Source organism: Labrus mixtus, chromosome 18, assembly GCF_963584025.1.
Source record: "Labrus mixtus chromosome 18, fLabMix1.1, whole genome shotgun sequence".
NCBI lineage: Eukaryota > Metazoa > Chordata > Actinopteri > Labriformes > Labridae > Labrus > Labrus mixtus.
Window position 1 is genome coordinate 10,797,114 of NC_083629.1, and position 121,896 is coordinate 10,919,009.

At 40.2% G+C, this 121,896-nt stretch overlaps 5 protein-coding genes and 2 long non-coding RNA genes across 14 annotated transcripts in view; 6 read left to right on the forward strand and 1 right to left on the reverse strand.

The window, feature by feature from the left end:
• LOC132993457 (AT-rich interactive domain-containing protein 1B-like) overlaps nucleotides 1-37,491 on the forward strand; it is a 173,160-nt gene extending 135,669 nt beyond the window's left edge. For 2 of the 5 annotated variants that reach the window (XM_061063320.1, XM_061063318.1), the window contains exons 7-22: nucleotides 1-45; nucleotides 9,202-9,526; nucleotides 11,392-11,574; nucleotides 18,787-18,923; nucleotides 20,506-20,615; nucleotides 22,770-22,964; nucleotides 23,665-23,880; nucleotides 24,444-24,666; nucleotides 28,811-28,952; nucleotides 30,376-30,545; nucleotides 31,395-31,527; nucleotides 31,702-31,821; nucleotides 31,991-32,066; nucleotides 32,782-33,511; nucleotides 33,859-33,989; nucleotides 34,315-37,491. The exon at nucleotides 1-45 is cut by the window's left edge and continues 135 nt beyond it. In XM_061063320.1, coding sequence (XP_060919303.1) covers nucleotides 1-45; nucleotides 9,202-9,526; nucleotides 11,392-11,574; nucleotides 18,787-18,923; nucleotides 20,506-20,615; nucleotides 22,770-22,964; nucleotides 23,665-23,880; nucleotides 24,444-24,666; nucleotides 28,811-28,952; nucleotides 30,376-30,545; nucleotides 31,395-31,527; nucleotides 31,702-31,821; nucleotides 31,991-32,066; nucleotides 32,782-33,511; nucleotides 33,859-33,989; nucleotides 34,315-36,138 — 4,760 coding nt within the window. In that variant the 3' untranslated portion in view covers nucleotides 36,139-37,491. The remainder of the gene's footprint in view (nucleotides 46-9,201; nucleotides 9,527-11,391; nucleotides 11,575-18,786; nucleotides 18,924-20,505; nucleotides 20,616-22,769; nucleotides 22,965-23,664; nucleotides 23,881-24,443; nucleotides 24,667-28,810; nucleotides 28,953-30,375; nucleotides 30,546-31,394; nucleotides 31,528-31,701; nucleotides 31,822-31,990; nucleotides 32,067-32,781; nucleotides 33,512-33,858; nucleotides 33,990-34,314) is intronic. The other 3 variants (XM_061063319.1, XM_061063321.1, XM_061063322.1) reach the window with 3 other exon arrangements.
• A 7,446-nt stretch (nucleotides 37,492-44,937) lies between these two features.
• zdhhc14 (zinc finger DHHC-type palmitoyltransferase 14) lies at nucleotides 44,938-88,093 on the forward strand. Of its 3 annotated transcripts, XM_061063427.1 has the most exons (10): nucleotides 44,938-45,259; nucleotides 57,800-57,960; nucleotides 69,678-69,830; nucleotides 74,295-74,432; nucleotides 75,832-75,880; nucleotides 77,588-77,690; nucleotides 78,218-78,327; nucleotides 80,891-80,996; nucleotides 86,241-86,263; nucleotides 86,981-87,174. In XM_061063427.1, exons 1-10 carry the CDS (start codon nucleotides 45,018-45,020, stop codon nucleotides 87,030-87,032), a joined length of 1,137 nt encoding a protein of 378 aa, XP_060919410.1. In that variant the 5' UTR covers nucleotides 44,938-45,017; the 3' UTR covers nucleotides 87,033-87,174. The 3 variants fall into 3 exon arrangements, with proteins under 3 accessions (XP_060919410.1, XP_060919408.1, XP_060919409.1); XM_061063425.1 differs by lacking the exon at nucleotides 86,241-86,263 and having other exon boundaries at nucleotides 86,936-88,093; XM_061063426.1 differs by lacking the exon at nucleotides 86,241-86,263 and having other exon boundaries at nucleotides 86,981-88,093.
• Nucleotides 88,094-89,494: 1,401 nt separating this feature from the next.
• Nucleotides 89,495-96,696, reverse strand: LOC132993542 (galectin-8-like). 2 transcript variants are annotated; one of them, XM_061063429.1, is made up of 8 exons: nucleotides 96,528-96,696; nucleotides 96,150-96,238; nucleotides 95,468-95,678; nucleotides 95,238-95,357; nucleotides 95,103-95,129; nucleotides 91,155-91,243; nucleotides 90,847-91,012; nucleotides 89,495-90,684 (listed from the first exon to the last, which is right to left on the reverse strand). In XM_061063429.1, exons 1-8 carry the CDS (start codon nucleotides 96,564-96,566, stop codon nucleotides 90,535-90,537), a joined length of 891 nt encoding a protein of 296 aa, XP_060919412.1. In that variant the 5' UTR covers nucleotides 96,567-96,696; the 3' UTR covers nucleotides 89,495-90,534. The 2 variants fall into 2 exon arrangements, with proteins under 2 accessions (XP_060919412.1, XP_060919411.1); XM_061063428.1 differs by having other exon boundaries at nucleotides 95,432-95,678.
• Nucleotides 96,697-97,842: 1,146 nt separating this feature from the next.
• Nucleotides 97,843-99,470, forward strand: LOC132992965 (interferon alpha-inducible protein 27-like protein 2A). Its single transcript, XM_061062576.1, has 4 exons — nucleotides 97,843-97,867; nucleotides 98,017-98,046; nucleotides 98,187-98,348; nucleotides 98,714-99,470. The coding sequence occupies exons 1-4, from the start codon at nucleotides 97,858-97,860 to the stop codon at nucleotides 98,803-98,805; spliced, it is 294 nt and encodes a 97-aa protein (XP_060918559.1). The 5' UTR covers nucleotides 97,843-97,857; the 3' UTR covers nucleotides 98,806-99,470.
• A 3,785-nt stretch (nucleotides 99,471-103,255) lies between these two features.
• Nucleotides 103,256-104,630, forward strand: LOC132992963 (interferon alpha-inducible protein 27-like protein 2A). The gene is made up of 4 exons (XM_061062575.1): nucleotides 103,256-103,322; nucleotides 103,469-103,498; nucleotides 103,645-103,806; nucleotides 104,415-104,630. The coding sequence occupies exons 1-4, from the start codon at nucleotides 103,271-103,273 to the stop codon at nucleotides 104,498-104,500; spliced, it is 330 nt and encodes a 109-aa protein (XP_060918558.1). The 5' UTR covers nucleotides 103,256-103,270; the 3' UTR covers nucleotides 104,501-104,630.
• Nucleotides 104,631-110,538: 5,908 nt separating this feature from the next.
• Nucleotides 110,539-111,821, forward strand: LOC132993520 (uncharacterized). Its single transcript, XR_009676483.1, has 3 exons — nucleotides 110,539-110,689; nucleotides 110,836-110,997; nucleotides 111,606-111,821. It is a non-coding gene; the product is annotated as an uncharacterized LOC132993520 (long non-coding RNA).
• A 5,917-nt stretch (nucleotides 111,822-117,738) lies between these two features.
• On the forward strand, nucleotides 117,739-119,000 carry LOC132993530 (uncharacterized). Its single transcript, XR_009676485.1, has 3 exons — nucleotides 117,739-117,868; nucleotides 118,015-118,176; nucleotides 118,785-119,000. It is a non-coding gene; the product is annotated as an uncharacterized LOC132993530 (long non-coding RNA).
• The last annotated feature ends 2,896 nt before the right edge of the window (nucleotides 119,001-121,896 follow it).

Sequence of the window (121,896 nt, forward strand, 5' to 3'; positions counted from 1 at the left end):
CGCCAGGCCCTTATGGACCTCAAGGATCACAGTATGGACAACAAGGTTAGAGGCTATTAACCTAAATGAGCAAAAAAAAAAAAAAACATAATTGTGCAAACATTTTAACTTGTTTGTGGCCAAGTGACAGCGAAAATCCTTCAAGCTTGCAGAAGTGAATCATCAGAGAGCTAGTTAGTACACCTTTTATCAAGCTACAGCTAACATGGTAGGGAGCCAAGCAAGCGCAAGTCCATCCCCCCAAGCTTCTTTTTGTTTTCTCTTTGTCCCATGTATGCCCCCTGGCATTTTCTTTCTAATGATTGTGCACAAACTAATTCATTGAGGGATTTATGAAAAAGCTCAAAGCTAACAAGCTCTCTAATAAGGGTTTAATAAAACGAGTTTGTTCAATCCAGGAAAGGCAGCTTCCATCTTTCAGACTCCATGGCTGTCTCTACCTTTAATGCTCAGCCCCATTAAAGGTCAACAAGTTTGCAAACTAACTATTCAACATTCACCAAGTTGTATCTCTACATTAAAGCTCATGATGATTTACGTCATGCCGTTAGGAATTTACTTATCTTTTTAACTTTATATATTATTATTATCATTATTATTATATTTATTTTTCCATATTAAATGCAGATAAGGCAATGGGTTAACACTTCATCATGTTGTCCTTTCAATGTTCTGATAATGCTCCATTTAGTGTGTACTGGAGTCTGTTTTATCTGGATAATTATCCGGACACAAAAAAACCAGATGATATAAAACTTCAGGTTTACTGTTTGACAGTAAACGCCTTTGTATGTGAATATCTTTGTGAGCTCATGAAACGTTTAGTCCTTGGAATCAGGCTAATTAAATCCACATAAACCAACGCATGTCACCTTTTTTTTTCTCTTTTAAAAGAGGATGTAACATTCAGACATTATCCGAGAAAGACTTTTCAATACCAAGTGGGAAAATTAGATTTTTCTAAAAGCTATTATTCCTTTCAAACTTCTCTGATGAATTATCAATTCTTGTATTGACTCACTGTGTCAACTTTTACCTGACACCAGGTTTGTTGAACAGCCTCTGCTTTCTTACTTGTCTTATCGGAGTGATGAATACTGCATGCATCATTCATTCAGAGGGGTTATAGAAGAGTTTGGCCTCAGATGGGAGGGCCACATTTGTCTTTTTTGATGACTGTTGGCCCCCGATTTCACAGTCACACTGGGCCTTGACATCCGTGCCATTGGTTTCAAAGAGAGTTTGCTAATGAGAAATATGAAAAGACTAATTTTGAAAGACATATCCATGATCTGTTTCTGTCTGTAACTTCTGTACACACACACACACACACAGATAGATATAATTCCCGTGTATTGTGTAGTGAGTCCCACTGCAGACATTAAAAACCAGACTTCCTGAGTTTTTGACTGTCCATGAGACACTTGAACTTAGGACAGACCTCTTGGTCCTGCTCATGATGAGATTATGAGGGAGCTCCAGACTCACTAGGCAGACTGACACGTTGTACAGTTATCTACTGAATGATGATGTCCAATCCTGTCATTACCTTGATACCTCTATAAACACAGTTATGTTTTGCTGTGGATGATTGTATCCAGAGCATCCTCACAGTTCTCTTAATATAAAAAAAAGGCTTCTGATGTTGTTCTGGCATCTTACTTTGGATTTCCACTTTCATGTCTCTTCTTCTACTGAAGCATTTATTTTATTCAACATGTACATAAAGTATGATGACTGTTCAGATGTACTTTTCACACTAAAGGGGCTAATGTCTAAATTGAGGTTGAAAAATGCTGTACAGAAATGCATGGCATGAACACATAAAATATGTATTATTTTAAAAAATCAACAACTGTGAAGCTCAAAAAAATCCGGGGGGAGGACTTTGGATCGCTCAAGATAATTAAGAATTCTCCACTCGCTTGTTTTCTCCAACGCACCACTCCTGGCCATCCAACAAATGCTGACATCTGCTGTTGTACTTCGTTTTCTGCCTTTGGCGAGACACCAGATGAAACATTATGGTATTTTTTGGTAAATGTGTGTTTTAATGTGTCACCTTGATAAATGCGCCCATCCGTGCGTGTGTTTTCCCAAAATTGCGGTCTCTCCCTCGCATTTGTTAATGTTGATTAATAGCCCTAATGCATGTGGTATTTGGTCTCCCTTCTCCGCCCACTCCTATCTCTTAATGTGACTTTGGCTTGGCTGACAGCCCAGTAAGCAGACAGAAGAAGAGGAATAAAGTAAGCAGGAAGCGACAGCAAGGCGGACTAGCCTCCGAGAAACTCTGGAGGCAGATGAGCGTGAAATCTCACATGGGTGACAGGAGAGATGTTTCCATCAGAAACAGAGAACAGCTCCGGCCCGCTTTCTGCTCGTCACACATATTCACTTTATATATATTTATGTATTCTCTCATTCAAATTTAATACACTTGCAACTGACCTGCATCTGTCCTGCTTCAGCGCTCGAGGATATTTTCAGACAGCAGCGAGCAAGCATCTCCAAAGTGGGCCTTCTTGAGCGGCTACATTTGTATCTTTGAATAGTACTTTCCAGAACATACACATAAATATGGATTCTCTCTCTTCTGCTGGTTCTACATTTACCAGACCGCTAGATACACCCAACAAAAGCAGTGCTGTTCACCACAACAATCCTGCTCAAACTCTTCTTTGAATTAATGATTAGTTGTTGTTTTTTTTGTTTAATGTTTTTTTGTCTTTTAGATTTTTTCTTTTTTTAAGATTCTTTTATTCAGAACTGCTTTATTTGTTGGGACGGTAAAGATAAACAGTAACAGGAGAAACAGAGTGAGGATGACGTGAACCAAAGGGCCGATAGAAGGAATCAAACCTGGCTCTAATGTGACAATGACACAGACTCTGTACAGTGGACAAGCTGTACCCACTCAATGGCCCTTGAGTTTTTAAGAGATGCTTAAAGATATTAATAACATGTAAAAAATGGGTGGCTATTTTGGGCTGTTGTTTTATTTATTTGCTTAAAAAATAAGTTTTTAGGGGTGCTGGTAGTGTAGTGGTTAGCATGCCTCAAGTCTGTTCCGACCTGTGGCTCCTCTCCTGCATTTCATCCCCTACTTCCTCTCTCCCTGATTTCCAACACTATCCACTGTCCTATCTCTATAATAGGGGCATAAAAAGCCTTTTTATTATTATTATTGTTTTATGTTTTAAAATATGAGTGAACTCCATTCAGGTTATTTAAGTCTTTCTTAAGCCAGGTCAGTGTTTCTGTGTATGGGGTTTCATTGTAAAGTCAGCCCGGGGCTGGTTTTCTGCAGATTGCTTTGCACTGTTTAAGCAAAGAGCCTCTGAACCTTAACCAAATAGAAAAAAATAGAAAAATGACTGGCGACTGGGAGATGTTTTCTAATATTTACAACCTGCAAGGACACGTTGTCTTAATGCAGAAATGTTTAAAACATAGAAATATAATTATCTGTCATAAAACCCTCAGAACTGGATTCCACTTATATAGACTCCAGGATATAGCCTCGGCCCCTGTTCTCAAGGGGCCATGAGGGGCCACTGTTGGTTGGACGGAGAAGCCAGCTGCAGGTCATTGTTCAAAAAGACAGCTCCAGCTGCTTCCCATCCTTCTCCCTTGCACAATTAAAAATGAGCCAGCCCTTAGCTAACACCGAGACACACTTCCAAGTTTCTGAGCTCTGCGTTGCTGTTTTTCTTGGCCTGTCTGCCACTGCTGGGAGAACTAAAGTACTGCGACCTTCAAGTTGTATTTGCGATTTTGTTCTGGTTGTGTTGTACAAAGTTTCCAGTGATCATGCTGTCCAGACACAATATCACTAATAGTTTGTATCTCTACAAAGAAAAGAAAAACTGTCTGGGGTTGTGTACCTTAAAAGGCGGCTGCACTGCTCTTTAATCAGGGGGGAAAAAACTGCACACAGCTTGTGTAATGGGCTGCAAAAACTCCTTCCAACATACAGTCATGGTGATACATGACAGCAAGAGGATGTGGTCCATTCCACAAACAATACTAAAATATTTAGCAGTTATTTCCAGAGATCTCTGATTAGAAAAGTCTGCTGCCTAGACTGTAGCCAAGGCTTTTATTCCAGATTGATGTACAGTGAAATCTCTGCCAAAGCTATCCCTCCTTTTCCCTTTGTCAAAACGAGAGCTCTTACAGTGAGTGGACTGCTGAGTATTTCAGAAAGATATTCAAGCTGCTAAATGTTTATGGCTGTCCTTTTAAAGCCCTTTTTACTCAAGTTAAACTGATCTCAAACTGTGTTGATATGAGGCTCTCCAGGACTCAAATGACTCCAGCATCTGTTTTCAAGACATGCATGAGGACGTGGTATAGAGCCAGCATGTTGAGAAAAGTGGACACACAGACAGACCGGGAGGAGGATATCAGACCATTACAGGATAGAGATTTGCAGTCCGCCTCAGCTCTGCCCACCCTCCCTCCACCCCCTAACCCCTACTGCCCCCCTCGAGGGGTTAAGCACTCCACTAGTAATGACTATGCTTCAGACAGCACTTTTAGGCCTTGGTGCCTTACTGGAGCCACGGTGTAATTCAGCCAAAAAAGCCAGCGCCTGGGGGAGGGAGTGGACTTTTTCGAAGGAAATTGACAGTGTGTGGAGCTCTGAAGCCCCAAGGCAAACCTAGGCCCTGGCTCAGACTCCCTGCTGTTGAAGGTGCTGAGGTGGCTGGGAGAGGATGTGGGAGCCCCTGGCAAAAGAGGACGCTGCAAAAAAAAAAAGCTATCCAACCCAACAAGTCATACATTTATACTGCAGTTTAAAGCTACGTCTTAAAGTAGCAGTGAGCAACAGAAACATCCCACTGGTTAAAAAAAACCCTCCCACCAATTGACTTACCAAACATGCATGCTAACCGTTGTCACTGCAAACTGCCAGTTCCAGTAAGCTAGGTTGGATTCGGAGGACAGCAACAATAACAGCTGATCAATTTACATACGAAAAAAAAAATGTTTTGATTGCAACAGGTGTGTGCTGCCCAGCTGTTTTGCTTTCAGCACCACTGAGGTGAAGAGAGAGCGAACACATGCAGAATCCCGATTATGCAAGTTTGTACAGGCTTTCTGTGATTGGCTAGTTAAGCGCAAGCTAACCCTGATTGGATTTTTGATCCAGACCAGATCATTTAGTTCAAAAATATATGAAGGTTGGAAAAAAAAGAAAGGTGCGTCGGAGGAGGTTAAAACTGAAAGACACTGACAAAGGCTCCCCGCACGCTGTCTGACACGTTTATTTGATCATACAACGTTTTGGTCTAACTGACCTTAATAAGACGTAATGGCAGCAAGAAAATATTCAGATGATGGATGATGGATGAATCAGCTTCAGTTGATCATCAATCTCAATGGCTCTCTGATTGGGTGAATGAAAACTGAGGAAGTCGGGAGTCACAGACACAAATCAGACACATATTTATTAAAAGGGACATTTTTTATTTCATATTATAAGTGACACTTAAGGACCAATATTGTTGTTTTAACTAGAATTTTAATGACAAAATGTTGCCTACTGTAGCCTTAACCAGTAGAAAGCAAGGGAATGAGCTGTGTTGAAAATATTGAAAACTTTAAACTTTTTAAGACTTCTTAAGTGTCAATAACAAACCTGGAATAGAAAAGTAGGTTTTGAGTAAAGCTCTAATAGTTTATTCTACTGCATGATACATATAGTTGAACTAGAAGGACAATTGTTGCAGATGTTTTATACTGTATACGATACGAGAAGAATACGCGTTCATTTCTTTTATTTGTGTTCAGTCACATGTGGACATGAGCAGCCTGCCATGCTCCTGCCCTTGGCAGCTCAAGCATACAGCCATGTAATCTGTGTTCCACTCCTTATTGATTGAGTTTACAGAACCGCATTGGTGCACCATCATACCAAACTCCACCGTAGCCAGGAGTATGACTGCCTCGGATGTTAGCATTGGACTGTCCAGTCTGCTGAGGAAGCAGTAGACGTTAATCTGCTCGGTCACACTCCAGCTCTCCCCGCGGGAATGCAGGGATTAAACTCAGGCGCAGGATATAGCGTCCGCCGAATGCATGACTGTGCCGGGAATTTCCATGAAATTGTGAACGAAGCACCATGAGCTCTCCTTCTCCTCCCCTCCATTGCGCTATAAATACAACCACGACTCCCCAAAGGCCTAAAGTGCCCAAGAAGCAGGCAGGAAACCAAGGCTCAGCCACAAGGACGTGAGGAGGGACAAATAAGAAATGACATCCTCCTTGTCCTCTTTTCCTCTTGTCCCTCCCTTGATTGCTTTCCAGAGCAGTATGAGCAGCATGCAGAGTAGATGAAACACTGCTAATGTGCATACCAGAAGCTAACCTTGCAGTCCAGGCCCCTTTGTGCAATGAGAAGGGCCATTTTGTTAAAGCCAGAGCCGCCAACAGCTGCTCACAACTTACATTATCTCATATAGAAGCCTCTGAAGCTTGCAACTTTTGTAGCAAAGGTTTCCAGTAAAATGATAGTAATGAGAGACTTCTTTATTTTGTTTATGATATATTGCAGTCTTGTTGCATAAAGAAGTGCCCCCCTCATGACTCCTGATTGGGTCAAGGTCTATTTTTCTCCGAGGTCTGAACGAACACAATGCAAATTCACAGTCACTAATACAATTTAAACTATGTTACATAAATACAAGACATCATGGACGGTTTTCTCTCACCAGACAATACAACTTTTGCAAGCAATTATATGATAAACGCCATCAATATGTCTTTAAGTGGTTGTAATGCCAAGTTAGTAACAGATATTCTAATTAATGTCTTTTGCCCCATCTCAATCCATCTTCCGCGTCTAATTTAATCTAAGTGGCACTTCCAGAGCTTTAGAAAGAGTGAATGACTCTTATGAAAACACCTAGAGTTTCAGGGTAGAGCTCTCAGTCATTTAAAAAAGTGGGTTAGTACGCTATCTGTCCTTGAAGAAGCACTCTGGCGCAGCACCAGTCCTTCAGGAAGTGAATCATTCTTGTCAGAACGGAGCAAGACTCTCATAGGAAAGCTTAGCATTAACCCAGTCCCTCAGCTACTCTGTCTTTCCTTTGTCAGCCGAGTCAAACATAGCCCACAACCAGAACACTGTGAATGGTAGTACATCAACACTAATAAGTTTTCTCCATGCATGGTGTCCACTTAATGACACTTTTTTTTTTTTTTAAAAACCAACCTCTTGAGTTAGATTAAGCTCATGAAGTTGAATGTAGTCTCGTGGAAACTTCCAGAAACTCTCTCCCACTTTTGGAACTTTTGGCCGATCCCACAAACTGAAAAAAAAAAAAAAAAAAAAAGCAGATTGTCTAAAAGGGACTGTGTGATATAAAAACACAGGCTCCCTGGAGGTGTGCTGGAGCCTCAGTCTGTCACAGGGGCCAAAAACCACAAAGTGTCCGCCCAGGCATTTCAGAATGTATGGCAGGCGGCCATGACATGGGGCTCCACAGCTGCTCACTGAGGGCTGAGAGAGGTCGCTTACCGCGGCCTTGTTCATCTGCAGCAAAACCATCCGCCCGAAAGGAGGGGAAGCTGCGGGGAACTGTTCCCAGGGTTTTTCCACAGCATTGTAGGCAGTCACTTATGAGTGGAAGAAACATGGAAATGTGTCTTTCACTGGCTGCAAGGTCTCAAAAGTATTATATATGCATTCACACAGAGAAGCAGATGGACATACACACACAGGTGCCGGGCACCATACGTATCCTCCTGTGTTCGTTAGCAGACATCATTTCTTCCTGAACGCTTCCCTATTATAGCCCCAAAACCCTTGACAGGTGTCAGCTGTACTCAGCTCACCGACTCACCAAAGCCTCCCAAGAAATAATCTGCTTCTTCTTTTCCCATCTCCCACAGTAGATTTCATCACAATTTCTGGACAAATTCAGGCGGAGCTGCTAACTTTTATGGGAAACACTTCTATTTTGATTCAATATAAATCCTATCTCGCGGGTTAGGTGGGGGGGGGGGGGGGGGATTTTTTTTTTTCTCCACTAACTTACTGTCTGTGTGTCCTCCTCTCTGTCTGCCCCCTCCCTCTGCTGCTTCCTCCTGCTCTCTCCCTCTGTTGCAGTCCCAGGCTTATGTCATGTGAAAAGTGTCTTCACTGAAGCAGCTCGAGGACACTGAGAAGCCATTTCCATTTTCGGAGACATTTTCTCCCCCCGTGTTGAATCTTGTCATTCAAGTTTCCCTCGTTTGAGCGTGCGGAAAAGCCTTCAGGTTTAAGAGGGACTTGATCCCCTTTTCCAGACATATTCTCAAAGGATTAAGCAGTGAGGCCCAACTAAAGCACCCTTAATCAAATCAAAATAAATAGCCCCCTTCACAATTGAGGATGCCACATTTTCCATTTCTATTTTGCAGGGGATTTGTCCCAGGGAGGGAGTTTCACAGAGGAAAAGGCTCAGTCCCTGCAGAGTGAATACAATGTTATATACTCTTTAGTAAGGGAGTTTACTGCATTTACATGTACAGTAGTTGTGATTTAGTACGCCTTGATATATGTACATGTTGTCTTTGGCAGCATGGTGATTGTCTTTCAGCTTCTGATGCAGCTGGTGTTGGAGACGAGCTGAGCTTGAAGAGCCAAAATGGAGGGTTTAAATGTGCCTTTAGAAGGCTTCTGGCATTATGTACGTGTGGCACTCCAGGGCAGCAACAAAGCATTTCCTCCAGATTTGAGCTCCTCTTAAGTGTTTCACAAAGCTGGACCTAATCTTGGCAAGTGTTCCTAGGGCCACCCAAAAACCTGCAGCTGTGAAAAATGCCAGCACCTAAACCCCATGTAGTAATTCCTGCATCCACTGGCAGTTATATAGGTTTATGTGAGTGAGAATTCAGTTTTTTACTCCACATTTCTCATCTGTTAAAGGACTTTTTTCTTGATGAATGATATTTGTTTGTGTTTCTATCGTAGGTATACGGGCTGATAAACACTCTCTTTGTCTCAAATGAAGAGATTCTTAGCTCTCATCTGCAACTACAGTATTTCAAAGGGGCCATTGTGTGTCATTCTCAGAAGCACTTTATCAAAATCAAATGTCTTGAATGAAGACAAAAACAAATATCTTATCTTTTAAATACCACTGTCTGTGTAATATTTTACAGTTTCTGTCACTGTAGTTCTCATGTGCTTCTTCCGTCTTCTTCCAGGAAACTACCCTCGGCCCTCTAACTATGGCGGGACAGCCAGCACCAGCTATAGCGGCCCCGGCCCAGGCATGAACAACAGTCTAGGGATGAATGCTAGCAGCCCCATGCACGGCCAGGGGCCTGGCCAACCCGTACCTGCAGGGCGTAGCCATGGTCCAGGAAGCCAGAACAGGGTGTACCCCCCCATGGCTCCCAGCTCCCCTGGAATGCCCCAACCAGCAGGGCCTGGGATGGGCCCCCCTTCTATGGGAAGCTCTAACCGCAAGACCCAGGAGGCAGCAGCAGCGGCTGCCATGCCAGGATCTACAAATTCAAATCACAACAGGTAAGAGCAGAAGTGGTCATTTCTATTGGAAAAGTTTTAATACTTGGCTTTGGTTCATATCAGTAAATACATTTGTTTTAGGCGCTCCAATGCCAAATGTGATCTTGACAAAAGAAATGTAAAGTTTTTTCAGTGTTGGTCAATAACAGCACTACAAATAATACCGTTAGTAGTAGTAACTACATTTTTTAGTAGCTGATTTATAGCTGGCTTTATAGTAGCTTAGCCGTCAAACAAACTACATTTTCCCCAAAACAGAGTTGAAGCCCAGCAGAACTGTTCTATACGGTTCAAAATTAAACTGTTTAGGATGAGCCAATTTACTGAGGCTATTTGTAGTTGACTATTTACTTCTGCATGATGGTGACATCACTGTCTAATACTTGATTCCCAAACATCGTCACTATACCAACCTCTATCCATACAGTTAACCACCGCCAGGTCAGTCTGCAAACACCAGCTAGCAACTTATCAGCAGCTAAATGCAGAATATAAAGGAGGGCAGAGGTGCACACTAAATTAGAAAACAGTAAAGAAGGTGGATCTTAGATTAGGGGAGAAAGTGCCATGATGAGCCAGTGAGGCAAGTTAAGCAACCTCCGGTTTGTAAGCAACTTGGTACCGGGTCTTAGACTCACAAATCATTGTATCCGCTGTCAAGGAAACAGTTCATCATAAAAAAAAGTCTGAATTGATTAAGTTCAAATAAAACAGTTGTTTAGTTTCCTCTATCACAGGGGAATTAGACTAAATGTCAGTAGCTGGTTAATGGACTTTCTGTGTTTCACAATATAAGATTTAAGGCAAAAACAATGAGATAGCAACAGAAAATGAAAAGTCAATGACATTAAAGCAGACATAGACAGGTTCATAGATTGAGCTCATCGTTATAGTAGCCTATCAGCAGTCCAGCTAAACATATAAAAAAAAGCCTTAACTCACCCAAAATGATTTCAATAATGATAATGATAAGGATAAAAATGAATATGTGTAATAAATTAAAATAGCTCAGATGTGGGGTAACTTTAGTGTAGTGAGGAGATGAGAGACTATTTTACCACACCCAGAAATAGTGGTAGGCCTTCGTTAAAATGAGGGGCGAGCAAGCTGCTGTATCTTGTAACACTCTCGGCGGGGCGTCAGTGGGGAGGTTTTCTGAAAAGCACCCCAGAGTCTCTGTGAGTCAGAGTCGGTCTGTTTTGCAGGAGTCTTTTCAGATTGGAAGGCAAGAGTTCATTCTCAAGGGTTCCACGCTTCCATGAGCCATTTGCCGAACTCTCCCTATTTTCCCAGATCTCATAAAGTGCCTGACATTTTGATAGCTGGCACTATACACCAAGTGCCATTTGTTGCACAAAGAGAGATATTGGCTTTTGAGGAGACTGTATGGGCTGAATACTGCGCTGTCAAAACATAAAAGAAGAGAAAGCAAACCACAGGTTTTACTGTGAAAACACCAGAGACAGAGGTGACACCAAGCACCTTAACACAAATACAAAACTCTTTGATGCTATAACGCCACGAGTTAAGGGAAATTATTTTTCCATCAGGGTTGGGGCTTTGAATATGGGAGTGTTTGCTATGTTGGAGACCAGGCCTGTTGCGGGATTGTGTGGGCAGTAAACTTTTACTGAACCCTGCTAGGGGAACTTGTGAAAACATGGCCGTCTTCTGAGAGGAAGGCTGGATTTCTGCACGTCATCCAATCGGTGTGGGTTTTTTGCCTAACAATGCATCATGGGAGCAGTCTCGCCAGCATGAAGTGGCAGAATCCTATTTGTAAATGTTCATTCCCAGTTCTTGTAATGACTGAGTCAGACTGCCAGTGATGATGTTTCAGATGAAGTTTCTCTTTTTGTCGGGAGTCTGTTGACACCGATCTCCAGGCGGCCTCCATATGCGAGGTCTCCGGCCCAGATGCAACAAACCCAACCCAACTCCACCCACTGGCCTGCACCCTACTCTACCTCTTCCTGTCCCACATCCTTACCTCCACCCAGACCTCACCATCCACTCATTCTGCCACCCTCCCATTCACAGCACTATAGGTAGGTCCTTCACCCTCATAACAAGAGCATATAAAACTGTTCATATGTCAATGTTTTGTTTTATTTATTTGATGATCAAAACTAAATGAGTCATCATTGTTACCATTGTATTGCCAACGATCACCTTCATAACCATCATCAGTGTGGTCATCATTATCAGCAACTTGTCACTTTGGATGAATAATGAATTTTATATTATTTTATCATTATCAGCATCTTTTAGTAACCTAAATCTTGAAACCCATTAAATTGATCTATGCCTCGGAAAGCAAGTGGTTGTTCTAGTGTCGCCAGCGGTTAGCAATAAATAACTTTCAGCCACAACTTCCTTTTCAGTTTGCTGCATTGTTTACATATATCCAATGATCTACTTAAGAAGACACAAGGTGGCCAGATCAAAAGGGAAGCAAAGTCCCCGCCCCCACCCCCACCCAGATATGACTGGCTCATGACAAACCTGGAGCAGCACTTGTTCATCTTATTCCTGATGAGACTCAGTTGAACTGTAAATAGTAAGTCACACAGTGGCTTCATTCTGGCTGGTAAGATCCAACAAAATAACTTGATTTTCTTCTGATTTACTTTAAATATGAGGTCCTTAAATTCACAGATATATACGATAAACCATATAAAATCAAAACACAAAACTCAAAACTTTGTCAGCTGTATGCCCAAGAGGAGAAGAAACAAACGTTTATTAAGCGTGTTTGTTGAATGGAGTTCTGGTCGATCATTTTAGGATGCATTCCAGGAAGTCAGGACACCTTAACACTGATTGGCTTTAGCCATGCAGTGCCGGCAGATTTGTCACTGAAGTGAAATTTGTAATTTAAAACAGATTTTTAGCTTCACTGCATGCAGATATCTGAATATAAATAAATTGATGAATAAATTGTTGTCAGATCATCTATGATGCATTCCACCTGCTTTGGCTCCATTCAGACTGTCCTGCATACCTCAGAAGCAGCGGATGTGTGATTGGACAATACCAGTGTGACTACAAACGTGTTTCAAACAGAAATTCAAACACTTGTGTAAATAAAGATTATGAACCCCCCCCCTAATGAAAACAAGTGAGCACATACAGTATGATGAATGGACACACATTTAAACACTTATTTTCACATTGTTTGTAATTGTTGGGCTGACAGTCCACTGATTAATTACCTGCATCAGGGGGCCCTGTACTGTTCAAGCACACATGTACACACACACAAACACAACACAGACACACACAGCATTGTAAATACTGGCCGAGCCATTAAGAGATGGCTGTGCTGCCAATAAGAAGTGGCATGACATGATCCCCACTGCTGCAACCAATCAGACTGCCTGTCATTCTCATCATTTGACTAAGACAGCAGGGAGGTGTCGCTCGCTGTGCTGCTGCTGGAGGAGACGTCTCTCTCGTTCTCTTTTTGTTTACATATCCGTCTAAAAAGTGTGGGTTTCCAACTATTTTCTATCTTAACTTTGATTAACTGTCTTCTTTTGAAAGCATCCCCGGGTTTCTTGTCTTTTCCTGGTGTTTTATCTCCATCTTTGGCATTAGTTGTTGTTTTTTACTGCATTGTAGAGCACATCTGAAGCAAAAAGGACAGTACATGAAGGCTTTTCTTTTGATATTCTGCTGGAAATCTAATTTATCTTTCTCTTTCCAGCTACAGTGGCAGTTACTGGGCAAGCCTATTTGGAACTTGCTACTGTGTTATTCAAAACAAAGCATCTATTCCTCCGCACTGGAGGAAAAAAACAAATAGATGCTGAATGTTAAGAACAAAAACATTTTTTTTAAACTAGCTCGACTAGGTGACTATTTGTTTTATGAAACAGATCAGTTTACTTAAAACTGAATCATTTGTCACATTTCTGCTTCTCTTTTCTCAAATGTTATTTTTTTTCTTTTTTCATTTTACAAACATGCTCATAGCTCAGATGTGAATATGTCTTCTGGCAGAAATTGCTGTTGACTAATAAAAGAAGTCTTATTTGTTATGATGGACATTTTTGCAGAATACTCCAGTCTCTGCGCTGCTCGTCTCAACCTCAGAGTTGGTCTCGTCTGCTATCACTCATTCCACCTCTTTCATCCCCGTCTGCGTCTGTTCTCTCTCCTCCCACCTGTTCCACTCTTTTCACCAACTCTCCCAACTGTATCGCCCTCTCCGTCTCTGTGCAGCTCTGTTATCCTACCCAGACTGTTTCATCTCCCTCTGACTTTCTTCCTCCCAATTTGCTTTTTGTTCTCCGCTGTCTCCAGCACAGCCTTGTTATGTTTTTCTTCCTCAGATCCCACTTTAGAACATCTGAAGGAGATCAGGAGAAAATTGGCCTCCGAAAACCTGCAGTTAAAGGCTCCAGTACCCTGTTTGCACTCCAGATCTCAGTGCAATATCGTGAAACATTCAGAGCTAGTTCCCTTCTGTCTGAGAAACAAGTTGTTAGTGGTAGAACATGTCTTGTTTCACTCTTTGATTCTCCGAGCCCAGAGCGAACTGTCACAGCCTCCCGCGCACGACCTTACGAATCAGGGGCTAGTTAGCAGTGATGTCAATGTCTGGTCTCTTCTTCTTTTCCTCATTTTTTACACATCCCTTCACTACATCCTCACTAATAATACCTCTACATTTCCACCTCCAATCCCCGAATCAACCCCCAACTCACACACATCCTCACACACTCCAAACACACTCCAGCTTCATTATGCCGAGTGACACCAATGCCAAAAGAGCAGAGGAGGTTCTCTTCTGGTGTCCCCTGGCTGCAGGCGAGGGTCGTGATTAAATCTTTGTAAAGTGTGGCCTGAGTAATTTTGCCTCCTCTGTTTTTTCTCCACTGGCCTGCTGGAATTAAAAAAAGGGCGGCCTCCAACGACTGTTTTGTTGGATTGTTAGTTAAGGAAAAAGAGTGTGAACAAAAAATACTACTTATTGTCCAATATGTCAAGGCTCAATTAAAAATGGCTTTTATTTTAATGACAAAATCACACAGGTTTTGCAAGTAATAATCTTGATAAATCATACCATTTTGGTAAAAAAGAAATGTCACTTGCTCTTGCACTGCTACCTGATTTGAGAAATAGCTGGTTGTCATTCGTGATATGGTATTATTTTTGTAAAAAAAAAAAAAAAAAGCATCAGTTTCCTGAAAGTTAACTTTTTGTGCGTACTGTGCTGGCAGTTGTCAGTATGATGAATTACAGTGTAAAAATGTTGACATGTTGTGTTCAAAAAACACGGACTGTGTCAAGCCTGTCAGCACAGAGGAGGTACCATTCTGTCTGAAAGAAAGGTGCGGTACAAATTTTTTAGGGTCTGTGAATTTATGTTGTTTTTGTTTTTTCGGGGGGGGGGGGGGGGGGGGGGGGGGAGAGAAAAGAACAGAAAGTATTAAAAGGTATAAGCTTTTCTTGGCAGCAGCTTCTGAGGACAGAATTGGCTTTTCAAATGACTTTCCAGCGCTGCCGGCGACACTCTACTAAAAGTTCCTGGAGCTATAGGAACGGGCTCTGTCGAAAAAATAAGCATTTAGCGGGAGAAGAGCAAAGCTCAGGAAAAAAAAAAGAGCAGTAAATCAAAGGGAAATTGAAGGGGGAAAATGTTGGAAGAGGGAAGAAGAGAGGAGAGTGCTCCCAGGCAAATCCTCGCCAAATAATTCATTTCTGACCTCCTTAGTAAGTAAATTTGCTAAATAAATAAGAGCAGTGCTTGAATGTCAAGAACGGGGGATGCTGCCTGTGGCGCTTTGTCGCTTGCAGACTTGGCAGTGCTGCAGAGCGCTCTGCTTTCATTAGATGGGCAAAATAAATGGCTTCTCCTCCATCCATCCTAAACTGTTTGATGTTTGGGAAGAAGGAGGGGAGGGAGAGGAGAAGAGAAGAGAAGCTTTTCTCTGGATTTAATATGTTAAAAGCTGTCCTTTTATTTTTTGTGAGTGGTTTATTCCGGCCTCTCCTCTGTATGTGTTTGTCGGTGTGTGTTTGTGTGTGTGTGCATGTGGTGACTGGAGTCAGGAGTTTGGAGGAGCTATGAGCCCGAGCTGCCCTGAGAACAGATTGGGTCCATATATAATTCATGGCCTCCAGCCGATCCACTCCATCCTTCCATCCAGTAGCCTCTCTCTGGCGCTTTTTCTCTCACTTTCTCCTGCACGCTCTTTTACTCACACACACACACGTCGAGCAGAAGGATCGATAGGGAGCCACGCTCAGCCGTCACACACTCCTGCAGTCCCAGCGCTTCTGCTGTCTCGTCCAGTTAGCGGCGCTGGGAGGCATCAGCTCCGCCTGTCACCATGGATGAAGGACAAAGGCGCTGCCACTTCTAGAGAGACACCGTCAGCTGGTTGGCTGGCACCTCGTAACCATGGCATCCCCTTGGCAACAGCGCCCACCCCGTGCATCAACACAAGGACACGCTCAAACACACTGTGACATACACACACACACACACACACACACACACACACACACACACACACACACACCGCCCATGGTGTGAATGTGGCCTTCTCTGATGCCCTTCACACATGTGGACTGAATATAAAAAAAGAGAGAGGGGACTGTGAGTGCTGTGTGTGTAAAGGACAGCGGTTTTATAATGAATAAAAAAAATATATATATATATATTATTTTTTATTTTGAAGTGACTCAGGTAAAAAAAATAACTCAAAGATCTTTATTTAAATCGTGTATAATGATGACTTTACCCACCTTAATGGTGTCTGGACAGGCTGATCTGAAGATGTAAACACGACAGCTGTAACCAACCAATGTAAAAAACAAAAACTACATTTTCTTCTTCTTTTTTTAATCAGAAAAAGGTAGAGTTTGTCTGCACTGTTTCTTTTTCTTTTTTCCTCAGGCCGATCCTAGACAACAAACTGAGAGCGCTCTGGCCTGATGGTGTTCAGATAGATGTTTCTCTGTTTCTTACTGTGTGTGTGTGTGTGTGTGTGTGTGTGTGTGTGTGTGTGTGTGTGTGTGTGTGTGTGTGTGTGTGTGTGTGCGTGCGTGCGCGTGCGTGCGTGTGTGTGTTCCCTCGGCTCAGTCTCATGGAACAGCGCTTACCTCCAGCTCTGGGGCCCTGAGCTGAGAATACGCCCCCCACCGGTCCACCAGGGACCCATACACACACTACTCAGGCTTCTTCTTGCCTTAACATCCCCCCGTCCCCCTCCTCCCCACCTCCTTTCTACTTTTCTTCCTCTCCCTTTATTCCCATCTCTCCATCTCTCTCTCTTCCCTGCTTTCTATCTTACTTCACTCATTCTCTCTCTCTCTCTGCCGCAACAGGATGTTCTTTTACCCTGCACAAAGGTGCCCGAGAGCAAGATGAATGCGCTGTGCCGTTTTTTTTTTTTCCCTGATAGCAGCACATGCATATATTAAGTGTGATTAAACGCTGTGCAATGCCTCCATCAAGTGCTTTCTAATGGGCTTTTTTATGACATGAATTAGTCATAATGGGAGAGCGCCACAGCCGAAAACCTCCAACCGCTGTTGTTGTTGTTGTTGATTTGGATACTTCAGTATACACATGAGAGCTTCTGCTTATATTGCTTAAGGTGGGTGAGGGGCGTCCGTGCAGTATAGATAAATTAGGTTCATAGACATTTGGCACCTCTATCATTTCTTGCTGAAGTGCGAGAGTTTTTGCATGCAGACTAAATTTTAACTTGAGCGAGAAGGTGCCACGATCAAAAGCAACATTTATTTCTGTGTCTTGACTCACACAAGGCTTTTTAGGGAGCTCGTAGGCAGCAAAGAAGGAGTCTATATTTCCCCCCCATTATAGGAAAATGGGGCCAGACAAGTGTGGATTTGGTGTGAGCTTGTTTCTTTGCCATGGATCTCCCCAGTGCACCTCGGCCCCCATAGAGGGATTACATATGTATCATCAGCCATGCTCTATGACTAATTACATCTGTGAGATGAGATTACGGGGAGGTTTACCAAGCCAATCCCTCCTCTTAGGCTATGTGTATCGGTTCCAACATGAGGTATTACACTATGTGTCTCTGTGTGTGTTTGACAGAGAGAGATGCCAGTTAGAAGGAATTGACTGACATAAATCCTGTTAGCATTTTTCTTTTCGTCCACATAGAACTGTGTTGCATTTTGGATCAAATGCTCCTCCTTGTGGTGTATTGATGTTTTCCTTTGCTGACATTTCTTTCCCTCCTGCTCTCTTTCCGCCCTTCGTTCTTCAAATGTTTTATTTTTACCTCAGTTTTCTTCCCCTTTCCACCTATTCAGCCCGTCTTCACGTCTAATTTTGTTTTAGTCAGTATTCTCAGTCTTCCACCTTTCCCCCTTTTCTTTCTGTCGTTTAGGCCTCTCTCCCTATCTCTCTCTCTCTCTCTTTAGTCCACGTTTTTTTTTCTCTCCATCTGTCTCCTCTTTTTCTCTCAATTTTCTTTATATGGTTGTCCAGGAGATAATCTTGAGTCAGCAGGAGACAGAGCAAATTGTTCCAAACATGGTGTTCCCTTTCAGCCCCCGTGTCACTGGCTTTGGCCTGCCCGCCTGGCATGCAATGATAGACGTTGCCTTCAATCACACACACACACACACACACACACACACACACACACACACACAAATGAACACACACTCATGGATGGGTAGCATTCAGCAGGTTGCAGATAAGCCTCTCTGATGTCACTTGCAACGCCATGTGATGAGCTGCCCGAGAGAGAGAGAGAGAGAGAGGCAGAGGGATTGAGCGGGATTGATTTCTGCTGTCACCATGGCAACAAATAACATGATCCTCTCCAAAAGCACACCTTAATTAGTTAAATTTTGACTTATGGGAGAGGGAGATGGAGGAAAAGAGGAAGAAAAGGGAGGGCAGATGGGGATTTGTAGCAGAGAATTGCAGAAAATGGGGATGGAAGATTTTTTCTTTTCTGATGCTGTGTGCTCATCTTCAGCCTTTTGGAAGAGCTGTTTGTTTGATCAGGGACATGTCTACTGTGCTTTTTATTGCCACTTACTCAGATATACACGCTGTTGATTTTTACAATAATAATAAAGGACTTTGACAGAGACATACTGCCAAATAGCATCTTTGTACCATTTTGTAGCTTGTGTTCCCGTGCAGCTTTCACTGTGACCCACTTATCTCTCCACAGCCTGCCATTACATCACAAATCTCAACTGGTTTCCACTCCACAAATTCCACTCATGTCTTTCTGCTTTTTCTTTGGCAGGCAGGGCAGCTATCAAGGTCCTGGCATCAGCCCACCGAGCACCATGACCGCCACCGTCCCCTACAGCCAGCCAACAGGAAACAACAGTTCAGCAATGGGAAACACACAAGGTCCAGCCTACACTATGCCACCTTCAGGTAAACTAGCTAAATGCTAATTAACAGAAGGTCTTCTTCTGGTCGTAGTTCTCTTAGGGCATGATCAACTTTTAAAGAGTCATACAGGGCAGAGCAGACATAAGCAATACAGGGGTCTTCAGGCAAACCATCAGAACTTTAAAATGTGCAAAACTGGAAAGGGAGATATTGTGTAAATGATCTCAATTTCCCTTCATAACTGAACCCATTCACACAATCTGTCAGCCTCCTTCAGCCTTTCACTTACAAACACAAGGTTTCAAATGAAGTCATGACCCCACCTTCACTGACTTATTAAGTGCAATGTACAGAAAACCTGTTGATAACACAGACAAGAACCTGTTGAATAAGAAATCGCAGCCCTTGCTGTAAATGTGAAACACATTAACCTATGTGTTTATGTTGAATGTATGGCAGAACGGACTCTGGATTGTTCTCATTCAGAGGCATAGAGAGCGTGAGAGCAGCAGAAGGGGCAGAAGATAAAAGGCAGAGAAATCAAGCGAGTTCTCTGAACATGTGCTACTTTCTCTGTGCTTCACTTTCTTCCTGTAGAGCTGGCCCTCCAGTGAGCAAAGATTAATGCGGTGCATCCTTTTTTCTTTCAGCCCTTCACCCTGCTGCATTGTTACTAAACGCATCTCAGAGGGTACTGTGGCTCCAAAAAAATGAAAGACACTTTTTATTCAAAAACCAAATATCAGAATGCGTGACATTTGGAAAAACTTCAAAGAATTAGAGTGCCAAGGTTCCTGAAAACTCATCTGGTTTGCCCCTGGGAACGGTAAAAAGCCATTAGTTTTCTCACCGTGCTGCAGCATACAGGAAAAATAAAGAGGAGAGCCTTGCATCCAAGGACCCCTGCTCTCTGTTAATAAGAAATATGCAGCTGGTGCTATAAAAAAGTAGTCTTTAAGGATCTTAACTCGTCTTCACTCTGAAACCTCATGAAGGTACACAACAACTTTGAAAACTGAAACAAGTCGTCTTGTCAGCCAGCATCTCTTGAATGCTAACCTTCCCTTTCTGTCTTCTCTTTGAATGTGTGAGAACATGGATGATTTCTCCTACACTGACGACGTGCAGTCGTCAAGGTTGAAAGAGCACGCTGCCTCGCTTTTAGTGGAGTCTTATCTCATTCTCTTTGCTATGTCTTTCTTAAGCAGAAGTCTTTTTATATGATTCTTTCACAATCTTCCCTTTGAGTTGAACGGCTGGACAGGCTTAAGAGGGGCCTTGAGAAAACAGAAAGAGAGAAGAAAATGTTTAAAACCATTATGCAGCGGCTTTCAGCACACATAAAGAAGGGACCGTTCATTTGATGGAGTTAAAATATGTTGAATGGTACCTAATACAAAAAGATACCAAGTATACCTCTTCATTGCACTGCATTGAAAGGACACCTGTTAAGATGAACATGAATAAATGTTGAGTTCAACATGAGGTTCAACTGACACTTTTCTTATCTTTATGACCAAAGTACAGATTTATCGCTCAGAAAATAATTTATCACAGTCATTTTCATCTGTGAGAAGTTCAGTACGAATATGTTTTAGTAAATGTGTTTTTATTATTGGTGAAGGAGCCATGGGCGTGTCAGGAGACATGATGATGAGCCCAGATGGAAAACCAAAAACAGACCTAAAAGATGACAGCGGCTCTGCCAACATCAACGAGCCTCACAAACCAAAGGTACCTCCCTGACCTTTTTCCTTTTTCACATCTCCCGCTTCAATTTCCTTTCCCCTTCTTTTCCTTGCATTTGTGTGTTTTTGTTTTGTTTTGTGATCTTGCTTGCCCCTAATGAAGCAAACCAAATCTGATCAGCATATGCTGCCTCAGCACAGTGGGCCGCTTCTCGGTTGTTTTCTCGCCGTATTTAATGATTTGTTTAACATTTACCATTCCTAATGTTTTCCTCGCATTGTTTTTCGCCCCCAGCACTCTCTTCTTGCTGATGTTTTGGCAGCCCAAGCTGCAACAAAAGAGAGACTCATGGTTAAAGGGAGGGCTCGGCATCTGCGGCACACATAAATGTACACACATTCTGTTGCAACACAGAAATATTATGCATTCACACACACAAACACACATACACACTGCATACACAATCATATTTATTATATTAAACATACAGACAGGAAACCTCACAGTGGCCTTCCCAGACACACATCCATATACTCCATCCTTCCCTCAGACACTGCGTCCTTAGTGCCTCCACACAAACACACACCAACACACCCACACCCATGGCACGCACACACACACAAACATCCCAATACACAATGCTGACTTCTCATTTTGCCCTACAATTGCAGCTCGGCTTGGCTCAGCTCAGCAATAACAGAAGTCTGCTCTTTGCTCTTTTCTACCCCCTCCCCTTGTTCCTTGTTTTGCTTAACAACCTCGCTTCGAAACACACACACGCACAGACACACACTAAACACAAAAGTGCACAAACACGCACACATGCCTTCTTCACATCCACTACACATCTTTTCCCTCCAAATCCCTGTCTTTTCTTTTGCTGATTACAGTGGTAGGGCGTTTTGAATTATTTAAGGCAGTCAGAGCAGCCAGAAAGACCCCCATTGCTCCCAAAAGAGATGATCTGTCTGCCGAAGGAGAGAGAGAGAGGGGAAAGGGGAGAAAGACGGGAAAAGAGAGAGAGGGAGAAAGATAAGGTTTTGCTGACATGAGCATTTTGTACACAGACCAGAAGCACTTGTCAAGCTGTTGTTCCTTCTTTCCTAGTCTCACACATACACACATGCAGTAGACACAGAGACACACACACACAAAATGGATATTGTAGGAAGATTTGCACACACACAAGTACATAGAATAAAATTATATATTGTATAGTAATCGGCATGCAACTACATTTGCGTGTAAGAACACAATAGCAATAAAATATACAAAGTATCACACACACACACACACACACACACACACACACACACACACACATTCACTTAATTACTACTCTTAAGTACATTTTCTATGAACCTGTACCTACTGTGATTATAACTCTACAACACTACAAACAGAAAAAGTGTCCTTTTTTTCCTCTACATTTATTTGGCAGCTTCAGTTTGTCATTGTTGTACAGGTTTTAGTAACAGTTACATAGTATGATCAACAAATAATTCATGATGTATTACTTTGCACTAAGCAGAAGAAAAAGAACTTAAATTAAACCTTAACCTTAAATTAGAGTTTTGTAGTAAATGCCCCAATAAAGTGTGATTTTGTATTGAAATACTCAAGTGGAGCAGCTGTACCTCCTAATTGTATTAAACACAGTCCATGATGTATTTGTGTATGTATGGTGTGGCTCAGCTGGTAGAGTCGGTCCTCTCTCAACCCAAAGGGCGGGGGTTCGATCCCCAGCACCTGCAGCCTCAAGTCCGATGTGTCCTTTGGCAAGACACTTTACCCCAAGACACTTCGTCAGCTGTGTATGAATGTGTAAGAATGGGGTTAGTCACTTTGGATGGCTACTTGCCATCAGTGTGTGAATGGGTAGGTGTGACATGCCGTGTAAAAGCGCTTTGAGTAGTTAGAAGACTAGAACAGTGATATACAAGCTCAAGTCCATTTACCATTTATTTTATATACCTCTGTATCTATATATTTGCATTATAACACATATTGACAAATTTGGGGTTGTGCGACATTTCTAACTTTAGCTGTGACCTCACTCATGTTGTGTGGGTACAGGTTTTGAATAGAACCCACGGCCATTCAAAACTAAGGTGTATGAAAGGACCCTGTAAGGGTTGCATGTTTCTAGAGAAGTTAAAGTGCCCTCTTCCCCCTGTCTCTCTCTCTCTCTCTCGTCAGCAGCTACAGGACAGTTTCAGCAACAATAACAGCAGTGGCTCCCAGCAGTGCGTGTCCCAGCCGGCCACGCCAGGAGGTGCCCTGCCCGTGCCCTCCCCCCTCTCACCCAGCCCTGCCAGCCTGTCCTCCTACCACGGAGACGACAGTGACAGCATCAGCAGTCCCCCCTGGCCCCTCAAGACCCCCTCCAGTCCTGTAAGAGACCTCGAAACACTGTGGTTCCTTATGGATGTGGGCGTTTACTGAATTAGAACATGAAGAACAGCAAATCATAGACTAGAACAAATCAAGTAACTTTTCTATTGTCGTAATAGAGCTCTTGGGTTGATTTATTAATTTACCACTTCAGAATTATCTTGTTATTTATTAAGCTGGTTCTTAGACCAAAGAAGTCTCTCTAAACCTGGAAAGCAGCCAGACATAGGATTAAACTTTGTCCACCTGTTTGAACTTGAAGGAGATTATGGTTCTGTAAATAAACTTGGATTAGACACAGACTGCAGAATGAACAAAAAGCACCATAAAAATGTCTACTTTTGTTTGGTCATTCAACCAAGGACATACTTCAGAAATCAAAAATAATGGATAAAACTTAAATGATCCCTGTGGGATGGATTGTTGTAAGAAAAAACAGCGAGAAAAATAAATATAGAATAGATTGTACATAGTAGAAATTTTGGTTTATAATATGAATAAATTCCCCAGTTAGCGTTTGTCATTTCCAAACATGACAAGTACCGGGTGATGTCATATCAAGGGTTGACATAGACAGTTCAATCATTGTGCTTACATTCATATAGTTCAAAGCATAACATTTATTAATACACAAAAAAAGATTATAAATAGTTTTAATAAGACACATTTTCTCCTCTTTTTTCCGCTCTTCATTCACCAGAAAGCCAACCCTAACTCCTCCTCCATCAGTGGGGAGCGAATCACACGGCTGTATGAGTTTGGTGTGGAACCAGAGAGGCGGGTCTGGGTGGAGCGATACCTCACCTTTATGGAGGAGAGGGGCACACCTGTCGCCCAGCTCCCTATTGTGGGCAAGAAGCCACTGGACCTCTGGAAGCTCTACATCACAGTTCGGGAGATAGGAGGCCTCGCCATGGTAATGTATAAAAACCACAGTTACAGTCACACGCTTTAACTCAGAGGCTTAATGCATCCATGTGCATGAGCTTTTAATGTTCTCTGAATGAAAGAGAGAAAGAGATGTATGAAATTAATCTTGGATAAAATAGATTTTAACTAAGCTTGTGAGTGTGCACGATGGCTGCATCACTGTGTCAGTCAGTTGTGCACCTCCTCCCAAATTAACGCACCACGGATGCAATTGGCAGTATTTATGGTACATGAACAGAAGGAGCAGTGTGTGAGTGGAGGGGATGTGATAGGGCAGCAGGTACACCAATGGCAGAAGGTGTTGGGGACAGACTGATAGAGTAAATCAGCAATTTTCCACATTTGTATGATGTGTAACTGCCGCTGCACAGCAGCAACATGCCAGTCAAACTTACAGAAGTTGATGAGGAAAACTGCAAAGCTTAACCGAAAAAAAAGTCAGGGAGTGTTACGTCTTACTACGGAGAATTGTTCAGAATTGTATTGTGGTCAGTGGTCCTTATTTGACTTATAAATATCTTGTCATTCCCTGGACCCTCAACCTCTCAGGTAAACAAGAATAAAAAGTGGCGCGAGCTGTCCGGCACCCTGAACGTGGGAACATCCAGCAGCTCGGCCAGCGCACTCAAGAAGCAGTACATCCAGTATCTGTTTGCCTACGAGTGTAAGATGGAGCGAGGAGAGGAGCCGCCTGCAGACAGCAGCAGCAGCAGCAGCAGCATGGCTGGAGGGGACAGCAGGAAGCAGGTCAAGATCCAGCCACCCTCACCCGGTAAGTCCTGATAAAACATCCGTACCTTGCATTTTTTTTTTTTTTAACCACGACACCCTCACATCTGTCTGCAGCCAAACAACAGGCGGTGCTGATCCAACTGCAGGTGTGAGGAATCATCAGAGGAACACTGATCTGCATCCTAGACGATGTACTGTACAATGTCACCACAATATAGACAGCTGAGTAAGAAACCAAGTGACGGTAGCGGCCATGCTAGGATAATAGACGGCCAAAAACCTGCAGAATTATTAGCAGCATGTGTCGTGTCACAGAAAGATCAATTAGCTGTGCTTGTGTATGTTTTCCCTGTGTAGGTTTTTATTAGTGGATGAGGTTGCAGCATATTAGCTATGGGTTTAGTTGAACAAAGGAGTAAAAAGGTGATGTAAGAAGTCAGAGCTATGTTATGATAGCTGATGTGCACATCAGGGGAATCAGAAGAATTTGCCAAACTCTATGAAAACACAGTATTATAGTGATTCAATGGCAGAAAAAACATTCTTGTGTAACATTGCAAAGACACTCCCCAGAGAAGTGGGCCTCCAATATGGCCACCAGATTATACATTAAAGCACCAACAGTGAACTTGTGATTTTATAAGTGATGGGAGAAAAACAATTCCTTCCTCTCTATGCCTCATTTGCTTATTTCGAAGATAATTTAAACATTGCACTTAGTTTAAGATCAGACAGTGTAAAATTAACAACATAGCACAAATCTAGCAAGTTAAAGGGCAGAACAATGACACGGTTGGTGCTTCTGTTTGTGTACGTTACCTGTTCACACTGTGTGTCTGCTCACAATTATGACGTTAAGGATCAGAGGAGTAGAGAGAAAGAGTCAGAGCGATATAGAGCAGTAAGGTCCCGTCTCTAATTTGCAGCTGAGATGAGAAAAGTGACCCTGGCTTTTAAATAGAACATCAGAGCACTTCACCTGCCTGAGACACTGCAGATTGCTTTTCCCGCTGGGTGGGAAAGATCATCTGCCTTCATTTGCACACACACACACATATGCACATACATGGAGTATATATGATCCCTATACACACACACATCATCATTAAAGTGTACGTGTTTCCTGTTGCTCATAACACGTTATAATTCAGCCCGCACTCCTCTCCTCGAGGGGATCTTACCATGTTATCATTTTTGTTCACATCAGCTGATGAGATGGTTGCACACACAGTCTGAGATTTCCACATTATGAAATATGTAAAGGTCAGTTCTCCCGGTGTTTGGACCACCTTTTAGATATGCAGCTTTTAACTGTTAAGTGCTCATAACCGCAACACTTAACCAAAGTAATATCTACTGCATATTTTTTATATGACTTGCATATAAAAGAAAATGTGGTTCTATTTCCAGTTGAGCCTCTACAGCTCGTGCTATTAAACAGATTCCATGTTGGACAAGACCAAAAAAAGCTTCTTCTATTAAATATTCAACAAATGAGGTCATGTATTTAAAACCGACATGTTTTAAGTTTTCCGGTTTAATACAGAGAACATGCTTTAACAAGTTTAGCAGGAGAGAAAACGTAATATTATTACAGGATTTGATTCTTAACATGTCAAGAATACCTTAGTGCTAACATCTTAATTTCTCCACCTCAAATATAGTGAAGATTTGGGTACTTCTATATAAGATAATTTAATAAACATTATTGAAGAACAAAACATAAAAACACATCATCACTTTTAGGAAACTTAATTTTTCTAATTAATCTTCTGCTTGAATGTTTTAATATCAAATGTCATTAATGATGAGGAATCAAAGGAAATCAGAGGAAATAGTGAATTACTGGTGAGAAGTTGTAACATTTAAATCACAAGAAAAAAACATTCAAACCTTTTTATGTCGAACATTTCAGCTGCTGTCGCTCTCAGTTTTACCTTCAAATTCAAAGTGGTAAAGATAATTTGCCTGATAATTATACACTTTGTTTAGAGTGTGTATAATTGTCTGAGAGCTCTGTTCTTGCTCCAAATGAAACTTGGCTTGTTCCCAGACATCAGCAATTACTCTGAATGTAATCATAAGCAATATATTTAATATGGGATGCTACAAAAAATAAGAAAAAAAAAATTGCAGGATAAAAAGAGGATACGGACGCTAAATCACGTAAATGTATCCATACCTTAACAACAGGAAATGACAATTTCTTGTTGTTAAGGTATGGATACATTCGAGTCAAACACATCTATGGTAATTTCTGTTGTAAAAAATCTGAAAACTCGTAGTTCAAAAAGTCCAATGTGTTTACTCTTTATACATCTGTCTTGGTCTAGTATCAACGCTTCCCTGATCCAGAGTGCCCCACTGACTCCCAGCCAGCCTATATATAGACTGACAGTCCAATGATGTCACTGCGAGAGCTTGTCCAGCGGGCTGCTGGGGGTGGTGGGGTGCAGTGTTTGTGTGGATGTGGAGGTGGAGTGGTGGTGGGGATGTGTGGAGTGATTAATGAGGACTGGAATGTAGAACGTAAACAAACTCGACCTCGTCGTCACCTTTCATTCACAAAACCGGCTCAGCTGACTGACTTTTTTTTTCAACCCCCCTTAACCACTCACCACCAACCCCTCTGTATTATGTCACCCACTGACACACATAGACTCTCCTGCACACACACACACACACACACACACACACACACACACACACACACACACACACACATCAAACGTCATACACACACTCACACTTTTTCCCCCTCATCGCCTGCTCTGTCATTCTTTTCTCCCTCTAAATGTGGAGCGGAGGCCACTTGAGTTCAAGCTTTCCTTCACCTCCCCTCCATCTTCGTCCCCCCCACCCCCCACCCCTCGGTGTTATTTCTGTCTGCCAGCTCTTGAGGAATGGCGAACCTCTTAACCTTGTCCACACCGACCATTGTTTGCACTTTTCCATGTACGTGTGCATGTGTGTGTGTGTGTATGTGTGTGTGCACGTTCATGTTTATCTGAAGCGGGATATCCCAGAATGTGACAGAGGATCCCTAATGCTCGCTGCTCCTTCTTTGCCCTCTCTTCTACCTCTGCTCTGTTTCATGGGATGATCACCTCTCCTTTTCTCTCTCTCTCTCTCTCTCTCTCTCCCCATCTCTTATGATGTAGAGGCTATCATTGAATAATTCAGATTTAACATTCATTTTTAAAGCTTCATTTTTTTCTCCCCAGTGGAAACGTGCAGTGCAGGCGAAGGCCAAAAAGAAAGTCTTCTTACGCTAAACGTATTATTACTTATTATTAAGATACTTTCATATTCTCTTTCTCCCAGTCTTTGTCATCTGGTACAGGACACAGTTTCTATTAAACCTGCTTCTGGGAATTTGTGTCCCTTGGTTTTATCTGGTTGGGGGTGTGTGGCTGTTGTAGCTCGGATTTCTTATATTTTCATCTGAAGTAAGAAATGTACAGAATTGTGTAGTCATAACTAGAGAGCACACTGGCCCAATTTCAACCCCAGATTTTGTCTCTGTGTGAGGAGAAGGTCACAAGAACATGCTTTCTCTGGCTCATCACTCATATTAAAATGATGTTTGCAGAAGTATTAGCTTAATATTAATTTAATTAATTTGATTTTCTTCCTGTTCGCTTGCTGTAGATATTTTCTTATTAAAAAAAACATATAAAAAATTCTGACATCTATGCCCCCAGCTCAGCCTTCCAAATAACCCCTCATCACGTCATTGGAAAACAGATGAAAGCCAGCCACCTTCAAACAGTTGCTAAATCCAGATCTGCTGTGACCGCCTATATGGGCAATCCCCTCTGGGAAATCCTTACCTACTCTTTGCCATGTCCTTTCCTCCTGCCTCCTTCCCTTTTTCCTTTTCCTCGTAAAGCAGCCACCTCGGCTATCATCTTCTCCGCCCTCATGTTGGCTGTTTGCTGAAGCTCAGTTCTCATGTAGGGCATCACAGTCAGTGCTTTGGCCTTAAGTCCAAAGTTATCTCTCTAACACAGCACCTTGCTGCAGCAGAAAGCCTGCTATGGCCATTCAAGCTCAATCCAGCATCAAGAACGTCTTTGAAGCTTCTGGGGGGGGGGGGGGGGGGGGGGGGGGCTGCAGTTTTGACAGAATTTTCTACAACATCTAGCTAAATAAATAACCATGAGGATGCTTTTGTTTTTCAGCTAATTCAGGCGGCTCCCTCCAAGGCCCTCAGACACCTCAGTCCTCTGGCAGCAGCTCTACAGCAGAGGCAGCAGGGGATCTGAAACCCCCCACACCTGCCACCACCCCTCTGGGACAGGTTACAGCCCTGCCCCCCAACAGGTAACACACCGACAGAATACAGTACTAACACTACTACAGTTATGGTACGATCTAATCCACAAAGCTGCTCTTAATACTGCTGTAACCGAGACTTACTTTAAAACTGTTACTGCTTCTGTGTCCTTACGCTGTGATATCCCCATCATTCAGCAAAACATGCTCCTTTTGTATAAACAAGGATTATGTGTTGTTGTTTGTACAGATCTAAATTGTGAACATTGCTTCAATTTAAAAAAAAGTATTGTTTAGGAGGGATATACCTAAAGGCAAAGATGATATAGTTATTATAGCATTATACATAAAACTGTTTTCAAGTGATTTAGCTGAGATTCCAAAAAAAGCTGTTAATTGTGTGTTGCTCTATGCATGATGTTTTAAGGCCGTTATTTTTTCATGCCTTTTATCCCTACTGATTTGTTGTTGTTTTATAAAAAGGTTTGAGCATCTTTGTTTGTGCAGCGAGGGATAGTGCACACAATTCTCTGTTTGCTTTGCTTGTGATAATATGAGGGAGCAGTTTAATGTGCTCTAGCAAGTGTTGTTTCTCCACGAACAGGTTTTATTCTGTGTCATGTGAACAAGAAAGAAACTAAACACAGTTACCCCACCCTGGACTAGGTGTTGCTACTTTGCTTTTTTAATGGTATACTAAAGTAAGATGTCTATTTAATGCATCTTATTACATTGTACTCCCCTATACATACTTTGTTATTTTGGTGGAAGGTTTACAAATGAACAACTGTATATTATCTGTTTATACATTATGGGACTTTACGACATAACATGTTCTATTACGCTTCTTAATTATTATTTTTTTTAAGATTTATTTTTGGGCTATTTACGCCTTTATTCTACAGATAAGACAGTGGATTGAGTCAGAGACTGGGGTGAGAGAGAGTGGGGGATGACATGCTGGGAGGGAGCCACAGGTTGGATTTTGAACCCGGTCTCCCCGTTCTCGAGGGCTGGGCCTCTGTACATGGGGCGCAGTTACTAACCACTAGGCAACCGGCGCTCCTGCTTCTTAACATTTTTAAGCTACATCTTAGTTTGCTGCATATAGAAATGAATCTGTAATAATAAAATCATATTAATCACACTGTTCGGCCTCTTTCTGCAAAAGAAGTACTCTTAAGTACTTTTTTATGCAAATGTCTTATTACCTTTTCTGAAATGAAATTTTAAAAACACAGGTATTTCATTTTAAAGTAAAACTTGTCTCAATAAAACAATTAAAATACATTTCCAGATTATTATAAAGAGAATAAATTAAATACATTTTCCCAGCGCACATTTGTATCCTTTCCTCAGTGTGTTCAGTCCATTGTCAGCACCTTTCTCACACAGCTTCCACTGTCTCCCCTCTCTCTCTCTCTCTCCTCACTCTCTCTCTCCTTCCTTCTTTCTTCCTCACCTTGTCCAGGAGCAGTGTGAGTGTTCAGGACCCCTTCTCAGAGGTGAGCGACCCGGCCTTCCAGAAGCGTGCTACCTCTCTGCCCCCCTCAGCTCCCTACCAGCAGGGCCTCAGCATGCCTGACATGATGATGAGAATGCAGTACGACAGCAAGGATCCCTTCGCTGGGATGAGGAAGAGTGAGTGAAGCACAAGCTGTGACAACCTTTTACCCAACACTGAGTCCTTCCACTTGTCTCCACATTTTCACAGAACATATCGAGACTGTTTGCAGTTAATTCTAAGAACCAAATGTATCAATTACTTGTGTTTTCATTTAAACTTACACAGATCCTCTACACTAAGATAATCATATGTAATGCTATGTAATAATAATGCATTGCTCTTTGTCAAAATGACTCATGTTTCCCCAAAGTCATTTGTCTTTCATCTGTCTCGTTGGCCTAATTCATTGTCTAGTCACCATGTTGTCTCAGATCAGGACAGATGTGTGTTTTAATATCAGAGCTATGAAAGAGATGAGAACTGATTGTTACACCACACGTCCCTTTATGGAAAACACAGCAGCTCGTCTGATCTTTTTCTAGCTTAGCCTTCGTCTCATCCTAACTTTGTTCAGCCTTTTCATCCTCCTCGTTTCCAACCTTTCATCCTTTCCATCCCGCTGAGAAGCACCTGTTTTGACCAACTCATGTGGTTTAGTTTTCAGAACAAACAGGAGTTTTAGAAAGGATAGCGGCTCCTCTGAAGGCTGAGGAGAATGGAGTCTGAATGAATAATCTGCTCGATGTTGGCTGCATAACAACAGTTGCAGCCTCAGAACAATAGGTTTAAACACTGAGCGTGGTGAATATTCTTAGAGGAAGGCTGCCACCTGGTGGCAACTTCAGCCTCTGCAGTTTATTTGAGTTAGTCTGCCATTTTTTAATTTAAACATGGGGTTTGTTTCCATTTTGTCTAGGTTGTGTAGATTCTCTTACTTAAAAAAAATCACTAGAGATGTTTCTATCTTATTCTCTACCTCACAGTGGCAGGAGCTGATCCCTACATACCCGGTCAGATGCCCGGCAGTGGTATGCAGGAAATGTATGGTCGACCTCCACCAGCCTTGAGCATGAGCCAACGCTCGCAGTACCCCTACGGGCCAGGCTACGACCGGAGGTAGGCGAACGACTAAACGGAAGAGGGTGCTAAACCCATATGTTGTCTTTGTGATTTCATTTAATATCATAATGTAGTTTTGTATCACAGAGAGAATATTTAACCAGTCGTGTTTGAGATAATTAAATTACAAATGTGTAAAATAGAAGTATTTTCCCTTTGTTTGATCCTTAGGCCGGACCATGTGATGGGCATGGAGGGGAGTATGGGTCCCCCTGGCAGTCAGAACAACATGGGACCATCTAACAGTGAGGGCAGTATGTACTCTCCCAGCAGATACCCTTCCCAGCAAAGGTCAGCATCCTTGTTGTATGTGTGTTTGTGTGTTTGTGGTATATCACACTACTGCTTAAACAAAAACATGTTTTAAATATTAGCAGATTTATATGTATTTATGTGACTTTGCTGATCAAAAATCGAAACTAGTGAGTGATACAATCCTCTTCCCTCTGTCGTGTTTCAGACATGATGGCTACAGTCAGCAGTTTCCTGCCATGCCATACGGGATGCACCCAACAGGGATGTACCCACAGCAACAGGTGAGAGAGAGCTTGTTCCTTTATGTTGAGCAGAGTTTTACAGTGTACACTGTACACACTATATACATCTATTTCCTCATATAATACATTTAAGTCCATTTAAGTCCAAAGGAGGATGCTGTGTTTTTGTTTAGCCACCTTCTTACTCCCTGTTTGCCTTTCAGATAGAAATGCTTGACTTTTTGGCACCATTTTTTAAAGATTATTTGGGGGTTTGATGCCTTTATTCAGAGGGAAGGAATGTTTGTAGAGTAGGAAACTGGAATGAGAGAGTGGGGGATGACATGCCACAAAGTGCCAAGGGTCAGAGTTTTTTATTTGTTTGGATCTCCATTAGCTGTACCCGAGAGCTCAGCTATTCTTCCTGGTGTCCACATGAGCTGAACAGTTGAACACAGGCCGCTCACTTTGAGGACTATAGCTCCTGTGCATGGGGCGCACATTACAACTGCTAGCCTATAAGCACACCATGAATCATTTTAGCAGATTAGCTGTGTTGTGGGTTTTTGTTATCTGTACATATATACATGCATTATTTTTTTTATTCCTAACACTCTTTAGTACTTTGGGCTACACAGATTGGTTTATGGCTATTGTTAATAATATTTTTAACTTCTGTAAAAAGTCAGAAGTAGTGGAATGAGGAGAAGGGATGTGCAAAGTGTGTTTCCTAATGGAAAATCTAGACTAAATTCTGACACCTTTGCTTCTTCAGGGCTACAAGAGACCCATGGACGGCATGTACGGCCCCCCACCCAAGAGGCATGAGAGCGACATGTACGCCATGCAGTATGCCAATCAGCAGCCGGACATGTATAACCACTACGGCGGGGGGTACTCTGAACACAGACCCCTCCAGGGACAGTTCCCCTTCCCTTATACCCGTGACCGCATGGCCCCCTCTGGTCAGAGCCAGCACAGTATGATGGGCGGGGGGCCCACTCCAAACCATGCTTCAGATGGCCCCAACATGTGGCCCTCCAGGACAGACCTTGGCTATCCCTACCCCAACAGACAGGGCCCCCCCTCACAAATGCCACCATATGGCTCAATCAGCAGAGATGAAATTGACGGACGGCCCGGGCAGGAGCCGTGGCACCGTCAGTCTCCCTACATTTCATCATCAGGTGGAATGCCACCCCTGTCTTCACGCCAACCATCTCCTTATTCCAACTCTTCAGCCATGGCCAACCACCTGCCCAGAGCCCCCAGCCCAGGGGCCTTCCAGCGCTCCATGGATTCTCGAATGTCACCCAGCAAAGCAGTGTTTATGTCGCCCATGAAGATGCACAAGCCAGGGATGAGCATGATGGGCCCTCAGGTTGGTGGGCCCCTCGGTCAGTTTCCTCCAAATCTGAGGCGGGACCTCAACTACCCACCAGGATCTGTGGAGTCCACCATGCTGACCCTGAAGCCCAAACGCAAGATCAGCTCCAAGGACACTGGTGAGATAGAGTCCCATGTTGTCTTCTATTCATGTTTTGATTGGATCGTGTGTTGGTTGAGTCTCTGAGACTCTTTGGATAGAGTTTAGAATGTTTCCACAATTTTGGCAATAAGCCTGAAAAATTTAAAAATTTTAGTATCTTCATTCTTTAAAAAAAAAAAAAAACATTTCAAAGCTAAACAAGAATTTATGGAAGAGCTAGCAAAACCATGAGGTTCATTTTTTTTCTCCAAATGACTTGACACTGATCTACTCTGTCTGGCAACCCTTTCATCAATTAAACAATGTCTGATCACCATTTTTTTTTTCTTCCTGGCTCCAAAAATCCCGCTGTTTTAATCCCAGGAACGCCTGAGGCCTGGCGCGTAATGATGTCTCTGAAGTCAGGCCTGCTGGCAGAGAGTACATGGGCTCTAGACACCATCAACATCCTGCTGTACGACGACAACACGGTGGCCTCTTTTAACCTCTCCCAGGTAAAACCAGAATCACCACTGCTGAGAAACAAAAGGCTTCATGTAGCCTGCTAACACATGCTGTGACAGGGTGACATACAATGTGTCTCTTTAAACCTGATTTTGTAGATTTTCTCCTGTTGTAAGGATCCGTAGAGGAGGACATATTCAGAGAGCCATTATGCCAGCCTATCGCTTTAATGTGGTTAAATGGATTCCAGATATTATAACAACTTAAAAAGTTATTGAAAGTAATTATTGGCTTGAAACCAACATCTCGGACTGCTTGGGAACAAGTTTGAATTTCTTTTGATTAAATTATCATGCTTTTGTCTTGTCTGAACAGTTGCCTGGATTCCTTGAGCTGATTGTCGAGTATTTCCGTCGTTGCCTGATCGAGATCTTCGGCATCCTAGAAGAGTTCGAGGTAGGGGCCGTGGCTCAGAAGCCTATATTGGAGCCTGCTGGTGACCAGAAAGAAGAAGCCATCCCTGTCCTGGACACAGACTCTACTGTCCATCCTGAACCTAAATCTGCACATGCACCAGAGGCGCAAGTGGAGCAAGCAGGAGGCGTCATGGAGGAAGCGTTACAGGTCACTGCAGAGCCAGAGTCGGCTGAGGTGAAAGCTGAGAAGGAGGAGTCTGAGGTGAGTGTAAAGAAGGACACCCATGAAGAGGACAGAGAGAAAGAGGGAAAAGAAGAAGAGACTGAAAAAGCATCCGAGAGCAAAAAGGAGTGTGTAGACCAGCCTGTTTCAGAGCTAGAACCCAAACCTAAACAAGCCAGTAAATACGATAAGCTACCAATCAAGATTGTCCACAAAGAGGACCTTCTTCAGGACAGGACAGAGCACTTAGGCTACGTCACTGAGTTCACCAGTGGGTTGCTTCACTGGCAGGCAGGTGGAGGCGATTCCACCGCACACATTCAGACACTGTTTGAGCCCCGGAGTGATCCCCCTGCTACAGCGGAGAACAAGACGAGGAAAGACAAGAACGAGGAAAACATGGGGGACGATGGAAATAAACAACCTTTGAAACATATCACAGCTACCATCGATGATGTTCTCTGTGCACGGGTGGACGCTCTTTCTTACTCCCACCCTGCGCGCTCCTTGCCATCTTACCCCTTCAGGGTGCATTCAGACGGAGAGAAAGACCACATCACCCTGCTGGAGGATGAGCCTCGCTGCCTAGACGAGGCTCCGCTCTCCACGACCTCGGCCTGGCAGGAGTCTCTGGCCAAGCGTTGCCTCTGCGTCTCCAACATAGTCCGGAGCCTCTCCTTTATCCCGGGGAACGACTCTCAAATGTCGCGCCACCCGGCTATGGTTCTCCTTCTTGGCAGGCTGCTCCTGCTGCACCACCAGCATCCAGAGAGGAACAGGTTGCCTCCAACCTACCAGAGAGATGAGCATCAGGAGCAGGGTCTGTCCAGCAGCAAAGAGGAGTGGTGGTGGGAGTGTCTGAGTCTGCTCAGGGAGAACGCCATGGTCACTCTGGCCAACATCTCCGGCCAGCTGGATCTCTCCTCCTACCCCGACACTATCTGCCTTCCAATCTTGGACGGCCTCCTCCACTGGATGGTGTGCCCTTCAGCAGAAGCCCAGGACCCCTTCCCCTCAGCAGCGCCCCACTCTCAGCTCACGCCCCAGAGGTTAGTGCTCGAGTGCCTCTGCAAGCTGAGCATTCAGGGCGGCAATGTCGACCTCCTGCTGGCCACCCCGCCTTTCAGCCGGCAAGAGAAAATCTTCACCGTCTTGATCCGCTACGTTGGTCAGAGGAAGGCGCAGGTGTACAGGGAGATGGCCGTGGCCGTCCTCGCCCACCTGGCTCAAGGAGAACCCACAGCTGCACGTGCCATAGCCATGCAGAAAGGCAGTGTTGGTAATTTGGTAGGCTTCTTGGAGGATGGCGTTAGCATGGCGCAGTACCAACAGAACACTCACAGCCTGCTGCACATGGGGCACCCGCCTATGGACCCACCTAGCATAAACATGATGTGCAGAGCAGCTAAAGGCCTGTTAGCCATGGCTAGGGTGGAGGAGAACAAGACAGAGTTTGTGCTGTATGAAAGCAGATTATTAGACATCTCCATCTCCTCGGTGCTCAACACAGGAGTGGGGTCTATCATTTGCCAAGTTCTCTTTCACTTAGGGAAATCATGACAAAAGGAGAGGCAGGACTCGCATGACGGACCCTAAGTTGGACAAAATAATTTTGTTTTTCTATTTTTATTTATCAAAACGACAGAAAATGTTTGTTTTTTAAAGAAATATCCACATAAACAAAATATCTCTATATATGTATAGCTTCGGGGCCCTGTTAAAAAAATAAGTGGCTTTGGGATTTGAAAGCTCATTTTAATACAAATATTTAATACCTGCTGGTGTTGGATTGCTATGTTTGATATTTCGTTTAGCGTTTGTTTTCGTTCGGTTACTTTTTCAGCCAAAGCTGCCACCAGATTTTGGTGCTGAATTACGTGGTTCTTTTTGAGTCGACGAGTCATTGAGATGTTTTTCAGTTTTATAAATGCTAATATACTCATCAACATTTTGTTAACGGAGAGTATTTATTTAAAATGTGACACTGTACAGTAGTTTGAACTTTTTGCCAACACTCATGGGGGAAAAAACACTGACTTTTTAAAATTGTAATGTATATGTTTCCATTGCTGGAAGATAATTTGTGCAATAGGACTAGAGCAAGTTGTCCCTTTCCGAGAACAACAAGGAGATGTAAATGTTTAAGGACACCTGCAGTGTGTGCTTAAGGCCATGAGGAGGCAGCATTGCACCAGCCAATCAACATGAGAGGAGCGGGTCTGTCTAAAAAAAGTACCTAATTTATCAGTCATAGCCTCAACAACGTTCACAGATGGACTTTGTGTTTGCTAAACACTTGTGTTATGTCTGTATTTTTTCATCACTCTGTATATAAATGGTACAATGGACGCATATGATGCTTTCAGTCTCAATCAAGCATAACAAGAGATGGGACTTTGTGACTATAACAAATGCTTTTATTGTTGGTAAAATTTGTTATTGTTATTATACATATTTTGTTAATGGGGTCAAATATTTGAACATTGCAGATGTACCTGATGTTTCAATGTATAAATTCCTGTATGCATTGTATTATAGCTGAGAAAACAATCGCTTTGGTAATCAAATGTGGAAGTGCCAGGGTGAGAGGATACGTAGGTGAGGTTACTTAAGAAAAAACTGAACACATTTCTGTTTGTTACTGTCCTCCATTCATGTCAAAGGGCATATTTTTGAATCTAGATAATGCTCTAAAAGAAACGTGTGAAAAGAACTTTCAAAATGTCCTGAAAGCTCATTGTAAAATTTGCCTTTTTTTCGTATGACTCCATGTCTCTCTTTTATTCAGTAAACACATTTATACTCTGTGCTGCACATGTCACAAATAAATGTATGATCAACATTGTTAAGCATCGGCGACGTTGCATTATGTCCAGACAATCTTAGGCCAATAAAACAAACATCAACTGCTGACACGGACTGCCCTTTATTGATTTCATCCAAAATAATTGAATCACAGCCATAAGTGACTCCTCCAGTCTCCAGAGAACACATGATAAGGAGACCTGGTGAACGTGTTTGCTTTGCTTCAAGTGTTGAGGCATGAAGGTAAAGCTAATCAAGTACTCGTCATTTATAATAATATTATTACTTCAAAGGTCTCTGATGTACATATAAAACGTTCCCCAGCCATAAAGCTGATTTCTATTTACCAGTGCAGAAAATCAGCAGGTAGCACAGAAGTACTTTAAACCATGTACATCATTTTAATTGTTAGGTATTGATGATACATTTTGAAATTGGAACCTTTGAAAATGTTCGATAATTTTATAGTATTGTAAAAACAAAATATATTCCATAAGTTATACTTTTGGCAGAATTATTTGGACCTGTAAGAGGGTTGACTATGAGTTACAACTAAAAGCTCCTGAAGCTCATGACCTTTGTATGGGGTCATTTAGGATAGACAGTCCATCTGACTCTTGCTCTTTCTTGAGCTTCATGTGATGAGTTTGTGTTATCATTGAGGTGCTGATAAAGGCTGAGTTGTTTGCTTTTAGGATTATCACAAAAATGCTCTGATAATGTCGGCTACATAATCAAACCTTAGTAGCAAGCAATCTTACCCCTCTGGTACACTGTGAGCCTGAGCAGAAAGCAACAGTTTGATGCTTTGCAGAGAAAATGCTGAATTGTTTACGATCATAGATAGGCCACTCAGTTTGTTAATGTATATCTAAGTCACTGAATATTCAGTTCAGAGTATCTATTGATATAAAAAAACTCTGTCACAACAATCATTTGAGGAACCAAACTGATTTATAGCCTCTTTACATTTTATTTTCTCAGTGAACTTCTCCTGTTTGGTAGAGCCTCCACCCACTTTTCTAAAAAGAACCACCCTCTTTTGTCTTCTTAAGCCTACAGTATCATATATACTCAAATGACCTTTAGATTTGTTAAAAATAGAATGAAAAAGGCAGACTAAAACTGTATGCCAGTTTTATTTAATTATAGGCCTAATTCTTGTCATTTCCATAGTTAATACCTTGGAAAACAGAGTAGGCTATATGAGTTAAGAAATGTAATAATTCATAAAGCTTGAGAAAATGTCCTCCTTTTTAACTCTAAAATCCCTTTACACACTTCTGGTCAAGCATAGTATTGGAACAACAGGTATTGGAAACTCAGTGTGATAAAAACAATATGCCATGGGCTGTTTTTGGCCATAACATCTTTTGAGGAAAAACAAATAGATAAACAAAAAACAAACAAAAAACAATTATACCATCATAAACTTATTAAACCAGTCTTGGTTTGTCATTCGTGCACATAACGTGTATACACCACAATAAGTACCATTTTATCAATTCATAAGAAATTATATCTCAAGACAATTTACAAAAAGAGACCCAACATTAATCAATCATGAGCACCATACTTAGCAACATTTAGCAAAACTGTCGAGGAAAATCGTCTTGCTAACAGGCAGAAACCTCAAGCATAACCAGACTCATGTTTCACAGCCATCTGCCAAAACTGTGTTGGGCTTGGAAAGTGGGATGGAGGGAAATGCAGAAAGAAAGAGATGGATTAAGACAAACAAAGAAAATATAATACAACAATGAATCAAACAGATGTATAGATACTGGACCAGTATTAGTATTTGTAGTATTAGCAGAAAGAAGTATGATAAACTGATCTTTCTAATATTAACATTAGCAACTATTATGCCAACTGATTGGTGTCACCTGGCTACATTGGTATAATTGCGTATCATCTGCATAACAATGAAATGTATGGAGTGCATCCTCATGATATTAGAGGAAACATAGGTCATAGGTGAAAATAATTGGTCCAAGCACAGAACCTTGTGGAACTCCATGGCTAACCTTGGTGTGCATAGAGGACTTATCATTAACATCAATATACAATCTATGGTACGAACTGAGACAGGTTTAATGAATAAAGATTCCAACCAATTTAAAGCGGCCAAGTAATTTGTAAAAGGTATCTGGGATTGTTTTTATTTTCTTCGCTTAGCAAACAGAAGTAGGGAGCGTGAACGTGTTGTAGGGCCTGCTTATATTTATTATGACTATCTTGCCAAAGTAAATGACATTCTTCCATTCTGATGGAGCGCCACATTCTTCAGGGACGTTTTAGAGGGGCAGTTGAATCAAGAGTTACTCTCAGTGAATCTACAGCACTATCAACAGACTTGTCCAGCTGAGAGGGACTAATGTTCATATAAGAGTTTTAATTTGGGTTGAAACATGATGCTGAAAGAAAAGTAGCTGGAATTGCTTCCTTAAAATTAGCTACAGCACTATCAGACGACCCTTTAGGCAGCATGTTGCAGTTAAGCAGAGTTAAGTCTGATAGGAGAAGAAATGATCTGATAAGAAAGAGGATTTTCCAGAAAGACTGTTAAGTTTTCAGCCTTAAGGCCATATGCTAGAACAAGGTCCAGGGTGTGGTTAAAACGATGAGTAGGTTTGTTTACACCCTGGGTGAAGCCATTGGAGTCAAATAAAGACATGAAAGCTATGCTAAGGCTATCATTATCAATGTCCACATGAATATTAATGACACATATGGTTACATCTGTGGTAAGTACTAAATTACATTTTTTTTATATTTACTCTGCAAATTCAGATAGAAAATGTCAATTATATATTATTTGTGACATGCAATGGTCAAAACATATAATCTAAACCTGAATTTAAATTAAAATATGATATTCTGGAGGTTTAAAGTACATAACAGTAAATTAAAACATACCTTCTCTCTTCATATTATTTTCAGTTATGCATCAATAGTCTACTAAATGTGTTAGATTATTGTTTGGCCCCATTGAAACTTCTTACAAGGTCTGTGTCTGTCGTATCTTTTTTTTTAAAACATAGATAGATAGATACATAGAAAGGTATACAGATAAAGAGATATAGATACATATTCCTATTTCCATGTTACTAATCCTTTAACCTTCCCAAATATCAATCATGTATCAGAACCAGATAGAGACAGGGACTCAAAAGCAGACTCACACGTGGCTGAGTTCAGAAAAAGGCAGAGTTTAATTACAGTCCAGGTCGGTATACAGGAAGGCAAATCTTCAAGGCAAACAAATCGAAAGGGAGCAGGCAAAAGGCAAAACAGTAAGGCAGGCACGGTCAAAATCACTATAAGTCTACTAGGAAAAATGCTGGAACAAGGCGACACACAAGAACACACTACAAACTGGCAACATGAGGGAGGAAACACAGGGATATATACACACAGACAATCAGGGGATAAGGAGACACAGGTGAGCACAATCAGGGCAGGGAGGCTCAAGGCAGGAAAACATGAGGAGCAGGATCTGAAAGACAGGGTAAGTACAAAATAAAACAGGAACAGACAAAAATACTAAATAAATGAGTAAAAAACAAAACATGACACTAGGTAACTTTACGGATCCTGTCATCATGATAATAATATAATGAGATATCAAGGCGTCATACTCATTTCACATTTTGTTCTTGAGATGCTCGTCATTATTTCTCTCATTTTAATTGCAGATGAATGTTTGCCAAGGCACATGGGTCTGTCTCTTTATGGAAACATACAAAAGTAAACATATATCTAAAAGAAGATGCAGACTGTAGTCTACTTACTTTAATGTTTAATAGCATCTATTTATAAGGAAGACATTTTGAATAAAGACACAACTGACGTCATAACACACCGGAGGCCACATACTGAGAGCATCTATTACTGTTCATTTTTCTCCTACTTTCTGTTCTTTATTTCATCTTTTTAAATACAATCCTCAATTCTTTTTTTTTTTCAAGAATTGTTAGTTCCTCTTTTGCTGGAATTTGACGTCTTTCTGTCTCCTTTTCTCTGCCAGGGGAAATGTGAACATAATATCTAATCCTATTTAAGGCTACCTTTAATAACAGATGACAATAAAGGCAACATAAAGATTGAGTTTGAAAGAATGATTGGCTGCAGAAAGGTACAGTCATTCCTTTTCTTTGTCATATCTGACACCTTAGAACAATTTATTGTAGGCTTGAGAGTCTGGGTAGCACCCTGATTAGTTTCTGTTTCTATGTTGCAGTATTGTTGTTAAATGCACCTGTGCAGAACACCAGAGCTGACATACCTGAGTGTTTTCCCTTTCAGACAGTTAAGTTCATATGAAAAGTGGGTTGCTGTACTTTTTGGGTTATGAAGGATGCGTTTCACGTAGGCAGCCAACCGTAAGAGAAAAACCTCCCACACTCCTGTGCCTCTGAGAAGCTGAGTCATCGAGCTCTGACAGGATGGATGTGGTGGCTGAGTGGAAGCCAGGCCCATCATTGGCTCTCTGTAGCCCAGGTACGCCTTCCTGCTGCCTCTCACTGTTAACGTAGGTAAATGAATGGTTGTAGGTGAAAACAAAAATGAGTGCTGTGACCTTTTCCTGAGGATGTGTTAAAATGTGTGTGCGGTAGCTGCGATGTGTAACTAAATAAGCATCAATTAAACCAATACAGGCTGCATTAGACACTTGATATGGCTGTGTTGTTCCATCCTGTGCAGCTTTTCTAAATGAAACAATATTTCCTGAATGACTGCTGTGATTCATGCTCAGTGTTGTTGTTGGACTCAGACACAAAGGCTCTATCATGTCCGCCCATTTCCCAATGCAAACACTGCCTTAGCTGTATGTCATCACATTGCTTAACAAACCCAACACTCAAGGAATTTAGCTGGCAGGTTTACAGTTCATTAGCAACCATGAAAATATCCACAGCTTCCCAACAGATTTAGTGAAACATGTACCTCGATAGCTTCACATCCTGGCCAATCATGCTCCCACAATGTGTGTAGATGCTGTAACGGGGCAAAGTCAAAGTCCTCTGCATGACCACTTCCTTTGAAATGCTTTGGCTTCAGCCGCTCTTCCTATGATGTGATGTAGTATGTGTGAGCTAGTGTTGATGTTTTCATTTCCATTCAGTTAAGTTAGCTTCATATGCAAATGTAGACTTCCATATATAACAAATGCATTGGCAAAGCATAAAAGTGAAGTGCAGATAAATGTTCCCCTCTCTGTATGAAGTTTGATTCAGAACAATTAAGCCCTCTCACGTTTCATGAAATGCAGCCAGACTTCTTTTCAGAGCAAGTGGATAATTGCACGGCTGTGGGAGTGAATGAGCCAAACTGCTTGGGAGACTTCAGAGCTAAGATGAGGGTGTGTGTGTGTGCATATGGGTGCAAACTATGTGTGTGTGTGCGTGCCAGTGCCTAGGCATGTGTGCGTGTAGGTGTTAAGAGGAGGACAGATGACAAAGGAACTGTAGGCCGATGATGAAATCATTTACTTGTGCAGGCTCAACAGGAAATTGCATCATAACAGAACTTTTTTTTGCTATTAGTGAGAGATGGGCATGCTATGTCTGTTCAGTAGAAATAAGGTTAATATGGAGAATAATGCCCCCATTTGTTGAATGATTCATAGCATCACCTTCCTGTTTCCTGTTGATTCATGCAGTAATTATACTTTCAGTTGAGCCCGTAGTGCAGGGAACATTACTGATATTTTTTTTACATTTGAGAAGAGGACATTAAAGGAGCATGAAATGTTCAATTATCTTTCCCTCTTTCAGAGACCGAGTTTCTGAAATTATCCGTGTCTGGAGGGAAAGTGCATCAGCTCCTCACAAGAACATCATATTTTAAGTTTATACACCAAGGTCCAAATGAGCATACTTCTTTTTTTTTTAGCTTTTTTAGCTTTTTTTTTAGCCATTTTATCTTTACTTGGCAGGAAAGCTGAACAGATAGGAAATGTGGGGAAAAGAGAATGTGTTAAATTCGGCAAAGGACCAGGGTTGGTATCAAACCCTTAGGACAAGGTAGACGTACTCTCTGCCATGTGAGCTGCTGAAGTTAAACACATTTAAAGGAGTTAAGATACAGATCCTACCTCATAAACATACATTAAATAATACAATAAGGGGTACAAAATAAGTAGTAGATACTTAATTTCCACTACAGGCAGTAAATTACTTTCTGTTACACAGTTGGCCTATGAGATAGCCATCACATGGCCCTTTTAAAAAAAATTCTTAAAGGCCAATTTAAATTGTGGTTCCCCATTTCAACTTCCTCACATTAAAGACAAAAAACTATATATATAAAAAAACAAGTGTTTAGGCTCAGTAAACAGGGGGGGGGGGGGGGGGGGGTAAATTGGGCTTACCTATTGTAAGGCTTGAGTGATTTAAGTCTATCAATGTATTTTTATAGACCTATTGGCAGCTGGCTTTTAGGTTCAAATTCATTGTTAATTGGTTTGTGAATGTCAGCTAAACAATAATATTGGTGCTTATCTCCGACCCGGGCCCCTTCCTGTACACGCCCCTGCGTGTAGGGAACCCCTATCGGACGCTCGGAGGTCCCTGGGCCGCTGTTTGGGAACCCCTCTAACAGCCCGTCCTCCCTCTGCACCTCTTCGGTTAGTGACTTCAGCCTGGATTGGAGGGGGAGGAGCAGGCGGGGAGGCTCTGCTCTGCTCCCATGTTGATGTTTTCTTGTTTGCGAGGGTGGCAGCTCGGTGTGTTAGACAGGGACACAATGTGCACGGAGGAGTTTAGACTGGCCTGTCTGCACGCTTCTTGGGGAGAGCTGCAACTTTTTTTTTCTGAAAACGCGACTGAATGGTGAAGATTTTTTTTTTTTTGATATTTGTCGCCGTCTGTTCCCGTGAAACCCTCGGACATATGTGCTGTAAGGTCCCGCTCGACTCGTGTTGTGCGCACAGACTCGTAGTGTCTCTCTTGAGGATGCTGGAGCTCGTCTGAGAGCAGCCCATCGTGTGGTCTTCCTCTGGATACCCCCCTTTTGTAAACCAAGTTCATCAGATACTAGGGGGTTCATTTAAGTCACATTAACTTCTAAAATGGTGTTGTTCGCTTTGTCGTCGGTTCGAAACAAACCTGGATAACGAAAGGAGAAGCTACGTGACAACACCCCGACACGACGACCAGCGTTACTTTACTTCGGTAAGGCAGGAAAAAAAAACAAAAAAAAAACGTGCAAACATTTAAGTTACCAGTCATTTCTCCAACTTGCTTAGCCATGTTAGCATTAGCAGCAATTTCGATTCAGCTGCTATAAAATGCTAACCAGGTTGCTGGCTAACAAAGGCGCTGTTTACGTCAAGCTAAGGTATGTGAGCTTCAAGTGAAGTTATTTGGCCAAGTTGGTTCGCAGTAAGCTTTGCCAACATGCCGGGCTTTAGTTGTAGCTTTGCTGTGTCCACAATGGGTGAAGGAAGTTCTGATTTCAACAAGCTACTTCAATGCAATGCTAGATATTAATGACAAGGAAGTGTGTCTTGCACTTCACAAACTTCTTGCCAGGCCTTTTTCATGTAAAGACTGAAATGGTTTATTGTGTTCACAGAGGCTCAGCTGCCCTGGGATTTATTCCGCTGTGGAGATTGTAAGCAGCCATTGATGCATCTCGGGGTGTCTGAGTCCATGAGAGAGTGCGAGTACAGTCAAATAAGCACTCGCAGCTCAACACCAATGGAGACCCCTTACAAGAAAAAGACCCAAAAGAAGAGGAAGTGGGAGTCCTTCCCAGGTCGAAATAAGTTTTACTGCGATGGGAGGATTATGATGGCCAAGCAGACAGGGGTTTTCTACCTCACCCTGGTCCTCATTCTAGTGACTTGTGGACTTTTCTTCACCTTTGAGTAAGTATTTGTGGAAGTATGTAGCCTTCTCTTTAATTGTGCTCCCATCTGCTATTTACTTTTGCACACTGACATTGTGGATTAGGGATTTCATTTCATGAGCTCAGCTGTAAGAGGGAAAGTTAGATATAGGTCAGTTATGTCACTGGCATGGCTGAGTTTATTTCCTATGATTTCCTCTTTGCTCAGTAAAACTGGTTGGGGGATTAGTCAGAGGCTTCTCTGTTTCAGGAATGCAGAAGACATAAAACATAGGCTAGATTATTTGTGTGAGACGCAGAGTGCTTTTTCAAAGCGGTAAACTACTCAGTGGTTGAGTTACAAAGGTGCAGATTTCCACCTTAAATTTGTTTATGGCTCATACATGCTCTTGTATGATGTTAAAAGTGGGACTTTAGGCTTTTGTACAATATTCAACATTGCTGTTTTTTGTATTCTGGTGTTGTTGTTCAGAGTATCCTCCAGCTAAAGGGCTTGTCCTACCCAAATGGGCAAACATAACTTAACTGAAGTATCCTCAAGCAGGATACTGAACCCTACCCTGTTGCAGGGTTGTTGTCCAGGAGGAATGGGATTTTATGTATGGAGTGTGTAATTCAACCTGTATAATGTCAACATGCTAACTAAGCAGAGAGTCGACTTACAGTTTTTGTTTCTTATCCGTCTCAATCAGTTTCCAAGAAACCAAATCCCCAACTATAGTTCTGTTAAGCAATCTCCTTAGTTGTCAAATATGCCTGACAATTCTGACTGAAGGGCTTTCAGATTGGGCTTCAGTGTCAGCGTGCCTATGTGTGCCACTTACAGTCCCTTAATCACAGCCCAAAAATCCCAAAGGAGCCCTCTGTCTTTGTCCCACTGGTAGAAAAACCTGTCATCAACAGGCAGAATGTAGTACTTTACCACACTGTCTGATCCAACCCCTCATCCTTACCTCATCCTAGCACAGCTGGGTCTGAAGTGCAAGATACAGCATGTAGACACACACACACTGACCTGAGTGCTGGGGTGTACAACCAGTGAGAGAGAGTGATTACTCAGCAATAATAAGGAGAGAGTTAATGCACTGGCATCTATCATCTTAGAAACCCCATCTTTGCTAGATAAGATTCCTGCTCCATCTTGAGATTTGTTGCTCAATCGGGCGGTCTTTATCAGGCTGAAGTGCTTTAGGGCCAGAGACCGCTTCATAAGCAAAATATGTGCTGTGGTTGATGGCTGTTGTTCGGTGTCCGGATTGTAGAGACAACCCATGCCTAATGATCTTGGGGTTAATCAGAAGACGGAATAATTACTGTCAACAATTTTAGTCTACTTACCATTTTAGATATTTATTGAACAAGCATCACAAACTCTCTCTGTCTCTTTTTTTAGAGTGTGAGATATTCTGATTAGTCTTTATTATACCCTATAAAGCTAATTCCTTTTAGGCCTGTTGGTCTTACAAAATACACTTTCAGAGATGACACTCTGAGTACTTGGGAATTGTGATAGATATATCAAACTATCTTGGGAAATTTCTTCAATCAAATAATTTACCAGTTTAATAAAAAATAATTTGTAGATTAATAATAAATTGAGATATGAATTAGTTACATGCTGTATGTTAAATTGGGTATTTTTTTTGTCCTATTCCAAACCAGTTCCAGTTGGTTTATTTGTTGTAAGTCATTCACTGATACAATGATCTGTTCGCAGTGACCTCTGGACCACTTCATCTTTCAATACATTCACACCACAGCACATGCAGATACAGACCTATAACCCACGAGCAAAGGGCAGAATGCTAGAGGGAGGGCATTGCAGGATCAAACTTCTAAAGTCTTTACTAAAAGAACAGTTGAAAAGATGACCGTAACAGGAGGGGAAACATACTGCAGTGTCCATTTGAACCTGGATGTTGCCCTGCACCCCCATGGAGGATGCCAGATGCTTCCTGATGATACCTTTCTCTCCTCATATAACTTCATTTCCTACACTCAGACCAGTCAATGGAGCCCAATGTGCTGTCCTCTGTTTGTTGTGACTACAGGGGACATTTTTCAGGAGCACGATGCAACCACAAAGCCACATTTCAGCTTAGATCTGTCCTCCCTGTTCAACTGTCCGTGTCCCCAGGCTGGCAGAGTCCTCCTCCTGGCTCCCCTTTCACCCCTCCCCACTCCTCTCAGCTGAAAGCATACATTTATCGGACAGGGTGATAGTCAGCAGACCTGCACACTGCCTTCTGTTGTCATTAACTGTAATGCGTTTCGATTAGATGTGTTTTTCTAACCCCACCGTCGGTTGTCAGCATAGTGAAGCACAGCTCTTCATTCAGTTTGCAAGGGATCCTTCTGTTGAATTGCCTCTCTATCCTATTGTAGTCCTTAAATGAGGCTGTGCTATGAAGACACCTGGTCCATTTCTATTTAAAGAATACGTTCTGATCTGTGAAATCCAGACAGAGTCAACAGATGGCGAGTATTTAAGGATAGAGACATGCACACGACGTTTACCGGAGGTTTCTCTACATCTCTATTTTTCTTTTTGCTTGTTTTCTCTGACTGTCAGAGGGGTGCTCAGCCATGCACAATAAACTCTGTTAGTGACCCGCAGACTTTGCTCTGTTTATTATTGTGTAGCTGGCTCCCTGCAGACGTCCATGTGTGTTGCTTTTGCACATGTTGCCTTATCTCCCTTATGTGTCATGAAAGTCAAGTCAGGCAGATGTTTGGAGTGGTGCTTTGGTTTGCTGTGTGATTTAATGTGGAAATTGAACTAAAGAACCACACTATTGGTCAAAGTAAAGGCTTTACACTCTGAATTAGTAGTTTTGAGGTTTATTGAAGGATGGTTGTAAGGCTAAGATTTAATGGCTGCATGTGTATTGCGCTTCATGTTCACATACACTTGCATGTATGGATGACAGCAAGGTGCTTGCCTGGCTGTCAGAAGACAATCTTGGTTTAATTTTTTTCTCAAGCACATTTTGATATGAGGGCAGAAGGATCTGGGGATGCAGTCACCAAACTTGTGCTTATTGCACAACCAACTACTTCTGTGCCATGACTTTGTTTGTTTTTGGGATGTAACAATAGACTTGAAGAAGTATGGCCTCTTGACAAACACTAAAAGGGAATCTGTAGAGCAGTGGTTCTCAACTAGTGGGTCGTGGAGCTGTTTTCAGTGGGTCAGGACTCGGGGTGTGTGCCTGGAAAAAAGAAGTTGCATCAAAAAGTCTGATGTGCTTTCCAAACATGTTTGTTTTGTTCTTTTTCTTATTTCTGCCACATGTTTGTAATGTCTGAGGTCCAAACTGCACAATTTATAGTCAAATCAATTCCTATTGGTTAAAAAATATCACAAATGTAAGGCAGGATTTTTTGTGAAGGAGTTTGTGGTGGATCCTGAGGCTATACCAGTTGGAAACCACTGCCTTAGAGCACATGATTAATTTGACAACGACAGAAGTAGTCTTTCTTGTTGATGATGTTTTCTCCCTGCTTTGAGCTGGTAGGCACAGCATTCACATGCATTCACATGCCGACTTATTCAGCAACAGTTTGTGTGACGTGGTGATGCGTGGATTGCATCAATACCACTGTGGTTAGGTTGAACAGAGTCATTAAATGCCAGTGCAGCGGAAACTATCATTGCGTCTCCCTGTTAAAAGGTACACATGTACCTTTATGCACCACGCACAGCAATGTCACTTCATTTATAATTTCAGACATGCTGACAGATTAAGTCAATATCTAATGTTCAAAAATGAAAAGTGTTTTCTGCAGTCAGTCGACGTTCACACAGTGACATATTTTGGAGTGAAACAGTGGCCTTCTTTTTATATCCTGAGCTTCATAAGAGCAGATGTTGTTTTAAATGCTTTAAGTTTATCAGTTCTTTCTGAAGATTTTCTTCTGTCCTGTCAACTAAAAACAGGTTAAAACTGTTTTTAGTTTTGCTGCTTTAATGCCCCATGATATTTGCTGCAGTGTCATCACTGCACATATGGGCACATTGACAGCAGCTGTAAACATCTCTGATTTAAAAAAAAAAAGAAAATAGGTGAATTTAACATTCATACCACACAATATAGAAATCAGCTGCAAAGGTTGCATCGCTCTACATAATTTATAATCATTTAATGATGATTTGGCCTTGTGTTTTATAAGATTGCATCCTCTAAAACCTCGGTACAGTATAAATACAAAGACTGGCAGATAATATAGATTTAAAAGTCAGCTTAGAAGCTCTTAATAAAATTGAATAAAAACATTGATGTGCTTAAGTGGAGAACTGAAGACCATTCGGCTCAGACTCAACATTGAGGACTCAGACTTTGGGGACTCAACTTGGTCTTGACTCAGATTCTTTCTTGGTGACTCAAACTCAACTTGGACTGGGGGTGTGGTGACTCGCCTACAACACTGGTGTGTGAGAACGTGACAGAGAGCAACGTAGTGAGCACAACCTGACATGCCATCACACATAGCTTGTTATTACATTTGTTCAATCAATTTTGACATTGATTTTTTTAAATGTATTTTTTATGTTTACACAACATTTCAGAGAATTTATGGTCATGAACATTTTCCTCTAAGACATGGAAATGTAATGGCAAAGATGTGTATGAACCCTGCCCTTTCCTACATCTCTTTGAGCTCACCCTTATAAATAAAAAAAATAACCCAGAAGGCTTTATATCACATTAGCCCTGCATGATAAAATTGAGGGCTCTGACGAAAGAAGGAGAGGTGTTTGGGTAAAAATGGTTTAACCTGGGTCAACATTTGCCAGAGTGGCATAGGAGTGCTTTTGCTCTGCTGCATGTTTGGTCCTATTTGTTTTGTGTTATCAGTTGCTAGATGTCTAATTTCCATACATTTGGTTTTACAGAGCTCTGTGTACTTTGAGCAACTGTTACTTGCTGAGTGTTTGCATACAGCAAGAAGAACTAATAAGAGGAACTGTTAACTTAATGACATGTCGGACGTTTGAGTTAATGTAAGCTATGTTTGTAACTTGCAGCTCTCTACTTTGTGAGACAGAAATATCTTCTACCATTCCTTTTGCTTCAACAATGCTACTTGGAAAACTGAACTGAAAAACTGATCTTACACTGATGACATTGTGCTTACTGTTCACATGTTGCTGTGAAGAAATGCTCATGTTCTTCTTTAAGAAACTCTAAAGCCCAGGTTTGTAAAGTTGGTATAGGCCAAGCCTGATTCAGTGATACAACAATATAGTCTTTGATTTTAGTGTCCTGATCATTTAATCGTATCAAATGTATGTCATTGAAAGGGTCTGTTACGGTACCATTCATATATGGTGCTTGTTGGATGCATTTTACTGCGTGGCAGTGTTAATCAGCACATCAGATCATATTGTGCACTTCGTTCAGTTATTTTTTGTGCTCTCAGATTGGATTTGAGTTACTTGGTATGAATGCTCAAAAGATGTGTGCTTTGACTCATAGTGATGTTTGACATAACCACATTTAATGATTGCGAGGGCGTTGTAAAATATGAGGCATTCTGTTTTTAATCGCCTATGGGGATAGGCTTTCTTTGTTGTCTTCTTTTCTAATTTTAGAGCACACTATGTCGACTTTTCCCTCACTCGCTGTTTCTGAGACTTGCTGTCTGCCGACTCCTCTGAGTGTTTTTGTTGACTTACAGTGCCTGGTCTGAGAAAAGCATTTGATTGGCTGTGTAGCACCATGTCTGATGATGGCTACGTGTAAAGGCAAGAAAAGAAGCACTTTTTGTACTTCAGTTAAGACACATTAACTTGACTTGTATCTTCTGCCTGAGGGCAGGAGAGCCCTCTGGTCCTCCTTCGTGCAGCTGGGAACCACGCTGCCACACACTATGTGAGCACACTCTCAATGGCACAGTGACAGAAATTCACACAGTGCTTCTCTGCAGGTAGGAAAGGCGTTTTGAGCTTTTCTGATCACCGAGCTGGTGATCCAGGAAAGCTCCTCACTCGCCATCAGAGCTACGATCTTGAAGCTGGTGACTCTCTCCACTGTCTTATGTCTTTATTGTAGAGCTAGGACAGTAGATAGAATCGCAAGTCAGCAACAGAGAGAGTTGAGAATGACGTGCAGGAAACAAGGGACAGATTGGATTATAACCCGGGCTGCCCGCTTCGAGGGCTACATCCTCTCTACATGGGCATGCACCCTAACCACTCGGCCATGGGTTCCCCTTAGCTCATGTTTAATGAAGTGGCACATTAAGCACACTGTTGATGGACAAGTAGGCTGAGGTCAACTTCCTCAGAAGGGGTCATGTTTTTTTTTTCTCTTCCTTGTGGATAGAAAACCCTTTGACCCCATTAAAAAAAATTGTAATGAACACACTGTCATTGTATTTCTGTAACACTGAGAGAATACATCCGCTCTCTGGTCCTTTCAGCAAAGAATTCCATCTTTAGGCTGTTTAGTTGGTACTAATTGAATGCAGTGAAAGGGTGACTCTTTCTTCCTTTGACAACATTAGTTCTGCACATTATTCCAGAAGAATAGTAAATGTGTATGCTGCATGTCCAGGCAAGAATTCAGCTTTTGTGTCATAAGGCAAACTGTTGCAACAGAGTCTTTGTCCACATCATTTGAACAGTCACACCCATGGTGGATGTTTCCCGACACAAGAATTGCACATTAAATTCCTCTCAAACCAGGTTGTCAAAGAAGGATTTAAATTTGTGGTGTGCCATTCTTGATTTAGCCTCACTGGCTAAAAAAAACAAGTTCACATACAAAAATAAAACATAACATGCTATGAATATGCTACACAAATTTTAGCACATTTAATGGACTTGAGTTTATATATATTTTAGACATTGTATTTTGTAGTCTTTTGTCCTCTAAAGGAAGTAGTAGGCAGGATTGCAGCTGCAGATTATGTGTGTATGTGAGGATGGATGACCAGTGTCTGACAGGCCTTTTTTTTGCACATCACATAATATTGATGGCCTTTAAAAATGTGTATTGCTGAAGAGGTAAAGAGAGGCTGCAGTTTATCTCAGGTGACACTGAAAGGACAGCCAGTGAGGAGGGTCCAGTAAAGCCAGCTTCACATGGTTACATCAAGCAGAGATGAAAGTACCCAGAGCTTAGCGGCCGGCTGAGTTTTAAAAACCTGGTTGGCATTATAAGAGGATTTAATGGGAAATGTGATAACGGTAATCTGGATTGGATTAATGTTGAGATTAGTGCACCCTTTGGGAGGCAAATGAGAAAGAATACCTCGGGAGACCCCACTGAAGTAGAAAGATTACCTTTGAGATTCTGTGGAAATATAATCACATGCCCGACTACCACACTTATGACGACTGTTGTAAAGCGGAGCCTTAAAATGAATGATCCAAATAACAGTGCCAGTAAATGTGTTAATTCATCATTTTTTTCTGCTAGTTATTTGAGACAAAAAGCTGTCATAAAATAAGTAATTTGGGCTTATTTCAGTGATTTTAAATTTTAAGAGATATGCAAAAAATATCAGTATACCATCACTATCAGTTTATTATACTTTAATATCTCTCCTAATATTTCCTGCAAGACTAGAATTTATAGTAAGGGGAGTTTCCACTACAGTGAAGGCAGTAGGAAGAAGGCATTGTTCTTTACGTCACACAGCCAATGTTCACAGATTTGTGTACAGGATGGACTGGCTGACTTCAGTCTGGAGTCTAGACTCCGCCCAGTTTACTGTCTCCCTCTATTTGCAGACATTTGTCATGAGTGTCTTATGATGAGTTTCAGCTTGTTTGTAGTAAATGGGGGAAGAGACTAGACTGCCTGTTTAGTTCACTGTGACCAACACTTCATTGCATTAACAAGAACTGAGTGATGCCAAATTGTAGACTGACTTTTGCTGAGTAATTATACTAGCCTAATATGTTATTATCTACTGTATATAATCAGTGGCAAGTGGGGGTGGGGGTGGGGGGCTACAAGATAAGACTGGATTAAAACGTTAGTGGTGGGCTATCAGACATTCAAAATCCATCATATATTCCCCTCTGTGTGTGTTAGTCTGTCAAAATACAAGCATGAGTAAGGACAGATGTGTGTGTATGCTTAAGTCAGAGCAGGAGGAATAATTGTGTGTGTCAGTAAGAGATGAGGAGCCGACGCCACAACGAGTCTTAACGAGCTAACCGTAGCGACCAAACAAAGCGGCGAGTGACTCGCTCTTAGAAGTCTAAGGCTTCTCTTTATGAAGATGTAAAGTGTAAGATAAGTTGAATCTATAGCTTTTCAAGGGTGTTAGTAGTAAAACTACTCTTACCACACTGTGAGAGTAATATGATAAGTAAGCGCTTCACAAAAAATATAGAAAATGAAAAGGAAGGCAAATGAAACAGCAGATATATCACACTATCACAAAATACAGGATTTAAAAGACAAATACAACTGAAGACAAAATTATGAATTCAGTATCCTGCTACAACTGAAAGTCCTTCATTCAAAGTATATCAGTACTGCCATCAGTACGATGGCAAAAATCTTTTACATGCATTGTAGAGCATATATTTGTGTTAGTCCAGGGATTTTAAAGCTTTTTGTTTTAGTAAAGCCTGTCAACATTAAGTTTGTAATTTTAACAGCTCAGGGATGTTCAAGTAACTCCACGTTGTTGAACGTGCCTCCGTTTCAAAGCAATATACGAGCATTAGCAGAATGAAGAAAGAAGAATCTGTCTATGTAAAGTCTGTCATGAAATTTGTCTCATACATTTACACATCTTTCATGTCATGCCTTTATTTTTGCAACAAAAAATGTTCAGTAGGTCTCATGAAGCAGGACATGAAGTTAAAAGGACATTGTTGTTTACAAGATATCCTAGATGGCGAGCGAAGCAGAAGTTGATGACAGTATAATGTTTTTACCTTTATATGGTAAATGGACTTGTATAGTGCTTTTCTAGTTGTCTTTCTACTCAAATCTGTTTTTACAACACATGTAATATTCACCCATTCACACCACATTCACATACTGATGCAGAGGCTGCTACATAAAGTGCCCAACTGCCCATCAGTACTATTCCATTCACATGAATTCACACGCCGCTGGCAGAGCAGCACGATCAGTTTGGGGTCAGTGTCTTCAACATGTGGCTGCAGGAGTTGGGGATCGACCTTCTGGCTCAGAGACAACTGACTCTACCACAGAGCCACTGTTGCCCCTCTATCAATGCTTCATGTTATTGGACTATTATCAACAGTATCACCCAAGAGAGCGTAGAAGAACCCACTGGCAGGCAGAGAAGAGTATGAAGATATGTCATTAAGTGCACAGTGATTCAAGCCACAGACTTGTTGCGTGATATAAAAAAGAAATGCTTTCTCACTCAGTATGTGTACATTTTAACTGTTGAATTGAGCCCTGGGTATAATGACCTTGCCTTGACACCCTTTTGATGCAGTCAGATGAAACTCCAGCTAGCTATCAGCTATCCTCAGCATAGTTGTTGCCCGTCAGTGTAATAAAATGCTATTCAGATTTATTTTGAAGTCAGGAGAGACATGCAGCAAACATTGGCATTGCGTAAAATACAAAATGACACAGCAATTATGTTTGCCATTTAAATATGCTTTAGGCTTGTATGCTGAGGGTAGAGTTCTTCCAAGAGTTCTTCTAAGTCTACATAAAATTACTTGTCCGAGACAACAAAGCTGTTACAAAATGAATAAAAACATTAAAACGTCTTCCACCTTGGGACTCACTCAAATTCCCCCGTGGTCAGCACCTGACGAAGCTGTATCTTTATAACAAACCCCACCATAATTCAGTCATCAGCCACATGGTTTGTTGAGACGTTTACAGCTATTGTAATTGAATGTCACCATGCCGTCTGTATCTTGTGTGAAGGTCTTTGTTTCTTTTTTTTTTTCTCCTTCCTACAGCTCACTCCTGTGGCTGTTTCCAGGGTAACCACATTCCCTTTCAAATTGTACCATGTCTGACATTGGATGCTGTCCGTCGCCATGGCAACAAAGCCCCCAAAGTCCCAGTTAAATATAAGATTTGGTTTCAGACCAGTGTTTCTCACAGAATTATGCTTTACCTGTGGGGTGGGGGTTGGGTTACCCTTCTTATATTAGGTTAGGTTATTTTTTAATATTAGAATATAAATCCATTGGGCTTTATTCCCTAACTTGTTTTTGTTTTTGTCACAAATGACTTTTATCTGCTCATCCTACTTTCCTTCCACTATCAACATACACACTCACACACAAATACACAGTACACACACTCACACACTCATACCCAAGTGCAGGACAGAATCACCAGTCTGCAGCTGCAGAAAAATATTAACTCCAGCAATCGGCCCATCTTGGGGATGGCGACTTATTTATTAAAACGTTCAATGTGTTCGATAGCACTGCGAACCCGAATTGCCCCCGCACAACTATTTGAAAATGGCAGACAAGTAGTTGTTTGATAGCGGTTAGCAAACAGTTACGAGCATATTACTGGAATGTGGTGTGAATACAGCCATGTGTGATTGTCTTTTATCTCCACTTAGACATATTTGTCATGTGACTGCATGCATCGAACCGTGAAGCCTGTAACGTAATTGTTCGAGGCAAAGATAAAAAACTGTTTCAGGCCTACATCTCAGCACAGACTCAATAGTCAGAAATCTGATTCAATGCTTTATTTGTTTTTCTCTATGGCAGTTGAAGCAAACTTGTTTGAACTGAATGTTTCATCTTGTAAAACCTAGACACCCAAACACTTCTTGTCATGAGTGATAAAAAAAACGTTATTAAATAACAGTGTAACACTTGGTTGTGGTATCATCATGTTTGCTGTGTGGTATGCAGTGTTATATAAATGAGGAAAAAATAGCAATGGATTTGTGCAACTGTTAAACCCACAATGTTTGCAGCAATAGTATTTTGACAGGCAGGTGCAACAGAGCTGCTTTATATTTAAACAAAGACGAGCAGATTTGAAAGATAAGAAACAGAGAGCTGGTCTGCAGTTCTGCCTCAACCCGAGATGGGAATATGAAATGCATTGGATTACAATTTCATGAAAATGTACTTGAGGATTATTCTCCACCTGGCCTAGTTTAGTAGACTTGGGCTGGGGAGCAACCTCAAAGAAATAAAAAATGTATGCCCTCTTAGCAAGCGTCTGACATGTATTGTGTATGTTTCACACTGACACAGTCAGAGTCCAGTACAACAACCTCTGGCACACCAGGCAAGTTTTTAACTGGAGTAATGTTTGTGCTGCATAGTGTTGTCCTGCCTGAAGCCCCATGCTGATGTCCCAGACATCCCAGTGTTTTCTGCTTAGTTCACTCTCACTCCAGATGTAGGGTAGCAGCAGGACTGGCCAGTGTCCACTCAACTTGGAAAATGACTTGGGTCGTAGACCGTGTGTTTCTCACAGTGTAAACACTCTGTTGAAACAGCATGAGCATTGTATGTTTTGGATTCAGAATCGGTTGTTTGGGTGAATAATTAATGCCAGCGTATCTTAAAATCCCAGTAATTAGGGCTTTCATTGGTTGGCTGACCTCTTTCACTTAGCTGAAGGATATGCATCTCCAGCAGTTCAGGTGAAAGCAAGAAGTGTGTGCAGACGATGCTAGAATTCCATTTAGCACAGATCAGCAAATCTAATCGTCTGGGTCCATATTTACATCCTCCCTATCCACTGTCTTTGATGGAATCCAACATGGCGAGCCTAAATATAGCTGGCATGGTTTTCCGGAATAACTGTTGTTGGCACAAATCTGCGGATGTAACTGCCCTCCTAAAGTGCTACCATCTGAAGGATGCTGTGATGCTGTGATGGGTTGACAAAAGACATTCTAACACTTTCATATAGAACAATCATGCTACATTTTTAAAGAGGGGCTTTTTTGACCTTCAATGTATTTGAACCCCAATAAAGCAGTGCATAAAATAAATGATCACCAAACTTTCCCTCTAAAAGAGTTTACTGGGGACTGTTGGTGTAAACAATTAATATTTCCTTTGCTCAAAAATATGTTTAAAATAGAATTTGATCTGGATTGATTGTCAACTTACCAATAATGACCAATACTTAAAGTCAAAAGATGCTGCAGCCTGTGTCCTGCCCCTTTTGTTTTAATGTGATTACTGTAATAACAAACTGCACCATTGAACAGTGGGATTAATGGGATTATGCCAGATTGTCTCATTAGAGCAGATTACAATGCCTAGGATATGTCTTCCTGTTTGTTAAGAGTTTACATCCACTTATTGTCTATCACTGTTGAGCAGTAAGTCACAGGTATTAACACCTCTTGATCTGAATGGCTAGTAGAGTTCAGTTTGGTGTCACAAGCTATGTGTTGTGTACAAATGTTTGCACGAAAATGAGCGGGTATATTAACAGAGTAAACGCCTGCACCTCGGGCCGTATGCTGATATATTTAGACTCTGGCTGAACGTTTAGGTTTTACTTCTCAGCTTAACTTAAACTGGTCAGGCAGAATCACGTGTCTCTTGTTCTCTATTTGCTAATTTTCTTTCTCTCCCCATTTCTGCCATTCCCAGTTGTCCGTTCCTAGCTCTGCGGTTGACCCCAGTTATCCCAGTCATAGGAGGTGTGCTGTTTCTCTTTGTATTGGGGACCCTCCTGAGAACCAGCTTCAGTGACCCAGGAGTGCTGCCTAGGGCCACCCCAGATGAAGCAGCTGACCTCGAGAGGCAAATAGGTAAGACGCTGATTGAATTATTAAAGACTTGAGAAAAAGAAAGATGGACATGAAAACCCCATTAGTGAAGTTTGTTTCTTTACAACAGCCTGAGCACTTCACAACCTCTTTTGCATACTACTTATTGTATTTTATATGTCAGATTATTCCTCTTACTGTAAACCCATGGTTACATCATTTTTTATGGTACCGTATTTTTATTGGAGTGAAGTAAGACTTTGAATTGATTCTATATACTGTATATACAGTACATTATAGGAAGCAATTGAGAATGAGAAATTACTTTTCATCCAAAAAAGGATATTCATTGTCATATAAGTTTCTATAAACCTTCCTAATATTAGATTTGACTCTGGCATAGTTAAGCTCTGGTATTTATTTTGAAAATGATGCAGTGAACTTTGTGGCCAATAACTGGAGAATGTTTGCACAGCCACATAGCTGTCAATCCAAAGTAGATTGGACGCATCCACACAGTCTTCGAAACTGATCTGGTTTTCTAATAGCTATGAAGTATAATCAGTCGGATTGACAGTATGTAGATTCTGAAAGGACCTCTCAACTTTGATAGCACACATGCCAAATTTTAAGAGTCCTTAAGAAAAAAAGTACATTGGACTTAATGAAGGCCCATATTATCACTCAGTCTGACTCTTATGTCTGCATGGTTTTAATCCACAGTAGCCAACGTGTTCCTTTACAAAGTGTCAGACTATCTGTCTGATGTGTCTGTAGTTTGTCACTGTCTGAGTCAGCTTTAGAGGCTATCTGCATTTAGGCTAAATTATGTATTTGTGCAGTTTGACGAAAAGGCTTTGACTTGTTTATTTAGCTCTTTGTTCTCAAGGGCCCTACATCTGATGTATTACCTGATCAGAAATTTGATCTGCATTAGGTCCCAGTCTAATTTGCGAAATTGTTGGTGCATTAGGGATTCACTTGAAAAGGTTTAACTGAATTACCCGCGACAATGCTGACAAAAGGTAGCCAGAAACAGCCGAGACTACATTTTGTGATGTAAAATCAGTGTGTTCTTGAGACTCATTGTCTGTTTATCATTGCTGAAAATCAGTACAGGTGGAGAAATTAATAATTTATTTTAAAAGTGTGTCTATGTGAGAAACACAATATCTGGATGCAGCTGTTGCAGATTGATTTCATTATGAACATAGTTGCATGGCAAGGCAAAAATGGAGAGATAGAAGTTGACAAATAACCATCTACTATTCTTTTGAAAAACACTGTACACTATATTTGGGAAAGCTTATGGAAATGGACATGCTACAGAGTAAAAAGTAATCTAAGCTTGTGATTCTCCCAAATGTGTTTGCATTAATTTATAAAGAAAAGCCATTAAAGTAGTGCTCTCTAACTTAAAGAAATGTTGTGAGGTATGAAAGCAGAGAAAAAGTATTGCCTCTGAATCCAAAGGAATGCTCCCACTTCTTGGATGCAACCATCAGCTTTAATAGAAGATGCTTAAAGTTAGTGATGGGAAAAGCAGTTCTTTTCAGTGTACCGAATCAGTAGAATCAGTTCAGTAAAGTGATTCGTTCAAAAGATTCATTCACCAAATCGTTAAGTACTGCCTGCGTATCAGAATTGAATAAGCTGAAACACGGCCGAACGTTTAGTTCTGCTCGCGATCGTACTGAGAACGGCCGGTGGTGAATAATAAGCCAATGAGCTGAGAATTTAGTTGGATAAAGTTACAGTTTGCAAACTGAAAGCTGCTAAAACAATCACATATATTTTCCCCGACCGTTCTGTTTAGTACGTTAAGTACACGAATCACTCACTGACTGACTGACTGAGAGGAAGAGAGTGACTCGGAGGCGGAGCTCCTGTTCAGTACGTTCAGTGAACGAATCACTCACTGAGCATGAGAACAACGTACTAGTACAATGAACAAGAGCCCTGGTCTCAATTCTGTCGATGTCGAGGAAGCACAGCACTAAATATTTTAATAACAATTAGACTGGGTGTCGCGAAAATGTATGTGCCTGTTAAAGCAGCTTTCAGTTTGCAAACTTTATCGTTTTGAACGAATCGTTCACGAACGACACATCACTACTTAAAGTGTTAAAGTTGAGTCAAGAATGCAGTCAGCACAATGGAGCCTCATTGTCAGTTGACATTCAAGGGCCCTTTTGACTGGAATGTGCACTGATGTTAGTTTAGGTTCTGCAGAAGATTCAGGACTGAATGGCCGGTCTCCAAAAGTGTTTCACTTCCCTGAAGCCAAATGAATCATCAACACTTAAATCAATGGTTTAGCTTTTTATACCCTCTTTATAAACCTCACTTCTAAGTTTCTGTCCTTTTTATTTGATATGTGAAACTTCTATTTTCCAGAGACAGTCCTTTCCATGCTTCTGGCCACTGGGGCCTTATTAAACAAACTCCAGACTGGCTTAATTAATCTCATTAGGAGACTTAAAAGCTTTAGGACGGAAGGTAGTAGAGTACAGAGAGCTTGGAGCAGTGGGCTGAAACAGTGCTGTGCAAAAGTACCATGTCATATGGGCAAACATTTTTTCAGTGGATAATCAAATAAAAGGCTGAAAATACGAACAATATTGACCCAAATACCAAAACCCACTTTGCCATCATCCCATTTGACTTTTGTGCTGTGCATTAGGACTGGAAATGCACGGAGCTTTATTTTAACTTAAAACACTTTTTCACAGAAAACTGTTGTCATGTAGTTGGTTACATATGTAGCTTAATCTTTGTGGACAGTCGGTTAAGTGAAAGGGAATAAAAAGCCTTTCATAAGTAAAACCAACCTATTTTTGTAATTTAGCTGTGATTAGTGACTCCCTTGTAAATCGTTGTCCAACTTCGGCCACAACCATCTCTTCTGGATCTTCTTGTGGAGTGCAACGACTTGTGCAGTGTGGTGTTGTTATGTTTTAACCATAGCGTGGCAGCTTGACATGCAATTCTTTAGTGGCACATCTGTTAACGCTTAGCCTGATCATCTAACCACATAGACCCCAACGTCAACCAGCCTAACGATATCCTGTACTTCTTTCTGTTTTTCTCAGTCCACTTGTCCTCTCTCATTTCACATTGTCTAAGTCAGTGATTTAAAAAGACATATTTTTGTTACTTATTAATAGTGGACATCTGCCCACTTTAAATCTTAGTTTATTCATTATTTTTGTTTTTACATTCTTCCTATTTGTATTTCTTCCGTTCTCTTCTTGACTCGTCCCTAGCAGTTTTCTTCCTGGTCTGAATTAGACATGGTTGTCCTTACATCAACTGTGCAGATCCTGATAAGAAGAAAGCAGCTGACACGCTTAGGAAGAGTAGCTAACGTTTCCATATTAGAACTGCAATAATTTAATGGCTCTTGGCTTTCTTCAGGCTTTCTTAAACTCATGTTGATCTGCTGCTTCCTTAGATTTGTAATTGCACAGCCTTTATTCGTTCCATTTCCTTAACAGTTTTTTGTTTTTACTGTATTACTAGCGTCGTATTAGTATTGCAAATGACTACCTTTTCATCTTTCATATATCGTGTCGGTTTTTGTTATGTATACATGAATCTGTCTTAGGAAAAACAAAAATCACTGACTCCAGCCACCAGCAGCCCTTTGCAAGTAGTTTTGCATTTCACCAGCTGCCTCGTAAATAAATAATGATGTTTTGAAGTCAAAGTGCTACAAGAGTCAAGTTCAACATCCCATCTATTGATCTGTTGACATAACAATAGAGGACCTATTGTCTGCAAAATACGAAGCTTCAAGGCCTCTTGTGCTCCCTGTACTTGAGCTGAAACAGCTGATAGAGAGGTCTCTGCTGTCATCATCTTGAACCAAAATCTCTGCTGTCTGCAAAATGTGTGTGAAAGGAGGTTGAAGTGGGTTGCCTGAAGTAAATATTACATCAGACAAAATAAAATATGGCATGTTTATAGCAGTAAAATTATACATGAGAAATGTGCGACAGATTATTATCTCTGTGGTATCTTCATCCTCAGTATCTTATCACTATAACTTGATCTACAAAAGCAGTGGAAATACTCTGTACATGTATAAAGCTTCAGCTAGGGTAGCACGTTTTGTTTTTCTCTGCTTGAAATGGACACAAGACTTTATTTCTCCTCAGTGTGTTGTTTGATGTCTATCATGTCTGCCTGCCTGCCCAATATGTCAGGACTAAACAGGCTGGCATCAGTTCAGCCACCACAAGCCAAATCTGAAAGACTCTGATACATTAATCAGAGGGCTGGCCAGAGCTGCCTGTTACCTTGTTCCCTTCCTTCCACCAAATATGGTCCAAGCTAGCCGGAGAATGCCAGGGCAACCACACTTCATTTTCCAAAGCTGCTGGCCAGACTCAAGGCCAGCAGAGAAATAGATTTTGGAAGGCTTAGAGCTTGTGCTGCTGGAGGAAAGCAGGGCACATCAGAAGAGGATGCAATGACATTTAGGCTTTTCATGACTGCAGGGAAGTCGATATGGCTGTTTGAAGGTGGGGACAGTGCTTTCAACTACATCTTTTTTTCTATCTTTCTTTTTTTTTTTTTTTTAAATATGTATTCGTCTGTGTTCCCTTAGGCCACATACCTAAATAGAAGCTGATGCCTTTTAAGTAAAGTAAAAAATATGTCAATTTATAATGTAATCATTTTATTAAAATGTTGGCATTGTAGTGGTAGGATTCACTTCACATGGCTTTACACCTTGCAAAAAAGAACTACCTTGAATGTTTTATGAATGTGTTGTGCCTTGAGGCCAGGAGTGGGAACCACTGTTTTTATTTATTTTTTGCTTTGTGTTCAGCAACTTACTACCATGAGTGGTGCACGCTGACTCTTTCCACTCTACCAAAGCATTTACTGTCATAACAAACAGGAAGTTGTGCAAAAGCTTGACACCCTGTTGCTGATGAAATTTGCCTGGTTGTTTATCTCTGTATGTCAGCCCTGTGATTGACTGATGACACGCCCAGGATGTACCCCAGCTCTTGCCAAATGTCAGCCGTGATTGGCTCCAGCCACGTGTGACTATAGACGGTATATATAATGGATGCATGGATAGTACATGTCTCGCATCAAAAATCAAAGTGGAACAAAGTTGCCATCAATACAAGATTCTGATTTTTCAATATAATAATAATATGGTATATATAATATAATGGTAGGGGAAACACTGCCTTCTCAGGGCTTGTTTTTTTGCAAAATATTTTTTTTGCTATCCTTTGCTAATCAAATTTTACTCAATTTTTAGGAACAAAGCATTTCAACTGTGTCATTCGATTTTCTTTTTATCGCTTTACCCATATTGTTCTTAGTTGTGAACTTGCACACTCATTAAATTAGTTTCTGTTTGTAAAATATGTGAAAATGTTTCGTTGGTACCACTTTTTTGTGTCCTTGCCAGTTACAGTTCAGGTGGCAAACTCAAACACAATGGCCATCACCAGATAGAGCCATTCTGTAGGATCAGAGTTTATTTAATCCCATTAGATAAAGTATCTCTCCGGGTAGTGATAAAACACTGTTAACAAGCTCTTGAGATTTTAACACCTTGTAGTCCTGTTTGAAGTGTTTACTGGGCCTTGGACTGGAGGAAACTGTAAGACTTTACAATTAATATGTTGTATGTATTTTGACCTTCTGTCGGCCTTCAACTCTAGAAATGAAAAAAGTGAAATAAATCAGCGTGTAGAAAGGGACCGCTGACTCTTCAGATTGATCCTGAGATACCCTCTCAGTGACCGGGTATATCAGCAGCATGGTCTGTTTACCCCATGTTGAAGACTATTTTGCCTTTGCCATGACAATTTACTGCATGTCTGTCTGGTTCACATAGTTCTGACATCCTTCGTCTCCTTGTAGTGTAAAATGAAATAATACCTTGTTTTGAATGACAGTCCATTCATAATTCATGATGGTACTTTAACAGATAATGTGACTCTCTTCCTCCCTCCTCTCCCTTCCCAGTGTAACAGCCTGGGTCACATTTTTGTCTGACTTCATTGTAACTGGCTGAATATTAAGTAATGGGTGTGCAGCCTGCAGAAATAGGCTCTATTACTAAGCTACTTGACATCTTAACTTCTACATTTGGGGATTGCTTGTACATAGACCAAAGCCTATCCTCTCTTGTTATGTCTGACAAAGGGGGCATGTGAGCAAGACGATGAGGAAGAGTTTAACCTGACAGAGACCGACAGTAACTGTTTGGAAGCAGTGTGATAATATAGTTTAATATTGCAGTAACAATATAGTATAAACAAAGAGTGTTTATTAGCTACAACTGCATTTCCACGGTTATCATCTGCTATTCTTCATTTTTAATCCTTGTGTCCTTGATCCAAAATAGATTCAGAAAGCATTTATTTTCACCAATTGGCACCAATTAATGTCAGGGTGTATGAAGGCCAGCTTGAGCTTCATCTGATTGCATCAAATTGATTTGAAAACGTGGTCAAAAAATAATCCAGACCTCCATCAAACAGGTAAAAGATGTTCAGCTGAGAGCAAAAGTCAGTATTTATTGCAATTAAAAAAAAAAACTATGTTTATTGCCAATGCTCACATCATGATAATAATGGAATATAGATTAATTGCATAGCCCCATTGTCTTTTGTTGCTGAACTGATTTTTTTTCTTCAAACTTCCATCAGGATTATGTAATGTAGCCCCCTTTCACACAGCCTGTTCAAGACAGAGCTGTTCCCCCTCTGTCATGCATCACATTCTGTGCAAAAAGATACTGATGCGGAATAGTGGGCAAAGTTATTCGGTCATTAAGCCAGCAGAGAACAATATAAAAGTACAGAACAGAGATGAAATGATGTCAGCGCTAAAGGCCGAGCTTGCAAGTCAGAGCAGTGTGATGTGTGTGTGTTACATTTGTGCTGTTTGTTGATGTGTCAGACTTATTTTGCTCACCCAACACCATAACGCTCTGTAACATCACACACTGGGACCCTATATAGCAGTTTTTAGTTCAATGTAAAAGTATAAAGGTGTCCTATTTACAGAGATTAATTACAGCGCTGTTGTGGAATCACTGTAAAAATTGGTATAGTCATCATCTGTTCATCTTCATCCTTTGCATCTTAAAGCTTCTAGCTCGATCTAACCTTACTGTCATTTTGACCATGTGTGCTGTAAAGGGTTAATTTGCACTCTTTGAAGTACCTTGGCCATAATAACTTCCTTTTCTTTTCCTTCTCTCAGTTTTTCTAACTTCGCCAGACTCACAGGGGCATGGATATGAAAAAGACAAATAAAAAATTGATAGATCCATAGATTATAGTCCTGCGGTGGTAGAAGGAACAGAGCTGTCACTGGAGAGATGTTTGATGGGACACATGAGAAAAGAATGTAAACATACTCGTTAAGCAATCAGACCTACCTGGATTAACCCACTCAATAACACACATCTGTTTTCTTAATGCTCTTCAGTGTATTTAAGGCAGGGAGGCTACATTAAGGTATAACTGTCTTTAAGCATTTTTCTCTTTGTCTTTTTCCTTCCTTCTTGTCTCTCTGTGACACTCTTTAGATCTGGTTATCCAGTCAGGAGTACAAGGTGAAGCAGCAGCTGTGCTTTCCTTCTCTGCACTCTGGTGCTGACATATTTTAGCCTCGTCCAAATCTGGCTGTGCCTTGAGTTGTCATTTTTCCAAATGTGTTTCAAATGTCACATTTCTGTATCCAGACTGATCCTCATGAACTGATCCTCATGGTCTTGGCCTTGGTGTTCGGCAGTTCAGCACAGAGTGCCAAAGTCTGACACAGAGAAAACTTAGCCTGAGATTTAGCTCTTGCTTTGGATGAGAACAGTTAAGAGAAGTACAGCTATACTAATTCAAACAGAATCAAAAGCATGGTTAGATGTACGAATTAATGGTTTCATAAAGATTTCATATTTCTCATGAATTAAGTAAGGATTGGAATTCCATTTAAGTTTTTTGCTTCACACCAAAATGATGCTTTCGGATCATCATTTACTATTTGGGTTACATTACGGTCCTTTTAAATGCACTTTATAGTGTGGCTAAGAAATATGATACTTCTGTACATACATTATGTATCAGAAACGGATTGGAACTGGAAATAAAGTGGATCGGTGCATCTCTTATTTATTTGCCTAAAAGTCAGTGGTGGCTGATTGAAATGGGTGCCAGAAACATACTTAGTTGATTAAAATGCAGATCTATGTATTTGACTTAAAAGGAACAGTCCCAAAATCAAATCTACAAGTTGATTTATTAGTAGGAATATTTTCCAAGCATGTACGACGAGAAGAATTTTCCAACTGTTTGCACACACTATCAGCAGATACTTGGGCTGCTCTCTGCTTATGTGGCCTTTTCAAAAATATATTCTCAACACAGAAGCAAACAAATGAAAACCATGCTGAAACTGCAACTGATCAGAAATTCCAAACACTGGCACAGCCTTTAATGGTATCCATTTAGCTTTGCATTCTTTAAAATCCTCCGCAGAATATGTTCAGGAGATCAGAGTGAAAAGAACAGTCTGCAATGTCAGTTTTGTGCCACATCTCTTAATAGTCTTTAAATAGATTTGACTACAAACATTCTCTCTCTTCTGTTTAAACTTTAAGCATGCCAAGAAAAGCTGCACATGCCACAGAATAAATTCAGACAAGAAAATCCCATGCTATGAATTCTCATAGTAACCATAATTGACTCCATATTGAATGACTTCCTCAAATGTAATGATGTGATATACACCTGGTTCAACATGCTCAAACTACAATATGTCTTACTCTTTATCTTCGTCAGTCAGCTGTAGGCTGAGAGGAAATGAGGGGAGAGAGGTTGGGGGATGACATCCACCAATCAGTGACAGAGGTGAACCTACGACCAAACTGTACACCCTGCACTCTGGGTTTTCTGCTACCAACTGAGCTATACCAGCGACCTTCTATTAAATATTCTTAACAAGGAAAAAACACTTATTTGAAACTTAATGTTTTTTTTATATTAATGTATGCAATTTAGTGAATTATTTCATGTTTTTTTATAGTTACATTATTTTCTTTGTAGCTGTTCTGTTGACTTAACATCTACATGTTAGTCATCATCATTGTACTCTAGTTCTCCTCCATCTGTCAAGGTAAATGCTGCATTTTTCTCTCCTTCACATGCACAGCATGATGGCAATTAGTTTCCATTTATACCTCACCAGGCAACACCTAGCACAATTTGGCTGACATTGAAACTTGTTTGTTTAGCTCTGTGTGTAAGGTTGTATGTGTGTGTGGTGTATACATATTCTGTTTCGTCATTTCCCAATCTACTTGCCTTATAGTTTAGCTGTAGGTTGTTAGGCCTGGCCATGATGTAATGCTGAGCTTCGTCTGCCTGGATGGCAGTCTACAAATGTCCATGTGAGGCAGGAAAGCTACTTTGACATCCCCGCTCAACTGCTACTGTACTGCAGGCATCTGTGAACAAGTGTAGGTGATGGTCTATTTTAATTTACCGTACATGATTACATAGAGAAACACTGGTTTTAGTGTGGATGTTTCCCCAGGTTTATATGTTGGGGAAGGTGGGGTGCTGCTGAAATAAAACGAATGCACATAAATTCTATGAATAAAGTATTTTATGCGTTTCTTTTGGGGTGGTAGGAGGTCACATTTGTGGTGGTGGGCTAACACAAATGAATCTAGGGGAAACCCTGAGTGTAGAATTTCTGAGGCTGGGCTGCAAGAAGATTCCTTTTGAAGCTTTTGTTCATTATTGTGATAACTGGAAACAGCAGAAAAGCATTCTCTTTGCTTTCAAACAATTTAAAGTCTCAAACTTTAAACTGCTCTCGCTCTTAAAAAAACACTTATCAATGCAAGGTTAGGTACATTGTATTCTCATGCCACACATCAGCTGTATTCATAATGATTTCTTTATTTTCTTTAGTTGTTGCTCTGCATGGTGCTTAAGACACTCTGAGAAACCATACACAACAATAAGAACGTCTGCAATATGTCACAATTTTGGTGACACAATCAAGGCAAAAAGAAAATGGAAACATGTTGATTCACTTTTAATGTAATCTCTTAGGCCAGAGTGTGCGTGTCTGTGTTAATTTCCTTGCAATGCGTTGATCCAACTGGAAACTAACAATGAAATTAAATTCATAATGAATTTTAAGTACATTTCATTATTGATATTAATTGTATCTTTGTGGTCCAAATTGTTCTCTAACTGTCTGCTCAAATATTGTCTCTGTCTCAGTGAAGTGTGCTGTGAGGGCAGAGGAGCAGAGGGAGTGTAGAGGAGAGCACTCTAGTATTGATCACGATAGAGACCAATGGAACAAAACATTTCCTCTGCTCTTCTTTAGAAATGTCAAACACCCACACAAGCCACTCAGTCCCTATACAGTCCCACTACATACTCACACATGGCACTCTGGTAGCAATGCTACAGGCTGCTGCGTAAATGATCTCAGAATCATCTTCCTACACACAATATCTCACTCTCTCGGGGTGCGTGAGAGTGCTCATAGCAGGCAGAGTATTAATGGGATCCAGGCTCTACCTTTTATGGATAGAGAATCCCTATCATTGCTCTCATCTGCACCATTTAGCCTGTGATCGTAGATGTCTTACTTAACCAAAAACCATTCAGAGCACTTTGCCATGATTTTCTTTTTTGTATGATCAAAGTGTTAAGTGCAAGTTATATTACTAACACTATTGTTCTATTACTACTACTAAGTAGTTCTACTCTAAGTCCCATCATGTGATTCAGAAAAGAAAGGTGGCTAGTTGTAGGGTTACATTTGGTTCTGGTTGGGAAGTTTGATGTCACACAGCAGCCCAATCTGTAGCTCATTCAGAAAGCTAACATGGAAGGGCTGATCAAACATAATGTGCTCTGTGGGCTGTGTGAGTTCGAAACTCTTAAGCTGTTCTCATATAAAAACATGTACTTTTAAAATGGCCAAATATTGTAGAGATAACTAAAGGTTTTATATCACAAAAGCCTTCTTGAGATTCATCCATTTAAGACGACTAAACCAGACATAGTCAACACATTGCTCCTGGACAATAATGTGTGAATACTGTTTTTATCTCACAAATAAAGAAATATGTATTTGTATTATCTCAAGTGGTTCATTTTCACAATGTATTCAACTGTACAAAAAACCTTTGTACACCAAAACCCAGATTGTGAGATTTCGTCTTGGTGTGAAAGGCAGCATGGCATTAATTCAAGTGAAACTGCTTTACTAAAATAAACTGGCTAAATATTAGTAAGCTTAGCATTTATATAGTTTGCTGCTCTCTGTTGTTCGGGTTGCGTTGGTACAATATTTTTTGACTGAGGACGAGTCAAAAGAAAAAAAATAAGTAAAAATGTATAACTTATAGCATGCCTGCAGTTTTTAGAGACGATACATTTAAAGCAATATGTTTGTCAAAGTTTGTCCTGACAGCTATTAAATGTATGCATTCAAGTCATGTATACCATTTATCCTAACTTGTTTTCTGTTTTAGCTAGAACAGATATCAACATATTGAGTGGCTTATTGTGCATTGTGAATCCCATCAGGATGTGTGTTCCTATTCCTAGCACACTAGTAATGAACATTGAAGTAAATCAGGCCTTAGTGGAACTTGGACAAAACACTGTGTCATTGTAAAGATTTAAAAGTCTTTTAATTTTGATTCCTGTTTCTCTTTGTTTGTCCCTCTTTAATGGTGTCTTTAGATGTTGCCAATGGCAGCACAGGCTACAGGCCTCCTCCCAGAACTAAAGAGGTGGCCATCAACGGCCAGACAGTCAAGCTGAAGTATTGCTTCACCTGCAAGATCTTCAGACCGCCTCGTGCCTCCCACTGCAGCCTCTGTGACAACTGTGTGGGTGAGTGAGAATCAATTCTTCCTGGTTGTATTTTTGGCCTCAACTTCTAATTTTAACCACATTTAATTATAGACATAAGAACAAGGAACACAGACACCCAACACCAAAACCAACATCTCTTCGCCCACTTTGTTTAATTTTTGCACGTCATACCTCACTTTAATCTTTTGGCCTTTCTGAGAAAATCATCTTTATGACATTAATTTTATTTTTTAGAAGGTTGATTCACAATGACATAATTGGTTATTATCTAAGAATCATTAAATATATTTGGGTATCAATAAAGACTGACTGTTAAGGAGTCTTCATTATTGTATCAGTATCAATGACAATTAACTTTCCCCATCTGAAGTTAGGTATATACTTTATATCTCTTCCAAACAGCTGTATTATACTGTATTATATATCGTATATTGCTAGGGAAACAAACAATTAAGTCCTCCAAACAACCGTTTATTCAAGTTTCTGAGAAAAATCTAACCTTTCTTTTTCTTGACATTTCATTTGAACGCAGCATGATGACATTTTATTTACTCTTGCCTAATAGTCATTTTAAGGACCCGACCTTGAACACATCATAATGTAACATTTAGTCAACCCACTAACACTTTTGGTTAGGTAACCAGCTGTTATCCTGCCAATTTCAGAATGGATTACTTTTTTTTTTTTTTTTTTACTAATGGGACTGGCTACAAAATTTGCATCCACGGCTGCTTTGGGTGTAGGAGGAGGATGCCTGTTTCTGCAGCAGCAGTTTAATCAACCTGAAGACCGTGTAAGGTGCTGAATATTGGTTGCTGATGTGCTTGTTAGCTGGCAATTCAATTGTATTCAAAAACATTATTAAAGGATCAATGTATGTGTGAGCAGCAGTGATTTGATTTGAAAGCTGTGACTTGACACGAGATATAACGTTACAGGGCCTTGAAATTTGTATTGCAGTATGGATAAGCTCAAACGTTAATGATTTTCAGTTTATGAAAAACAAAACAGGACCAGATCCTTGTGGAACCCGGTTTCAATCCCCACTTACATTAGCACCCAGAACTCAGATAAATAGTACAAACATGTTTATAGGAGACTACAAGCCAAGTTCTATGTTTACTTTATGATGTCTACCTACAGGGGAAATACAGCACACATGCCTCCAGGAGTTACATCCACACTGAGGGGAAATGGGGGATGGTTACACTGAGAAAAAACAACAACAACAAAGAAGCAGCATTATTGTTGAGTTTTGCTCTTACCAACAACATTCACCGTCCCTTGAGTTAAAACCGAATGCACAGCGAGGCAATTACTGATGGATAGAGTAAGAGAGATACAGAGACCTGAATGTCTCTGCATCCTCCTCATCTGGGTTTTTATGCCGCTCACTCATCAAAGACAACTCCATCTTTGAAAGTATTTTTCTTTTGTCAGAAGTGGGGCCGACTGAAACCCTCTGAGACAAAGATTTGAAAGTGGTAAACAGAGGGAAAAGATGAGGAAGTGTTAATCGGATGTGGCAGATGCCTGCAGGCAGAAAAGAAGACAGACTGGCAGCCAAACAGAAGGATGGAATGGCAGTCATTTCTTTCACGAAAAAAGCTGTGTTTTTAAAAACACAAAGGTGGACTCTGTGTTTTTTTTAATTGGATTGTTAAAGTTTGAAATGAAAAGGGTGAGGCTGATTTTTTTTAAACTAAATTCAGTTCATAGATATCCTGCCTCAAACCAAACAGGAATAAGAAAATGGGTGATAGATTATAGGGGATGCTTTGATGGCCGTCCAAATACAGACACAGAGCATTGTAGTATATCCAATTCTTATTTTGAAGGTGGGTCTGGATCATCATTGTAAGCCACAGATGGGTGGGAAAAAATTAGAAACAGACACATTCTTGTACTGTTCACACAGCAGGTGGAATAAATTATGAACTCCAGTGATGGATGTCAGTTCGAACTTGTGTCTCTTTTACAAAGAAATACTTTCATTTCTGTTCTCAAAGCTCCAGGACTCCATCCAGTGAGGCTCGATATCCCCTTAAAGAAATCCTGAGTCAGTCGTTACAGAGTTAATCATGAGGTTTCAGAGATAAAGTGTAGAAATTAAGATGCAGGGAATTAGAATATATCCTGAAGAAAAGGTTCAATATTTACATTAAAAATTTATACTCAAGATTTTCTCTGGCCTTTTTCACATCGGCTTTGAAAAAGTGATACAGTTGCCTTTCCTGTCTCTACCTCTGATGCTGTAAATGCCAGAGGGGCTAACAAGCTCTTAAATAAGTCAGCAGTCAGAACGGATAGGGCCTCCCTGGTGGACACAGAGCCATATTGTGGAGTCACTTCCTGTTTAAAAAGGGGTTATTCCTCTGGGTGTGATAAGAGACACTTATAAGGGCATAGAATTATGATACGTACACATAAACTCAGAGACTGCTTCTATTTGTCTTCCTGTTGTCTCTTTCTTTTTACTTTTACTATACAGTTTCTGTACACATTCATTATTGGTGTAGGGCAAGAGGTTGTGTCTTTATGATGAATTATTCCAGATGATTTTAGGGTTATTTTTGCAGCTCAGATTTCTGATGATGTGCTATTATCTGTACATTTGATGACATTTTTAAGACCCTCTTGAGGTAAAGCCATTGTTATGTAGGGCAACAATAAAACATGCATGAGATGAATAGTAGATACACGAGAATATATTTGACAAATACATCATTCAGTGTCGAGTTGTGGTTTCAAGCTTTTGCTTTTAAACATCATTGGATGGATCATGACGCTACTGAGCAGTTAGCTTCCACCTGTGATATGCAGATGTTTCAGTCATAATGGGGTTAAATTGTGGCAACAAGTTTGGCCATATTGTCAAAGTCATGCCCATCAAGCTTTCTGAATTGAATTGTGTGCACCCATCCATACATTGTAACATTAAGATGTTACATCTGACCAGAGGCTGCGTGTCCTTTGACCAGGCATTGATTAAAGAAGACAAAGGCAGGTCAATTCACCTCACTAAACAAATGACTGCTCTGATTAATTAGTTGAATTGATCCCACTGTGCACAGCAAGTCGTCCACACTCGGATACAGGACTGTGGGATTAGGGCTGATTAAATAACCTCATTAACAAGGAGCCCACGACTCTTTATGTAATCAGTAGAAAGCTACGTTTACCAGGGCACAGTGTCTTTGATTAGAATACCACTGAGTCATTTTCATCAGAAAGCATTTCACATTAAAAATTAAGTAGTTAATCACTTCCACATTTCATTCAGATATATGTTTTAAGTCTATTATTTCTTGATTTCAATTGTTTGAGTTATGTTTTACAACACTGATATTCAGTTAAATGAGGCTCCTCTGTGCAACACAATCACACTTTGTTCAGTAGCACAATCTGTACTCAAAATGTCTGACAAACTTGTGTCAGTGTTTACATATAGGTAAACCTCTGTTGGTCTGTACTGCATAAAGTCTTAGGAAGGAGAATGGCAGTCAAGACCACACTTACACTTTTCTTCCAGTTTTTTATCAGTTCCCCAAACATCTTCAAATATTCTTAAATAAGGACTTACTCCAGCACTTTATCTGTTGACCCAGATGAGAGCTTTCACCCTCTCAACCTTGCAGACACTTCCCTTTTCCCCCAATTTCGCCCAATTCCCCATAGCTCCAAATTTGCTGAGTTTACATGCGCTGAAGATACCTTGTTTTGCTTTTGTTGTTTTTTTATAATTCTGTTTTTTTTTCTTCTAATTGGTCATCAAGATTATCTACAGATGCATTTGAGGACACCTGATCCCTAAAACATGTGTACATAGTATACAGGCGGGATTAATATCACTGTGCTAGCAATCTGGGAATCAATCGGCTATTCTCTGACAATGATAAGCCTCTGGGAACATTGGTCAACTTCTTGGTATTCCCAGTGCAGCCAGCAGTTAGCCATAAATGATTCTCAGCCGAAAACCTCCTTTTCCATGCGCCGATGATTACATCCAGTTAGCAACTTAAGAAGTGTGATAGATCAAAATATTAAATCAAAAGAGAGGCAAAATTCACCTCCAGTTTTGCCTTGTGGATTGTTAGCTGCTTTTTCATGTAGATATACGTTTAAAGATAAATTAATTGTCGTCAGATTAGCACCAATGGGAGATCACACATCATAATGGGGGATTGTGTTCAGACTGCTTTAGCTCTCCTCAAGGACTGTTTTTCCTTCATACGCCAAAGCCTGCTGATACGTGATTGATCAATAGTACTTGGACTACAAATGTACTACAACCAGAAACCATCCAGACACTTCCCAGACTAAAATCCAGACATGAGTAGAGAATCTACATTTTTAAGTAGAACCTGAATGGAAATGACTTTTGCAGCAGCGTAGTTGGTTAAAGAAAAGATATTCATGTATTCATGTTTCAAAAAAAGTATAATCTTTTAACTCTGCCTCTGTCTCTTTCTGTCTGTGCAGAACGTTTTGACCACCACTGTCCCTGGGTGGGAAACTGCGTGGGAAGAAGGAACTACCGTTTCTTCTACATGTTCATCCTCTCCCTCTCCTTCCTCACCATCTTCATCTTTGCCTTCGTCATCACACACATCATTTTACGTAAGAACCTGAGGGTTGGGAAAAGGGACATGTACTGAGGTCTGGTACACACACACACACTTACACACACACACACACACACACTTACACACACACACACACTTACACACACACACACATACACACATATACACATGCACTCCTCCTGGCTGTGTTATTGGTATGTTTCAAGCCAGCAGGTTGTAAGTGGGAGTTGTGAAAAGCTGCAGCATTTTGGCTTGTTACCATCTTTCCAGCTGGGACCCGGCGGTGGACTGTTGGGCTCCCCATCAGTGGGTGTGCTTGTGTGTAAGGTTGTGTCCACATAAAGGACATAGAGTGGATCAGTGTTGCACTGAGAGAAAAGTGTGGGCAACAAAAAGTGCTACAAAAGTGTAGCACTGAATAATAACATTTTAATGTGTTTTTTTTCTTTCAACAAGCCTGTTCTTACTTTGATTGTAACCATAACTCTGTGTTGAGTCTCATGCTGTCAGATTTGGCAAAACAGCACCACTGCAGGTGGAATTTTAGTCTCAAAATTGGCCTCAAATGTAATTGGAGAACATCCAAGTGGTTTCATAATTTGGCCATGTTTCAGGCTTACAGTAGAAACCCAGCAAATCTATGAAAAATCAACTCCACAATACTTCAAATCAAAGGTAGTTGCAGTCATCCAGGTGCTGAAATCACACCTTTATGTTACATAATTTCTTTATTATGTTAATTATAAATCAACAAAACATACATTTGCACCTTCTGATTCATTTGTTGAATTATGACAGGTGTTATTAAAATAAGTAGATGATCAATATGGTTTGTGTCCTACAAACATATAACACTTGATATTTGGTCTTCAAGTATTTAAATTGAAAAACTGATTCATGTAGGCTCAGTCTGCTGAGCTAACTTCATCTTTTATGGCACTCAGCACTTTAACCAATAAAGGGTCTGCCTTAGGGCTATGCATTGGCAAATATGTAGTCATGCTGATACTGATACTGTACGCTATATATATATATATATATATATATAGTGATATTTTTTAACTGAATGTTCATAAATGTATAAAAAAAACACAAATATTTCAGTTCAAATAGGGTTATTTAATGCAGTTCAATCAGTGGGATCCGAGTTGATTTTTAATCTAGGAGCACTATTTTGTGTTCACAATAAACATGTGCATAAACAAGTTCAAAATAAAATCTATGCATTCAAACTGAATGAAATGAATTGTGTGATGTATCAATGCTTTCTTACGCCCCTTGTCTCTCACAGGTAATGGCTTTATAGAGTGTAGTACCTTTTCTCTAGTACAAGTCCCCAGTTAGGGAGTGTTTAATGTTGTTGTGATTCATTGTGTGCATTAAATGCTAAATGCAGCAGTACACTGTCTGACTAATACTGTCTTCTTTTACAGGCTCCCATCAACATGGGTTCCTCAGCGCACTAAAAGACAGTCCTGCCAGATATCCTTTTACTCACATCAACCTTTTGGCTTTTATTGTCAAATATGTGTATCTTAAATGAGAATGATTCTACTGTCTCTAACACTTTCTCCATATTGTTCTATGTTCATTCATCACCCTCATAAGTTACAGTAAATTATATTAAAACTTGTTCCACACTAACTTGCCCAACCAGGGTCCATGTCGTTCATTATGTAGGTCAGAATTTATTACCATGACATGCCTCCTCAAAGCGTTTCCATCCAATGCTCCTGTCATTTTCTGCACTTCTAGTCCTTGCACAACTGGTGTGTGTCTGATTAGTCCTGTTCCGTCAGGCTAATGCAGCACGCAAGGCAACTTCTCAATCTGTCTCCGTCGATTGATTCAGTTCCTCTTTAATTTCATCTGGCTCTTACTTGGCTCCCTCTACAGAGATGTTGTGTGAGTGAGATTCGACGTCGAGCGTGGGTGTGTCCGTTTGTCTGATAGATGCCAAGTGTGTGCAAGAAGTCTTAAGATGCAGCTGTTAGAAATACCCTGTAAGACAGCTTATTGTCTTGACACAACATCAGTATTAATCATGTAGACTGTTGTCAGTCCAAGCAAGTCAAATGTTTTAATTTGACATTGCAGTAAAAGGAAGTTTGACACAGTTTGTCCTTCGCTCTAAGCAGTAAATCCAGGCAGTAAAGACGGAAGGAGCTGATGTCAGAATTTAAATTTATCACCTCCTCGACAGACTTTTTTGAGAAGATACTGAAATGACCTTTTTTGACCTTTTATCCAAAACCTCCTGACAATGACAGCCAATGTTCTCTAAGGAAAAAATGTGTAAATAATAATAGTTGTAAATAAAACAGGCATCTGATCATTTTCAGAATTGACACAACCTTTTCAGTGATGAAATCTTAATGGTACCCAATGCTACTTACTGCTAACAAATTTCAGTTGAGAGCACCGGGCTATGACACTGTCCCTCTCTCTCTGCCCTTCTCTTTATGGCCGAGTACGATAACTGTTTCTCTGGCAGAGAAATGCCAAGCCAAGCTGATAACGGCCTGTGTCCTACAGGACTTTAATAAAGGGGAATTGCAGTCGATAGTATTAAAGCAGTCCTTTGTACTAGCTGAATGATGACATGTTTTGTCCTTACTGAAGAGGAGGATAGAAGACACAGAGACACAGAAGAGTAAAGGGAATGGGATGGCATTTAGATGTTTGTTTTTTTTACAGCACAGTTTACAGAAAGATTCATGGTCTTTAACCAAGTAATATTTGACTGACCCTCCAACTCATTTGTTTTTTTCTTCAATAAGCCCTCAGCGATGTATCTGTGCTATATAGTGCATTTGTTGTCTTATTTAATGAACAAGAAATTCTCTTAGAGACTGTTCCCTACAATTCAGTTCTGAGTCTCTCAGGCAGAACAATTCTGTAGGACAGTGTGTGTGCTTTTGTGCTTTATGTGGAGCAGAGAAAATGAGCAGTGCTCTGCATTGCCAGCCAAATTAACTGGTAACTAGGACCTATTGGCAAGCAGTGGACAGGCCTGAGGCTGTAGGTCAATATGCTAGCTGAGCTTGCACCATTTGTTTGTCCATTGGAGCTCTGTATGGGTCAATGTCTGTATATTGGTTTTTATTGTCTGTTTTATTAATTGAAGAATAGATCAATTTAAACCTGTACCAAAAAATACAGAAATTATTCCTTGACTTTTTGTGTCACTGTGATGGAGGTGGTGGTGTGTTTCTTTTCTGTATGGTCAATAGTGGGCTTATCAGGCTTCCATACTTATCTAATCAGCTCAAACCAGACGACCAATGAAGATGTGAGTATGAATAAACACTTCATATCAGTATGAATTTGAATGTTTTTTTTGTTGATCATTTGAACCCTGTGCTGGATTCAGCATACCTGACTTTTCAGTGCAGATAATAAGTGTCATCTGTTTTTTTGTGGCACCGGTTAAAAGTCGTGGTCTTTTTTTAAGCTACTATTGCTTTTATAACCTAAAACAACATTTGTATATATTTTGTAAAATTGAAAAAAAAAGAAGAAAATATTTCTAAACTGAGAATCACTTGTGTGATATGTCATGACGAAATAAATCAAAAATGTTAACATAAGGAAATCAACAGGACAAACTATATAATACCTTGTACATTTTATTTCTACAAAGAAAGTATTCAAAGGGATTTAAGCATGTTGGTCTCTGTCTCTGTGTTTTCTGCCAAAATGAGGCCCATAAATATTTCATAATGGTTCATTAGATATAGAGGCCTGATTTATTTTATTTCAGTGAGACTTTTAACAATCCCTTTGAAACATGTGTTGATGTTGTGTGGTCTTTTCTAGATAAAAGGGTCCTGGTCTTCTAAAAGAGGGAAAGACAACTATAACCCGTACAGCCATGGCAATATATTCACCAACTGCTGTGCAGCGCTGTGTGGACCCCTTCCGCCGAGGTATGTGAAATGAATGTTTTTATGAATTATTTATTCCCAGATGCCTGGCTGAGGACATGTAACCCAGTTCATTAACAGTTTTAGAGAACTCATTCTGAAGCTTTTCATGTAAAGAGACCCCCCCCCCACACACACACACACACACACACACACACAATATAACATTTAGTCTTAAGTTGAAATAAATCTGTCCTTTAGACGAGGAGCTGCAGTGAACGGAGCCTGCTTGCTGCCTTCTCTCTATACTCCTCTTCTAAGAAACCGCTGGAGTGGAAAGGATTTTAACGAAATCTGAGATCAGAGTCAGCTTCATATGCTAGATTTCTACCTTGAGCTATTCATGTGATCAAACTGAAAGGTAACCCCACTGTCACATCTACATTTAATGTCCATGTGACTTTTATGTCAGTACCAGTGTTTCCTGCCAGCTACTTAAATGAAGATAATTATTATATATATATTTTTAAGATATATTTTTGGGCCTTTTTTGGAGAGACAGGACAGTGGACAGAGCCGCAAATCAGGGAAAGAGAGTAGGGAATGACATGCGGGAAAGGAGCCACAGGTGGGATTCGAACCCGGTCCACCCGCTTGGAGGACCATGGCTTCCATACATGGGGCGCGCGCACAAACCACTGCACCACTGCACCACCAGCACCCCAACTTAAAATGATTTTAACCAGAAGTTCCCTTAACTCATCCATGAAACTGCAGCTCTTACTTCCTCTCATTAAACAGCTCCTTTTTTCTTTCGTCATGGTTAGAAATGTGTTCATGCTGGAGCCAGATACCTACTATCTGCTCTTATCTTAACCAACCACTTAGATGATATAACACTCTCTGTGACGATGTAAGACGTCAGACATCTCTTAGCCTTCAGAACTTTGAGCCTTAAGCTTTACCTTTTGCTTTGCACTTATTTAACCACAAGTATGAACAAAAAGATAGAGACACATACAGACTATATTTCAGCACATGCATGCAGTGCCATCTAAAGGTAGATCAACAAATGAAACAAAAAAAATGATGTGGGCTTTGATCACTATTCTGTCCATGCATGTGGCCTTGAAAGCCATAAGTCACCGATTATGATTGCAGTGGGTGGCAAAGGAGAGTCCTCAGTGAACAGTTGGCTGCCATCTGGGCATGTTTGTGTGTCTGTGTGTATTTGTGGCCAATCACTGGCATTGTTAAGCTGAGTCTGCCATTAAAATAAAGGATTGTTTCACCTCAGCCTCAAACTATGCATGCAATGCTCCCTCTCACAAACAAACATGCACAGAGACAAAAGCCTCTTGCATTCCATTCCCTGCTGAGACACTGACTCACATTTTCTAATGCATCATCCTTTTTTTTTTATGTTTTTTTCCTCCAAGCCGCATTTGCAGACGTTCCGGTATGCATTACCAGCAACCCAAGCTGATGCTGGAGGTTCCTGCAGTTTTATTTGGGATTCTAGCAAACCATTTCCACCTGAATCCAGCTCAGTCCAGCTGGAACACACTGTCAACACACTCTGCATTAAATGATTACAATGCTTGCCCTGTTGAACAACACAGCTGTGTGTTTATGTGTGTGGTGGAGACTGCTCTGTGTCAGCTATACCTCTATCTGGCAGATAAATAATCATTTGCACATACAGCTAGCCTATGACCTCACATGTGCACATACATAACAAGAGTTCAGCAGGTTGTCGTCTAACCAGCTGTGTCAGAGTTCGCCCATATTCACGACGGGACAGAAACAATGATTGACTCTAGTGCTTCATTAGAGGAGCTCTCAGATTTATTAAGCAGAGCTGACTTTCCATGGTTGTGTGACCGTGAGAGTATTTAGAAGATTTGGGTGTAAAGACTCAGATGTTGAGGCGTGTACACAGTAATACAGCACACATCCTTTAACTCACTGTTGTCTCATCAGCAGAGTGTAACCACTGACACACAAGGTCATGCGTAGATTCAGCTTTCAGGAACAGTCAGTCAAAGTGTCTGACTGTTTCATTTGTACATCTGCATGTTTAAGCTTTCAGTGCTCTGAACAATCAGTTTGATTAAACTGCTGGACTATATTTAATCTGTTCTTGTTCATGCCATTTGCTTAATTATATTTGTGAGTGGTGGAGTTTTTTGTTGTTTTTTGTCAGTGGTGGAGTTTTTCTTTTTTTACATTTATTTTACCAGGTAGTCTCATTGAGATTTTGTTATCTCTTCTTATACACACAACAACATCATACAAACACATTAAAGTCAAGTCAAGTGTCCAATGCAGGGCTATTAACATAGACATCCCTTAATCTGAAGGTTGGCAGTTCAATCCCAGTTCCTACAGTCCATATGTTAAAGTGTCCTTGGGCAAGACACATACTGTATGTGTGTCCATAGAATTAAGTTCATACTGATGTGTGCTTTACATAGCACCCTCTTCCATCAGTGTGTACATGTGTGTGAAAGGCAGAATGTAGAATGTATTCTAAAAGTGCTTTGAGTCTTCAGAAGACTAGAAAAGAACTGTATATGTGCAGTCCATTTACCATTTCCCTCTTTCTTTGTTTCTCTCTGGTTAGTCTCATCGACAGGCGGGGCTACATCCAATCAGATACACCGCAGCTGGCACCACCGACCAATGGCATCACTATGTACGGTGCCACACAGTCACAGCAGAGCCACATGGTAAGACCCTTACATGCCTTTTTAAGATACTACCATCAGGTTAATACCTTTTTATGAACGTAAATAATTGTTAATTATCATAAGTAGTGGTAGACCAGTAGGTCAGGTTCTGGATGGACAAACACAGTTTCAGTAGATGGCTGTTCAACATGAGGTGTGCTGGTTCTGCTCAAGGAGACTATAAACATCTTAGCTGGTTTTATTAGGTGTCTGAATGTTTCTTATTGTAGTTGTAAACATCAGCCATTCACCATTGGTTTAATCACAGGTCTGTATAACTTGGCCAAGGCAGGGAGGGCAAAGGCTAGATGTGGTCAGAGAACAGCTGTACTTAATTCTTTGTGACTCTGTTTCATGTTTTGGCTTAGAAAAGGACAAATGTTGAACCCCCCCTCTATTTAACTTACCCAGTTAGGTTCTGTCATCCTACTAGACTGAAACTGATGAAATGCACAAGACTGCATAGAGCGTGCTAGTGAAGTTATCAATATTTTATGTGTTGCCCCATGTTGCCAGTAAATTAGGTCAATAGTACAAGGAAGGTCCCTGCGTGTGTGTGTGCGTGTGTGTGTGTCCTGAAATCACTGAGCTTACATAAATGTTCTCTCTTATTTCAGTCATACCCCTTTCTTTGGTTTTGCTCATTAATCAAGCACTGTATTTCAGATTGAGGGCCCAGTTGTGCATATAAATTCATATGAATCAGAATTCATGAAATCTATTTTTTTTAAACTGATCTTTTTCTGACAAGATTCAATTATTATTTTGACAGAACTGACCCAAATGATTGGCAAATATTGAATTCCTGTCTGAGATATTCTCATTAATTTTGCCAGTGACATATACACTACTCATAATATTATATTGAATAAAAGAATCAACAAAGGCAAGCTTATTTAGATTTCCATTCTCATTCTGATAGCACTCATTCATGATAATGAAAGTCCTCTTCATTATGACTGAAGAGTAAAGCAATACACCAGTCAACACCAAGTCTGAATACATGTATCACAGAGTCCAGCTGTTTTTACCATAGAATAGCCAAACCCCCAGGTATCCTACCCCTGACTATTCCTGTGCTGAAGTCTGTTGTAGACTCCCCAGCATCCATGGAAGTCAGTATTCAAGGAGTTCAGTTTTTACAAATCTTGCTTTAATAACAAATAAAGTCTCTCCCGTAGACACAGTTTTCCAAAAGATTGGCAACAACTCTGCGGTGGGCTTTATCTCCGGCGCTCTGACTCAAACACATGCTACAAAAGTTGTATGACAAAACGTTTACAGTCATTTGGCATGGCTTATTAGAACCTGTAAAAACAGGAGGCACTTGCAGACCTCAGCTGCAAGTCAAGTCCATGATCTGATGGCTTCAGCCCTGGGCCGCTTATAATACTGCTGGACAAATGCCCTATCTGGCCAAAGTTCCAGATTATACATTTCACCAACATTGTGGCATTCAGCAGATTCTTTAAATGAGCCAAATCTACTGTTTATAGTGCCAATCTTTTGACAGTTCGCCTCTGTCTTGAGCTTTTCAGCGAGATAAACAGATAAAGTCTCAGCATCTAGGCCTGGATCAAACCTGGTAGTAAACACACTCACAAGTTTAGCCCTGACAGTTTTGATGTGACCAGCTCCTCTCCCGAGTACATAAACAACGGCTTTCTTTTTCCGACTGAGAGAAGCAGAGCGTACGTTTGTCAGAGCAGCAGTATTCTCTGGTCGCCGCCCTTATTTCACAACATTCTCCATTCGACTCCACTTTGGAGAGCCCAGAAAATCCTCGATAATCTACCTGGACTTTTTTTTTTATAAGAAGAAGATATCCTCCATTAATCCCTTGAGGGGAAATTTCATTTTACACTCTGTTGTTGAGAAATTCTATACACACATGCACAATCAGGATCCTATATACATGAATTAATGGAGAGATGTCAGAGTGAGGGGATGCACCTCGGCAATGCTCAGGATGAGAACTGGCACCTCTCTAGCTACCAGACCAATTTCCTGATATTGTCAGCACTGGGACTTGAACTGGTGACTTTCCGGTTCCACACTCATAGATTACTTTTAGGCAACCCTTTTATGTTGTTTACGTCTTTCTGTGGCCACTGTGTAGTGGTGCAGAGTTTAAATTCACTCAGTCAAAACGGTTTGTGGCCATTATGACCAGCTTGTCCTGACTCAGTGTCTTGATTTTTAACCCTTTTTTACTTTACCTTTACTGCAAAAGTTTAGCAACTCATCAACTAAATTAAGAAATGGGTTTTCAGAATCCCTTTTTTCTTAACAATGGGTTATCAAGTTTTCCACCCAAGAAACATAAGAGCAGGAACCATACAAGTACAATACAACATATGTGTATTAGACCTTCTTGTTGCTGAAAGTAGATTTGTTGTTTGTTGTTTGGCAGTCTTGGAGAGAATAGCTGGTCCCAAGACGAGGACATGGTAGTGAGCTCACCAACCAGTTTCCCTCTGGGGCCTGAATAGAAGCAACAAGTCCTCTGTTGTTCAGTGTTCCCGTTAGCATCACACATTACATGCTAGATTTAAGGCCTATTCACTCACATCCACTAAAGGTCTTTTACTGGTGCCCTCCCTGCGTTCCACAGTCATCCTGTTGTTCTCGTTTAAACTCGACGTCACCCTGTCACTTCTCATTGAGACGTTGAACAGGAATGTGATCTGTCTTCAGGTCCTGAATGTGTGGACTGCATGAGTGGAGGCTGAGAGCTGTAGGAACATTCCCTCACGTTAGCACATTCAGAAATAACTGCCATCTGTTTTCCATAGTGATCGTGATGAGCAGCTTAAGCTGTCCTATTGTGCCCGCTGCTGGACATTTACCTGTAACCTCATTCAGTCAGCTTCTTACTTCATATATTTATTGTATGTATTAAAGCTATATAATTATGTATTCAATCTAAACCATATATGATAAGTATTACTCATCAAGACAAACAAGTCCTAGGATTTGACTAAACATTTAAAAACATGCTCCAGGATGATGTTTAGGCTGGCTGTATTTATTTTTATAGAGCTAAGCTAAAAACAACAACAGAGTTTGCATTTCTTCAACAGAAGCCCAATTATTTCTCTGTTAGGTGCTTTAGTGTGTGACACAGCTTTGGTCCACAGACTGGTATGTTGAAGTCATTACACCTCAATAACATAAAACCTTTATTTGGGATTTGATTTTTCAGAGGAAAGAGGTATTAGGGGGCTTCACTCCCATTGAGAAGAAATAAAAGACTGAAGTGAGATGAACAGACTGAGAATGTTTTCTTATCTGATCAAAAAGTTCTTGATTTGGTTTAATTTTGTGGACATAATATGCTGTTCAAAAAAACCAAAACACCCTCAATACAGTGAATATTAAAGCTATTTTTATACCCACAAAGACTGCTACTTCATCTACCACCATGTCATTATCCATACAGTGATGAAACACTAATAACCATTGATCAGTTTCAACTCTCTGCATAAACAATGCTAAACCATGTTTATTTATTCTCTTAGAGATTCATGCGAACAACACGTAAACCTTGTTGATTCTGCATATTAATGATAAAACAAAGAACAGAAAGGCCTTTCTTGTACTTAGTCGATTTTGCTCAGGGCTCGTTCATCCAAATATACACCTTTTAATCAAGTAGCACATTTGTACAATGTTTGTTGTCACCTCCTCTGTCCCAGCAGATAGTGGTGTGATGTCAGAAATAACTCCAGACTGCTGCAGTCTCCTAACCTGATTCAGCTTTCTGGTCTTTAAACTTGTTAAAAGGTTGAACATGTATGCTGGCAGCTGTCACATCATATTTCTTTGATTTGTTTCTCCCTCATCCCTCTTGAATTTGACTGAATAATTACTTTATATATAAAATCATAAAATGACTTGATATAAATCGCTGACTGGTAAATCAATGTGTACAATGTTGCACAAACTGACGTATGAATGTGTGATTGGGAATGAATGGGATCAGTTGATACTAATGTAGAAGTGCTTAGAGTAGTCAGAAACTAGAAAAGTTCTGTACAAGCTTGAGTCCATTTACCAAAAAGCATCAAATCCCTGCAGACGTGTTAAAGAAGAACATTAATTTTTGCAGCTTTGAAAAGAAAAAATGATTCATGTGATTATCAAAGCGGTTGGCAATTATTTTTCAATCAATTTACCAAATTTTAGTTGACTTACTTTCTGTTCTTCAGGAAAGACCTTTTGGTAAAATACTGTTTTTCTGTTCCTGAACAAATTCAAATGTCATATGCTGACCTGTATTAAATGTCTTAGGTTATAGTATTAGAACATTAATGTCAGATTTTTTTTTAATGAAAGACAGTTATGTCTTTCTTCTTGTATCCCCATTGCATATTGCTATCTGCTTTCCAAGCTGAGTCTCTCAGCATTCTATGGACATATTGTTCTTTGTGGTTCTGTGTGTGTCTACTTCGGGGGATGGATGTGGCTGAGTTAGTCTGCCTATGACTCTTTATAAAACACAGGCTTCAATAACCGAGACCAAGACATACCCGAGACCAGAATGCTCTGAGACCGAGACAAGACCAAGACATGTAGGGGTTGAGGCCGAGTCAATACCAAGACCATAAATATCAATGAAAAATCATCATCTTGTGTTTAGGGGGCGTCATTCATTTAGACCGTAACACCGGAAAGGTTGCAGCCGTAACCGGGGGGGCAAACCAAACTACAAATGAATTGAAGTGATTCGTTTTAGAAAGTGGTGTTTTTCCTTCTAATCACAGTAATGACATGAGAAAGAAGCCCATTAGTGGCGGTCTTGACCGGTTTTGATTTTAAATATGGATTCCGCCCAGTCCGAGACAAGACCGAGTCAAAATGCCTGCGATTCCGAGACGAGACTGAGACCTTAAAAAGGTGGGCTCTAGACCGGTCTTAAGACAAAGACCAATCTCGAGTACCACAACACTAGGCTTCAAAGTAGAACATGACAAAGAACTGCATAACCTGTTTCACTGCTGTCCCTTTCATTAAATGTCTCACACGATTGATGACTTAGCAACATGGCTGTGAGTGAGGTTTGTCATTTCAGTCCAATAAGCACAGTTCAGGTCAGTCTTCTCAATCACCTAAAGAGAGGACAAGCTCATTCTGGTGATAAGTCACCGATAAGAAGACTGATAATTCCTAGAATCACATCTCTTCTCATACCAAAGGTAGCTCAACTCCTGTTTAAACCACACGTGTAATCTGCTCTTTTAGGTCAGTGAGATTGAGACAGAAAGGTGAGATGTCAGATGACATTTTTGCGCCTCAAACTTTGCGTGAGTCAGACTCTTTGTGTTGGTTTGTGATGGAGGGAGGCATTTGAGGAATTTTCTTATTTCTTTCCGAGGCTTTTCAACTCCTGTCATCTCTTTTGGTTTGTCATGTCTTATACACGAGTGGTTGGTGGTGATGAAGGGCTAATGGAGCTAAAGCTAATCTCCCTGAAGCTAATGTATGGTATTGATGATATTCCTAACCCAGTTTTCTGCTCCAGTTTTACATGTGGGATTTCCACATTAAAGCAAGGCCGTACTGATCAATAGGCCATGAACACGACCTTTTAGCCTAGTGTTTTTAACTCTGACCTGGGCCCTATTTTCACTGGGTTGGAAGAACAATCTGGTGCTGGTTCTGTGTGTGGCTCTGCATTTTAACAAGGGTACTAACATATTTGTTCTTTCTTTTTCTTTCCCTTATCAAATCACTGATCCCCCCTCCCCTCTGCTGTCTGTCCACATATTGTTTTTCTTGATCCTGTGTGGCGTTTCTCCTCTATTCCTCCATCTAATTTTCAACTCTGCCTCACTCCTCTTCTATTTCCGTCCTTCACCTCCTGCATTTTCTTTATCTTTGTGACTTTTGCATCCACTACTGTTCTCTATCTCCTGCTTCCTGCCACTTTCTCTCAGTGTGACCAAGACCAGTGCATTCAGAGCACCAAATTCGTTTTACAGGCCGCCGCCACACCTCTCCTCCAGCAGCAGAGCAGTGAGCCCGTCATCCTGACCACTTCCCCTGAAAATGGAGGAGCTCTAACTGGCCGCACGTCCCTCACCCTTGGTGGCCCATGCACATCACTCCCTCTCGGCCAGCCCACCCCTCCAACGTCCACTCCCAGCCTAAGCCTTCACGAGGCCACTGACATGATGCAGATCCATGGACACGGCCACACGCTTAACCACAGCCACCCGCTGCAGGAGCCCGGAGCCCACCACCACTTTCTCACTCCAGAGGAGGTGCCCTCGCCACCAGGTATGCTTCCCTGCGGAAGCCCACTTGGTCACAGCCACACGGTGCAGACTGGCTTTTACAACCCCGCCAGTCAGGACTCCCTACACGAGGACTCTGTCCGAGGACTGGTTAAGCTCAGCTCTGTTTGACAGTGGGACCCCCAGAACACATGCATCTGTGAAAACTTTCCTGTGCCACTTTTGTGCCAGCTCGCTCTCACCCTGAATTACTTTACCTTTGTCTCCTCTGCAGGACTAGAGAACTGAAAAAGGCTGTGGTTTAAATTCAGCTGCTAGAAACTAAGAGGAATTTAACTGAGCTGGAGTGAAACCCGCTGTCCTCAGCCAATGGTCTTGCCAAACCACTTTGGAAATGACAGAGATGTATTCTGGTATGATGGCCTGTATTAAAGCTCAGACATGCCCTTTTTTAATTCAAGGGAAGCATAATCTGTTTGCTCCAGGAAACATGATGGTGAGTTTCTTTATCAAAGAGGCATATGTCTGTGAGCCATGTCAAGCAAAAAAAAAACACGTTTTGACAGTACTTGACAATTTTGGGGGAAAATGAATTTCTGTCAATGAATCAAAGGTCCAGCAGGTTTTTTTGTACAACCAACTCTAGCCTTTTTGCCTGTTGCTGATTGGACAGCATATTTTGCCTTTTTTTTTTTTCTTTCTCTTCGATGTTCTCAGCAGTGCAATGGTTGATGTCATAATGTTGCATATCATCCTGCTTTTTCTATGTTGAAAATATAAGAGACTGTTGTACTGAACCATGGTAATTACAAATTGTATTTCCTGTGGATATTAATAAAACACCAACTTTTTATCAGATACGATAGCATTAGTCTTCAGGTCAAGAGGGAGAATCATGTGTTCAAAATATTTCCTTAAAAGTTTATCTTGTGACAGATGACTGAGGCCAGTAGACTTAAAGGTCCCATATCATGCTGGTTTTATATGCTCTTTAGTGTGTTTTCCAAGTGTCCTGTGCATGTTTAGGCACATCTATGTGCAAAAATTCAAAGTCCGCGGAAACGCGGCTTCTCCTACGTCCTCCTGTTACCTGTAGCATTAGCTGCATGTAACGCTCGGTTCTAGCCCCCCTCTATAAAAATTTGTCAGTCTGACGTCATAGTCAGTGTGAGATCACTGATCTAAGCCCATTGGCTCGTTGTGGCAAGCCCAGCAGCTCATGTTGAAATTTCTGAGACGCGTGCTGAGCAACTGACCAATAACGACAGAGCGGATCGGCAGACCAATCACAGCAGACTTGGCCCACGTGGGGTCTAACAGTGGGGGCTCAACAGAGCGTAGAGGGAGCAAGGAGGAGCAGTACATGAAAACAGACATTTTTTTTCGAACTTACAACGTACAAAAGTAGGTACGTAGATTAAATATACAAACCCCAAAAATGGCATAATATGGGCTCTTTAAATCAGAAAGAGTACAAACATGCTCGCCTGAATGCTGCTGAAAACTTCTGGATTTCAAACAAGGTAAGCCTTTATTTTATAAAGTCTCTCAGTCATCCTGACAGAAGTCCTGGTTAGGCCTCGAACAAAAACGAGCTGTGCAGACATTAGAAAGTTTCTATTAATAGTTATTAAAGGTAGTTTACGGTATGAATAGAGAATCACATTTTTGAAGCTATCAGAGAAGGTGTCTGGCTGGGGAAAAGTTGTCACACAGTATAAGCTCTCTTCTTCCACCCTGTGCCTGAGCAGGAGTACTGCAGTTAAATTAAAAACAGGAAAACACAAGTTACACTACAAACAGATCACTCGTAAAATACACAATACACTGTGACTCTTCTCAAATATGACTACACTTAATGTGAGCTGGTTTTTGTGTGTGAAGAACTTGAACAGATTACTGAGACTCTGCCGCTCAGAGAGCAGAGCATTGTGTAACCCATTCTTTTGGTTTTACAGCCAGCAACTTTCCTGTTCAAATGAGTTCTGCCTGCTATCATTGATCGTGTTTCCAAAACTCAGACGGTCTTATTTCAGTCTATAAACATTTAAATGTGCTGAAAGATTAACATCAAGCTATGTAGAAGTTAGTCAAATCTTATTCCTAATGTTGCGTTTGGTCTGCTAGGTGTGTAAATGAACCACTCCTTGAGTCATGCGTACAAACGTCAATGTAAAATGAATAGCATCGTGTTGTGGCGGTAACCTGTCACTAAATATCTGATAGAGCATCATGTCACATGAAAAAGTGGAAACAAAATGATAATAACATATTTATTAGTTAATAAATCATTTATGATACATAAGGAACATTTTTCATACATATCTTACAACAATTACAACAAACATTGTCAAAGGAAAATAAATACCAGTATTAATTTTTTTTTTTCAGGATGTTTTTTTGTTAAATATTTGGAGCAGAATTGATCATTGCAGCGCAGAGTGGGAGCGTAGGTTAACAAGTGATGGTCACAGATGCAGGCATGTACAATAGTCGAAGACTTGCATAAAGATTGCAAAAATGTTTCTGAATATATTGAGCTGACCCTGTACTGCGCAGTGCTCGACCTCTGCTGCACTGTTACTTGTTCAATGGATTTAAATGGCGAGTGCATGACACACTTTGATGTGTTTCAGAACCCTCAGGATTATGACCTTTTAAAGTACAATGAGTTCAAGAGTAAAGAATGAAACAAAGAAATTGAAGCGTGCCATTAGTAGACAAGTCCTATTTACTTGTGAAAAAATGCTCTGAAGCATTTTAGATTTTCTGTACAAGAAATACATGTTCAGTGGGCCTCTGAAAGAATGGAGCCCTTCAGTATCATTCATTGTCTGTAATCAATGTCCATATTGGCATTTAAACAAAGCCAGTACTTGAGTGCTTTTTCATATTTACACACATTTCCTGTTTTGAATATACAGTGCACTAAGGGAACATCACAGTAGAGATGCACTAAAGACAGAATAAGAAACAAACTAAGGCAAACCTAAGCTGTAGCTGTAAACAGTCATGGTGGCTCACACCCTGATGCTCCAGAGCAGATAACTCTCATGCACCAGTCGACACAGACCATAAACACTCGGTAGTCAGGCCTGTTCATTGTCCTTGTTTGCTAACAATGCTAGACTAGCTTAAAATCAAAGATCTATGGTTGATGCAAGACAACCCTTTCCTGAGGTTGCACGGGGTTTGCTGTTTTCAGCGTCCTCTGTCTTGGTCATTGCGGCTAAGTTGATTCAGCGTCGAAAAACCACAACGCAGCAGCGTCTGCTACTGTGTTTTTAGCAGGCCTACAGTCACCACAGCTTCACATCTGTGAGCTCTAGGTCCCCCATGATCTCCAACTGGTCAATGCTGCTCAGGTCCTGCACCCGATGTCTGAACTCAAACAAGTGAGAGCCGTTCACTGCCAGTTTGAACTGATGAGGCTGACAGAGGATGAGAATCTGACGACATCAACACAGAGTAATAATCAATCATCTCAAAGCAAACAGACATATTCAGAAACAGTAAACATTCTGCACGTCTAATGTGATAAAAGTCTAATACACTTGCAGCAGGCAGCAAAAGCCCTTCAAAATAGAAGTTAAGGCATTGTCAACTCCTACCTCAAAGTATTCCCCTGATGAGAAGGGAAAGAAGGGCAGCTCACGCTCCTCTTGACCCCAGGCTTCACTCAGGTACGAGTTCCTGATAAACATGCCAGACTTCATGCGGGGATTCAGATGGAGGGCGATGTTCTCCGTCTTCCTGGTGCGGAGGTTCACTGTAAAACTGGAGGAAACGCCGATTAAAAGGTCAGTCCACTCAAATCAGAAATCTTACTTGTTACAAAGAAATGTGCTGTATGTAAGCAGATCAAACAAGTCAGTCAGACATGCCTGTTCTCTGCTGTGACGAGGTGAATTCACTTTACCTGTGAGGGTACATGCAGACCTGCCCTTTGATTGTTATATGCTGTCCAGGGCTCATCCCTTTTAGTATACTGCCTTTGTAAGGTAGGCTCTGAAATGGATACATTTCATTAATTATTGATATGCGGATACTTTTTAGACCAACTGATTAGCAAAGCAATAAAAATTACAATGTCCTTTCATTAATTAGTTTGTCTCTCTCAATCCAACAACGTAAACCAAGACAGGTTCATGTCACAAGCATAAACACCAAGAACCCTAGACTGTGTCAAAGAAATGGATGTAGGATTTTTGATTTTAAATGAGAACCCACTGCTCTAAACCTGAATCATTAAGCCTTTGGGCTATTACTAGTCCATTATTGGGCCAAAAGGGGGGAACTGCATTGATTGTAAAGTATGTGTAGTTGACCCTCTGTCAAAAAAAAAATCATTCAGTTTATGAATGGTTTAAGGACTTCTTGACTACAGCAGATTTTTTTAAGTTTCATCACATTTAGAGTAAAGCCAGGTATGCCGTAGGGTGTCACCACCTGTGATTGACAGGCTGCTACCACTGGGACCTGTCAACCAGGCTAGAGACATAGCAGTGTGGATCAAACCTGTCCACCAGGTATGTTATCATCTGGCTCCAAAAAATAAACCAATAACACATTAAAGATATTGAACATTATTTCATAAACCAATAAGTAACATTGCTACATAGCTACATCCATTTCTTGTATTCAGTCAATGCAAGGAGCACAGGCCCATGTGAACAATCATGCTGATGTTGAATGGATCCCCTGTATAGTGATCCATATCTTATTGCCTGTCAAGTATGGATTCATCCAACATGACCGTATGCATTCACATTTGACTGTGTGTTAGTATGAACTGTATACATATACAGTGGGTCTGGAAAGTATTCAGACCCCTTTACATTTTTCACTCTTTGTTTCATTGCAGCCATTTGCTAAAATCAAAAAAGTTCATTTTATTTCTCATTAATGTACACTCAGCACCCCATCTTGACAGAAAAAAAACAGAAATGTAGAAATTTTTGCAAATTTATTAAAAAAGAAAAACTGAAATATCACATGGTCATAAGTATTCAGACCCTTTGCTGTGACACTCATATTTAACTCACATGCTGTCCATTTCTTCTGATCCTCCTTGAGGTGGTTCTGCTCCTTCATTGGAGTCCAGCTGTGTTTAATTAAACTGATTGGACTTGATTAGGAAAGGCACACACCTGTCTATATAAGACCTTACAGCTCACAGTGCATGTCAGCGCAAATGAGAATCATGAGGTCGAAGGAAGTGCCCAAGGAGCTCAGATACAGAATTGTGGCAAGGCACATATCTGGCCAAGGTTACAAAAGAATTTCTGCAGCACTCAAGGTTCCTAAGAGCACAGTGGCCTCCATAATCCTTAAATGGAAGAAGTTTGGGACGACCAGAACTCTTCCTAGACCTGGCCGTCCAGCCGAACTGAGCAATCATGGGAGAAGAGCCTTGGTGAGAGAGGTAAAGAAGAACCCAAGATCACTGTGGCTGAGCTCCAGAAATGCAGTAGGGAGATGGGAGAAAGTTCCACTAAGTCAACTATCACTGCAGCCCTCCACCAGTCGGGGCTTTATGGCAGAGTGGCCCAACGGAAGCCTCTCCTCAGTGCAAGACATATGAAAGCCCGCATAGAGTTTGCCAAAAAACACATGAAGGACTCCCAGACTATGAGAACGAAGATTCTCTGGTCTGATGAGACCAAGATTGAACTTTTTGGCTTTAATTCTAAGCGGTATGTGTGGAGAAAACCAGGCACTGCTCATCATCTGTCCAATACAATCCCAACAGTGAAACATGGTGGTGGCAGCATCATGCTATGGGGGTGTTTTTCAGCTGCAGGGACAGGACGACTGGTTGCAATTGAAGGAACGATGAATGCGGCCAAGTACAGAGATATCCTGGAAGAAAACCTCTTCCAGAGTGCTCAGGACCTCAGACTGGGCCGAAGGTTCACCTTCCAACAAGACAATGACCCTAAGCACACAGCTAAAATAACAAAGGAGTGGCTTTGGAACAACTCTGTGACCATTCTTGACTAGCCCAGCCAGAGCCCTGACCTAAACCCAATTGAGCATCTCTGGAGAGACCTGAAAATGGCCGTCCACCAACGTTCATCATCCAACCTGACAGAACTGGAGAGGATCTGCAAGGAAGAATGGCAGAGGATCCCCAAATCCAGGTGTGAAAAACTTGTTGCATCATTCCCAAGAAGACTCATGGCTGTACTAGCTCAAAAGGGTGCTTCTACTCAATACTGAGCAAAGGGTCTGAATACTTATGACCATGTGATATTTCAGTTTTTCTTTTTCAATAAATTTGCAAAAATTGGGGTCAAGATGGGGTGCTGAGTGTACATTAATGAGAAATAAAATGAACTTCTTTGATTTTAGCAAATGGCTGCAATGAAACAAAGAGTGAAAAATGTAAAGGGATCTGAATACTTTCCAGACCCACTGTATGTGTGTGAGAAGTGAAACCAATCAAAACATATTTAGTGGTTAAATTGTAACCAGCTATTAGTTTGGTTTGTCCAGAACAGTTAACAGTGCCAAGAAAAAGAAAGAGAACCCTTCTGACTAACCGACAAATATCAGTCAATCACCCAATAAAAATCATTCAAATGTACATTAATGCGCAATTGTACTCAAATAATCAAATTACACATTGGCATATTTATTAAAGTTATCAGAAAATACATTTGATAGGTCTAATGTTCTTGATAGCGGAAAGGCATTTCTGCTGAAAAAATGCCCCTCAACACAGTGAAGATGAAGAGTAAAAAACAGCCTGGACACGGTAAAAAAGTAATTCTTCACAGGGACTAGGGCTGATTCTGGTTTCAGATCAACTTAGATTTTGAGATTAAGATTAACTTTATTGTCCCAGTGGGAAATTTGTCTTGGACTTCACAGAGCTCTGATGCAGTAGCAAAAAAATAACAAAATACATTCATTTGTCGGTAAAACATGTCAGTTAAATAATCATAAAATGCCAAGATGAAAAAAAACTCCAATCAATGAACAGAAAAGTCAAAGAGATTAGTGGAGAGGTGACCTAAATACAATAAACATTTAGTGTAGATCACTGCTGTTACATAAGGTTTAACTAGTAGATAAAAACAAGGTTTCATTTAAAGGAAGAATGTGCGACTTTTTGATCCAGTAGATGTCGCCCTTGAGCATCAGCTTGAAATCAAAGCTAACTTCTGTAAGTAGACACCTCCACCACATTGAATCCTCCACTCTCCTACAGCGACACATCTCAAACCCTCTCCCCTCGCGTTTGCAAACAAGGAGTTATCAAATTTGAACTCACCATGATTAAGCACTAAGCGCCTAAGAGGCTGACTCAAATGTCCTTGTCTCCAGCTGCTTCTTTTCTCTAGTCCCTCACTTAAACAGCTTTTATACGCAAAGGGATGAGCAGGCCGTCCGTCCCGTCCATGTAAACCCGACAACATCACAGACTCGCGTGTCACACTCATTGTAGACAGTGAAGACTCAGAGAGATATTTTAGGATATACTTGATTTCTGCTATATTTATGTGTATATAATGTCACACATCCTTTAAGGCCTTCAGCCTGACTTTCAGCAATTACTTTAATAAATGCATCGCTTAGTTAATATTTCAGGTGAATGTTAAGGTTCTATTATTGTGAATTTCAAGAAAACTCAGCTGGTTTGTAAACAATCCCTCCCGGATAACTTGGTTTTAGCCATGCTGGTGTGTTTCCTGATCTCGTAAAACCGCAAAGCAAACCAGAAATCCAAAACAGTGGGACGATGGCGAAACAAACAAAGAAATCATTGAGGAGCGGTGATCCAGTTTTAGTGGCATCACATGATACTGGGCACATTTAGGCACAGAGGGTTTGTGTGTATGATTCAAATGGAAAAACTCACCAAGTCACCTGATTCTGAATATATCGCCTAAAAAGGGAAAAAAAAGGACAAGTTTAGAGATAAAAGATATTTTCATGAAATCAGTTAAACGTGTTAGGATTAAATGAAGTAAACAAGAGATTTGAGTCTACATACTGAGGTTGGGATGTAGCCAATAGCGTGCACTGTGACATTCCCAGAAATAGAAAAGGTGTCGACCCTGTTTAGTGGGATTTTGTGCTTGTATTGCAGCAGGTGAGCACCATTTACTGCCACCTGAGGGAAAAGGGAAGTCATTTTATTGCCTTATTTTATAGAAATCACACTGCTATGCACATGTACTGTCTTACTGGTGCCTCTATCTTCACCAGCTTGTATAACTCAACCTTGAAGACGTCTTCGTGCACCAGGATGATAGTCTCGAAGGGGGCTCCACGTTTGTAGGGCAGCTGATGGAGCGTCTCCTCTTTGCCCCAGCTCTCGTGCTTCAGGGAGTTACAAACCACACAGGGCGAGCCTTTGAAGCGAGGGCTGAAGTGGAAGGCGACGTCGGAGCGCGGCTTGGTGCTGCAGCCACTTGACAAGTCGATCTGAAACCTCAAGAGAGAACGCACACCGTGGCGGGATAACCAGGCAAAGTGGACAAACTACCCATGGACACAAAGGTCACTTCATGTCAAACAGTTGGCATATCTAAAGCACAATATCACCAGCGACAGGGGTGAGTTGATTCATAAAGGCCCTGTATCCAATTATTGTTGTTTGAAGAAAAAAAAAAAGTGAACTAAAGAATCCACAAAAATGTTCAGGGACTAAATCTTGTGCTCAAACCTAGAATTTGCAAAGTTTCTTTGAGCAACACACTAACCTAACCTCTGATCTGCCGGGGGAGAAGCAAAAACTCCACTCATAGCTGAGCGGAAATTAGTCTAAACAGATCTTGACGCTAATATAATTACAAATTCCTATAAAATCTGTGTAACTGATCTTCCACATGCTACATATGGGCTCTATATTCAAGTGTAAGATTGGCACATCCTCACACAGTGTTGCCTAATTACAACTTACCTGTCAGCATCTGGGGGCACAGTGCCTTGGATGATGATGATCTCCCCAGGGTGCAGGCCACCAGGAATGGGCCCTGTGTATGGGACCACCTGAGGTAGAGTTGCCATTAAAGCACTTTATATACCTGCACTGACAACACCTGGAGACATGCTATCTAAACGCGTCTGTGTTTGATTTAAGCTGCAATAGGCTAAACACTGACTGATTAACTAACGCTGTGTGTGCAGGCCGTTTCAAGACAACTGCTGAAATCACAGCATTTACCACTACCACCTTAGTGTTTAGCTGTGTTGCGGGCTATAACTGGGTCTATGGATCACTGCATGGTGGAATCAAAGGGTTGATTTAGAGCAAAATAAAAAATGATAAGCCTCTTACCGGATTCAGCACAGTGTGTTTCGCATTTGCCACAGACATCGGGCTCGTTGTGTCAGTCTACAACATGTAGCTGTGATCAAAGACAACGGAATCTGCGGTAAATCTGACCGGTTAGTAAAAATCCTGCACTACGCAGGGTTGAAGGCAATGAGCGCCGTCTCTCCATCAGAACACAACAACACGCGCATGCGCAAAGTCAACCATGTGACCAAGTCCGCTGAAAAGCTGAACACTAATTCCACTACAATCCACTACATTTTTGTTCAATTACTTTATAAACTAATTAATTGTGACTTATTATTCAGTATTATTATTTAGTGCTTAAACAGTGGTAAGCCTTTTTCCTCAAAAATGAATAAATACTTTAATGTACCATCTTCTCTCAGACTATAGCCAACAAAGAACTGTTGGGAATAATGTGATTCTTATATTTAATACCCATACTCATTCAAATGAATTATATTTCAGCAAGTTGGTATGTAAAGTAAATGCATATTAGATTTTCAAATGTTACTGAACTTTACTGTTGGTGGTTGTTATAAAATACAAATAATGAGATTTATGGGATTATTGAGAATAGAATAGAATAGATGTTTATTGCCATTTGCACAGGTACAGGACAGTACAGGTACATTGGAATTCTTGTGCGTTTCTCCCTGAGTCAGCTGCTACTAAAACAAGGTAAAATTATATATAAAATAGAATAGCATTGTAAGACAAAAAGTGTAGAAAAGTACCAAAAAAAGTAAAAGTAAAAATAAACAAGTTGTATTAACAGCTAAGTGATTTAAAATAAGCTGTACAGAAGTTATACACTGTATTAAAGTAAAGATATAATACAAAGAAAAATAACAAGGGGAACACTGTACAATGAAATGAAAATATAAATAAGTTTTCTTATTGCACTTATTATCTCTTATTGCGCCTGAGGTTATTGCACACATATTTTTCACATTATATAATTGCACTGTTTTTTGTTTTTAGGTTAATATTGCTGTTGTGGTAGCGGGAGATGCTCTCTGGCCTGTGATGTCGCAGGTTATAGCCCGAGTTCTTATATATATATATGCTCTATTGTGATAACGACTCTAGTCATGCCTCAAATACAAGTCTGTGTTTCTTACTTCAATTTTAATTGTCGATTTACTTCGTGTCCTGTGACTTAATGAGACCGGACCGGACGAGACATGTATTCGCGTTTTTGCGCTCTCCGGGCCACCGTACTATCTTTATAACTGGAAGTGACTGTCTGGCGTCGCCTTCTGCTCGGCAGTCAGAGTAACGCAGGTAACACCCAATTTAGTTAAAGACGCGTCGACTTCAAAGACAGATGATTGGTGGTGGGTATAAACGTTTATTTGAATCGTATAAATACAGAAATGTTGGGCTAATTCATGAATTCTTAAGAAATAAAGCAAAACAGTAGGCCTAAAGCCAGGTCTGGGTGTAGGCTACTTTCGGTAATTCCTTTTCTCATTTTGTGTTCAAGGAACTGTTGTCGCTGTCGGAGCAGGAGCAGGTCAGATTATGAAAACCTTTGACTTTTATTCTCCCCTTTTTTTTAAAAAATTAATCTAAAAGAAAAGCAATTTAAACATGGACCCACAGTCATGACAAAACACTTTTTCCTCCCTCTGCTGTGTTCGTGTCCGTGGATAGTGGGTGCTGTGGTCCTGTTTCCGCTCGCTCTCGGAGCCGCAGGTTTCACCTCAGGTGGGATAGCTGCAGGCTCCGTTGCTGCCAAAATGATGGCGACCACTGCCGTTGCTAACGGAGGAGGGGTGGCAGCAGGAAGTGTGGTGGCTGTTTTGCAGTCAGTAGGTAAGAAAGTGGTAGACGATATACTCCTGATGGAAGCATGTGGTGTGTTGGACTCATTGGGTGTTTGTTATTGAAGGGCAATACAGTGAAATGTGCATGACCATCAACATAGAAGATGTTGTTGAAAAACAATTTGTCTGGAACTGAAAGTGAATCAACAATATGTTCACAAAAAAAACTCTAAGCCAATGTAGATCCTTTTTTTTAAGATTTTTTCTTAAGAAGTGTGGAGCTTCAGTGATGACTGTTTACAGTAGCCTACTGTGAGGAATACAGTTCCTATTCTTGATGTATTCATTTGGCTTGACAACAAAGCTGTGCCTGTTCTTGCTGCTCAGTAATAAACCTGTGCAATCTTACTGTAGGTGCAGCAGGCCTTTCAGGAGTTGCCACTGCAGCTGTGGCCACCGCTGGAGGAGCTGTGGGCTGGCTGGGTAGCTTCATTAGAAAACCCTGAAAAAAAAAAACATGATGATTTTTTACTTTTAAAATGGTCTATGGGGAAACATTTTGTCAGCTTAATTGCCAAACAGCACTTTTGCAATTGTATACATGCAGTAAAATAGTGTGATTTGTTATTAAAGTGTTGTTTATTTTGTCTTTCTGTATGTTTTCTACTGTGTGCATTTGATTCCAGACTGCCAGACTCTTTATTGTCCCCGAGGGGAAATTCTTCTTTACAACTCTACATGTTTGACAAATCAGTTTGTTGTTGCCTGGGCTGACAATGTGAATTGTTAAGTAATGAAACTTTACAATCTATGTCAAATTCTTAATAAAGAGAAACGTGAAGAAAAATGTGATATGCCACTGGATTCTCAAATCTTGAGGGGGCAAAGTGCAGATTTGTTTAAATGTTTACCTTTTCTTTTACCTTCACCTTTTGCAGTTCATGATCATAAATGGGGAATACTTTCTACATGGTAGCTCAGATACAGCATGCAGGAATGAGTACTGTGTAAAGATCTCATTTATTAATAATGTTACTCCTAATCTTAAATGTTGGTGATAGCCACCACAATCGAGGGCTGATGCATTCTTCTCGTTTTGCATCATCACAGATGGAAGTTTGTCCTGAATGCAGGTTTAAAGGAGCAGTCAGAACTAAACTGGTTTAAAGATTTATGTCTCTTGTGTTTTTCTCCAATTTTCCAACTTTCATGATTCAGCACCTCAGAAATGTTTCGTGTTATTTTGGGGGAAGTGGCTCCATGACACGGTGTCTTGGTCACACAGGCACAAACGAAACTTACTGCAGTTTCATTTCTCCGGAAATACAGCAAGAGCTGTGTAGGTAAAACTCTGCTCCGTTCAAACCTCATCAGAAAGCAGCAAGTCATGGACCCATGTGAGTATCACTGAATGCTATAATAACCATATAGCCAGAGCTAACACCTTCCATAAAACATTATGATCTGTAAAATGTGACGAAGCTTTTCATCTCGTCTTTCAGTTTCAGCTTTGGCCGCTGTGGCAGGAGGAGGTAAGACCTTAGTTGAACTCCTGTGTTTACTGTTTTAACCTTTATATGCTAAACGATACATAATCTACGACGGAGTATTAGGGCCATCTTAAATACATTAAGTACAGGATCTGTTCAGGGTTTTGATATTCTATGATGATGTTCCAAAAAATATGTGTAGTTTCATATCTGCAGAAGTAAAGCCCAAACACAACTCATCGGATGTTTTTTTTTATTATTATTATTATTACAGAAACACGAAGTAGCCTATAACAAGATGCTCCACGTTTGTCATTTTCCAACATTTTCCTTAATTCTTGTAACTTTTACGACATGAATCTCGTAAATTAACGACTTTAATCTAGACATTTTAGATGTATTTTTTTCTTTAACGTGGCCCTGATCCTCCGTCGTAATGATCAGTTTTAAAGCTCCCTAACAACTGATGACATTGTGAACAAAGTTCCCCCCCCTTGCTTGGTTCTTGTCCCTGTGCAGTAGTCGCTGTGGTCGCAGCTCCTGTAGCTCTCGGAGCCGCAGGTTTCACCTCAGCAGGGATAGTTGCAGGCTCACTCGGAGCTAAAATCATGTCAGCTGCTGCGATCGCTAACGGAGGAGGAGTGGCAGCAGGAAGTGTGGTGGCAGGTCTGCAGTCAGCCGGTAAGAGGCTACTCAAAATGACCGCAAACATTTTTAATTCATTGTTACTTGCTTTTGCATATTGTGCCAACAATGCAATGTTTATGGAGAATATAATGACACAGTGTTTGAAAGGCGTCCAAAAAGCAGATTTTCTGCAGCACAGTAACTGAACATGTGTAATCTCGTCATAGGTGCAGCAGGCCTGTCAGGAGCTGCCTCTGCAGCTGCAGCCACCGTTGGGGGAGCTGTAGCCTCAGTGGCAAGCTCCATCTTCTGAGATGATTACGAGACTCATCTACAGCATTTAGCTTTTGCAAAGGTCATGGAACATGTTTTAGTTTACTTACCAAACAGCTCTTTTCTGACGTTGCACATTAGGCCAAACGTGTTTGCTACATGCTAAACAATGACTGATAGCCTTTTGGGTCAATGTTAAGACAATTCAGTTGTTCCTTGTGTAGAAGTTGCTTGATGTTACATTTGCATGCATGTTACAGTACTGCTGAAACTGTGTAATGTTTCTTGACCAGATTGTTAATCAATGTGCCTAATGTGAAAAGTGATCCTCAAGGTGGCGCCAGAGGAAAAGCTTCCAATCTTTGTTTTGGAACTTTCTATGATTAATAAAAATCCAGTAGGCCTAGTTGTTGACATATTTCACTGTGGCCTGTGTCTTTTTTGTAGTTTGTAGAGGCCACATGCAGCCATATTGCTGATTATTGAATGTGTTCACCTTCCGTCCTAACATAAGAGTCACTGAGGAGTCAGGATGAACTATCATGTTTTACCTTTACACTAAATAAAGAGACTGAACTGAGGAGGCTTTGTTCCTGATACCTGTCATACAGTAGGGAAATAGCGCCACCTGCTGCTAGCCTAACTGTAGTTTTACATCAAGCTGTTTACTGAGTGAAAGGCAAATTCATCATTAAATGAAAACAGGACTTGAGGAAAAGTGTGTAAACACAGAGGCCATACATTTAAGATAATCTTTTCCTATGATAAGTCATTTGTGATTGTTTTCCCAAAGTCTCAACTTATTTATCTTGTGTCCCCAGAGTTGCAAAAGTACAGAGCAATCAGAAATATACTTAACTTTCCTGAATAGTGTTAGTTTGGATAATGACATGGCATGGTCTGGCCTTTCAAAGCGACCAGCCAATTGTTAATCCCATTATCATGAGAGAAGTAAGTACTTGGTGTACATGAACATGAACACTGAATGCTTTGGGTTCAGCGTGATGAAATAAAATGACGTAATGTAATGTCTAAACATCTCTGTTGTGTAAATACGTAACGCTGGACTGGTCATTTCTTTGACTTTGATAGCAAGAGCAAGAGCTAAACTATTTTTCTATTAATAGTGTAGTATGACATCAATACAGGTTTAAAGAAGCAGTCAGAACTAAATTAGTTCAACAACCCTCACATGTTTGTCTTTTGTTTTCTCTCATGATGTTCCGATTCTATAATGTCACGAGAAATGTTGTTTGACTGGAATTTTTCAGGGCTGAGCTCAGATTTTAAACGTACAGTAGTTTCATTTAACATGAAATGATACGTAATCATGGTACTAATTAAACTCAGACCTCAGCTCACAAGATAATTACCCTTGTGATGTATGCAGCTCCTTGTTGGAGTTCCTGTATTACAATCTCAGTTTGACAGTGCTGAACCCAACCCCTCCCCCTTCACCTCAGGCTGCACTCTGATTGGCTGATTCACCTGAAGCATCTCAGTGCATTTTGGAATGCATTCCATTGTGCTGTCTTCACAGAAAAGTTTTATTCTTTTCACTTTTCAAGTGTTCTGACTACTATAAGCACTTTTACAGCCTAGGTCATCCATACCCATTCACACACGGATGGCAGAGGCTGAATCATAGTTGTTGGTGGAAAAAAGGCCTGATCAAAGTACATTCAGTGAAAGTGCTTATCTTATGACTGAAAGGTTTTGCTCTCTTAAAAGCCACCAAATTTCATTGACAAAAATAGTAATTTCACCTTACAGGAATTGAGATCTGCTTACTGCATCTTTAGGTTTGTTATTCTGTGTAACTGTGTGTTCAATAAAAAAGAATGTGTTTGATTTTAAATGCCAAAGTCACACACAATACAATCAGACTAAATCAATGAGGCAGTGGTAGACCAGCAATTCAAAAGTCCTTTGATATAATTTACTGTTTTTGTTTAAAGAGTCTGGTGGCTTCAGAGAGAGTGTGGTAACCAAAGACATGTAAATAAAGATGGACGAAGCCTCAATGATGTCACCCATTGGTTTCTGAAGGGCTGTTTTGGAAGCCCATCCATGGGGGTTGCCATATTTGAAATAATGACTACCAAATATTCTGTCAACCTAACGTAAGGCACAGAGCTGGAGCTTCATCACAAACTGCTACAACACAGCCACTTTGAATCACCACACCCCTAATTATGCAAAACTCTTGTCCTTCATAAAGTCAAACCGGGTGTGTTATGAAACCATTCCTCCCCTGTACAGTGTGTGCTGATAAAGACATGAACTAATAAGACCAGGACCAGGCTGTAAACATGTTAATTACATGCTGTCAAAACAGTCATTTAATATGGGGACAGCCTCAAGTGGACACACGATGAACTGTAGTATACTAATATAAAAAGGTGTTTCCCCCTGATAGTGGAGAGAGAATGTGACACTCCTTCACAAATACTCATGACTGACCTCAGAAATGTTTATAACTTGTGTTTGTCTGGGTTAATTATAATATTGACCCAGTGACGCCCTCTTTTCTCTGAGTTTCATTTCTCCTGAAATGATACCTAACTCTCTCAGAGTATATATGACCCTGTCTCACTCAGATCTCACCACTAAGGACAACAAAATGGGACTGTGTGAGTATCATTCCTCCTTTGAATAACACTGTGAAAATATTGATATGATGGCTTCTTAATATTCCTCATTAGAATGTAATAATGATAGGGCACATATAACCAGATGGGCTTTTAACATTGATCCTGGTTTTCATCCTTTCTTTCAGTGACTCTTGCTGCTGTAATAGGAGGAGGAGGTAAGCCCTAAGAAACGCTTCATATATCAGCTCTGTTTTCTTTTTACTGATTTGAACTAATTTAATTTTAAAGTCACTCACATAAATGTAGAAGACTCTCATTACAAGACAGGGTTCTCCCCTGCTTTGGTCTTGTCCATGTGTAGCAGGAGCTGTGGTCGCAGCTCCTGTGGTTCTGGGAGTTGTAGGTTTCACTTCAGTTGGGATAGCTGCAGGGTCCGTTGCTTCCCAAATGATGGCAGCAGCTGCCGTCGCTAACGGAGGAGGAGTGGCAGCAGGAAGTCTGGTGGCTGCTTTGCAGGCAGCAGGTAAAAGCCTTTATTTGATTTCAAATGAATTATAATCTGAAGGTTTAAACTCCTGTGTTGGACTGTGATATGATCACAAAGGGGATAATGACAGGGACATTATATGTCTTGTATTTTCAAAAGTAGATTAAAATCCCAGAATAAACAATAATATTTGAACTAATATAATAAAATATAACTATCATATAACAAAGCTGTTGATCGTAAGTTCAAGTTTAATGGTTGCTGTGGTATATTGACCACATAGTTATTTATGAGACACATTGACGCAGTAAATGACGGAATCAGTGGAGTGTCCACTTCATCAATACACTACTAGTTGTCAATGTCATTCCATCCATATGTAACATACATACAGCAGAAGGACATTGTGTCACTTCTGATCAGTGTGAAGAAAACAAATGAATATAAAAACCAAAGTAAGACAATAGGAGCACAACTTGACAAAAGGTGCAATCAGTGAAAGAAATTTGAATTACAATCTGTGTTTATGATACAGTCTTAAGGTATTTCTTATAATTACACCACATTATGTTTAATAGGGCTTTGTTCTGTTACCTCCTTTGGGTGAGAACAATAATTTCTGAGCTTGTGTGATGTTGCTGTAGGTGCTGCTGGTCTGTCTGGAGCTGCTACAGCTGCTGTGGCAGGCACTGGGGGAACACTTGCAGGGCTGGCTGCACTCATCATCTGACAACCATGAAGAAAAAAGATGAAGCTACAAAATGTTTGCTATTTTAAATGATCAGCTCAGTAAACTAAACTCATCATGTTTGATCTTTCAGACAACTAAAATGTTTGATGCAATAAATCCCTAAAGCACATATACTGGCTCAGTGCGTCATCTGTAAATATTTCCTTTGCTGATAATGTCTCACAAAAAGCCTTCAATAACTAAATCAATGGAAGTGTCCAAGTAGTTACTGAACTCTATTGAAGGTAGAACATATTCAGAGACTCTATCTTACAGTCACTTGAGGACTTAAACATAAAAGAAATGTATGGAATGATCAAGTTCACAAAGCTGAGTGGAACAAGTCAGAATCCTATTATCAACTGGTTCATAAATATGAGCAACACCTTTTAAATTACACAACATACATGTTGGGTATTCATATTAAATAATGCCTCTTTATAGTTGAAGTGTTGGACTTGGACAGACAGCAGCTTTGAAAAGGGCCACATTGGCTGCATCATAGTTGTTGGTGGAAAAAAGGCCTGATCAAAGTACATTCAGTGAAAGTGCTTATCTTATGACTGAAAGGTTAAGTGTCTGAACACATGACAGAAGGTCCTCTTCAGAAACTAAACCCTTTTATAAACAACAGTTTTAATTGCTCTCTTAAAAGCCACCAAATTCCATTGACAAAAATAGTAATTTCACTTTACAGGAATTGAGATCTGCTTACTGCATCTTTAGGTTTGTTATTCTGTGTAACTGTGTGTTCAATAAAAAAGAATGTGTTTGATTTTAAATGCCAAAGTCACACACAATACAATCAGACTAAATCAATGAGGCAGTGGTAGACCAGCAATTCAAAAGTCCTTTGATATAATTTACTATTTTTGTTTAAAGAGTCTGGTGGCTTCAGAGAGAGTGTGGTAACCAAAGACATGTAAATAAAGATGGCCGAAGCCTCAGTGATGTCACCCATTGGTTTCTGAAGGGCTGTTTTGGAAGCCCATCCATGGGGGTTGCCATATTCGAAATAATGACTACCAAATATTCTGTCAACCTAACGTAAAGCACAGAGCTGGAGCTTCATCACAAACTGCTACAACACAGCCACTTTGAATCACCACACCCCTAATTATGCAAAACTCTTGTCCTTCATAAAGTAAAACCGGGTGTGTTATGAAACCATTCCTCCCCTGTACAGTGTGTGCTGATAAAGACATGAACTAATAAGACCAGGACCAGGCTGTAAACATGTTAATTACATGCTGTCAAAACAGTCATTTAATATGGGGACAGCCTCAAGTGGACACACGATGAACTGTAGTACTTGCAAATTTTGCATTGGCTTCAGGTTGCTGCTCGGTTGTAACAACTTTGTTTTTTCTCAAAAAAGGATCTAACCTCATCAAAAAAGGTCTATCTCTGTAGGAATCCTTTATGTTATGTTACCAGGAATTACAACGTAATATGTAGAAACGTCTCATCTACAAAAAACTATGGAAATTCTCCTTTAAGAAAACAGGCTTTTCATTTCCAGAGAACATGTTTATCTTGTGTAACTATATGAAATAGTTTTGATGAAGCCCTCAGACTAAACTGGTTCATCAGCTTGGAGGCAAACGCTTACATCTCAGAAATGTAAAAAATGTTTTTTTCATCTTCTGTATTTGTTGATCAGATGTATTTTGGCTGACTCATTGGGTAAGTCAATTTATTACAAAACCCTAATCACAGAGAGAAGAATTCCTACTAAAACTAGTGTCATTGTTTTTATTATGCACTGACTCTCCACTACAATCATTTAAAAAATAATGAATCCATCTCTGTAACTGTTCGAAAAAGTGAAATGGATTTTAGGCTGTATTTTTGACAAGCTAAATGACATGCAGCCAAGCGCGTCTCACCAACATGCAAATATTAAGGAGATCAGAAAGAGGTCAATATATTTATATATATTTTTAATTTCTATTTTAAGATTTTCTCACAACACTGTATTTGGCCATTAGATACTAATTTCTTGACTCAAAGTTGCAGGTTTCATTCAGTTTTCAGTCATCCATCTATAAGAGTATATCAACATTTATAATGAACAGTTTCTTCCAAGAAAAAGTCCTACATTACATAAATGGGATCTTTTACTTAAAAATATACATAAATGAATGTTGTACTTTGTGCTAGCATGGATTTGTCTTGCCTTCATTGGAAATGACAATGGATAGAGTAGGAAACCAGGGAGGGAGATCGGGTAATGACATACGTGAAAGGAGCCACAGACTGGTGTTGAACCCAGGCCGCCCACCTGGAGGACTATAGCCTCTGTAAATAGGGTGCAACATCACCACTAGGCCATCTGCAAGTTACAGTTTAATAATAAAAATCCATTGAAGTAGCTTATATGAAAGAAGTCCATCAAAAGCCATGCATTTAGTAGAAAACAATGTTAGAATCACTGTACACTGTGGTCACCACTATGTGTGAAAGGGTTAAATACATCCTGGATAAAACCACATTGTTACTGCAAGGGTACATTTCCACAGTTCTTTCAAGATATTACACTATTTCTAACATCAGACTTTCCATTAGTCTTTAAAATGTACAATAACTACAGTGATCATTAACCTAAAGTAAATATTACTTTGGTTGTTATTAAACAAAATACAAAAAGGAAAACCATTACGCCCTCCCCCATCCTCAAGTTCAACTTCACACATTCAATATAACCATAACCTGTTGGAGCACAGGGTGTTAACGTCAACTGTAGCCGTTATCAGCAGCCACCTTTTACGACCTCTCTTCCTGCAGGACTCAGGACTGTGGATTAACATCTGGGTTTATTTTACCAAGAAACAAAGGAACTGATCAATGATTTAAGTCTGCCTCTCAGACAGGCTCTGGAAGACAGGATATTATGAACTTTTACAACACCTGGAATAAACAATCGAGCGGAAACAGAACACTCTGCTATCTACGAATTGACCCCAAAGACATGAACTGTGACCGAAACCAGTCTCTGCAAAGTCGTAAAACTGACCATCTGTTGAAGGACTGCTGAAGAACTGAATTAAACCACAGCTTTCAATTCTGCATCAAATGAACATTTATGGCTTTCTTCATCTAGATATTTGTAATTGTCACATTGAATGTATTATAATCATCTCTTTAAACTCAAAATCTGATCTTCAGAATAGGAATAAGAGTTATAATAGTTTTAAATGGAATTTGACGTGGAGCGCTATTGCCATCTAGTGTTAGAATATCCATGGATACGTAACCTTCATAATTATACATTTAGACGTGTTATAAAGCATACTCTTTGATGTTAGCTATAGAAGGTGTTATTTAAAGACACCAATTTCTTTTCCTACTTTATTAATATGTCTTATTAAGAATGTTGACTGTATAACATGCTTTTGTTCACCTACAGGCTGGGATTGACTGAGGATATTCCCAGGTGGTGTGATTTTCATCTCAACATGAATCTGATAGAAATGTTTGTCTAAATATATGACGTGAACCTACATCAACATGGATCTGATAGAAATAATATCGAAATGAATGTATGGTGACGTATATATGTTTAGATTCTTATTCTTAATCTTATTGAGTAAACTCGGTTTAGTTTAAACAATTGTCCTCCAGTCAGAATGGGAGTAACCCTTCCCCTGCAGGCCCCCCTCTTTGCCTGCAGGCCCCCCTCCTCTCATCCAGCTGATAAGAGTTCACACTGAGCTCAGATCTCCAGTTTTAGTTTTGTTTTTGGTTTGTGAAGTTTAGAGCTTCAGCTCTTGCTTGCTTCTCTTCAGACTTCGGTCCGAATCACTTCTTTTAAGTTTGTGCCGTAGAGACGAGTCTCTGCCGAACTTTCTTTTTCACACACAATTTTTGGAACATCAATTCTTTCTGGCTCGAGCAAGGTTTTTGAACTTTCTTCTCCAAAGTCTTTGCTCTTCAATTTTGAACGCCAATTCCTTAATTTGAATTCATCAAGATGGCCATCCGGTTAATCTGAATTGGAAATCGACGTATCAAAAGACTCTTTAATATTTTTCCTGTTGGATCCTCTTGGAGCTTCTGAGACAACGGCTGAACCGACGTACAATCTCCATCCCAGCTGCACACTCAGACCAAGTTGTTGAACCACTTGCCAGAGACTGAAACGCGGGACCAGCCGGCGGAGTTCAATTGAACACATCTCACAGTAAGACCGCTGGTGGAGAGGGGTGTTGGAAGATTAAGTCTTGAGTCGTGTCTATTCAGAGCCCTCCTTTAAATCCGAATAGAATCCCAAAATTCCTTCATCAACTTTTTCTTTTTGACCATTTTCTGATTAAGTCATTCAAACAATACCGCGTCTTATCTCATTACTAAATATATAATGTCACCATACGTTATAATTGCATTATCCTGATCATAATAATCATATTCTTTATCTGTTTTATCTATACATTATTTTTTACCCCTTTTTATATTAAATTTTACACATAAAATTCAGGACTTTGTCTGTGTCTTTTCTTGTTTAACATTTCCAGAACTTACTTCTTTCAAGATATGAAACTGACTGATTAATTAATTAACTTATACCATTAAAGTTATTTTCTTCCTTTAACAGGAAGTGGTGCCCCTTCTTTTAATCCGAGGTTAAATAAAGATATAACATCTTAATAATTTAATTACGCTACACAACCAATGAATCTTTATTTGTACAGCGCCAAGTCATGATCTCAAGACACTTTAAAAAAGTGTTGGTTACTCATTGTTATATCATCTACAAAGAGCCAACATTAATCCATCATGAGCACAGCACTTTGCAACATTTAGAAAAGTTAGAGTGGCAGGGAAAAACTTCCTTAAGTTGCAGAAACCTCGAGCAGAACCAGAGTCATGATGAACAGCCATCTGCCAAAACTGTGTTGGGCTTGGAAAGTGGGATAGAGGGAGATGTAGAAAGAGAGAGAAGGATCGAGACACACAGAACAACAACAACAACAACAACAACAACAACAACAACAACAACAACAACAACAATGAATAAGATAGATTTAAAGATACATCAGTTATAATGTTAAAAGTATGTGTAGTTTTGGGAGTAACAACTATGATCATAAACTGATCAGTCTAATTTTAATGTTAGCAACTGTAGTGATGATGAAACGGGGAGGACCGATTACGTTTATTATTGAGCAGCTTATATTTTATATGAATGATAATAGATGTAAGCCTTTTGTTAACAGTTGTACCAGTTGGGGGGTGGGGTCCATGCCTCCCTGTCTCCCTGCTCGTTCTCTAGCCCTACACTCAAAGCATGAGCTGAGATCACTTGAATGTAACTCTGTTCAGATATGAAGAGCCAATGGCGATTGTGCACGTAAGTGAGGGGCGGGGCTTTTGAGGGAGCACTGAGTGGAGGGGGTGGGTAGATGGAGCACTGAGGGTATGCTACTTTCAAAATCATGCTAGTTTTTGAAAATTACCAACCGTGCCTTTAACTATTAATTTAATCATGATATTAATTGATTTTTCATACTTTGGTGATTAGTTAGTGTATTATTAATTTGGAATATGTGTCGTTGATAGCACAGAAACCATGGCTTTGGATGGAAAATAAATCCTTAAAACTGCAACCCCTGTCATCTCTTTAGTTTGGGAGTCTTAGGCGGTCAGCCCATTCTAAAGAACCTGAGAAGTTTAATACCTAATGAAGCAAGTATCAATAAACCAAAGTGGATCCTAAGATTTATTTTGATAAACACATAAATAAAAACAACTGAATAATATAAAAAGGTGTTTCCCCCTGATAGTTGAGAGAGAATGTGACACTCCTTCACAAATACTCATGACTGACCTCAGAAATATTTATAACTTGTGTTTGTCTGGATTTAATTATAAGATTGACCCAGTGACGCCCTCTTTTCTCTGAGTTTCATTTCTCCTGAAATGATACCTAACTCTCTCAGAGTATATATGACCCTGTCTCACTCAGATCTCACCACTAAGGACAACAAAATGGGACTATGTGAGTATCATTCCTCCTTTGAATAATGCTGTGAAAATATTGATATGATGGCTTCTTAATGTTCCTCATTAGAATGTAATAATGATAGGGCACTGGCAAATATGTTTGATATAACCAGATGGGCTTTTAACATTGATCCTGGTTTTCATCCTTTCTTTCAGTGACTCTTGCTGCTGTAATAGGAGGAGGAGGTAAGCCCTAAGAAACGCTTCATATATCAGCTCTGTTTTCTTTTTACTGATTTGAACTAATTTAATTTTAAAGTCACTCACATAAATGTAGAAGACTCTCATTACAAGACAGGGTTCTCCCCTGCTGTGGTCTTGTACATGTGTAGCAGGAGCCGTGGTCGCAGCTCCTGTGGTTCTGGGAGTTGTAGGTTTCACTTCAGCTGGGATAGCTGCAGGTACCTATGCTGCCCAAATGATGGCAGCAGCTGCCGTCGCTAACGGAGGAGGAGTGGCAGCAGGAGGTCTTGTGGCTGGTTTGCAGGCAGCAGGTAAAAGCCTTTATTTGATTTCAAATGAATTATAATCTGAAGGTTTAAACTCCTGTGTTGGACTGTGATATGATCACAAAGGGGATAATGACAGGGACATTATATGTCTTGTATTTTCAAAAGTAGATTAAAATCCCAGAATAAACAATAATATTTGAACTAATATAATAAAATATAACTATCATATGACAAAGCTGTTGATCCCAAGTTCAAGTTTAATGGTTGCTGTGGTATATTGACCACATAGTTATTTATGAGACACATTGACGCAGTAAATGACGGAATCAGTGGAGTGTCCACTTCATCAATACACTACTAGTTGTCAATGTCATTCCATCCATATGTAACATACATACAGCAGAAGGACATTGTGTCACTTCTGATCAGTGTGAAGAAAACAAATGAATATAAAAACCAATGTAAGACAATTGGAGCACAATTTGACAAAAGGTGCAATCAGTGCAAGAAATTTGAATTACAATCTGTGTTTATGATACAGTCTTAAGGTATTTCTTATAATTACACCACATTATGTTTAATAGGGCTTTGTTCTGGTACCTCCTTTGGGTGAGAACAATAATTTCTGAGCTTGTGTGATGTTGCTGTAGGTGCTGCTGGTCTGTCTGGAGCTGCTACAGCTGCTGTGGCAGGCACTGGAGGAACACTTGCAGGGCTGGCTGCACTCATCATCTGACAACCATGAAGAAAAAAGATGAAGCTACAAAATGTTTGCTATTTTAAATGATCAGCTCAGTAAACTAAACTCATCATGTTTGATCTTTCAGACAACTAAAATGTTTGATGCAATAAATCCCTAAAGCACATATACTGGCTCAGTGCGTCATCTGTAAATATTTCCTTTGCTGATAATGTCTCACAAAAAGATTTCAATAACTAAATCAATGGAAGTGTCCAAGTAGTTACTGAACTCTATTGAAGGTAGAACATATTCAGAGACTCTATCTTACAGTCACTTGAGGACTTAAACATAAAAGAAATGTATGGAATGATCAAGTTCACAAAGCTGAGTGGAACAAGTCAGAATCCTATTATCAACTGGTTCATAAATATGAGCAACACCTTTTAAATTACACAACATACATGTTGGGTATTCATATTAAATAATGCCTCTTTATAGTTGAAGTGTTGGACTTGGACAGACAGCAGCTTTGAAAAGGGCCACATTGGCTGCATCATAGTTGTTGGTGGAAAAAAGGCCTGATCAAAGTACATTCAGTGAAAGTGCTTATCTTATGACTGAAAGGTTAAGTGTCTGAACACATGACAGAAGGTCCTCTTCAGAAACTAAACCCTTTTATAAACAACAGTTTTAATTGCTCTCTTAAAAGCCACCAAATTTCATTGACAAAAATAGTAATTTCACCTTACAGGAATTGAGATCTGCTTACTGCATCTTTAGGTTTGTTATTCTGTGTAACTGTGTGTTCAATAAAAAAGAATGTGTTTGATTTTAAATGCCAAAGTCACACACATTACAATCAGACTAAATCAATGAGGCAGTGGTAGACCAGCAATTCAAAAGTCCTTTGATATAATTTACTGTTTTTGTTTGAAGAGTCTGGTGGCTTCAGAGAGAGTGTGGTAACCAAAGACATGTAAATAAAGATGGACGAAGCCTCAATGATGTCACCCATTGGTTTCTGAAGGGCTGTTTTGGAAGCCCATCCATGGGGGTTGCCATATTCAAAATAATGACTACCAAATATTCTGTCAACCTAACGTAAGGCACAGAGCTGGAGCTTCATCACAAACTGCTACAACACAGCCACTTTGAATCACCACACCCCTAATTATGCAAAACTCTTGTCCTTCATAAAGTAAAACCGGGTGTGTTATGAAACCATTCCTCCCCTGTACAGTGTGTGCTGATAAAGACATGAACTAATAAGACCAGGACCAGGCTGTAAACATGTTAATTACATGCTGTCAAAACAGTCATTTAATATGGGGACAGCCTCAAGTGGACACACGATGAACTGTAGTACTTGCAAATTTTGCATTGGCTTCAGGTTGCTGCTCGGTTGTAACAACTTTGTTTTTTCTCAAAAAAGGATCTAACCTCATCAAAAAAGGTCTATCTCTGTAGGAATCCTTTATGTTATGTTACCAGGAATTACAACGTAATATGTAGAAACGTCTCATCTACAAAAAACTATGGAAATTCTCCTTTAAGAAAACAGGCTTTTCATTTCCAGAGAACATGTTTATCTTGTGTAACTATATGAAATAGTTTTGATGAAGCCCTCAGACTAAACTGGTTCATCAGCTTGGAGGCAAACGCTTACATCTCAGAAATGTAAAAAATGTTTTTTTCATCTTCTGTATTTGTTGATCAGATGTATTTTGGCTGACTCATTGGGTAAGTCAATTTATTACAAAACCCTAATCACAGAGAGAAGAATTCCTACTAAAACTAGTGTCATTGTTTTTATTATGCACTGACTCTCCACTACAATCATTTAAAAAATAATGAATCCATCTCTGTAACTGTTCGAAAAAGTGAAATGGATTTTAGGCTGTATTTTTGACAAGCTAAATGACATGCAGCCAAGCGCGTCTCACCAACATGCAAATATTAAGGAGATCAGAAAGAGGTCAATATATTTATATATATTTTTAATTTCTATTTTAAGATTTTCTCACAACACTGTATTTGGCCATTAGATACTAATTTCTTGACTCAAAGTTGCAGGTTTCATTCAGTTTTCAGTCATCCATCTATAAGAGTATATCAACATTTATAATGAACAGTTTCTTCCAAGAAAAAGTCCTACATTACATAAATGGGATCTTTTACTTAAAAATATACATAAATGAATGTTGTACTTTGTGCTAGCATGGATTTGTCTTGCCTTCATTGGAAATGACAATGGATAGAGTAGGAAACCAGGGAGGGAGATCGGGTAATGACATACGTGAAAGGAGCCACAGACTGGTGTTGAACCCAGGCCGCCCACCTGGAGGACTATAGCCTCTGTAAATAGGGTGCAACATCACCACTAGGCCATCTGCAAGTTACAGTTTAATAATAAAAATCCATTGAAGTAGCTTATATGAAAGAAGTCCATCAAAAGCCATGCATTTAGTAGAAAACAATGTTAGAATCACTGTACACTGTGGTCACCACTATGTGTGAAAGGGTTAAATACATCCTGGATAAAACCACATTGTTACTGCAAGGGTACATTTCCACAGTTCTTTCAAGATATTACACTATTTCTAACATCAGACTTTCCATTAGTCTTTAAAATGTACAATAACTACAGTGATCATTAACCTAAAGTAAATATTACTTTGGTTGTTATTAAACAAAATACAAAAAGGAAAACCATTACGCCCTCCCCCATCCTCAAGTTCAACTTCACACATTCAATATAACCATAACCTGTTGGAGCACAGGGTGTTAACGTCAACTGTAGCCGTTATCAGCAGCCACCTTTTACGACCTCTCTTCCTGCAGGACTCAGGACTGTGGATTAACATCTGGGTTTATTTTACCAAGAAACAAAGGAACTGATCAATGATTTAAGTCTGCCTCTCAGACAGGCTCTGGAAGACAGGATATTATGAACTTTTACAACACCTGGAATAAACAATCGAGTGGAAACAGAACACTCTGCTATCTACGAATTGACCCCAAAGACATGAACTGTGACCGAAACCAGTCTCTGCAAAGTCGTAAAACTGACCATCTGTTGAAGGACTGCTGAAGAACTGAATTAAACCACAGCTTTCAATTCTGCATCAAATGAACATTTATGGCTTTCTTCATCTAGATATTTGTAATTGTCACATTGAATGTATTATAATCATCTCTTTAAACTCAAAATCTGATCTTCAGAATAGGAATAAGAGTTATAATAGTTTTAAATGGAATTTGACGTGGAGCGCTATTGCCATCTAGTGTTAGAATATCCATGAATACGTAACCTTCATAATTATACATTTAGACGTGTTATAAAGCATACTCTTTGATGTTAGCTATAGAAGGTGTTATTTAAAGACACCAATTTCTTTTCCTACTTTATTAATATGTCTTATTAAGAATGTTGACTGTATAACATGCTTTTGTTCACCTACAGGCTGGGATTGACTGAGGATATTCCCAGGTGGTGTGATTTTCATCTCAACATGAATCTGATAGAAATGTTTGTCTAAATATATGACGTGAACCTACATCAACATGGATCTGATAGAAATAATATCGAAATGAATGTATGGTGACGTATATATGTTTAGATTCTTATTCTTAATCTTATTGAGTAAACTCGGTTTAGTTTAAACAATTGTCCTCCAGTCAGAATGGGAGTAACCCTTCCCCTGCAGGCCCCCCTCTTTGCCTGCAGGCCCCCCTCCTCTCATCCAGCTGATAAGAGTTCACACTGAGCTCAGATCTCCAGTTTTAGTTTTGTTTTTGGTTTGTGAAGTTTAGAGCTTCAGCTCTTGCTTGCTTCTCTTCAGACTTCGGTCCGAATCACTTCTTTTAAGTTTGTGCCGTAGAGACGAGTCTCTGCCGAACTTTCTTTTTCACACACAATTTTTGGAACATCAATTCTTTCTGGCTCGAGCAAGGTTTTTGAACTTTCTTCTCCAAAGTCTTTGCTCTTCAATTTTGAACGCCAATTCCTTAATTTGAATTCATCAAGATGGCCATCCGGTTAATCTGAATTGGAAATCGACGTATCAAAAGACTCTTTAATATTTTTCCTGTTGGATCCTCTTGGAGCTTCTGAGACAACGGCTGAACCGACGTACAATCTCCATCCCAGCTGCACACTCAGACCAAGTTGTTGAACCACTTGCCAGAGACTGAAACGCGGGACCAGCCGGCGGAGTTCAATTGAACACATCTCACAGTAAGACCGCTGGTGGAGAGGGGTGTTGGAAGATTAAGTCTTGAGTCGTGTCTATTCAGAGCCCTCCTTTAAATCCGAATAGAATCCCAAAATTCCTTCATCAACTTTTTCTTTTTGACCATTTTCTGATTAAGTCATTCAAACAATACCGCGTCTTATCTCATTACTAAATATATAATGTCACCATACATTATAATTGCATTATCCTGATCATAATAATCATATTCTTTATCTGTTTTATCTATACATTATTTTTTACCCCTTTTTATATTAAATTTTACACATAAAATTCAGGACTTTGTCTGTGTCTTTTCTTGTTTAACATTTCCAGAACTTACTTCTTTCAAGATATGAAACTGACTGATTAATTAATTAACTTATACCATTAAAGTTATTTTCTTCCTTTAACAGGAAGTGGTGCCCCTTCTTTTAATCCGAGGTTAAATAAAGATATAACATCTTAATAATTTAATTACGCTACACAACCAATGAATCTTTATTTGTACAGCGCCAAGTCATGATCTCAAGACACTTTAAAAAAGTGTTGGTTACTCATTGTTATATCATCTACAAAGAGCCAACATTAATCCATCATGAGCACAGCACTTTGCAACATTTAGAAAAGTTAGAGTGGCAGGGAAAAACTTCCTTAAGTTGCAGAAACCTCGAGCAGAACCAGAGTCATGATGAACAGCCATCTGCCAAAACTGTGTTGGGCTTGGAAAGTGGGATAGAGGGAGATGTAGAAAGAGAGAGAAGGATCGAGACACACAGAACAACAACAACAACAACAACAACAACAACAACAACAACAATGAATAAGATAGATTTAAAGATACATCAGTTATAATGTTAAAAGTATGTGTAGTTTTGGGAGTAACAACTATGATCATAAACTGATCAGTCTAATTTTAATGTTAGCAACTGTAGTGATGATGAAACGGGGAGGACCGATTACGTTTATTATTGAGCAGCTTATATTTTATATGAATGATAATAGATGTAAGCCTTTTGTTAACAGTTGTACCAGTTGGGGGGTGGGGTCCATGCCTCCCTGTCTCCCTGCTCGTTCTCTAGCCCTACACTCAAAGCATGAGCTGAGATCACTTGAATGTAACTCTGTTCAGATATGAAGAGCCAATGGCGATTGTGCACGTAAGTGAGGGGCGGGGCTTTTGAGGGAGCACTGAGTGGAGGGGGTGGGTAGATGGAGCACTGAGGGTATGCTACTTTCAAAATCATGCTAGTTTTTGAAAATTACCAACCGTGCCTTTAACTATTAATTTAATCATGATATTAATTGATTTTTCATACTTTGGTGATTAGTTAGTGTATTATTAATTTGGAATATGTGTCGTTGATAGCACAGAAACCATGGCTTTGGATGGAAAATAAATCCTTAAAACTGCAACCCCTGTCATCTCTTTAGTTTGGGAGTCTTAGGCGGTCAGCCCATTCTAAAGAACCTGAGAAGTTTAATACCTAATGAAGCAAGTATCAATAAACCAAAGTGGATCCTAAGATTTATTTTGATAAACACATAAATAAAAACAACTGAATAATATAAAAAGGTGTTTCCCCCTGATAGTTGAGAGAGAATGTGACACTCCTTCACAAATACTCATGACTGACCTCAGAAATATTTATAACTTGTGTTTGTCTGGATTTAATTATAAGATTGACCCAGTGACGCCCTCTTTTCTCTGAGTTTCATTTCTCCTGAAATGATACCTAACTCTCTCAGAGTATATATGACCCTGTCTCACTCAGATCTCACCACTAAGGACAACAAAATGGGACTGTGTGAGTATCATTCCTCCTTTGAATAACGCTGTGAAAATATTGATATGATGGCTTCTTAATGTTCCTCATTAGAATGTAATAATGATAGGGCACTGGCAAATATGTTTGATATAACCAGATGGGCTTTTAACATTGATCCTGGTTTTCATCCTTTCTTTCAGTGACTCTTGCTGCTGTAATAGGAGGAGGAGGTAAGCCCTAAGAAACGCTTCATATATCAGCTCTGTTTTCTTTTTACTGATTTGAACTAATTTAATTTTAAAGTCACTCACATAAATGTAGAAGACTCTCATTACAAGACAGGGTTCTCCCCTGCTGTGGTCTTGTACATGTGTAGCAGGAGCCGTGGTCGCAGCTCCTGTGGTTCTGGGAGTTGTAGGTTTCACTTCAGCTGGGATAGCTGCAGGTACCTATGCTGCCCAAATGATGGCAGCAGCTGCCGTCGCTAACGGAGGAGGAGTGGCAGCAGGAGGTCTTGTGGCTGGTTTGCAGGCAGCAGGTAAAAGCCTTTATTTGATTTCAAATGAATTATAATCTGAAGGTTTAAACTCCTGTGTTGGACTGTGATATGATCACAAAGGGGATAATGACAGGGACATTATATGTCTTGTATTTTCAAAAGTAGATTAAAATCCCAGAATAAACAATAATATTTGAACTAATATAATAAAATATAACTATCATATGACAAAGCTGTTGATCCCAAGTTCAAGTTTAATGGTTGCTGTGGTATATTGACCACATAGTTATTTATGAGACACATTGACGCAGTAAATGACGGAATCAGTGGAGTGTCCACTTCATCAATACACTACTAGTTGTCAATGTCATTCCATCCATATGTAACATACATACAGCAGAAGGACATTGTGTCACTTCTGATCAGTGTGAAGAAAACAAATGAATATAAAAACCAATGTAAGACAATTGGAGCACAATTTGACAAAAGGTGCAATCAGTGCAAGAAATTTGAATTACAATCTGTGTTTATGATACAGTCTTAAGGTATTTCTTATAATTACACCACATTATGTTTAATAGGGCTTTGTTCTGGTACCTCCTTTGGGTGAGAACAATAATTTCTGAGCTTGTGTGATGTTGCTGTAGGTGCTGCTGGTCTGTCTGGAGCTGCTACAGCTGCTGTGGCAGGCACTGGAGGAACACTTGCAGGGCTGGCTGCACTCATCATCTGACAACCATGAAGAAAAAAGATGAAGCTACAAAATGTTTGCTATTTTAAATGATCAGCTCAGTAAACTAAACTCATCATGTTTGATCTTTCAGACAACTAAAATGTTTGATGCAATAAATCCCTAAAGCACATATACTGGCTCAGTGCGTCATCTGTAAATATTTCCTTTGCTGATAATGTCTCACAAAAAGATTTCAATAACTAAATCAATGGAAGTGTCCAAGTAGTTACTGAACTCTATTGAAGGTAGAACATATTCAGAGACTCTATCTTACAGTCACTTGAGGACTTAAACATAAAAGAAATGTATGGAATGATCAAGTTCACAAAGCTGAGTGGAACAAGTCAGAATCCTATTATCAACTGGTTCATAAATATGAGCAACACCTTTTAAATTACACAACATACATGTTGGGTATTCATATTAAATAATGCCTCTTTATAGTTGAAGTGTTGGACTTGGACAGACAGCAGCTTTGAAAAGGGCCACATTGGCTGCATCATAGTTGTTGGTGGAAAAAAGGCCTGATCAAAGTACATTCAGTGAAAGTGCTTATCTTATGACTGAAAGGTTAAGTGTCTGAACACATGACAGAAGGTCCTCTTCAGAAACTAAACCCTTTTATAAACAACAGTTTTAATTGCTCTCTTAAAAGCCACCAAATTTCATTGACAAAAATAGTAATTTCACCTTACAGGAATTGAGATCTGCTTACTGCATCTTTAGGTTTGTTATTCTGTGTAACTGTGTGTTCAATAAAAAAGAATGTGTTTGATTTTAAATGCCAAAGTCACACACATTACAATCAGACTAAATCAATGAGGCAGTGGTAGACCAGCAATTCAAAAGTCCTTTGATATAATTTACTGTTTTTGTTTGAAGAGTCTGGTGGCTTCAGAGAGAGTGTGGTAACCAAAGACATGTAAATAAAGATGGACGAAGCCTCAATGATGTCACCCATTGGTTTCTGAAGGGCTGTTTTGGAAGCCCATCCATGGGGGTTGCCATATTCAAAATAATGACTACCAAATATTCTGTCAACCTAACGTAAGGCACAGAGCTGGAGCTTCATCACAAACTGCTACAACACAGCCACTTTGAATCACCACACCCCTAATTATGCAAAACTCTTGTCCTTCATAAAGTAAAACCGGGTGTGTTATGAAACCATTCCTCCCCTGTACAGTGTGTGCTGATAAAGACATGAACTAATAAGACCAGGACCAGGCTGTAAACATGTTAATTACATGCTGTCAAAACAGTCATTTAATATGGGGACAGCCTCAAGTGGACACACGATGAACTGTAGTACTTGCAAATTTTGCATTGGCTTCAGGTTGCTGCTCAGTTGTAACAACTTTGTTTTTTCTCAAAAAAGGATCTAACCTCATCAAAAAAGGTCTATCTCTGTAGGAATCCTTTATGTTATGTTACCAGGAATTACAACGTAATATGTAGAAACGTCTCATCTACAAAAAACTATGGAAATTCTCCTTTAAGAAAACAGGCTTTTCATTTCCAGAGAACATGTTTATCTTGTGTAACTATATGAAATAGTTTTGATGAAGCCCTCAGACTAAACTGGTTCATCAGCTTGGAGGCAAACGCTTACATCTCAGAAATGTAAAAAATGTTTTTTTCATCTTCTGTATTTGTTGATCAGATGTATTTTGGCTGACTCATTGGGTAAGTCAATTTATTACAAAACCCTAATCACAGAGAGAAGAATTCCTACTAAAACTAGTGTCATTGTTTTTATTATGCACTGACTCTCCACTACAATCATTTAAAAAATAATGAATCCATCTCTGTAACTGTTCGAAAAAGTGAAATGGATTTTAGGCTGTATTTTTGACAAGCTAAATGACATGCAGCCAAGCGCGTCTCACCAACATGCAAATATTAAGGAGATCAGAAAGAGGTCAATATATTTATATATATTTTTAATTTCTATTTTAAGATTTTCTCACAACACTGTATTTGGCCATTAGATACTAATTTCTTGACTCAAAGTTGCAGGTTTCATTCAGTTTTCAGTCATCCATCTATAAGAGTATATCAACATTTATAATGAACAGTTTCTTCCAAGAAAAAGTCCTACATTACATAAATGGGATCTTTTACTTAAAAATATACATAAATGAATGTTGTACTTTGTGCTAGCATGGATTTGTCTTGCCTTCATTGGAAATGACAATGGATAGAGTAGGAAACCAGGGAGGGAGATCGGGTAATGACATACGTGAAAGGAGCCACAGACTGGTGTTGAACCCAGGCCGCCCACCTGGAGGACTATAGCCTCTGTAAATAGGGTGCAACATCACCACTAGGCCATCTGCAAGTTACAGTTTAATAATAAAAATCCATTGAAGTAGCTTATATGAAAGAAGTCCATCAAAAGCCATGCATTTAGTAGAAAACAATGTTAGAATCACTGTACACTGTGGTCACCACTATGTGTGAAAGGGTTAAATACATCCTGGATAAAACCACATTGTTACTGCAAGGGTACATTTCCACAGTTCTTTCAAGATATTACACTATTTCTAACATCAGACTTTCCATTAGTCTTTAAAATGTACAATAACTACAGTGATCATTAACCTAAAGTAAATATTACTTTGGTTGTTATTAAACAAAATACAAAAAGGAAAACCATTACGCCCTCCCCCATCCTCAAGTTCAACTTCACACATTCAATATAACCATAACCTGTTGGAGCACAGGGTGTTAACGTCAACTGTAGCCGTTATCAGCAGCCACCTTTTACGACCTCTCTTCCTGCAGGACTCAGGACTGTGGATTAACATCTGGGTTTATTTTACCAAGAAACAAAGGAACTGATCAATGATTTAAGTCTGCCTCTCAGACAGGCTCTGGAAGACAGGATATTATGAACTTTTACAACACCTGGAATAAACAATCGAGCGGAAACAGAACACTCTGCTATCTACGAATTGACCCCAAAGACATGAACTGTGACCGAAACCAGTCTCTGCAAAGTCGTAAAACTGACCATCTGTTGA

Excerpts from the sequence above, each read along its gene's own strand:
- zdhhc14 (XM_061063425.1), top strand. The coding sequence starts at position 45,018 with ATGCATCTCGGGGTGTCTGAGTCCATGAGAGAGTGCGAGTACAGTCAA. Across the intron at positions 45,260-57,799 it reads GGACTTTTCTTCACCTTTGA|TTGTCCGTTCCTAGCTCTGC; the intron begins GTAAGTATTTGT and ends TGCCATTCCCAG. Across the intron at positions 77,691-78,217 it reads ACCAGACGACCAATGAAGAT|ATAAAAGGGTCCTGGTCTTC; the intron begins GTGAGTATGAAT and ends GGTCTTTTCTAG.
- LOC132993542 (XM_061063428.1), bottom strand. The coding sequence starts at position 96,566 with ATGTCTGTGGCAAATGCGAAACACACTGTGCTGAATCCG. Across the intron at positions 95,130-95,237 it reads TTGGCTACATCCCAACCTCA|GCGATATATTCAGAATCAGG; the intron begins GTATGTAGACTC and ends TTCCCTTTTTAG. Across the intron at positions 91,244-95,102 it reads ATTCAGAATCAGGTGACTTG|AGCCTACCTTACAAAGGCAG; the intron begins GTGAGTTTTTCC and ends TATCCATTTCAG.
- LOC132992965 (XM_061062576.1), top strand. Across the intron at positions 98,047-98,186 it reads CGCTGTCGGAGCAGGAGCAG|TGGGTGCTGTGGTCCTGTTT; the intron begins GTCAGATTATGA and ends GTCCGTGGATAG. Across the intron at positions 98,349-98,713 it reads GGCTGTTTTGCAGTCAGTAG|GTGCAGCAGGCCTTTCAGGA; the intron begins GTAAGAAAGTGG and ends ATCTTACTGTAG.
- LOC132992963 (XM_061062575.1), top strand. The coding sequence starts at position 103,271 with ATGACCCTGTCTCACTCAGATCTCACCACTAAGGACAACAAAATGGGA. Across the intron at positions 103,323-103,468 it reads GGACAACAAAATGGGACTGT|TGACTCTTGCTGCTGTAATA; the intron begins GTGAGTATCATT and ends CCTTTCTTTCAG. Across the intron at positions 103,807-104,414 it reads GGCTGCTTTGCAGGCAGCAG|GTGCTGCTGGTCTGTCTGGA; the intron begins GTAAAAGCCTTT and ends ATGTTGCTGTAG.